This window comes from Primulina tabacum, chromosome 9 (genome assembly GCF_025594145.1).
Source record: "Primulina tabacum isolate GXHZ01 chromosome 9, ASM2559414v2, whole genome shotgun sequence".
Classification (NCBI taxonomy): Eukaryota; Viridiplantae; Streptophyta; class Magnoliopsida; order Lamiales; family Gesneriaceae; genus Primulina; species Primulina tabacum.
In genome coordinates, this window is record NC_134558.1 from 28910034 (window position 1) to 29054212 (window position 144179).

General features: G+C 37.0%; 3 protein-coding genes, 1 long non-coding RNA gene and 1 pseudogene across 6 annotated transcripts; 3 read left to right on the plus strand and 2 right to left on the minus strand.

Annotated features, from left to right (window-relative positions):
- Window positions 1–21435: 21435 nt before the first annotated feature.
- Window positions 21436–33521, plus strand: LOC142555118 (uncharacterized). Of its 2 annotated transcripts, none has more exons than XM_075665792.1 (19): window positions 21436–21729; window positions 26803–26906; window positions 27046–27132; window positions 27338–27413; window positions 27515–27589; window positions 27694–27747; window positions 28489–28548; window positions 28672–28788; window positions 29308–29402; window positions 29490–29695; window positions 30180–30277; window positions 30454–30557; window positions 30704–30869; window positions 31122–31244; window positions 31360–31442; window positions 31594–31729; window positions 31840–31869; window positions 32055–32125; window positions 32291–33521. In XM_075665792.1, the coding sequence occupies exons 1-19, from the start codon at window positions 21691–21693 to the stop codon at window positions 33123–33125; spliced, it is 2559 nt and encodes an 852-aa protein (XP_075521907.1). In that variant the 5' UTR covers window positions 21436–21690; the 3' UTR covers window positions 33126–33521. The 2 variants fall into 2 exon arrangements, with proteins under 2 accessions (XP_075521907.1, XP_075521909.1); XM_075665794.1 differs by having other exon boundaries at window positions 32294–33521.
- Window positions 33522–57605: 24084 nt separating this feature from the next.
- Window positions 57606–58189, minus strand: LOC142555278 (uncharacterized). Its single transcript, XR_012822364.1, has 3 exons — window positions 58046–58189; window positions 57853–57972; window positions 57606–57765 (listed from the first exon to the last, which is right to left on the minus strand). It is a non-coding gene; the product is annotated as an uncharacterized LOC142555278 (long non-coding RNA).
- Window positions 58190–80433: 22244 nt separating this feature from the next.
- On the plus strand, window positions 80434–85196 carry LOC142504363 (uncharacterized). The gene is made up of 4 exons (XM_075617240.1): window positions 80434–82189; window positions 82277–82405; window positions 83221–84888; window positions 85114–85196. The coding sequence occupies exons 1-4, from the start codon at window positions 80434–80436 to the stop codon at window positions 85194–85196; spliced, it is 3636 nt and encodes a 1211-aa protein (XP_075473355.1).
- Window positions 85197–91702: 6506 nt separating this feature from the next.
- Window positions 91703–97925, minus strand: LOC142555119 (cytochrome b5-like). 2 transcript variants are annotated; one of them, XM_075665796.1, is made up of 4 exons: window positions 97661–97925; window positions 92438–92504; window positions 91928–92218; window positions 91703–91865 (listed from the first exon to the last, which is right to left on the minus strand). In XM_075665796.1, exons 1-3 carry the CDS (start codon window positions 97736–97738, stop codon window positions 91962–91964), a joined length of 402 nt encoding a protein of 133 aa, XP_075521911.1. In that variant the 5' UTR covers window positions 97739–97925; the 3' UTR covers window positions 91703–91865; window positions 91928–91961. The 2 variants fall into 2 exon arrangements, with proteins under 2 accessions (XP_075521911.1, XP_075521910.1); XM_075665795.1 differs by having other exon boundaries at window positions 91703–92218.
- Window positions 97926–99103: 1178 nt separating this feature from the next.
- Window positions 99104–99627, plus strand: LOC142504364 (putative glutathione peroxidase 8; annotated as a pseudogene).
- Window positions 99628–144179: the final 44552 nt, after the last annotated feature.

The window sequence follows — 144179 nt, forward strand, 5'->3', positions numbered from 1 at the left end:
ACTTCCTCGCTCCAAACAAATTTCACATTCTTCTTTGTCAGTGCTGCGAGTGGAACTGCAATCGAGGAGAATCCCTTGATGAACTTCCGATAATATCCTGCTAATCCAAGAAAACTGCGGATCTCTGATGCATTCTGCGGTACAACCCAATCTCTGACTGCTGCAACTTTCGCTGGGTCTACCTCAATTCCACTGCTGGAAACAATGTGGCCTAAGAACGCCACCTTCTCTAACCAGAATTCGCATTTATTGAACTTTGCGAATAATTTGTGCTTCTGCAATGTCTGCAACACTATGGTCAGATGCCTGCTGTGATCCTCCCGATTCTTGGAGTAGACGAGAATGTCGTCTATGAACACTATCACAAACTGATCGAGGTACGGCTGAAATACGCGATTCATGAGATCCATGAAGATCGCTGGCGCATTCGTCAAACCGAACGGCATCACAAGGAACTCGAGTGGCTATAACGAGTCCTGAAAGCTGTCTTCGAAACATCAGCATCTCTCACCCTCAACTGGTGATAACCGAAACGCAGATCTATCTTGGAGAAAATCGAAGCTCCCTGCAACTGATCAAACAGATCCTCAATCCTCGGAAGTGGGATATTTATTCTTCACTGTAACCCTGTTCAACTCCCGATAGTCAATACAAAGTCTCATAGAGCCATCTTTCTTCTTAACAAACAAGACTGGCGCGCCCCAAGGTGAGATACTAGGGCGAATGAACTCCTTGTCAAGAAGTTCCTGAATCTGCTTCTTAAGCTCTGCCATTTCTGTCGGTGCAAGTCGGTACGGTGCTTTGGAGATCGGAACTGTACCTGGCATAAGCTCGATAGAAAATTCCACCTCTCTCTCAGGTGGCATACCAGAGACGTCCTCCGGAAAAATGTCTAAGAAGTCTCTAACAATCGGAACATCTGAAGCTGACTGACTGGGTGCCTCGGGGACAGATACAAATGTCGCTAGAAACGCCCGACACCCTCTATGCATGAGCTTCCTAGCCTGAACATATGGAATAATGCGCGGTAAAGGAAAGTACCTGTCTGGCTCAAATAAGAACTGCGTCATTCCAGGCGGTCGGACTAAAACAGATCTCCGTTGGAAGTCAATCAAAACTCTGTTCCGCAATAGCCAGTCCATCCCTAGGATGATGTCAAACTCTGGCATCGGCAACACGATAAGATCCGCATAGACAAGATTGCCGTGGAGCTCAAGATCTATGTCTCGTATCACATTGGTGGCTGCCATCTCCTCGCCTGAAGGCAACACTACTGAATAGGCTATATCTAGCCCGATGGTCTTGACTTTGAGGAAATTGGCAAAGACCTCCGAAATAAATGAGTGAGTAGCCTCTGAATCTATCAAGGCCTTGGTAGCTGAGCCAGCTATGAAAATTCTCCCTGAAAGTTCGGAACACTAAGCGGAACCCAATAATCACAAGAGCTAAGCTTATAGACATGCAAAGGTCACAGTTCTTCTAACTAAATCCCGGAAATAAATACTGAGTAGAGCATGCAATCCTATCGCAAATCTAAGTTCAAAATCTAAATCCCGTTTCCCAAAACATTAAATCTCAAATGTAAACTTAAAGCTGCAAAGTACCTGTCATCAACATAGTATCGGGGTTCGTCTCCGTCGCATGGAGAGCAAACACTCTGCCCTGGGTAGGCAGGTTCTTCTGAGGGCAATACGGCAATGTGTGGCCTGGGCTACCACACTTGTAACACTTCCCTGAGCCAAACATACATACTCCGGCATGGCGGCGTGAGCATTTAGGGCAAGCTGGATGCTCAAAGGTCCTCGGGACGGCACGTCCCTGCTGCTGCTGAGGTCCTCCTCTGTTTCTGGATGGGCCGTGATACGGCCTCTTGTTCTGATGCTGATGCTGCTGAGGAGGATGGCGGTGTGGTACCTGGATTGGGCGCTTGCCCTGACGATCTCTCTCGATGTCCCGCTGATCCTGCTCTGCGGCTAAGGCTTTGGAGACAGCGACCTCATAAGAAGTAGGGTCAGACACCCTAACATCACGGCGCAAGATCGGCCGTAGACCCACCAAGAAATGCATCAACTTAGCTCTGGCATCGTTCGCTATCAGGGGTACAAAATGACAACCCCTCTCGAACTTACGGACAAACTCCGTAACAGTCGAATCTCCTTGTCTCAGGCTCATGAACTCAGTGGTCAACCTGGTGCGCACCTCCTCTGTAAAATATTTTGAGTAGAATACCTCCGTGAAGCGTGTCCAAGACAGCGTAGCCAAGTTAAGGGCTACTGAAGCTCCTTCCCACCATAAGCGGACATCTCCTCCGAACAGATAAGAGGCACAACGAACTAGATCTACATCTCCAAGCTCCATACACTCGAAGATAACCTCGAGGGACTTGATCCAGCCCTCGGCAATCATGGGGTCCCGACGTCCCTGAAAACTCTTTTGGACGCATCTTCATGAATCTCTCATATACCGCCTCGGGCCCTGTCGGCCTTGTCGCCACAGCATTGTTCCCCGCAAACTGTGCGAAGAACTGAGTCATCCCAGCCAGCATCTGGGCATTCATGTCCGGTGGAGGCGGTGGTGGAGGTGGTAGGTCTCTCTCCTGCCTCCGCTCCTCCCTGTCCTCATGGCGAGGCTCCTCATCTCTATTGCGCTCGAAAATGCGTCTAGGGGGCATACTGTTCCATACATAACCCATACGTAACTAACATGCATAATTCCATCATCAATTTAAATTTAAATACTGAGCAATAAAAATCTGGGCGAAAAATATCTCATGAAATCATGATGTTGAAAATAATTCATGCTTTAAATGAAATGCGCAAATGTAAAACTTACAGACCGAAGACGTGACTTTGTGAGCTTCTCGAGATCAGTAGTAGTACAACCCTATACTGAACCATTGCTCTGATACCAGCTGTAGGGGCCTAAAAATCCGTACTTGGAAATTTGCGGAAAATTTAAAATTTTTCTTTTAAATAATTAAAATTGCCTCATTCATAACTGAACTGATAAACAAAGTTTGATGTTCAAAGTGGCAGCGGAAGATATTAACATTTTCGAAATAACAGAAAAAAGTTTTTTTCCAACGATAATTAAAATGTTTGAGCCATCAAATAATAATAAATGCTGAACTGAGGTCCTCGGGTCCTACTACTGCCGACTCGAGCCTGCTCACTGGTCCCCGCCCTCGGTCCCGACATCATCAGCACCTACAACAATCAAGTCTAGTGAGTCTAAAGACTCAACATGCATATATCGTAAATAGCAAGTAAATAAATAAATAATAAGCTTGCATGCAATTGAAAATATCATGTCATGAGGCATAACGTAAAAATGTCGTGTCATGATTAATTATAATACGTGCATAACTGAACTGAAAATCATAGTGAAAATGTTTGCTCCTTGGAGCCCTGTACTGAAATAGCCTGTAATAATTTTCTGGTGAGATTATGGTCTACGCATGTGGTCCCTGAACTGAACTGACCGGTAACTGGCGACCGGGCCTTTAACTGGCGACAGGACTTAGTAATGCTCTCATAACCAGTAACTGACGACCGGACCGGTAACTGGCGATCGGATTTAATCATGATAGTAAAGTGACCACAAACCATATCACATAAATCTCAAAATTTGTTTTTTTGCACGTAATATAATTAAATAACTGAATTAAATATCCTGTAATCATTTTTACTGAATGGATTGGATCGCTCCCATGCTCGCTGCAACCTAAATATGCCATGAAAAATATGCAATAGTTTTTACTTGACCAAACCATGCAATTAAAAACCAAAAACTGAGACAAATGCGCCTAATGACTTCGTATTTAATCATGACTCCGAACCAACCCGAACCAACACTGAAACATCATATAGTCATGATTAAAATATGCTTAAAATGATGAATTAATGCTTCTCAAATGATGCATGTCGAATCTTAGGCGAATGAAGGCCAAAACATGAAACGCTCTTTCGAGAATCAATTTGGCACATCGCACCGTAAATTCTCGTACGACCTCAAAAATGATCCGAATGGTGAACGGCCAAAAACATGACCTTTCTAACTCGATGAGGCACTGTCCAGTACAAGGTCATGGGCTAAAAGCCAACCAAGAACTCAAACGACGCCTGAGAACAGCAGCACACTTGCTGTCAAAATTACAACAGCTGCACACTTGCTTTCCTTGTGTCGTTTTCGAGACTACCGGCCATTTGGGCTTGAACCACCGACCAGAGACTCTTACCAACATCCCAGAGAATTATTTGAACCATGGCTAAGGGCCCCAGGCCAGCCACAATCCAAACCACACCATGAACAACCGAAACTTCCCCACCGAGAGCCAAACCTGCGCGTGGGCTGTTGTGATTCATTTGCTGTCTTGTGTCGTTCCAGTAGCCATTTGATTGACCATGGCACGATCTAGACATCTAGGGGCATGGTATGAACCATGGCTAAGGGCCATAGGCCAACCAAGATCCACACCATTCCACAAAATCGAACACACACATGCTGTAAAATGAAGAGGGGCGAAAGGGTGCAGGGGCTGTTCTTGAGTTTTAATTTAAAAACCGATTAACCATGGACCAGGCCACCAAAAGGATGACTTAGTCACGTCTTAGACATGCTAGGGAAGTGATCTAACTATGGCTATGGGCCTTGTGGCAGTCATGATCAGATCCATTTCCATATTGACAGCAAACAGAAATTTTCGAAACTCAAAAGATCACAAGTTGGGAGTTTCTGTCATTTTCGTGTTTTCCAGCGTGCATGGGGTTAAATGAATGGACCAACATGGTCCTAATGCATCCTATTACATGTCTAGATGTCGCCTTGGGAGCCTGGAATCGAACCATCCACCTGAAACAGCACAACAAATGAAAACCGTGAACTGCATCATAAAGCCGAGAAAATCTGCATGTGGTTTTCTGAAAAATATTCTTGATGTTTCGGTTTATTGTCATAAAAATAATGATCATGCAATGAAAATAATTGATAATAGGACTTGATTGAAGAGTCAAGGAAGAACATATGCATGCCTGGTTTCGTTTGAAAGAAAAACGAAAGAACGAGACGATACGGCGCGGAGGAGTGGAGCGTTCTTGCTAGCTTGTTCTTCACTCGATTATTTCTCTAAGTGTTCTCGGTTTTTCCCTCTACTAAAACTCACGAGAATGGTCTGAAAGCTACTGAATTTCGGTGGTGGGGGAGAGGGGAAATGGTTTTTAAGATAGTGAGGAGGAAAGGTAGCAATATAGGTGGATAGGCATGACCAAGTCTCCTCATTTTGAAATTTGAATTTGGTTGGTATCAAATGGCTTCTTGGATGGATCTAGAATGGGGTGACCGAAATTCCTTGCTAATCTAGACTAGGATGATGCTCATTAATTAATTAATGAAGGTTGGCTAATAATAAAAAGAAAGATTAGCATGTTAACACCACAAAGAATGGGTCAAAGGGTGATGAGTTGGCAAGAAATAGTCTAGATACTAAGGGGGCCGAAAATTCACTAATAAATGGAGGGGAAATGTTGATTATCTAGTAAATTAATAACCCTTAAAAGCCTCACTAATCCTTTAATTAATTTAGTGAATTAATCCCTTAATTATTGGAACTTAAATGAACTTATTTCCTACTTACCTCAAGTAATTAAATTAAATCCTCAAACCTCCTTATTAACTTAAATGAACTTACTTGCTAGCTAAAATAAATTCTGGAAATATTTCCTGAATCTTAAATTTTATCTCTAAACTCCAACTCCAGTCCGGCCTCACTGAAATAACTGAAATGATAAAAATCAAACTGCTGCATGAAATAATTAACTTAAGGAAAATCATTTAAATGCTCATGAAATAAAATCATTTAAAATACTAGAATTATGCATGACTTATACGTAGTCTAAGTTACGGGTTCTACAGTGGACCTTCATGACTTGTTTGATGATCTAAAATCATATGAATTCGAGATGCAGACAAGAGAGGGTGAACAATCCGTTCCACCAGTCACAAATGTCCCAAGTGCTCTGAAACTAGAGCCAACCGTTTCAGCTGAGAAGACCATTGAACAAATAAGCAACGACGCGATGTCATTGTTTGTCGAAAAATTTGGGAGGTTCATGAGGAGGAACCAATGATCATTCCAGAAGCACTATCACAAGAATGAATCCAAGGATGAATCGTATACTTGCTATAATTGTGGCAAAACTGATCACTTTATAGCTGACTTTCCCAAGCCGAAGAAGTACAATACGAGATCAGTTGAAAAGGGGAAGATTCCCTTTGAACACAAAAATAAATCTAAGGATGACAAGAAATCATTTAGAAAGAAGCATGAAACCTTGGTGACTAAAGAAAATAAGTCCAAATGGGCAGAAATTGATTGTGACACATAAGATTCTGAGAGCTCAAGTAGCATCAATGGTGAAGAAGAGGTGAAATACCTCATGGCTAATGATCCTGAACTGAAATCCAACAGTGAACATGTATTTGATTTCAGTTAAACTGATTTACGCGAGAAAAAGTTATTTCAACATTGCATGACATGGTAAACGAGTACCAGAAGTTTGCTATCTCGTTTGAGGAAGCTAAAGCAAAACAATTTGATCCTAAAGACGACAAAATTGAAATTAATTCCTCACATTCAGTTGATCTGTCGAATCTCAAAAAGGAAATTGCTGAGCTGATAGCTGAAAGGATGAGAACCCGTATGTGATTCAGCAGTTAAAGTCTGAAAATTTGTGACTAACTGATATGATCCAGGTCCGGAACAAATCATCAGTTACATTGACTGAGATGCAAGGATTGCAGAAATCAATTGAAGATAAAACTAGTTTAAGCTTTAACAGACAGAGCGAACGTTCATCAAGTGGTACAAAGCCAAAACTGAATATGTACGAAGAGAAATACATTCACTTTGTCAAATCAGTTATGACACATGAACAACCTGAGCTAAGTAAGTCAGTTGAACAACCGATGAAAAAGATGAACAAGACTAAAACGCATGGGATTGGATATAGTCCAAAGAGCTCACCTGATACGCGTAGCTGGTAATCTAAACGGTTCAGTTATAATAAGATGAACTCTGTAAATGGTTCTGCTTTTATACTATCTTCTGATTTTACTAACGCGATCTACTGGTTTTGACTATCATCACCATAATTAAATTAAGTCTATCAATTTCCTCCTTTGCGGTGATGCCAAAACCTAGAAGTTAGTATGATGAAGAGAGACAAATATATCAAAAACAGATAGCAATTATAACCAAATAATTGATAAGTACATAAGCAGTAAAGCAGAGTTCAAAAGAGTATAATCAGAAGGATTAATCATCAGTTCCGATACTCTTGAATAGTGCATCATCATCCTGAGGATCTTGGCTTCTGAAAGATGATTCTGCTTGATGATGATGTCCTCCAGATCTACCTTCCTCTGTCCTTTCTTCTGTCCTACCCACTGCTTCCCCCTTTTTGGCATCAAAACGAGTGAGTAATTCGTCCATTCGTCCAGTAAGACTGATAATGCTATCATTCATCATCTCCAAAAATGGGACTTGATTCGAAACGCGATCATTAAGGACATGAAGAGATTGAGATTGGGACTCAATCTTGGCATCGATGGTTTCAAGTTTCGAATCAGTAGCTTCCACTCTAGTCGAGATTGTGCGAAGACACGAGTCATGATTAGAGACAATTCGAATAACGTCAGATTGACTGAGCATTATGTTAGCATGACTGGTCAAAACATTTTTCCTGAAGAGGCTTGAGTAAACTTCAAGCTTTGCCAATGATTTAGCCGTGTTAATTACTTGTTTCAAAATTCATTCTCAGAAGAATTTGGTGCCACTGACATCACCAGCATGATCGTAGGACAACTGTTTGACGATCTCTGAAATTCTTTCAATATTACGTCTCAGAGTATCAATCTCAGACTGAAGATCGAAGTGCTCTTCTTTTGGTGATGGAGTTCTTGCGAGTATTTGTTCTGAAATATCAGCAAGATGAGCACTATGAGCTATGTGAGCCGGTGAATCAGTAGGAGGAACAATTAAGGTAGTAGAGAAGGTAATTTCCGTTGGAGCAGTAGTAGCAGTAGGGGACCGTTCAGCAGAATTTCCTTCAAAGGCAATAGATTGGTCAGGAGCTGCACTTGCTTCTGGTGGAGTAGCTTCAGTGGTTACCATTTGCGCATCACCTAGAATGGATTCAGATGGAATGTTCAACAGAGCTTCCATTTCTGCTCGATGTTATGCAGAAAATGTCTCCAAATTTGGCAGTAGTGAAGCAGCATCTGATCCTTCCGTCGGTTGTTCTGCTGGATGAGCTTCTGTATGAACCACATCATCAGCTTGAGTAGGTTCTGGAGCAGTAGAGACATTAACAGCAATGGATTGAATTACTTCATCGACTGAAGCCAATTCCCGAACAGAAATAAGAGAAGAAGTTTGAGTAGGCAACTTCGGAGATGCAGGAGTACTAGAGACCTTAGCTTCTGGTGGAGCTGTAGTCCTTTCCTCAACTGGCTTAGTCTGAGAAAAGTCTGGAATGAAGCCTACTGAATACTGTACAGATTCTCCAAATGTCTGTTCTTGAGCAAGAAGTTGCTCATTCATCATTCTCAAACGGTCAGTTAGAATATGGATCACATTCTGATCCTGAGCAGCAGTTGGAATCATAGCATCAAAATTAGACTGAAAGAGTCTTTAAAACTGATTCCAGCTTAGCTGCTCAAGAATGAAACTTCGTCGTCTCATTGCTTCAATAACAATTTCAGTTTTGGCAAGTTCAAACACCTTATCTTCATTCTTTACCATTTTACGAAATGCACCTGGTGTTCTGAATAATGTGAGTGGATGGAATACTCGAACCTTATGCCAATCATCAAAGAAAGTCATTCCTTCATTGGCAGATTTCTCAATCTCTTCCAAATGAAGATCAATGCTAGTTAGAACGGATGATTTGGCGTCGTGAAATTGTGATTATTCAACGAGTTTCACTTTTCCTTTATCTGAAGATGATATAGGCATCACGGGTTTAAAAGCAGAAGATCCTGCAGTAGATTCACGAATAACGACTCCAGACGAGGGTCTGAAATTCGGAGCAGTAGACGAGGTGGTGGCAAAAGAAGTAGCTGCTGGCTTAGTGACAGAAACAGATTATTGCAAAGAAGAAGCAGCTTGTGGAAACACTTGTCTCAAAGGGATAATGTCTAAATCAGCAATGGCTGCTGTTTTCTTGATGCGGAGCACCGTGCGAGATTTCTTCTTGCTTGGGGTGGCAGGGATAGATGCTTGGGTAGGAAGAAGGAGAGAGTTCATCTCCAGAAGCTGAGAAAGTGACGAGGGCAGCCGACATCTCCTCCTTAGAAGTATCAGAAAAGTCCGAGATACCTGAGCATGGCAGAAAAAATGTTGATCCCAATAGGACAACATCAATTGAAATAGATACATCTCCCTGGGAATAGATGATTTTCCCTTCGTCAACTTTAGATTTGGCATAAAATTCCAAGAGAGCAGTCTTGTAAATAACAGCTGGTGCTTTCAAAAACCTTCTGAGACCAGATTTTTCGATGAATTTAAACATGCTGACCAGATTTTTGTCCTTGATTGTTAGAACTGAAGCAAAATTAACTTGATAAGCATTTAGAGTGTACGCTTCAGCCGTTTCTGCAAGAAAAAAGAATTAGGAGTAGATTGTGCGGTAGAGTGTGAATGCGAGAAAAAGCAGTAGCTAGTATTCGAATTATCTGAGAGCGTAAAGATGAAATGACTGAGAAAAGATGGTTAAAGTCTAGAATGTACAGCCGTCAATGAAACATAAGGACACGTGTCAATATGTTTACGGTTGAATTTGAAAAGTTGAGCAGAGAGAGTCACATACGTCAAAATTTTAAAATAACTTAAATAGGCGGGCTGTCCAAAGCGGTTACTAAAAATATCATAAGAGGGTTTGTCGTCTTATGATAGTATCTACTGGAAGTTATGAAGTACTGAAATATTTTCAGCATCTTGATAAAAACCAGTAGACACGTTGTTTTATCGAAAAGACAAACCTTCTTCTGCTTCTAATAAAGCACGGAAAAGGAAAAGACAGAATAAAATAATATTCCCCCTCAATTAATGCAACTAATAAATGCAATCGATACGATATCTGATGGAAAGATAGATGACTCTTGATATTCGTGCATGATGTGACCGGTTGGACGTCTCTTTAGCTTCCCAATACTCTATATAAGTACATGCAAGCCCACAAACTAAGTTATGTACAGAAATAACAAATCACAAATGGATGACGCAAAAATTCTCTCGAAGTCTTCTCCAGAATCTGATTCAGCAGAGTAATTTCAAGGACAATTTCCAGCTTCTCGTAAGATGATGTCTGAAGACAACCTTTTTCAAGATATGAAGACTTGGAAGAAATTTCTTGACCTGTAATATGAAGAATCAGTTAGATTGTTCTTTTTTAAAAGGACTAAGCTGCGGAATCATTCCTTTTACAAACCACGATCACACAAAGTGAGGGGATTCCAACAGAGCTTAGTTAGGTTCCTGCTGAAGTACTCAGTACTTCTGAAGTACTTCAAACTGCTGATAACAAAAAAATATAATAGATAGGACAAAGTAATACACCTGATTTTATGAATGAAATAATCCATTTTCTCATATATCTGTTTATCTACTGCTTTTTACTTAATGCAAATAAATAAATAAATAAATAAAAAGATGAGAAAAACTTAGTCTGAATAATTTAATGCCAGATGACTCTTTGTCTTCCTCCTTCAAGTCTTGTCTATAAGTAAAGATCATTATCTATAAGTAAAGATCACTTCTGCTCGTAATGACATTTTTATTCCAATGGATTGTGAAAGTTGCACACATGTTCCTCATCTTTCATGGACACCTCAACGTTTGCAAGAACTAAAACGAGGTGCAAATGACTTCATCTTTGCGGAGGTTATGTCCATTTGGACTACTGCTCATGAGGCTTGCTCGGGTTGAGCACATATCCGAGCTAGTTAAGGAAGATGTGTTGTTACACATGATGGTGTCAAGGGAGTGGAAGTTGCTTGATCTAGTTGCCAATTCCGAAAACTTTCGGAATATTAGGAGTCATGACTTGAACAACTGGTTTAGGTTGTGGCAAGATGCTGTAGAAATAAGTTTGAATCAAGTTGTAAGGCGTCGATTTTATTCTTAATAAAATATCAGTAGTTGCCACAAATTGTCTTTTTTCTTTATAAACATACTGATGTTAGATGAGTAACAAATAACTGATAATAATTAACAAACTGATAGCAACAATATACTCAAGTTAAATCAATTAAACCAAGAACATTGCGAAAATAAGAAAACTTATTCTCAGAAAGAGGCTTTGTAAAGATGTCTGCTGCTTTTTGATCAGTAGAAACGTAATCAAGACGAATGTCCTTCTTCTGCACATGATCTCTAATGAAATGATGTCTGATATCTATGTGCTTTGTTCTGGAATGAAGTACTGGATTTTGCGTGATTGCTATAGCACTGGTTTTGCCATAGAAGATGGGTAATTCAGAAGCTTGAACTCCATAGTCTTTAAGTTGTTGTTGTATCCACAGTATTTGAGAGCAGCCAACTTCCAGCAGCAAGGTATTCTGCTTCTGCAATAGACGTAGCTATGGAAGTCTGCTTTTTACTAAATTAGGATATTAGCCTATCACCAAGAAATTGACAAAAACCACTTGTGCTTTTTTCTGTCTAATTTGCAACCTGTATAATCAACATCTGAATATCCAATAAGATTGAAAGATAAATCATTAGAATACCACAAGCTGACATTTTGAGTGCCCTTCAAATATTTTAGTCTACGTTTAGCAGCAATGTAATGTGACTGCTTAGGGTTAGATTGAAATCTTGCACAAATACAGACAGCAAACATAATATCAGGTCTACTGACAGTAAGATATAACAGTGAACCAATAAGATCACGATACTGAGTTACCTCTACTGAAATTCCATTTTCATCCTTGTCTAGCTTAGTAGATGAGCTCATAGAAGTAGAAGCAGCATAGCATGTTTCCATGCCAAACTTTTTTAGTAGTTCCTTAGTGTACTTAGCGTGATTTAAGAAGATTTCAGTATCAAGTTGCTTGATATACAATCCTAGGAAGAATGTTAATTCTCCCATCATGCTCATTTCAAATTTTTCCTGCATTAATTTGGAAAACTTTGCACACAATTTGGGGTTAGTTGACCCGAAGATAATGTCATCAACATAAATATGTACCAGCAGAATGTGCTTATTCTTAACTAAAGTGAACAAAGTTTTGTCTACTGTGCCGATAGTGAAATCATGATTAACAAGAAATTGTGAGAGTGTGTCATACCAAGCTCGAGGTGCCTGTTTTAAACCATACAGGCTTTGTGTAATTTAAATACATGATTTGATAAGAGATGATCAATAAAACCTGGAGGTTGTTTAACGTAGACCTCTTCTTGTAGTAGACCATTTAGGAAGGCGTTTTTTACGTCCATCTGATAAACTTTGATATTTTGAAAGCAACAAAGGCTAAAAATATTCTGATCGCTTCAAGCCTTGCTACTAGTGCATAGGTTTCATCATAGTCTATTCCTTCTTCTTGTCTGAAACCTTGAGCCACCAGTCTTGCTTTATTTCTGACAACAGTACCTTCTTCATTTAGCTTGTTTCTAAATACCCACCGTGTTCCAATAACAGCTTGATGAGATGGTCTAGGTACACGAAACCAAACTTCATTTTTTTTAAATTGATTCAGCTCTTCTTGCATAGCTTCTATTCAACTGAGATCCAGAAGAGCTTCTTCAATTTTCTTTGGTTCATCCTGGGAGATAAAAGCATCATGCATATATTCATTAATCATTAGCCTTCTGGTTCTTAATGGAGCTGCATGATTACCAATAACCAAAGATGGAGGATGAGATTTTCTCTAGACAAAAGGGTTTAAAGAAATTTCTTCCTGGTTTGATGGATTCGAATCGGGCTCAGCTAAAGCAGTAGCAGGTTCTGGAATGTTCACTTTTGATTCTGGTAAATCCTGTGTCTGAGCAATTGGTTCCACCAGAGGAATGTCTGGTTCTGGATTTTGAGCAACTTTAACACTAGGTTCTGCATCATCTTCACTATCCAGTTCCAGATGAATCCTGTCTAACCTGTTACTTAGATTTGACACATTAGAAATTCCAGGAGCACTGCTATCTTCATCAAAGACAACATGAAGAGATTCTTCAACATTAAGAGTTCTATTATTGAAAATTCTGAAAAGCTTTTGCTTACTGCTGAATAACCAAGGAAGAGTCCAGCATCTGATTTTGAATAAAATGCAGACAAATAATTTTTACTGTTATTGAGAACAAAACATCTGCAACAAAATACATTGAAAATAAGATACATTAGGCTTACTCCCTTTCCATATTTCATACGGAGTCTGATTAAGCCTTTTGTTGATTATTGTTCTGTTCTGTGTGTAGCATGCTGTGTTGATTGCTTCTGCCCAGAATCGCTGAGACATGTCTGCATCTGCTAACATTTTTCTAGCTAGCTTCTTTAAGAGTTATGTTTCTCCTCTCAGCTACTCCATTTTGTTGAGACGTTCTGGCAGCTGAATATTCATGATGAATGCCCTGTTCATCCAAATATAACTCAAGAATCTTGTTAGTAAACTAAGTTTCCCATTCACTTCTAATTTTAATGACATAAATTGATTTTTCATTTTGAATCCTTTTCAGAAGCTTGATCAGTAGACTACTGATTTGATCTTTTCCAGCAAGAAATATTACCCAAGTAAATCTAGAAAAGTCATCAACAACAACAAGTATATACTTCATTCCCCCTAAGCTCATGATAGGGATTGGACCAAATAAGTCCATATGCAATAATTCCAAACACCTTGAAGTTGATTTACTACCTTTATTCTTGAAGCTAGATCTGACTTGCTTACCAAGTTAACATGTAGAACATACATGATTCTTAACAAAGTTTATATCAGGCAAACCATCAACTATGTTCTGCTTCTTGAGATTATTGATTGACTTGAAATTCAGATGATTCAATCTCTTGTGCCATATCCAATGTTTATTACTAAGAGAGGCAACTAAACATGTAGGAACATTAATATGATCTTTATTTCATGAAACTTTGTATGTGTTGCCTTCCCTTTTTCCAGCTAATACAGTAGACTCATTAGCATTTTTAACTGTGCATGTGTGCTTCTGAAAAGCTACAGAGTAACCATTATCACACAGTTGGTTAATGATAATCTAGTTATAACAAAGATTTTCAACTAATAGTACATCATTGATAGTAATGTTACCATGAATAATCTTACCCATGCCCACAGTTTTACCTTTTGAGTTGTCCCAAAATGTTATCTTTGGTCCAATACAACTCATTACTTTTGATAGTAGATTCTTCTGTCATGTCATGTGTAGAACCCGTAAGTCAGTAGACGTATAAGCCGTGCATAATTCTATATTTTTAAATTTAATTGACTTCATTGCATGATTATTTTAAATGCATTTATTTGAAGTTAATTATTTTATTATTTCAGTTCAGTAGTTTGATTTTTAGCATTTCAGTTATTTCAGTGAGGCCGGACCGGAGTTGGAGTTTTGAGATAGAATTTAAGATTCGAGAAATATTTCCAGAAGTTAATTTAGCTAGCAACCAAGTTCATTTAAGTTAGAAAGGGAGAGAAATCGAGAGCAAGAAAGGTAGACAAGAAGCGCTCCACCTCCTCCGTGCCGCGTCGTCGTCGTTTCGTTCGTTTTCTTTCGAAACGAAACCAGGCATGTCTAGATCTCTTTCAAACCTCAATCAAGTCATATTATTAATTATTTTTCAGTACATGATCAGATTTTATCATTTCAAAAACCGAAATTTTCAGCAAAACAAGAAAGAAAATTCTGCACAGATTTTTATCGACTTCCATGCTTCACGATTGGTATGTTTTGTTTCGATTTCAGGGATGGATCGTTCCAGGGGCTCGATGCTTCATATAGACATGTACTAGGACATGTTAGGGCCATGATAGATCGTGAGTTTCAGTTCCATACATGCTGGAACGAGCACATGACAGCAACCTCCCCATTAGTGCAGAATGTTGTTCGAAAAATTCAGTTTCTTGTCATGGAGGAAGGATCTGATCTTGGCTGCCCCAAGGGCCTATAGCCATGGTTGGATCACTTCCCTAGCATGTCTAAGACGTGACTAAGTTGCCCTTTTGGTGGCTTGGTCCATGGTTCATCGGTTTTTAATAAAAACGTCAAAACAGCCCCTATACCCCTTCGGCTTCTTCATTTGTTCAGCTTTTGGTTCGTTCTTTTGTTGCTTGGTATGGATCTTGGTTGGCCTATGGCCCTTAGCCACGGTTCATATCATGCTCCTAGATGTCTAGATCGTGCCATGGGCAATCAAATGGCCACTGGAATGACGCAAGACATCGATCATAGCATAAACACTACACACGCATTCAAGATGCTCTCGGTTGGACCCTTCGGTTGAGTTATGGTGTGATGCGGATTGTGGCTGGCCTAGGGCCCTTAGACATGGTTCAAATCATTCCTTGGGATGTTGGTAAGAGTCTCTGGTCGGTGGTTCACTCCCCTAATGGCCGATAGTCTCGAAACCAACGCAAGTCTTGTAGTTGCGCAGCTGCTGGAAATTACAGCAAGTTGCTGTGTCGTTTAGAAGGCTCGTTTGAGTTCTTGGTTGGCTTTTAGCCCATGGCCTTGGACTGGACAGTGCTTCATTGAGTTAGGAAGGTCATGTTTTTGACCGTTTGTCATTCGGATCATTTTCGAGGTCGTACGAGAATTTACGGTGCAATGTGCCAAATTGACTCTCGAAAGAGCGTTTCGTGTTTTGGCCTCCATTCCACCTAGATTTCGACCCTATCATTTTAGGAACATTATTTTATGATTTTTCAGCGTATTTTAATCATGACTATACGTCGGTTCAGTGTCGGTTCAGGTTGGCTCGGAGTCATGATTAAATGCGAAGTCATTAGGCGTCATAGTCGCATCTTTTGAACGTAAATTGCATAGTTGGTCAAGTTTAAGCTATTGCATAATTTTCATGGCATAGTTAGGTTGCAGCGAGCCTGGGAACGATCCAATCCAATCCAGTTGGTAAAATTACGGGACATTTTCATTATGCCAGTTAATTATTTTACGTGCATTAAATAGAAAATGATTATTTTTGAGATTTATGCGATATGGCTTGTGGTTCATTCACTATGTGGGAGTGTTATTTTATACGGTCGCCAGTGACCGATCAGTTCAGTATGGTACCACCCGGTCGCCAGTGACCGGCCAGCTCAGTTCAGTTTCAGCCTCCCCGGTAGCCAGTTACCGATCAGTTCAGCTTAGTGCAGTGGCCACAGGCGTAAAACATAATCTCAACAGAAAATTTTACCAGATATTTCAGTACAGGCTCCAAGGAGCAAATATTTTTACAGTGATTTCCAGTTCAATTATGCACGTATTATAATTGCTCAGTACAGATTATTTTCAGTATGCCTCAGGACAGGATATGTTAACTCATGCATATTTTTAATTCAGATTTTTACTCGTTACCTGTGATATATGCATGCTGAGTCTTTAGGCTCACTAGACTTGATTGTTGTAGGTACTGATGAGGCCAGGGCCGAGGGCGGGGACCAGTGAGCCAGCTTAGGTCGGCAGTAGTGGCACCCGAGGACCTCAGAGCAGCAGTTGTTATTTTTTTCCGCAAACAATTTTATCAGTCGTTGGATATTTTTAAATCGTTGTTGTTGGCAAAACTTTAATTTTCTTCCGCTGCAATATTTTGAAATATTGAACTTGATTCACCAGTGATTTTATGAATGAGGCCATTTAAGTTCTTTTAAAAAGAAAATTTTTAATTTTCCGCAAATTTTCAAGAAAGGAGTTTTAGGCCCTTCACATCATGTGTTTGGAATATCAAATGTCCAGATACCATGTGGAGCTGCTGATTTTGGCATTCCTCTTATGTTCCTGCAAACACAAATTTTAGTATCTGGTACCCAATCTATTTGGGTCCAATCCTTATCAGTCCTTTAGGAACCCACATTTGTATAATTCTAGGTGACCTTGTACTTCGGGTATCCAAAGAGGTGTGTGCAACAGAAGGTCTGCTATTTCTAACAGAATGCATCTTAGAATGTTGTTCTTCCCTTCTGTTTTTGTTGTCTGGTCTGTATCTCTTCTGAACAGGTCTAGAATTATAGTACTGGTAGTTTTTAACCTTCATAGAGGGTTGTCCTCCTGAGTTGAATCCTCTGCTGGATCCAGAACTCTGGTGAACTCTTCCCTTAGATTCAACATAACCCAGACCATAATGCTTCCTTCTGTTCATATGATCTACAGTCCTTTCAACTCGAATAGCTGGTACTACATGTTCATATACCACACTGGATTTGACAAAGTGAATGAATTTTCCTTTTCCTTTATCCAGTTCTGGCTTAACACTCGTTTCAGAAGTGCTTTCATTATTGCTGAATCCGAGACCACTCCTGTCACCAGATTGCTTCTGCAATTCTTGCATCTTCTCTAAAGAAACAGAAGACTTGTTCCATGTATTTACCAAAACAGATAGCTTCTGGTTTTCAAACCTCATTGTTTGGTAGTTTGCATTCGCTCTTTCATTCTCAGTTCTTAACTTACTCATCTCAACTTTTAAATCATTGCAGCTGTTCTCTTGCACGCAAGTGAACTTACTGACTTGATCTTTTAAGTCTTGATTTTCAATCTTAACTTCCTTCGAATGATTGAGAAAGTCTTGAGTACTCTTCCATCATGTCATGCAGTGCTTTAATTAAATCAGTTCGTGTAAATTCGTCAGAGTCAAAGTCAAGTACCTCTCCAGATGTCGAGGTTAGTTCAATATCTGCGTGGCGGGGACATCAGCGACACTCACACTCGTCAACTGAGCTTTGCCTTACGTATTAACATATCATCATATCATGTCATTGGAAATACGATCGTCGGGCTCCCTCTGGGGCCTTCTCCTATAGACGGGCTCCCTCTGGGGCCTTCTCCCTTAAACAGACTCCCTCTGAGACCTTTTCCCTCACGATATCTCCAATCATATCATTATATTCGTATCAATAGAAATACGATCGTCGGGCTCCTATTGGGACCTTCACCCTCACGATATCTCCAACATATCATCGTATTAGTCACAATTACTTCACTTCCTTCAACATTTCGTATTCTCATCACTTATTAAAAATTAAACATGCATATAACGTTTTTCTTTTAAACCAAGAATGCAACATATCTTTTAACGTTATCGTTTCATCGTAAAAATCCATAAACATTTAAAACCCAACATTTTAGCATATTAAATCATAAACATTTAAAATAACATTTTAACATATTAAACTATCGATCTGAATTCAACGAAAGGAATATGAATATGAATATGTTGCTATGAATATGGATATGGATACGATACGAATATGAATATGGATATGAATATGGATATGGTTATGATGATATGAAAATGTTTACGAAAATGTTTATGAAAAGTTTATGGAAATGTTTACGTTTAAAGTTGATGCATAATTATGAAAATGTTTTTGTTTAAAGTTTATGCATCTTCATGAAAACGATACTTTTTAAGTACAAGTATTTTCACTACTGTATGTGATCTGTATATATATTATTTGTTATCAAGATTATGTCGTGTTGAGTCTTTAGACTAACTAGTGTGATTGACGCAGGTGATTATGATAATAATGGTAATGGAGGTCTTGATGATTGACTTTGCTGGACTGAAGGTGCACATAACCCGAGGACCGACGTTAGTTTTCCGCACTAGTTATGATTTATGATTTTAAGGGATGTTAAAGATATTTTTACGACGATTTATTTATGAGTGGTTTTTGAGATGTTATAGTATGAGCTATATTTTCAAATAATGTTTTATGTTTGGTAAAACGTTTGATGATTTTTACTATTTGAATTATTTTCCTTTGGATTTTTAAATGTTAGTTGGTTGTTTTATTTTAAAATGCTTCAAAAATGTTTTATATAAGGGTTCGACCGATCAACTAGTATGGTTTTTTTTAAAAAAAATTTCTAGTACAAGTTAAGAAGACGAGTAGTGGAAGTTTCACAATCATTACCAATAATTACTTGTCCAAGGGGTTTACACTTTTAGAACCTTAAGCCAAATTATTTTAGAACAATCTGTCTGTAGTGCCTAATGAAGTTGGACCTTCTCATTTCCAATTATATTTCTGGTATATTCAGGATAAACTAAATAATAGAATGAATGTAATGGAAAATGCCCAAATTACTATGACAGTCATGAGAAATAACCCTTATTCGGAATTGTTCCCGAGGATAAATAAATTTTCTTGCATTGAAAAAATAAATCTACATATTCGTCAGAATGTGGGTGTCGATCAACGATATTACAATTCACCAACAACTGAGCAAGTTTCAGCAATTTGAATAGAAGGAAACAATCCTAATATACGATATGATAGAGATATTGTTTTCATGGACATAATGATGAATATATAGTCAAACATATCATCAAAATATTTCAAAGTACACGACCGGTTAAAGAAAAACAAAATAAATCATTTTTATAGTTAGAAAACAGAAAGAATTATAAAATAATATTGAAAGGAATTTTTTAAAAATAAATTAAAATCTTACTTACCCAAAAATGTTGTTTCGTCTATCACTTCTGAATTCTTCAAACCAGGAAACTCATATATCATATATGACAAAAAAAGTTTCATCAAATATTTGAGAAACTTTAGTTCTTCCAACTAAATTAATTCTGTACTTGTTGGATGTTGTTTTATATTTCATGTAATTATCAGCAACTATTACAGTTTTTGTTGTAGATAAATTCTCTTCTTTGAGTATTGATTTCACCCTCTCAATCAATTCTAGATTCTTTACATTGCCATGAATCCTTCAACCCTAGAGAAATTGAAAACAAAACGTTAAAAGTATTTTACAATAAAATAAGTAGATTTATAAAAACTTACATCTTTATAATAAAAAATTCATTTTTCTTCAAATGCAGGTAACTGGTAGCATCGTACCATGGAGTTTGATTGCACAATCTCTTTTTGTTGGTGCAATTGCTTTGACTAAACTGAAAATTGGTAGCATGGTTGGATGAAAACCTTACACTATAAGAAAAAAACTGATTTTTTGTTGGTTCTTGTGGAGAAACAATTTTGAATCTGTAAGTGCTTGTTGTAGACAAGTTTGTGAGAATATGATTTTGTTGTTGATCAGAAATGTCGCGTCCCGAGCCCGGGTCTGCGGCTGCGTGACTGCACAATGTGGCCCCCTATAGCAACTACTTCGTATTCGTCATCGCTTTACGAAAATGATTAATCCAAGTTGCTATAAAAGTCCATTGTAAGCCATTATAAACTCATTTTAAATCTTTCATTTTTAAGATGTGGGACAAGGGTATCACAATCACCTCTCCTTCAGAACGCGACGTCCTCGTCGTGGCCTGACTCCTCGATCCACCAGCGCCGAGAATCTAGAGGTGGCTCCTACAGGTTCAAGAGGTGGCTCCCGTCATGTAGCACTTTGCCCCGCAGGTTCAAGAGGTGGCTCCCATGCACGTAGCACTTTGCCCCGCATAGAACTTATTTCTCGGTGTTCCATGCCGGTGACCGGCTCTGATACCATTCTGTCACGTCCCGAGCCCGGGCCCGCGGCTGCGTGACTGCACAATGGGCCCCTATAGCAACTACTTCGTATTCGTCCTCGCTTTACGAAAATGATTAATCCAAGTTGCTATAGAAGTCCATTGTAAGCCATTATAAACTCATTTTAAATCTTTCATTTTTAAGATGTGGGACAAGGGTATTACAAGAAAACATTTAATAATTTTTTTCTATATTGGACTCACTGCATAGAATACAAAACGTCGTTTGTGAGAATATGATTTTGTTGTTGATCAGAAAACATTTAATAATTTTTTTCTGTATTGGACTAATTCCATAGAATACAAAATGTCATAAAATAGGCGGCCATTTGTCGGATTTCGAATTCTTTGTTTAATTTTCAAAATTTTCGAATTCTTTGTTTAATTTTCAAATTATTTTTGAATTTTTCTGTTGTATGATCAACTGATCAATTTTTTAAATATTTAAATTAAAGTAAATTAAATAATATGAGAAAAATAAATAAGATACAAATTTCAAAAATTTTGAATTAGTAAGAGGATGGCTCAATAATTGAAGAGAAACATACCGATGAAGATTTTGTTTTAAATATTTAAATTTAAATTAAAATAATGTGAGAAAAATGAATATTTTACAATTTTCAGATAATTTTGAATTTGTTAGTGGATGGCTGAGAGAAACATATCGATGAATATTTTGTTTTTAATATTTAAATTTAAATTAAATAATGTGAGAAATTTTGAGCGATCTTTAATTGCCAAAATAAGTAAAATTTAATTAAATCTTTGGCCGCTTGCTCCCTTCTCTTTAGATCTTCGAAAATTAGGGTTTTTCTCTCCACCTAGCTCCAATTTCTTGGCCTAAATACCCATCTGCTTCCGTGGTGTCCCGCTTGTTAGATTCAAATTCAGGATTTTCGGATCTATTGAGCTCCCTGTTTATCTTTGTCGTGTACTTTTCTTTTCTCTCCGCGGATACGCACACATTTTTGTATCTGAACTCTCGCCGAGTGACAACATGTTTTGGAAGCTCACAGCTCTGTCTGCTTCTTCTCCTGTAAGTTAAATGAGTTGATATTTTTATTTTTGTTGATATCTTTTTTGATGGGATGTCAATTATGGACTTTGAAAATTTAGCGTTAATGAACTTTATATGGTATTGTATCATTTCTCTGTGGTTTCGGGTAGCTGGAAGTGTAACCTGAATTTGCTATTGAGAATGGCTATGGCTTTTTTAACACATGTTAAGTATTCGCAATCAATTAATTTACTTAATTATATGTTTTGGCTTCGGAGACTGCAGATTTTCGCTGGCATTTTTTTCTACCTGGCAATTTCTGTAATCGGATTTTGCTGAATTGCAAAATTTTAGTCCAAAAGGAAGTACTACATATTTTTCCCCTTCTCTATCGCATTATGTAATAGACTGGCTGGACAAGGGATTTTGATAACAATTAGCATCAAGCAACAATGATATTCTGGATCTCTTTTAATCTTTTGAATTGTAGCACTTGGTAGAGCGTCAAAGAATATGTTTACAATTGAACTCAAATTCACGTGGTCTTGAATCATGGGACAAGGCAAACTTTTCCTTCCTTTTCTAATTCTTTTGTAATGTGCGTCTCTATCCTTGATATAGAAGGGGAATTGATTGAGAATTTCCAAATAATATTCTTTAGCTCTTATCGCTGTTATTTATCATTCTAGTTAGCGATGATTAATTCACCTCTTACTTGCCAAGTGTGACCATCATTTTTTGAGCGCAGTCTATCTACCTTTATTGTATAACACATTCCTGGTTTTCTGGAGTTTTAGTTTTTAGTGCTCGGATACCACATGAATGACTTCTATTCTTGATAATTTAATATACATGGTGCTATATAGTTACTGAATTTGTTGCACTTCTATTGACCATGGCTTGTTCAGTTGTGAGCAAGATTCAAGTGTGACTTATAAATCATTCATATAACTGCCAAACACTGTCTGGGGCACAAACTGTTGTTGCCATTGGTGCAACTTGTCAAAAACGGATCACAGTATAAAAACCCAAATAATAAATTTATCTTAACTTAGAGATAATACCAACATATTCAAAATTCATACGGATAGAAAATGTGGAACGATGCTTGGAGTCCCTTTCTGAAGTTTCACAGGCAATACACACAACAATCTTGTAAAATAAAAATATTTCATCAGTTGAAGTGTTTTCATTCATTACAAACCAAACTGATCAAATATAAATCTTGCAATCAAACAAAATATTGTGACATCCTTAAGATAATTCCTCCACTTGATCCAAATCAATAATCCTTGTTCTGAAAATTATAATAGATCAAAGAAAAATGGTCAAGTCTAATATGTCTTAGTAATGATCAATATATTGGGTTAAAGTAAACATCAATAAATATTTAAGAAATGTTATAACTGTTAGTACGGCATGACAGAGTAATATAAAAAATCTCCGTAAATGATCATTGACAAAGGTTGATGGTGAAAGTTTCTGGGGTGAAGTGGTTGATTGTGGCTAAAGCTAAAAAGATGGCTCCCACCTGATTTTTCGGCATACCACTTCCCATTTGTCAATTAGAACATGCACGGTCGATCATTCATTTGAGTCAAGGTGAACTCACTTTTCAGACCGAAGTCTAGTTAGGATAAACCATGTATCTAGACAGTTCGATTGTTTCTCGTTGTCCAGTGGACTTAATTTTTAGATTGAAGTTCGTTTTCCAGTCTCCATGTCAATCAATTACCTTATTTGTTCAGTCATTCACTTTAGTGCCAGTTATTACAGTTTTTATTCTTTGGGATTTATGTGGAGAATGAAAATTCAATGAGAAAATAAATTGAGATGTGATCAATGTGATGGGATGAGCAGCGGAGATGAGATTAGTACCAGGAAAAAATCATCCGGAATTGATACATCAGTGGACACGATACTAGGATAGTGCTCTAATTTGTAAAGATAATATAGTACGGAGATACAATTAATAGAGATCCGATCCAAAATCCAAATATGCACATGTGCAAGTCAATAAAGCGATGTGATTATAATCTTCAGGTTAAATGTCGAAGGGGTTTTTTAAAAAAATCGTCTTATTTCTTGCCTTGGGAACTTACTTTCTCCGTGCTTTCAATACCTTACATAATATTTTGTGGTTTATCATAATGAAAGTACGTTTGATCATTTTAAAGCCATCTCTATTATAAATTGTATCCCCTTGCGTAACACCATATTTAAAAATTCATAGCAAAAAATTGCATATCTAAAAATTATGAAAATTTTCCAGAATGTCTTAAATCCATGGGAAATTTTCCAGAATATGTAAATGGCATTATGGGTGGCGCATATGGCCGAATTTTTTCCCGAGTATGTGTTTTATCATGATCTATGACTTTTGTGTGCAACACTTTTTAAAATTCCCAACCGATCAATACCAAATGGTTGAGTTATCTTTTGGCTACCAGAAATAATCATTTCTAGAGTCCTATGTTGCATAGATACGGGTATCGTATCGAATATGATACGGATACAGTGACACGTCAAATTTTGAAATTATGAGACACAATACGACTAAGATACGACAATTATTAAAATATATATAAATCAATAAGCGGCGGCGGCGGTGGCGAATATGACGGAAAGGGAGGCGAGATGCAAAGTGTGTGAAGAGACGATGAGAATTGAGAGCCGATCTCTCTGTTGCGTCGAATGAAGATGATTAGAATTTATTTAGGGATTTAAAAGCCCAAAGCCAAAGCCCAATTTCTTTTAAATTATTTTCCAATTAGTCCTCAGAAATTTCAAATTTTTTCAATTAACCCCTAAAACTTTTAAATATTTGCAATTTTGCCCAAAACGTATCCGAAAAATGTATCCAAGCCGTATCCATGGCATGTCCTCGCCGTGTCCAAAACGTATCCAACTGGTCAACCATATCCGCGTGTTGTATCTGTATCCTTGTCTGATACTTCAAAAAAACAAAATTCAAGGTGTCCATGTTACCTAGCCAGAGTCTTTGCTAACTGGTGGCGTACTGACACATGTATTACGATATTGTTTAACAATCTTCATATTCAAACTATGACTTTATAGTTTATAAAGTTAAGAAAAAAATCCTCAACTTAGCACCTGCAAACCGCATTTTGGTGTTTATGTTTTTCACGGTTTTGGTTTTAAAGAATTTTGTGCAGCTCCTTGATTAATTTGTTTCTGGGTGAAGTGAAGATTTTCTGGAGTTTCTCTAGAATTTTTTATTATTTGTAGCTATTTTTCCTTAATTGCCCCCTACATTCCCCATATTTTCTGTTTATATTTCCTCACACTATGCCCGCGAGTTTCTTAGCATAAATCTGGTAAAATTCAACCTAAAGACGCCTATTATAGGCAAGAATGCATGTGGGGCATTCCTAGCCTTGGCACTGTTTCTAAGTTAAAATGGACTAGTGCGATGTTAAATAAAATATCATAATTATAGTTTTAAGTATTTAAATATTCTATTTGATATATATACTGAATTATGTGTGTATGCATATACACTTTTTAAACACATTTTTTGAATATTTGTGTATTTTTATGTAATTTTATGAATTTGTAAATATATTTGAAAATTAACATATCAATTATTTTTATTTTAAAAATAAATTTTCTAATCAGTTACAACTAAGCACCTTAACTTCGAGGTTTCCGAGAAAATATATTAATATTAAGTTGATGTGATATGTACTCGACCAAATTTATAAAATACTAAATATTCGATAAAAAGTTTTGAGTAGATGTCATCAGCAAGACATGTGGTTATGGCTAATCTTTTTCTGGCATTTTTCCAATTTGAAATACAATGGTAATAAATAGAGAACACAAAAGCATTGACAGGAACTGAAACAGCGGAAGCATTGGGGAAAAGATTTATACAATGTCAGGGTATTTTAACACCAGATTATACCCTATCTGTAGAAGAAATATTTTATAACTGACTACTCAGTTTACCTAAGTTTTACATGTTCTAGAGCCTACCTAGTTTAATCAAGATATTGACTAGGTTTGTGTCAACTTTTGGTCTGGCGCTCGCTATTGCGCGTAGCGAGGCGAAGCAAAGCCCCGTGGTTACAGGGCGCTACGCGAACTACACTTTGAGGTGGCGAGCGCTATCGTCACTATCAAAGCTATAGCGTTTGAGGCGATTAGGCGTCGCTATAGGAAAGAAAAGTTGCAGGACATTTTTATAAATAATGCAGAGTTTTTTTAGGCCCATTTTGCACAATTTTTTTGGGCCCAATAATATATGAAATCAACGCTTCTTATTCTAATCTAATTCAATATTCTCCATTTCTTCCAATCACAATCAACCCTTACGTAAATCGTAGCATTCTCCAATGCTTCTCCTCTTTTCTTGCTCGTGGCTCGCCGGAAATCGGGCTGTCAGCCGCCGGACTTAACTCACGTCGTCGCCGGTAAATAGGAACATCTACACCTACAAGAAGCTCGAAGGCCACGTCTACGCCTACAGAAGCTCGAAGGTGGCCACATCTAAGTGTACAGGGAAAAGTTCAATAGGAACATCTACTAGTCTACACTTAATCTTATAGATGAGGAGGATGAATTCGACTTTGATGAAGAAAGTGAAGAGCGCTATGCAATTTCAAATGAAGAAGATGAAGAAGAATTTTATATTATGTTTTTTTTAGTTTTAGAATTGAGATTTTTTATGCTTTGAACTTATATATTTTATTATTTAAGCATGAACAATTGAATTGATGTTAGCATATGCTATATATTATATATTTATATACTTGTGGCGCTTTACTTTCAAAAAACCTTTGCTACGCTATTCGCTATGCGCTATAGCCACATGCAACCTTTGCGCTACGCGCGATTGACAACTGTGGTGGTTATGAATTTTAACTGAATGTTGAGTTTATTTCTGATCTTATAATATAATTTGATAGCATGGCTTGGTAATAAGGTTGGAATGAACGCCATAAAGATTACCAAATGATTAAGTCATTTATCTTGGTTCATCAATCCTTCACTGCGTAAATATGGTCCTTTTAGTTATTTGTTCTGTTTGTTTGTAACTTGCTTTTGTGCTTTTCATTGATGATGTTCTAACATATTCTATTACTTCAGGTTGAGTCAGTGCTGGACAAAGAAAATTTTACATTGGAAGACCTTTTGGACGTAGAAGAGATAATTCAAGAATGCAAAGCATTAAACAGCCGCCTAATAAATTTGTATGCCATTTCGTCTACTGCATCTGCATGTTTCTGTTGATCACATGTATTATAAACAACTAATGCACATATTCAATTTTACTTGAATATCATGAAGGCGTTGATTCCATGTATGAAATTAAAAGTTCCTTGGTTTCAGTTTGAGAGATCGGGCTCAGGTTGAACAGATGCTGCGATTTATTGTAGAGGAGCCCGCGGAGGATGCAGACAGCAGGCGGACTTTCAAGTATGCCAATTTAAAGAACTAGGAAGGATAATTATTATTCAAATGTCAATCTGTGTGCTTTAGTGTGCGTATACATGTGTCTAGACCCTTATTCCAATGGCTGTTTGTTAGAAAGTTATAATGATAGGTACAAGAAAGTCTATCGCATCGTGTTGTTGCTTGAGGAAGACTTCTTTTTGGCTCAAAATATGGTTTTGTATTGTAGGTTTCCTTTCATTGCCTGTGAAATTTTTACATGTGAAATTGATGTCATCTTGAAGACACTGGTGGAGGAAGATGAGGTGAGATTATCCTATCTAAGAGGTAGCATAGAAAACTATACGGGAAATCTTGGTTCACCTTGCCCATTTATGGTTCAATAAACTTTTTTATCTTGTTTCAGCTCATGGATTTACTCTTTTCTTTCCTGGAACCAAGCCGTCCTCACAGTGCATTGTTGGCTGGATATTTTAGCAAAGTACAGAGTGATTGCTTTGCAATGAATTCATTATCTTTTACTCAGTGTTAATTAATTGGAATTATGGCATAACTTGTTTGATTTAACTTCTGGTATTTTGGCAGGTTGTAGTGTGCCTCATGTTGCGGAAAACTATTCCCCTCATGAATCACTTCAAGGTGACTTAAGTGGAATCTCTTTGATTATGTACAAGATATTGCAATTCAAGTTTAAATAGGAAATCACTGAATGCATCTCCTGCCATCTTTCTTCTCCTTGTCTTGTTTTAGAGACGATGGAAGGAAATTTTTAATTTGATTTTTTTTGTAATGTGCTGCTTTATGTAATTCTTACGACCTTATAAGTTCTTTATCCTTCTGAATGGGTAATCAATGTGCTTCCCACTAAGTTTTGTTGCAGCTGCTTAAAAGTGCTAAAAATTAAGCCTATCGATTTTTTTCGCCTTCTAACTGGTAATTTATGAAATTATATGATATATTACTTGATCTTTGTGTTTGCCATCACCCTTGTGGGGTAGTTAAATAGCAAGTTGGGTAAAATTTATCTCCACTAGTGCCTGGTTTGCACCACTTTCTTTCTCTTCATTTATGCAAAAAAGGTTTTAAAAGAGTTCATAAATTCGTGATTATTTACCCTTTTGCGATAAATCTTTTTTAAACAAAGGACAAAAGTGCCAAAAGTCTAGATCACGTTTAGAATTGACTGCTCTGACGAGTATTCAGAAGCTTGAGGCAAGTATTTCTTTATTGCTTAAACTTTATCTATTAACATGAGAAACCTGCACGTATTTCTAAAAATTTGTTGGACGATGTGCTGCTTGGATTTGTTTTTTCTTGACCTTTACAAACAAAATATTTTCTGCCCTAGTCTATGTTGTGTCTGATGTTGATGTCTTACAGGTTCACCAAGAAGTGTTTGTGCAGCTGGTCGATTTGATTGGTATCACATCCATCATGGAGGTTGGGTGCATGTATATGTTGCTATCTTTGGATCAAGCAGTTTGTTGGATTTAATCTTTTCGTATCAATTTGTTTTTGAGTTTTGGTTGTAATATTCTCTCCCAATTTGCCTTTTACTATCAGGTTTTGGTACGACTTGTAGGTGCGGACGATCAACTATATCCCAATTCTTTTGATGTGATGCAGTGGCTGACGAGTAGCAATTTATTAGAAATGATTGTGGATAAACTGAATATTCTGGTGAGTTAAAACAGCTATTGTTGTCATGATGGGGAACTTACTGTTGGTTGGGCAAGCTTATCAATTCATTGAGTTGTATGGTTTTTGACTATTAATTGGCTGACAATTGATCCACTCTTCACATAATTCCACTTTATATTTCACTGATATTTCATATTATATTACCTTAAGAGTCCAAGGTATTTTGTTTCATTCTTCAACTCTTTGTGCACATTTATGGTACTGCTGTGTTCTCCTGAATTTGCTCATCATACGCATTAATTCTTTAATTTTTGTTTGAATTGTTTCAATGTAGCTGCCATGTGGTTGTATTCAGATTTGAGTTCATTGTCTGTAATGTGCGTACAAACTCATTGAACATTCATCACTAAATTATTTTTATGACATAGATGAAGGAAGAACTTTGGGTATTTAGAGGTTATTTTATTTGGACAGCCTATTGGATTATATTTTTCTGATTCACTTCATGTAGTGGCTTTGTTATGTATCTGAATCTTGGATTATTTCTTATACCTTCAGAGTTCTCCTGAAGTGCATGCTAATGCAGCAGAAACTTTATGTGCTATAACCAGAAATGCATCATCACCTCTGTTCACCAAACTATCCAGTCCAAGGTAGTCTTCCAACTCTAGGTTCATGTTTTTGTCGTGTGCTTATAACTGATATGATGTGTTTGAGTTACTAGCCTTTTTGCTTTGCAGTTTTGTTGAGAGGATCTTTGCCCATGCGCTTGAAGACTCACAATCAAAATCTTTACTTGTTCACTCGCTATCTGTCTGTATTTCATTGTTGGATCCGAAGAAATCGATTCCTTCACCAGCGATGTATGCTTTCAGAAGTAAACACACGTATGAATCAACAACAAATGTTAACCCGGATACTGTTGCTGCAATGCTTCCAAAACTTGGTTAGTTTACTATATATGCCGACGGGCCTTTTGCGGATACTTATGATCAACTCTCTGGATTTCATCCTCTAACCTCAAGGAAAAAAAACTTTCATAAAAAAAATTGTTCTTGGTTTTAAAATTTATGTTGGAATTGGATATGGGAATACAAATGGATTAGTGTAGAGGTGAGGTGATAGCTGTGTGACTCGTGAAAAGTATTTTGGTAAGAATAAAGTCGAGTCTAAAATTCGCATGGATGGACATGGGTGGATGAAGCTGAAATTTTCCTTTATGGATCTTTTTTTTGTTTTACTGTGCTGCTACTTCGTTCATGATCTTGGAATGTGCATATTTTGGAAGCTAAGAGAATTTTTTGAACTCTACAAATGGCCAGATATCAACTGCTGATATTACTCTTTATCTTGTGAAATTTGGATTTAAGTGTCACATTATTGTAATTGGCTGACCACAGATGTAATAAGCATCTAAATATTTTGTTCAGGGGAGTTGCTTATTCTTTTGAATGTCTCATCGGATGAAAAGATGTTACCAACAACATATGGTGAACTGAGACCTCCTCTTGGAAAACATCGTCTAAAGGTTCATTGACACGTTATTGTGGTGATTTGTTTTTCCCAAAGCCCTCAAAATGGTTTGTTAGTTGGTGCGGGATATAGAGAGAGCCATGGACAGTTCCATTGATTCATAAATATACGCGTGTGAAATTTCTTAACTGGTTATTTTACATTTTCTGTTGTTGTGGTACCTGATTGTAGATTGTTGAATTCATAGCGGTACTTCTTAAAACTGGCAACGTGGTGGCAGAGAAAGAATTGGTCAACTCAGGAACTATTGAGAGAGTCCTCAATCTCTTTTTTGAGTAAATTTCATTACTCTAGTACTTCGCCTTTTGAATTACACGCTCTTGGTTGCTATGAACAAGTGCTCCACATTCTTCTTCAATCGAACTTGCAGGCCGAACCCATGAGTTCAGATGGTGTTTCTAAATTATTTTGTCTGCTGCAGATATCCATACAACAATGCTTTGCATCACCACGTGGAGAGCATAGTATATTCTTGCTTGGACAGTAAAGATGATGTCATCCGTGATCATCTTCTCCTAGAGTGTCATTTGGTTGAAAAAATTCTTCAAACTGAGAAAAGTCCCGTCCTTTCTGGTGATCTTAGTCAGGTATTTTTAGTTGGAAATTATTGAAGTTTTCAGTTCATGTAGCTTGTGTTAGGCTTCTCCCTTTTCTGTAGAAGAGATGTGGTTGCCTTTTGCTTTGATGGTAAGAAAGTTGATACCACAGATTTATGCCTCGGAAACAATTGCATGTCGATAACTGTGAAGTATAAATGCCCTTGTCAGATTCTGGTAGATTACAGATTTTGAGTTTAGACCTATTGGGGTCTCTGATTGGCTTTTTTCTACTCAATGCAGCCAACTGTGCCAGCATCTGGAAGACAGGCTCCTAAGGCAGGATACTTTGGACACCTAACAAGGATATCAAATAAATTAGTTCAGTTGGGAAGCAATGATACTCGAATTCAAATGCATCTTCAGGTGGGTCTCTGGGTGTAATTTTAGATTATAATGATGTTCATGCTAATTTTTCTGCCACAGAATCAATTTATTTTACTCGTGTCTTTTCTCATGCAAACTCGATATCATTCTTCAGGAAAATAGTGAGTGGAACGAGTGGCATTCCACTGGCTTACAGGAGCGCAATATGATTGAGAATGTTTATCGATGGGCTTGTGGGTATGACTTTCTGTGTGTGTTATTTGGATTGTTCAGAAAGCAAAGCTGTTAATTCTCGTGCAAAAATCGCTGTATCTTTGTGTACCAAGGTATTTCCTGCTCTACTCGGCTATAGTTCCTTAAAATGATGGATCTTCCCTCTCCACTGCAGGCGACCCACTGCATTGCACAACAGGAACGGGGATAGTGATGAAGAAGACGTTCATGATAGGGATTATGATGTTGCAGCTCTGGCAAATAATTTGAGCCAAGCATTTAGATACACCATGTATGATGATGATGCTGAGGTAAACATATGAGAGAAGAAAAGCTGTTTTATTGTTGCTGCTAATTTTCTTTGAAGCCGAATATGTAATTAGTTGAGATATAATTTATTGTTTTCATCTCTTGATTGCAGGGTTATGGATCTCTTGATCGTGATGATGAGGTAATGCACATAGCCACGTTTCCTTCACTATTATTACTTGGTACAAATGAAAACAATGGGCTTCTTGCCAATCAGAGTGTTATCAATTACGAAAGAGTACCTACGGGTGATTAGTTTTTTCATTTGCCATTCCCTTCTGAATTGATGGTTCTTATGCGAGATTTTTAAATTTGATGAAATTTTAGGACGTCTACTTTGATGATGAATCTGCTGAAGTCGTGATTTCATCCCTAAGGTTGGGTAATGAGCAAGGCAGGTGAGTTTCGTTGGCTTTTGTCAGCAAATTTAGAAAAAAAAAAAAATCAGATGCACAAGAAATAACGAGCAGGGGTTTTTCCATTTGAGCCTACTTTTGTGTCCTTTGTGGCTGACCATTTTCATGACTCATTTCTGTACGACCTTGCTTATTTCTCGTTTGCAGCAGCTTGTTCACAAATTCCAACTGGTTTTCATTCCAAGATGATGATAGAAATGGAGACGTAAGTATGAGCCCATCACCGTCATCTGACAGGATGGACGATAGTAACCTGAAAGGAACATCAAACAGCAACAGCAGTAGTGATGATGAGGTAGTAGTTGGGGAGGATGATGAGTTGGAGAGCAAAATTTCTGCCAATGGCTCATCTAGTCCCAATGCAAAAGTCTTCTATGGATTCAATGCCATCAGTAACAAGGGAAACGAGTCATTTGCTGAAACCAAGAACAGCATTACCCCTGGTGACTTGGATTTCTTTCCCTTCGGGAATCCAGACAGTGACGACCCATTTGGAGAAGATAGACCTATACCCGAATGGGTGTCATGGGGTGAAACATTAGATTTTCAAGTTAGTGGATCCAGTGTGAATCCATTTGATGAACCGACCGATATTAACAACAATCTTTCAAATTCAGCAAAGGCGAGCTCTACCCCTGTACCTCCATCTTCTAGTGACGGCTCCATATCAAACGGGACAACATCTACTTCCATAGATTCCAGTGATAGCTCATCTAAATCTGATTCAAGCAACAAAGGTGCTGCTGTACCCTCGTTGTTTGAAGAGGATGTTGAATTTGTGGGCGTGGAATTAGAGGGCACAGAGAAGGCAATGGAACGCGCTCTAAAGGAAGGTATCATAGGAGAAGCTGGGCCAATGAAAAGAAACACTGTTTCGAAGAAAACCGAAAAGGAGGATTCAGACAGTGACGGTGCAGTGATGAAGGAATTTAGCGATTCTAACTATTGGAAAGTTGAGCATGACGTTGCAGTGTTGGAGTAAATTAGCTGTCATTTATGTTCTCTTTATCTCTATCAATGGACTCTATCAATGGGGGACCGTTGGAGCTAAGGTATGTACAGAAATTTTTTTTCGCAATTGCATTATAGGCTACATAGTTCGTTCTTCACTGGTTATTTATTGTACCATTTGTTGTATTAAAGTTGTTGCAGTGTGCTTAAAGATTTTTGGGGTGCTTCCCTTTGTTGGGTGTTTCACACTTGTTTATATTTTTATTAAATTTCGTAATTTGGGTATTAATCAGAGATGCTAGGAGAAAATTCGGACTTAAAAAGATTTTTTCTTTCTTTTTGTAATAATATATTGTTGTATTCTAGGTACCAAGATAATATTTAACTAGTTATTTTTCTGAATTATATAGTTGCAAAATTTAAAATATTTTCTCTATTTCATTTAATACTTTATATATTTCATTTTTTATATAAATATTGGAGATATTCGTAAAAAATGATATGCAAATAATATTAAGCATATTCCCCGGAGTACAAGTACAAGATGGGTGTATGAAGTGTCTTTGTAGGGATCGAAATAGAATTTAAAGCAGTGAATAAATTTTTAATTTTTAATTTTTAAAACTAGAGCTAGTTTTAACAGTTATTAGCTGTTAATACTGTTTCTTGAACATTTATATTTAACTAGGCCACTAAATTTTTTTTTTTTTGGAAACGATTTGGTTAGATTAGTGATTTGTAAAAGATATATTCAATACAAGAAATCAATCAACACAACAGTTGGATAAATGAAAACTAAAGTAAATTCACAATTTAAATGGACAAGATGTTGTGGATGTTCGAAAATAACAATTCATATGTTATTTTTTCTTCTAAGAACCCTTAGTTCGAAGAGAACAAATTTTTCAATGCTTAGCTTTGAACGACTAGAATAGGTGGGGGTAACACAGTTGACCCTAGATGGTATGATATGAATAAATAGGCGTGTGCTAAGTGGACATCTTGATATCTTAGAAAGAATTACTGTGCTTGAGATTTGGTATGTTACAAATTATATTGGTCTTGTTATCAATTCTGCATGATTATGAAGTTCTGAACCTGCATATCTATATTTGAAATATCTATATTTGAAGTCTTCAATGGTCGAAAAACTTTATCAACGATCATATGTAATCTCACTTCATCGTACAATACATTAAATACTCATTTAATGTTTTATTGCTTTTTACCGCTTTGGTTATTAGGTTCTAAGATTTGATTGACTATTGAAATTTGAGGAAACATTCTTGTCAATCGGATGTTGATAGAATATTGTGCTTGGTACTTTATTTGGTAGTTATTGAACAACTTGAATTGTTGTATCCATCTTAATTCGTACAATTAATTAAATACTCATTTAATGTTTGTTTGCTTTTTACCGCTTTGGTTATTAGGTTCTAAAATTTGATTGACTATTGACATTTGAGGATACATTCTTGTCAATCAGACGTTGATAGAATATTGTGCTTTTCAGTTTATTTGATAGTTATTGAACAGCTTGAATTGTTGTATTCATCTTAATTTGCTAATGTATGATCGGTTAGAGTTGAACGGTCAGACTCTGATCATTTGTGGATAAAGCGATTCAGTTAGAATCAGATACAAGAAATTATCTTTTGATGATATCTACAGCATGAGCTTCTGATAGAATATGAACTACTTGACTTGTCCAGCAGCTAAAGTCATGTAATTACATGAGAATGACAGCTGGATTTGAAAAATTCGATGTTTTTTCATTGCCAAAACTTATGGTAATTTGAACTTAATTTTTTTTCTCTTTTTGGTGATGACATAAGTTGTAAGACTAAATACAATTGTTACGTAAGAACAATTAAGTATTACTGACAATTTAAAGAAAAAAAATATTTCATTGCATAATTAAATGACATTGATACAGGTGCTTGAAAATTAAAACCTATTACACCTACAAAACAAAATCTATCTTCTAAGAATTGAACCGCCACTTCCACTTCCACCACATCTCCTTATGCCTTCCTCTTCTTGCCTTCTCCTTGGCTTTCTTGGCTTCTCATATTTGGCTCTCTCTTCCCTTCTCTTTTGTTCCTCTAGCTTCTTGTAATATGTTTCCTTTTTTTTGGAACCACCACGCTTTATAAAATCATGAATCTCCGGTAGCAGGCTGCCAAGGGTAGTCAGTCGGAAGGTGATGAAGCCGTACATCCATGTGATTTTTCACTTGTGTAATATGCACTTAACTCTTCATTTTGAGCTGGTGGAAACTAAGATTGTTGAAAAGCTTTCCAATGAATCTGATTTCTTTAAGAATTTTTGACTTGAAGTTGTCGAATGTCATAGTATGAGCAAAGTGCTTGATGTCCAAGTTGCTGTTGAACTTGGAGACATCTTGCAACTAATTCGGCACTTGCTATGGCATAGGATATTCATCACATTCTTCATCAAACTCAGAAAATTGATTTCCTTGTCATGTTGAAGGGCCAATCTTGTATATATCGAGAGGATTTGATTTGGGTTTGGAAACATTATGAATGTCGATTTCCCCACCGGTTAGACTTGTCGAAAGAATATCCTCATGTATTCCTTCTGTTGGTTCGGCGGTTGGGGTTGAGACAAGTGAAGCTTGAGTCTTGGTGGCTTGAGCTTCTGAATCATCAATATTAACCTGCAACTCAACTACAAATTGGACTCCTTCCTTGGTTATCATAACATATGTAGGCATAGGAGAATAATGGCTCATCTTCGTCGGTCAAAGTCAAACAATGATAAAAACTTGACGACGTCATCAACAGAGATAAGTGGCATCTCTGGAAGCTCACCGGTTTGGTTTTCTATGGATGGTGGAGGAGATGAAGGTAATGGTTTCTAATAATGGGTATATATCAAGGTTCTAAAATTCGCTAGGCGCTAGTTGACCGCCAGACCGGCGCCTAGAGCCTAGGTGAGGACTAGGCACTGCTATGCGGATTCTATGGTATCAAGAAACTTTTAATAGTTCTTATAATAAATTTCAGCCCAAACTTTGTTAAATTTCAATTGACATAAAGAAAAAAAATTACATTTAGGGTTTGGTTCGACTTTTTTGTGTGTGCAGAAGAAAACAAACAAAGAAGGTGTCAGTGATCCAGCAAATCGTGGTTTTAATTGGAAAAAAATGAAGATGTGAAGATGTTGCTCTTTCGTTCTTCATTCACTTGTTCTTGTGTCACAAGATTTTTGTAAAAAGAAATATTGTTTTTCCTTTGTTCGTAAATCTTACGATTCTCGAATTCTTTTTTTTTTTGAGTCATTCTTCGTAAAGAGAAGAAATAAAAAGTATAAAATTCTGAAAATTTAAGTGCTATTATTTTAGCATTGAAATTGTTATTTTCTCCATATTGAGTCAACATTAAAGATCTTGAGCAAAAAAAATAATAAAATTGATCGATTTTGTGCAGTCCAAGTGAGACAGTTGCAAGTGTCCATAAATTGAATTTGTTAGTTTGATATATACAAAAACAAAGCTTAAGCACACTTTCAAGATGATTCTCAAATTTGAGTGAAATATTTGAGCGCAAGCGTTTTTTTTTTGGAGTGACTTGTAAATTATTTGTAGTAAAGAAAAAAAAGTTGAGTGATTTTTTTTTTTGGTGTGATCGTGAGATTCGGGTGAAGCATATTTTGTTCCACTAACATTTCTTGTAGGTACAATATCTGAAAGGAAAATTGAGAAGGAAGTAAGGATGGCTCGAAGGACCCTCGAAGGTTCAAATTGAAGCGTTATTTGGTCATTTCACCAGAATGATGAGAACCGAGTTGGAGCCATTACATGAGAGGATGAATAGGCTTGAAGTTAGTACTAGTGAGAGTAAGTCTAAGTCGAAAAATTTGGTTAGAGGCGAAGACGAGGATGAGTATGATTTGAGAGGCTATGATGAGAGCCAAGATGAGAATTTGGGAAGGAACGATCGTGATGGAGGGGTCGGGAGAGGTAAAAGAGAGGTCGTACATGGTAGGTACAATGATGGGGGTAGAGAAGATGATAATATTGGTAGCATTAAGATGAAGATCCTGTCATTTCATGGTAAATCTGACCCATATGCTTATTTAGAATGAGAAAAGATGGTAGAATTCGTATTTGACTGTCGCCACTACTTCCGAACTCAAAAAGCTTAGGTTGCAGTGGTTGAATTTCTAGATTACGCCCTTATTTGGTGGGATCAACTTGTATCACTAGGAGAATGTATCGATACATGGGATGATATGAAGAGCGTTATGAGGAAGAGGTTTATGTCCCATAATTACTATAGAGATATGTTCAAGAGGTTACAAAGCTTGAAACATAGTACAAAGAGTGTCGATGACTACTATAAGGAGCTGGAAGCAACCATAATTAGAACCAACATAGAGGAGGATAATGAGGCTAGAATGGTTCGATTTCTTTGTGGTTTGAACAGGGAAATTCAAGACCAAGTGGAGGTTAGACACTATTTGGATTTGGATGAGATGGTGTAGATGGCGGTAAAGGCGGAACAACAACTCAAGAGGCGAGGAGTTGGCCGCACCAATCAAGTGGAGTGTTCATCATCTTCTTGGCATCCAAAAGTTGTTAGACGTGAAGAAGGCAAGGTGGTGACCAAACCCAAAGCTGAAATTAAGCTAGAGAAACCTAAACAAGAAATGCAAGGTAAATATGAAACTCCTATTAATCGTTCTCGAGATATTAAGTGTTTTAGATGTCAAGGAGTTGACCATATTGTTAGCCAATATCCAAACAAGAGGGTGATGATAATGAATGTTTATGGAGAGTTGAATCTCGAAGTGCAAGGGATTACGAAGGTGATGATAATGAGATGCCCGAGATAGAGGACCCTGATGAGAGATATGAGGCGGTTGTAGGTGAAGTGCTAGTGACTAGGCATATTACGAGTGTCCAAGTGAAAGAGCAGGAGGCTAACCAAATGGAGAAGTTGTTCTATACTAGGTGTTTTGTGATGAAATGGTTTGCAACCTTATCATAAATGGAGGAATTCGTACCAAATGTGTCTAGTAGTGAGATGGTGGAGAAATTGAGTTTATCTAAATCAAAACATCCTCAACCATATAAGCTACAATGGTTGAATGATTGTGCGGAGGTGAAAGTAAATAGGCAAGTTTTGGTGGCGTTTTCAATTGGGAAGTACGTGGATGCGGTATTGTGCGATGTGGTGCAAATGCATGCTTGCCATATTTTGTTATGGAGACCGTGACAATATGATAGGCGAGTGATGCATGATAGTTTCAAGAATAGGTATTCTTTTGTTCCAAAGAAAAACCCCATTGTATTACTCAATTTTTCCCTAAAGCAAATATTGGAGGACCAATTAAATAAAATAAAAATAGATGATGTCGAAAAAAGAGTGATGAAAAAGGTGAGATGACCTTAGAGAAAAGAAGACATGCCTGAAAAAAAAATGATCAAAAGAGTGAGATGATTATACGAAAGAAAAAAGAGAAAAAAAGAAAAAGAGAGGAAAAAAGCCAATAAAAATACATATATGACCCAAAAGAGTAAGTTGAAACAACTTTTGCACACCTATGAACCACTTGTGTTAATTATTTATAAGGAGGTTATCATAAACACAAGTGATATAGCCGGATCACTTCCGAGCATTGTTGTTTCAATTTTACAGGAATTTGATGATGTATTTCCGGAGGAGCTACGACAAGGACTACCACATTTGAGAGAGATAGAGCATCAAATTGATTTGGTGCCTGAAAGTTCATTGTCGAATTGTCCGACATACAGGAGAAACCCAGAGGAGTCTAAAGAACTTCAACGATAGGTAAGTGAACTTTTAGATAGAGGGTTTGTGCATGAGTTCATATCGCCTTATGCTGTACTTGTTTTATTAGTTCCTAAGAAAGATGAATCATGATGTATGTGTGTTGATTGTAGAGCTCTCCATAACATTACCATCAAGTATAGACATCTCATACCTAGGCTGGATGATATGTTAGATGAATTGTATGACTCAAGTATTTTTAGCAAAATTGATCTTAAGAGTGGATATCACCAAATTAGGATTAGGGAAGACGATGATTGGAAAACTGTTTTTAAAATCAAGTACAAGTTGTATGAGTAGATGCTCATACCTTTTGGCTTAACTAACGCTCGATAAACTATGTTTTGCGTTCACATATAGGAAAATTTATTGTGGTGTTCTTTAGTGACATGCTAGTGTATAGCAAAAGCTTAGATGAATATATTGAACACTTGAAACTTGTACTAATAACACTTGCAGCGGAAAAGTTGTAAGTTAATATCAAAAGTGTGATTTTGTATAAGCAAACTTGTTTTTCTTGGTTTTGTGGTAAGCTCACAAGATATGCAAGTTGATGAGAACAATATAATGCTATTCGAGATTGCCCAACGCCTGTTACTATTGGTCAATTTCGAAGCTTTCATGGTCTTACAAACTTCTACAGGAGGTTTGTAAAGGATTTTATCATATTGACGACACCAATGACGGAGGTGATTAAGAAGAACGTCTCATTCCATTGGTGTAAGGAGCAAGATAAGTCCATTAATAATATTAAGCAAAAACTAATTAATACTTCTTTACTTGTTTTGCCTGAATTTATTAATACATTTGAAATTGAAGATGATGTTTCAGATGAAGGTATTAAAGGAGTCTTGATGCATGGAGGACGATTCGTGGCGTACTTTATTGAGAAGCTCAATGGAGTAACGTTGATCTACCCGACGTATGACAAACAATTGTATGCGTTAAGGATTCTTGCGACTTGGAAGCACTACTTGAGGCCTAAAGAATTTGTGATTCATATGGATCATGAATCCCTAAAACACCTTAAGGGATAGCTGTTGCGTATTTTTCGCTCGCAAGCGCACGGTTGTCAAGTTTTAATATATCTGAATAAAATATTGTTCCCACGAGGAATGTGTATGTAAAAATATATCAGTGTTTGTAATTAAAATAGTCACGAATTTATTTAGAAAAATCAATAAAAAGTTTGGTTTACTGTAAATGAATTAATTACAAATAAATATTAATTTAATCACAGAATCGAGAAAATATCAATGACAGAAAATATCTAGATGAGTGATTTCACTAAGTTTACACAATAATTATTCCCGGTTGAATTTATATTCATGAATTTCAATTATTTAATAGCCAAGACAACTTAATTATTTTATTCCCCCTTTCCCAAGTGACGAATAAATTGTATCATTCAAACTTCGATCCAAACATTCCTAATAAGAATCTAAGTTTAAATGATAAATGCAAATGATGTTCTTACCTAGGTCTCGCTAAAGTTATACGCCTTCCAAACGATATAAACATTCAACGATGTGTCTTTAATGATCTATAATCCTAGTCCCTTTCTCGAGTTGTATAATTAATCAGACAACAAACAATTTATGGTCAGTAAACTGAAGTCGAATAAATACAAAGAAACACAATTAAATGAAAAAAGAATTCAATCACATAAACAATCAAGTCAAATTATCGTATAAACAAAGCTACGTCATGCTCTAGAATGGAAAAATTAGTTCATACGGAAATCTAAACAAAAACACTGCATGTTTGAAAGTTTAGACATCGCAGAAACTAGAAATTAAAGGCGAAAGAATTAGATGACAAATCAGAAGTGGCGTCTTTGTCTCCAGATTCGTTGTTCTTCATTTTCGTGATCAGTCTCCTTGCGCTCCAGATCGTATCCCGCGTGTGCTCTGCGTTTCTCACGTCTATTCCCTCAAGAAAACGACTCTCTTGTGTTGTAGGTTTTCTCCTTTTTTATCTTTTTCATCCGGACAGTGAGTTCAATCCATTTGTTTGATTCTCCCCGACATTAGCGTGCCGCGCCATTCGGTCGAGGGTGTGGCGCCGCAGAGCTTGTTCCTTAGCGCCTAGGCGCTAATAGTTCGGCAACCTAGCGTTGCGGCGCTTGTTGCTTGTCACGATAGAGCTGCGGCGCTTGTCCCTCGCACAGTGGCTCTCGTGCATCAACTGTTCGACATCAAAATTGCCCCTAATCGTCATCAATCATCCAATAGTGGTTTATCTCCTGCATGACACAAAAACAACAAATACCACATGTAATTATGTCCGAAACTTGAACTTTTGTTAGTCCCGAGTAAAATAAAAATAAGAAATTAATCAAAACTATAATTCTAACAACTATAAGTCATGGACATGCAAGCATTGAAACTGGCCTCTGACTTATCCATTTTCATGTAATTCACAATTACTCAAGAGTCACGTGCGTGTGTGATATGTCAATGTTCATTTACCCAATTGAATGCTCAAATAAATCCACAATACCCACTCGTCTTATAAACTCAAGAAATCTTCAGCTCAGTTCAACTCACACTTCATTAAAATACAAATTCACTTACACAGATCACAAAAGACTTTACTGGGGATTATTTGGCTCATAAGATATTCAACACAAGTATATTAAAAATGATGTAACATAATGAGATGCTTAAATGCAAATGATTAAAGTCCATACTTGCTAACCATGTTTCTCAGGTATCTATAAGCTTGACTCAAACAACTTTTTTTCACTAGTATATTGGATAAATATGGCAAGGTTAATAGGTCTTGCCGACTTATAACGTTAGGATACGGCTCATGGCTACAATAAAAGGTATGAAAATTAAAATTTGAGAGAAATATTTAAAATTCATCATTTTCATTCTTTTTTCATTCACCACCCACTTTTTGTTTTCTCATCATTAACATCCTCATTTTCTCAATTTTTCTTCTTCACCACTTTTGATTCATTTTTTTCATTGCTTTTCTTTTTCTTTTCTTTTTCTACTCCTTATACACATTAATTTTTATTTTTCTTCTCAAGGAGTGGTCGAATCATTTCAACATCAATGAACTTACTCCTCTCAGAGTTAGGTAGGATAGTAAGTGTATAAGCTTCATTTGGTGGTTTTTGTGGGTTGTAGAACAGATACAAGTGGGGGCTAATTTTATGTCATTGACACACACCACTTGATTTTTAGTAAACTCAAAATGGGACACTAGGGATATTTCATTTTCATTGGGTAGGCTCGAAGGCTTAAACGGTTCCAAAGATTGCCTAAATCATTCTTATGTCTCATATTATCCGTATTTTGTCTCGAAAAATGTTCAAGCAAGTTCTAGATTACCCTAAAGCCATTAGTTATCTCATACAAACCAATCACATGTACTGTTCAACCAAAATAATATATGAGGTAGGCGCAAAAAAAATTCAAGCATCTCAATCAACTCGAGGCTAAATGGGCTAACAATCGATAATAAACAATGAAAACAGACCCAAAGATATTGAGAAAAATTGCCTTGGTCATATCTGTGTTTGCAAAAGTGTCAGTCAATGTCATGTGAGAATTACTAAAAATCAGATCTCCCTTGTCTATTTAGCATCACATGTATGTAAATTATATCTAAGCATCGATAATATCAACAAACATGACAGTGCGAAAAAATTGTGACTCTCAAGTTATCATGAAGACATGTATTCAGAACCACAACTTCATTCTCATCATCAGCCACATAATGATTTATCCATGATTCTTTTCTAACGACTCTATAATGCAATAATCAAAATGACTGTTTTTTTTAAAACCACGACTCGACTAGACTCCCTACGAAATTAAAACACTTTAACTATTGTGCAGGAAATAACTAATCATGCAGTCCTCAAAACAACTTATTAAACTCTAACTCAAACAAGCCAAACAAGCAAAGAAAAATTAACAACCCCCCAAACTTAAGTACGTGCATTGTCCCCAATGTACAGTAATAAACCAAGAAAATCATAGGATCACGTACCTCATACAACGAGCATTAGGACTCGCTGTACTCACCTGATAGCTCAACCTCCTCATCCTCATCATACTCGGCATCATTCTCAATGGGTCTGTGTGAATACGCGGGGGCGGTAATGGCTCGTCAGAGGCACGGGTCGCAGGGAAGCGCTGAGCAAGCACACGAGTAAAATCGTGCATGTAATCCATGTGCTCGCGCGTGATCCGCCACTGTCTTCTCATCATACGCTCTAGATCATAGAGACGCTCGTGGGCGGTCTGTCCTCTCCCGGTCCCTTCCTGTCGTGCGTGTGGTGCCTGTGGGGCGGGCTGTGGCTGTGCTCCACTCCCTGAAGCCTCTCTCGGACCACTAGTAATCTGTCACCGTCTCTTATACCTCGGAAGGTCCTCAACCAGTGAGATATCATCTTTTGTCCGCAACAATCCCTCACTATCATCCCATGTAACCCCTGCTATGTGACAGAGATCCGTGACGGTCGAAGAATGGGGCATGCTAACTATGGAGGTGCCCCAAGCATCCTGCAAAATCGAAGTCATGATTACTCGGCCTGCATCCAATGTCTTGTCGGTGATCATACAGTAAACCAACACTGTCTTCGTCTTCGTCACATCCGACACATGCCCAGATGGCATCAACCGCGAGGCTACAAAATAATGATTGTTGGAACATTTCATGTTCGCAATCTTGATTTTGATGTTAACAAAACTTGTTATTTTGTTTCTAATGAATTTACCTAAGTGCGCAAAAGCTGAAACTGATCAGGATTCGAATTGATCAGTTATCGATCAAAAACTGAAGCTATCGAGACGCAAAACTGAAAACGCTAACTGATTGCCCAAACTGAATCAGTTCAACTGATATATCAAAGACCAATTCAACTGATTGTCCAGCTGATAGGTGGTTCAGCAGAAGACCTTCAGAAGCCAGGCCAACTGATGAAGAGCCCAGCTGACCAGTTCAATTGAAGTAGTGAAATCAGTTCAACTGACGTGCCAACTGATTTCTCCAAACTAGTTCAAGATCAGTTCAACTGACCAGTTTAGAACATCAGTAAGGAATCAATCAATTTGCAGAACACGACAAGCTTATTCAAATGGAATCCAAATGTGCGTACTGAGGAAAAGCTTTTGTCCAGTTAAAGGACAATAATGGACGTTGCAGCAGAGCTTAAAGCCAAAACGTTCCAGAATGGCTGTCGGAAAGTACATATATATTTCGAGGAACAGATTCAAATTGCAACGAACATATTTGATGAGTCTTGGTGTACGGTCTCATTGCCTCTATAAATACTAGACCAAGATCATCAATATACAAGTGTGTGAAAAAATATACAAGTATGAAAATCAAGAGAGAAAGTAACGCTCGAAGCATATCAGGCCAGATTTCATATTTGAAGGAACACTTCAAAGTGTTATAAGCTTATATTAGAAGCATAATTCCCTCAATGTATGAGAACACTTTCTTATTGTATTCGTAGATCAGTTCTCACATACGCACACACAATCACTCACATATACATAAAGTAGAGCTTATTGATAAGTTGAGTGAGTCTTGCACAAAGACGTTAAACTTGTGTATGTAATTTTTGACACATAGACGTTAAACAAGTGTTGGCTGGAAGGTGTTGCCTTCAGTCTAGACTAGAAGTTCAGTTAGGCAGTAGTGTAAGTCCTAAGCTGAGTGGATTCGTACAAGTCGTTTTATAAATCAAAGTCTTCTAGTGGATCCTACCCGAGGTGGTAGAATGGGTGATGTAGGAGCGGTTGAAGTCCCCAAACATTCATAAACATATCTTGTGTATTTAACTGCTTAACTTTCATTTTAACTGATTTGATAAGTTCAACTCATATCAATTCAGTTCTTACCATAACTGAACTGATACAAGCTCAAACTGATCCCCTTTATATCAGTTAATCAGTTTACACAAGTTAAAAGCTTTAAACTGATTAGCTTTCTTAATGAATGATTATTTCGAGTATTTTCCGCTTGGTTTAAAACCAAAATCGATCTAATTCATCGGCATTTACATTCTTAGAACACGAGCTATTGTAGCTCATTGAGAATATTGTGTTTGAAGCACCATCACAGGTGTCTGAACCTGTGACCGGGGCTCGTTGATCATTTAGCTTCCAAACCGTGCCCGGCTCACAAAGTGTGGTGTTGATCGACTCATAGGGGTATGCCTCTCTCATAAACATCGTGTACTCGTCGGTGTCATAATTCAGCATCGAGTACAACGAGTTGATCGTCATACTGTCGAAGGAAAACATTTGCCCATTATATTCACATGATAGTCCTCATGCTTAACCTTTAAATTAGCATAGAATTCCCTAACAAGGGACATCACAACATCTGCAGGGGGCTTTACAAATTCACCCCAATGTATTCCCCGAGCACGAACCAATGTATCACAATTTGGGTAGCTCTGATCCATACCCCTCTCCCGCTGCATATTTTTTCTAGCAATTTAGAATAATTCTCAGCGGCAACTGCATCCCAAAATCATCGTCTATCAAAACTAGCAGCAGATGACTCACCATCCCCAGACTGACCACGTTTACTCTTCTTTTTCGACGGCATGCTTCAACTCAAATAACACTTCACTTGAAAGAATTTTCCCTACAACAACGCCTCGCAACAACGATATTCCAACAATATATATCCACCACAATATCAAAACGATAATTCCCCTATAACATTCAATACTCCAATCCAACAATTTTTAAGAACAAGATCACTTAGGCAATTTATCGAACAACTTATATGCATAAACTCAAGAGCTCAATTCCTTGAAATTCAAAGCATTAAAGTCAAGAATCACAACACCACAGATGATTACCTTGTGATAGGGAACCAAAATTTTCTTGCAATCTGTTTGAGGTCGATTTGTTTTGAAACTCTCGTTGAAATTCTTAAGCTCGAGGCGCCTTGCATGTGAGAGATGGAAATGGAATAGACTTGAGGGTGATTTGTGTGGGGAAATATGGTATATTGTAGATTTTTGACAGTAGAATATGTGGGGAGGAACGATTTCTGCTGTGGTGGCCGATGGAGGGAAGCCGCAGCTCTTGTTGGTGTTAGGGTAATATGTTTTCAAAAGCTCTTTTTTTGTTATACATGATCAAGCACCGCGACGCTAACTCTTCGCCATGCTGAGCGCCGCGGCGCTGAGTAACTAGCCCCGCGGCGCTAGTTCCTCGGCACATGAGCACCGCGACGCGCAATTTTCAGTGCCTAGGTGCTCGGTCCTCGGGTATTTGGGCGCTGCAGCGCTTGGTGGTTAGCTCCTAGGCACTTATTTTACACAAAAATTGGTGCTGCAGCGCTGAATCCATGGAGCCTAGGCGCCTGTTCTTCGGGAGTTACGACATTTGAGCTCTTTTTCACGCCTTTTTCAACCCTTACCTACATATTAAAATACGTATCAATGTCTAATCTTCACATGCAGAGTTTAGTAACATAAAAACGCAAACAATTAAAATACCGAAAATAAAAAATAATTAAAGCATTAAAAGATACTGATTGGGTTGCGTCCTAATAAGCGCTTGGTTTAACGTTGTCAACTCGACTGTCGCTAGTTCTGTTCAAGGTGGGTCGTGTGATCTCTAGGATGTCTTAATCTCCACCTTCTGACTATTGACCTCCATGGTCAACTTTCCTCGTTTCACATCAATTACGGCTCCAGCAGTAGCCAAGAATGGTCTTCCTAGAATGGCATGAACATTCTGACTGTTCTCCATGTCAAGCACAACAAATTCTGTTGAAGGCCTCAGTTTAACGATCTGAATTTCAACATCTTTCACAAAACCCAACGGTACTTTGATCGATTTATCTGCCAGCTGCAAGATTAATTATGTGGGCTTTATCCTACTCAGTCCAAGTATCTCGTAGAGAGAGCTTGGCACTATATTCATACTCGCTCCTGAATAACAAATAGCTTTTCCCACTATTTGGCCATCTATTGCACATGGTAAAAAAAATTTCCCGGGGTCTTGCAGCTTCTGTGAAAGATTTCCTTGTATCTCCTTATCGCTTCCTTCAGTATGTGCCACTACCTCCTGATCCGCAGAGTGAATGTTAGTGTGTAGGTTCTTAAGATCTTCAATACCTTTTTTTCTTTTGAAACTCAGCATTCAATTGTATAAATTTCTGGGGGTAGGGAAATAAAGAAGTATCAATGCATTGATCTAAATCATAACTCTTACCTTTCTTACCTCGGATTCCTTTGCTTGGTGGTGGCTTATTTTCCCTGATGGGTGTGAGATCAAGTTTTTCCTCTTCTCTGTCTACCATACCAATCTCCTCATACTGTATGAACACGACATTCATTTGTCTCAGATTTGGGTTTGTACTCTTTGGTACTGTGCCTGATGGTTGAGATGTGAGTTGCTTCGTTATCTTCCCCACTTGCGACTCAAGGATTTTCAAGGAAGCACCAATATTCGACATATCTGTCTCTAGGTTTCAAGCATAGACTCAGTTATAGCCATCCTCTTACCAGATTCAACAACAAATGTACCAAATAAATCCTCAAATGATGGCTTCTCTTCCCCATTTGATGTATTGAACCCGGTGGAGGATTCAACATATTTTTATTATTTGCATAAGAAAAATTCTCGTAATTTCTCAAACCAGGATGATAGGTGTTAGGGGGTGGGTTACCTCGATATCCTCAATAGCCTCCAAAATTCTTGTTGTTGATGTATTGAACTTCTTCAGGAAAATGTTATTTTGAACAACAATTGGTGGTCCCATAGTGTCTGATGTGATCACTTTATTCATAGCTGCTATCTGCTTAGTCAATGCTGATACTTGCACTGTGAGTGATGTAATATGATCCACAACATAAACTCGACCTGTCCTCTTTACTCATGACCTCTCAGACAACCAATGGTAGTTATTTATAGTCATATGCTCAAGCAAGTCATAAGATTAATCAGGAGATTTGGCAATGATCGTGCCACCAGCCGCTGCGTCCTCTGTTCCTCGTGTTTGCCCATTTAGACCGTTGTAGAATAGTTCAATTTGCACCAGTCTTCAAAACCATGATTTGGGCATTTCCTCAACAACTCTTTATACCTTTTCCAAGCCTCACAAAACTGCTCAAAATCGGTCTGCCTAAAAGTGCTAATCTCGATCTTTAACTGTGCAGACTTCGCATGGGGAAATTATTTAGCAAGGAACTTCATTGCCAACTCCTGCCATGTCGTGATGCTCTCCAATGAAAGCAATTGGAGCCATCATCTTGCTTAGTCCCTGAGAGAAAAGGAAAACAAACGCAGTCTAATAATATCATCGTGAACATTATTAATCTTTACCGTGTCAGTAATCTTCAGGAAAGTTCTCAAGTGCACGTGAGGATCTGAAGTGGCGGTTCCAGCTAATTGGTTCTGCTGAACCATATTTATCAGAGCAGGCTTCAGCTCAAAATTGTTGGCGTTTATAGTCCCCCGAACGATGCTAGAATAATGTGCGTTGATCACTAGTCTGAAGTGATCTCTGATAGGTATAGCTTCTGGCGGGTTACGTCTCGCGTCTTCTCTATTTTTAGCCATTGCTTGGATCTCTTCTCTTCTTGCTTTTCTTAATCTCCGTGCAGTTCTTTCAATCTTCAGATCAAAGATAAGCAAGTCAAGGCTTTGCGATATTTGCATGCACTGTCAAACAGAGAAAATGAACAAATTAGTAATTATTATAATAAAACAAAAATAATTCTAAATTAAAATCTAGACTAATTGGTAACAATACTGATATAAATTTAAATTTGATAACAACAGCGTTGAAAACTTGTTGCGTACTTTCCTCTCGCAAACGCACGGTTGTCAAGTTTTAATACATGTGAGTAAAGTATTGTTCCCACGAGGAGTGTGATGTAAAAATATATCAGTGCTTGTAATTAAAATAGTCACGAATTTATTTAGAAAAATCAATAAAAAGTTTGGTTTACTGCAAATGAATTAATTACAAATAAATATTAATCTAATCACCGAACCGAGAAAATATTAATGAGAGAAAATATCTAGAGGAGTGATTTCACTAAGTTTCCACGATAATTATTCCCGGTTGAATTTATATTCGTGAATTCCAATTTATTTAGTGGTCAGGAACACTTAATTATTATATTCCCCCTTTCTCAAGTGACGAATAAATTGTATCATTCAAACTTCGATCCAAACATTCCTAATAAGAATCTAAGTTTAAATGATAAATGCAAATGATGTTCTTACCTAGGCCTCGCTAAATTTATACGTCTTCGAACGATATAAACATTCAACGATGTGTCTCTAATGATCTATAATCCTAGTCCCTTTCTCGAGTTTTAGAATTAACCAAACAAAAAACAATTTATGGCCAGTAAACTGAAGTCGAATAAATACAAAGAAACACAATTAAATGAAAAAAAAATCAATCACATAAACAATCAAGTCAAATTATCATATAAACAAAGCTATGTCATGCTCTAGAATGGAAAAATTAGTTCATACGCAAATCTAAACAAAAACACTGCATGTTTGAAAGTTTAGACATCGCAGACACTAGAAATTAAAGGCGAAAGAATTAGATGATAAATCAGAAGTGGCGTCTTTGTTCCCAGATTCGTCCTTCTTCGTCTTCGTGATCAATCCTTGCGCCTCAGATTGTCTCCTGCGTGTGCTCTGCGTTTCTCACGTCTATTCCCTCAAGAAGACGGCTGTCTCCCGTGTTGTTGGTTTTATCCCTTTTTATCTTTTTCGTCCGGACCGTGAGTTCAAGCCCATTTATGCTTTTGTGGCGTTGTGGCGCTTGTTACTCGGCACGATAGAGCAGCGGTGCTGCTTTTGTGGCGCTGCGGTGCTTGTCCCTCGCACAGTGGCTCTCGTGCATCAACCTTTCGATATAAAAATTGACCCTAAATTGTCATTAATCATCCAATTATGAGGTGACGAAGCAAGAATTTCACGGAAGCGCTTTAAGGATTCATGGCGAGCTACCAAGAGCATGACAATAAATTTTAGGGCCATTATAATTCATTCAAGTGTTTAATGACCAAGAAAAAAGCTTCTAGGCCGTAACAGACCCGCCCCAGCACTCCATGCCAAGCATATGCACCCCATCGGTCAAAACAGCCCCAACGCGCCAGGCCGTGGACTAGGCGCCCTTACAGTCACTTTTGCACACCCCTACGGGCCCAGCATGCCCCAACAAGGATTTCTGTCTGCCCCAGCGCGTTCCTCTAGGCCAGATCTTCAGAAACTCGAGATTTTGGCACAAATTAATTATGGAAACACTATTTTCGAGTTTTTGAAAGATATATTTACCTTGTTTTTTATTATATATAACTTGTAAAATTGGATTATCATAATATTGAATAATTTTATCAAATTTTTTGAGTTTTCTCTTAAATTCAAAAGCTTTTTGCTTTGTTGATAAAAAAATCAAACTTATCAAATATTCAATCTTTGTGACGTTTGTTGGTTGTTTTCTCGTGGATTGTCAAAGACGAGTTCTTTGAAGGTTCGTTTGAATTTCAATTGTTCTAAATCGTGTTATTTATTACTAAGCTTTTCATAGTTTAGGGGTGAATATCACAACCAATTACTTGTTTAAAAAGATCAGGACAACACAACAATTCTTTATTTCATGGAATCGAGGGTGTGATTTTTTTTTTGTTTTAGATCACATTTTCTTTTCTGGTTTGATGAATCATATCATAAAGTCAAGTTTCCACAAAATCCAACCGGAACGGTCAGAGTTGTGTACCAGCTTGTTACATTGTTTCACAAACTCGAATTTAATTCCCCTTAAATTTATTCCTGTAGTTTAAATCTTCTAAGCCAAAAATATTACGAAATTTTGAAAACTTAGTGTCAGGTAATGGCTTAGTGAAGATGTCAGCGGCTGTTGTTCTGTAGATATGTACTCTAGTCGGATGTCCTTCATCACATAATCTCGGATAAAATGATGTTAAATATCAATATATTTGGTCTGTGAGTTCAATACATGATTGTAGGTAATTGTTATGGTGCCTATGTTATCACAAAAATATTGTGGATTTAAAATCTTGAACATCATAGTCTTTGAGTTGTTGAATCCATAGTAGTTGTGCAAAACAACTTCCCGCGCCTAGATACTCAGTTTCAGCCGTTGGTTTAACAATTGAAGTTTGTTTTTTGCTGAACTATGATATTACCCTGTCTTCAAGAAACTGAAATGTTCCACTGGTGCTCTTCCTATTAATCTTGCAACGTGCATAATCTACATCTTTCAAGCCTCTGTACATTATTTAATCCACTGAAATTTCCCCTCCATCATTGTCTAATTTGATTGATGAGCTCGTAGGGATAACATAAACACAATTATCTACTCCAAACTTATTTAACAATTCTTTGGTGTACTTGGCCTGATTAATGAAGATGTCATTATTTAAATGCTTGACTTGAAGACTGAGAAAGAATGTTAATTCTCTCATAATATTCATCTCAAACTTCTCTTGCATCAACTTGGAAAATTTCTTACAGAGATTGAAGTAGTGGAACAAAAAAAAAAAATATCATTAATATAGATTTGTACCAGTAAACACTATAAGAAAAACACAATATTTTTTAACCGTTGATAAACTGTTGTTGAAAGTGTTGTTATTAAAAGTCTGCTAAAAGACAACATATAAAAATTGTTGAAAGCATTATTCATTGATAAACTGTTGTTGAAAGCACTATTATTAAAAGTCTGCTCAAAGACAATAGAACTTTTAACAACAATGCTTTCAACAACAGTTTTTTTTGTCAATACAACGGATAAAAAAACTGTTTTTTTATATTTAAGTTTTTTACCTATTAATTAAAATATTAATTACAAATCTATTTTAAATATAAAATGTACAAACATGTAAAAAATAATAATAATAACAATAATAATATAAACAATAATAATCAATTATTATTTTAAACTAAAAACTGAAACAATAATTATTTTAAATATCAATCAAAAGTTAAATAATGTTTACATAAGCTAAAATATGACCAAAATAATTCAAAAATACAGATCCTGCAACTAAGAACTTGACATCAATATTTTTATAATTAGAAATATAATCGAACCGATTTATCTTTAAAAAATAGTTCAACTAGTCTAACGACTACCGATTAACCAATAGTCGGATTAGAAGATCATTATATTCTATAAAATAATAATATAATATAATAAATAATATATTTTATGTTCTAAATATGTATATATAAATAATAAAAAAAACATATGTATTTAAGTTTAAAATTTAAACAATATAAATATAATAAAACATAATTATATATATTTTTTAAACAAAAAAAAAATAAATCATAATAAAGTTTAATATTACTAAAATAATATTTTTAATAAAGTTGAAAAATAAAATAATCATACACATATATATATATAGAATAAAAAATATTTTTTAAAAGAAAAATAAGTAGTTTTTAAAATGTGAGAACCGAATCAACTGATCATACTAATTAATCGATCACACATTTTTTTGGCACTTTTCGGACCGTGACCGGTTCATGGTCGAACCGACTGGTCCGATTATGAAAACACTCCACTCCAAAAACAACCAATTTCAATAATAATAAAAAATTGAAAATGTGCAGAATTACATTCACACGTTTTCTGCTTCATGCGTACCAAAAATGGTATGGAAACTTAATCATAAGTTGTTCAAAAGTTGATAGATTAATATCGTTACTGTTGGTCCCACGCGCGGAATTTGAGATAATAAAACCCGAAAATAAAGAATAAACTGGACACCGAGATTTACGTGGAAAACCCCTAAAAATTATTAGGGTAAAAACCACGGGCAAGATGAAAAGAATTCCACTATAATATTTTGTGGTGTACAACTCACTCACTATGTTTCCAAAGAGAACACATACTCTCTTAATACATGAGAACAAAACACCTCACAAATATTATAGAACTAAGCACTCATATGCTTATAAGATGAGAGAAAACTCGAAAAAGGGATAATTTCAAAATGAAAGGGGGATATCTATTTATAGAGCTTCCTGTCAGTGTGAAAACGCGTATAAAACGCGTTCCATCTGAACGCATCCTACCGCGTATAAAACGCGTTCCTTTCGTCTGCAATTCAATTAATGCACCACAGGAAATGCATTAAATGCATTTCCTATTTGTCGACATTTCTCCCACTTGGAGATTTGATTGAGAATCAAACACATCTCCACACATCCTTTCAATCTTGACATTCCCTGCTGCTTACGTTTCCTCTAGACCACTTGAGGATCTACACCACTCAAACTTATCAGAGTTTACTGGCTTGGTCAGAAAATCAGCTATGTTATCCTTTGTATGGATCTTCTGCGTATCCACGCTTCCTTCCTCTACTACTTCCCGCACAAAGTGAAATTGGACTCTAATGTGTTTCGTCCTGGAATGAAAGGCTGGATTCCTTAAAATGTGCAAGGCACTCTGATTGTCACAAAACAAAGGAACATTCTCTTGTTTGTGCCCGATCTTCTCCAATAACCTTTTAATCCATATTGCCTCCTTGCAAGCTTGAGTAGCTGCCATGTATTCTGTCTCTGTTGTAGATAACGCCACAACTGTCTGCAGTTTCGAAACCCAGCTTACTGCTCCCCCTGCAAGTGTAAACACATAACCAGTAGTAGATTTTCACTTATCAAGATCACCTGCATAATCTGAATAGACATAGCCCCTGAATGTAAAATCCGATCCTCCATAACATAATGCAGCATTCGAGGTACCCTTAATGTATCGAAGGATCCTCTTAACAGTGCTCCAATGCTCTCGTCCAGGATTCGCCATATACCGACTAACTGCTCCCACTGCTTGAGTAATGTCCGGTCTTGTACAGATCATGGTGAACATCAAACTTCCCACTGCTATGCATATGGTACTCGAGACATCTCCATCCTCTCTGCTTCACTGCTACGACACATCTCGGAGGATAACTTGATGTTAACAGGAAGAGGGGTCGATATTGGCTTACTATCTTGCATGTTGAAGCGTTGCAAGATTTTCTTCAAATAATTTTTCTGCGAAAGCCAAATCTTTTTGTTACTTCTGTCTCGATGAACTTGCATCCCTAGAATCTTATTTGCTGGTCCCAAGTCCTTCATATCAAATTCCCTAGCCAACTGTGCCTTCAATCCTTAGACCTGATCTTTGTTGAGGTTTGCTACCAACATGTTGTCCACATACAACAGCAAAATGATATAATCATCTCCAGACCTCTTGAAATACGTACAAGGGTCTGCAATCAATCTGTTGTATCCAAGGCTCATGATATAGGAATCAAATCTCTTGTACCAACACCTCGGCGCCTGTTTGAGACCGTACAGAGATTTGTTCAACCTGCAAACCAAGTTCTCTTTGCCTTTTTCCGCAAAACCTTCTGGCTGGAGCATATAGATTTCTTCTTCAAGATCTCCATGAAGAAATGCTGTTTTCACATCTAACTGTTCTAGATGTAGGTCAAACACCGCACATAATGCCAACACTATTCTGACTGTTGTAAGCCGAACCACAGGAGAATATATTTCATTGAAGTCAATGCCTTCTTTCTGAGCATACCCTTTTACCACCAATCTAGCACGATACCGCTCCACTTGGTTATTGCCATCACGCTTGATCTTATAGACCCATCTGTTTTCAATGGCTTTCCTTCCTCGTGGTAGTGTAACAAGATCCCAAGTTTTATTCCTGTCTAATGCCTCCAACTCTTCTTGCATTGCTATCATCCACAAGGATACATCCGAGCTTTGAGTAGCCTCATGGAAACTCGATAGCTCACCATCCTCTGATAATAGACAATATGCAATGTTGCTTTCAATAACATAATCTGAAAGCCAAACTTGTGGTCTTCTGTCTCGAGTTGAGTGCCTCACATTGGAAGCTTCAGACTCAACATGTTCTTGTTCTTCGTGCTCTGGTACTGCTTCACAAGAAACTTTACCTTCGTCTGTCTTATTCTCCACCTGAAATATAGTAGTTTCTGAATTCAGTGTGCCTTTGTATCCCTTTACTTTATCTTCCTCGAAGATAACGTCCCTGCTGATGACAAGCTTGTGAACAGTAGGATCCTACAAGCGAAACCCCTTTGCTCCATCAGCATAACCCAAGAAGATACATTTTCTGGATTTCGAATCCAACTTTGATCTTTCTTGTTCATTGTACAGAACGTACACCGAACTTCCAAATGTATGCAAATGAGAATAATCTGTCGGCTTCCCAGTCCACATCTCCATCGGAGTCTTCAGATCAATCGCCACTGAAGGAGAACGATTGATAATATAACAAGCAGTTTTGACTGCTTCTGCCCAAAATGACTTTTCTAGATCTGCAGTCCTCAACATAGCTCTTGTTCTGTCCAACAAGGTCCTGTTCATCCGCTCCGCCACTCCATTCTGTTGAGGTGTGTAAGCCGTCGTGAACTGTCTCTTGATGCCCTCATGTTGACAATATGCATCAAATTCGTCACTGGTATATTCTCCTCCATTGTCAATCCTCAAACACTTGATTTTTTTTCAGAATCAAGTTCAAATATGCGCTTTGAAATCTTTGAAGACTTGGAAAACATCTGATTTTTTCTTGATTGGATACATCCAACATCTCCTAGAGAAATCATCAATGAACGAGACAAAGTATCTCGCTCCTCCTAGGGATACAACCGGTGCTTGCCAAACATCCGAATGAATCAGCTCCAAAATGCTTTTGCTCCTGGCAGTAGAAGTGCCAAACTTTAATCTGTGTTGTTTACTGGTAATACAGTGCTCACAAAAGGGTAGTGACACTTTTGTAAGTCCCGGCAGCAGCTTCCGTTCTTAGAGAATTTTCAATCCCCGTTCTGACATATGCCCGAGCTTTTTATGCCATAACACTGTTAATTCTTCTCCTGAACCATTTGATGTAACAGCTAATTCTGCCTCTTTGTGTGTTTCTCCCAAAAGTACATACAAATTTGCAGCAACTTTTTCCGCCTTCATAACTACAAGCGCGCCCTTCACAATTTTCATGATCCCGTTCTCGATACGAGTATTGCACCCGATGTCATCCAATTGCCCCAAGGACAAAAGATTTTTTATCAGTCCCTTCACATGTCGTACCTCCTGTATGGTGCTAATGGTGCCATCAAACATTTTAATTTTGATAGTACCGACCCCAGCGATTTCCAAGACATGATCATTTCCCATGAATACAGATCCTCCTGAGACTGGTTCATAATGATCAAACCATTCTCTCCGAGACGTCATATGCCACGTCGCTCCTGAATCCATAATCCATGTGTCACAAAATTTGTGCCTGCCTTCTGCAACAGTTGCTGTTTCGCTGAATAATATTTCACCACTGCCTGAAGTACTGGACACATTTCCTTGAGAGCTTTTATCGATACTCGTACACTCTTTCTTGAAGTGACCTTTACCGCCACATTTAAAGAAGTATATATTTTTCTTCTTACTTCTCGACTTTGATCTACCTCGTCTTTGGCTCCCACTGGAGTCACGGTCCATAAATCTTCCTCTAATCATTGGTAACGCCTCTGCCTGCTTCGAAGTTACCAACCTATCTTCTTTATTCTTGCGCCGGCTTTCTTCTCCGAGAACCGCAGTTAAGACATCGTCGAATCATAGAAAGCCCATAAGAATATTGTTGGTAATGTTGATGATAAGTTGATCATATGAATCTGGTAGACTTTGAAGTAGAAGCTCCGCACGTTCATTTTCCCCTATTTTATGCCCCAAGGAAGTGAGTTGGGCAAATAGGGTATTTAGTGTATTGATATGGTCGGTCATCGATGAGGATTCCGCCATCCGAAGAGTATAAAACCTTCTCTTTAGGAAAATCATGTTGTGTAGCGACTTGACCTCGTACATCTTTGTCAGAGTATCCCAGATAACTTTTGCTGTTTTTATCTCAGAGATACTTGACAAAACTTCGTCAGCTATAGCCAAGTGTAAATTGACAACATCATTATCATTCATCTCATTCCACTTTCCATCATTCGTAATCTCCACCGGTCTATCTCCAATAGCCGCCAAGCAATTCTCCTTTCTTAAAACTGCTTGTATCTTTATTTTCCACATCATAAAATTGCTTCCATTGAACTTTGCTATCTCGTACCTTCCCGCCATTATGTCTACAACAATTTTAGTAGACTGGAAAAAATAATCCTGCCTTAAATAAAAAATCTCAAAAAATCTTTTCTGATGTGGAAGATCAGTCTAGCCTGCAATCACAGAGCATACTCAAAATTTTAAGAAATTTTAAACCAAGGCTACGATATCACTTGTTGGTCCCACGTGCGGAATTTGAGATAATAAAACCCGAAAATAAAAAATAAACTGGACACCGAGATTTACGTGTAAAACCCCTAAAAATTATTAGGGTAAAAACCACGGACAAGATGAAAAGAATTCCACTATAATATTTTGTGGTGTACAACTCACTCACTGTGTTTCCAAAGAGAACACACACTATCTTAATACAGGAGAACAAAACACTTCACAAATATTATAGAACTAAGCATTCAGATGCTTATAAGATGAGAGAAAAACTCGAATAAGGGATAATTTCAAAATAAAAGGGGGATATTTATTTATAAAGCTTCCTGTCAGTGTGAAAACGCGTATAAAACGCGTTCCGTCTGAACGCATCCTACCGCGTATAAAACACATTTCTTTCGTCTACAATTCAATTAATGCACCACAGGAAATGCTTTAAATGCATTTCCTATTTGTCTACAGTTACAGCATCCTCGAATCAAGATCCAACAAGTCCTTTAATTTGGTGCGAGTATAAGCAACAATTAGCACGAAGATTGCCGCACAAAAATGCCCCTGAGACCATAACAACCTGAAAGAATGAACCAAATCGTTGAATCGTCCACTAGGAAATACCAAAAATGATAGTTGCAAAAAAAAAAATGTAAAATTCACGTACCCATTTGAGCATAAAACCGTGATCTTCATTCCATGTATAAGGTTTGTTCAAACCAAATATTCCAGCCAGCAGTAAATAAATGGATAGACATACAGTTCCAGAGCTGAGAAAGAGCGCGAACTGCAGCGACAAAAATAAATTTAAATTGGCAAGAACAAGATAATTACATTATAAAAGTCTGCACGAGAAGGACCTGAATGAGCTGATTCCGGTGATTGTCAAGCTGGAACGAAAAGGCTACGAAAACAAAGTACATATGAAATACCGATTTTTTTTTTATATAGTTTACCGGAATATTGATGTGATCTTCTTTGTTATCAATATATTCACGCGGCTGCAAATATTATCGCAGGAAAGGATCAAAATAATGACAATACAATTGGACAGCATGATGTTTATAACACAAACTATACTAGAGAAGGCGTATGCTACTGGTAATGGTACGCTTTTACCAAAGACTAGATTCTCTCAGTTCCATTCAAAACAAAAACGGAAAAAAAATATCATTTTCAAACTAAGCACAGATATCTCTTTCGCGTAACCTTGATGTCGATGCAATTCTATGCGTGCATTGGAATGAGATTGAATTCTGGACTCTGAAAAATACATATCTAACTTCTTAAATTTGATGTAATTGACATACCGTGGTCAATTTGTTGAATGTTCCATCAATTTGAATGAAGTAAGCCTGCAATATAAGTGACAATTTTTCATTAAACAACTTCATAAAAATGAACTGTAAAATGAGCAGAATTAAGTACTACCTCAAGCAACATTTCAAGCTCCTCAACATCATTTTCGTCTCCTCGAACAGTTGTGAGATTAGCCCTACTAGCTTTGGATATCTTGGAGCCTATGGATGATGCAAGGAACCAACTTGCAGCTCCTGAGCCACTCCCAGGTGATGCACCAGCCAACTTTCTAGAAAGTAAAGATCTGCCATATCATCATCATCATCCAAAAGCTGTTCTGGCTCATCTCTCACATGCATGAAAGCTGTAAAATTTAACTCCCAGTGCATTTTTATACAAGATGTTTATATGGATATTTAAATTCAAAACAAAAATTATTGACGGTTCCACGATATTTGTTTTGAATTCAGATGTTCACACAAAAATTTCTTTGAGGCCATCAAAATAGCCAATTTTGTGATACGGATCTCCTGCCCTACTTCTAACAAAATATGCCAAAAATATTATTGTTCACTTCAATTATGAACATGATCAACCTGTCTCACAGATATAGATACGTGACACCATATCAAAAAAGATATACTCTTCACATGAACACCTTCCAAAGAGATGCCTCTAGTAGAGCCATTCCTCACTTGATCTGGACCTAACTGATGGAACAACGCTGAATCATATCAGCTCTAGCCTAACTGTTATCTCCTCTTCTATAACAATTATTAAAAGAAGCAATCTGAATAATGAAGAAGCTTTAGAATCATTCAAAGACAAAATTCTCAAAGAGGTCTCTGAACTATCCAGAAATATAAACGATATATTTAGTCTACTGGAACAGGAAAGAAAAGGCACAGGCAGCAACAACTACTCATCTTGGTGGGAAAATTCAAGCCAATAAATTTCAACTTTGTACCAAGATAGAGGATGTTTAGGCTAATTTTAATAAAAAGATTGATAGTGTTAGTTCTCAGTTAGCCTTCATTCTCGCCTACCTAGAACCACTATCCGGTATTGACAAAAAAAGAGAAGAGAGGAAGTCGATTAGTTCTAGTCAGCCTAGATCATCTTATGAGCAACAAAAGAAATCTACTAGCCAGTTTAAAAGATAATCAATACTGATCTAGTTAGTCAGTTCAGTTGTACTTGTTAAAAATTAACGAATTCGGTATTTTGGCATAATTTTGTCAAACACCAAAAATGGAGAAATTGTTAAAACATTTTAATTTTGATGTTTGGAACCAAACTGAATTCCAGAGGTAAACTGAACTTAGAACCAAAGTAAACTAAACTCAGAAATTTAACTGGCTAATGTGAAGGATTACATAAGCTAAAATGATTCTGGATCGACACCGAAAGTCTATCATTCAGGATAAAATGTTCATTTTCTGGTAAATCAGCCCAATCAATGATTAAGGATTAGAGTTAACTAATAAAGCTTTCCATTTTCACCGATCAGTGATTAAGGTATAGGTCAGCAATCAGAATTCTGCGTATATCAGAAAAAACGATGACTTTACAATAAGGACCTACACATTCATGAATGAATATATTTGGAACATGATATCGTAGTCAATTGAAGGTATAGATAGATAAGTTAAATTGAATCAAGATAGAGTTCCGACTCTTGATCATTCAAAGAAAACTGATAATCTCTCTATAAAGCCTTCAAAGCCCAATTGAAAATCAGCACACGCCGATAATTCATTACCCGATCAATTCAGGATCTCATTCATGCTTAGAAGTTTTCAGTTCAATTTGTAATTGAAAGTAAGAAGCCTTACTTATCAAATTTCTTTAGGTAAGAGTTTTTAGTAAGAGTTAAGGCAGTGTTTAAGTTTTACTAAAGTGGATAATTTCAAATTTCTTGTAATTATAAAATTTTTTTAGTGCAAAACCTTCCACGTGAAAAAAGATGTGACGTAGGAGTTTTGAAATCTCCGAACATCCAGAAACAATTTTGCATTTTGTTTACTTTTTCAGTTCTACCGAGTCATTTGTTCAACCAGTTTCAGTAAACCTACTTCCGCACTGATCAACTGTTTGGCTCGCTGAAAACTCTACTGACAAAAATCCAATTTAAGTGTTGTTAACAAACCAAAATATTTTTTGCTAAATTTATTCACTCCCCTCTTAATTTTTATATTCGATCTTAGCACTTTCATTACAACACTTATCTTTATCCTTTTTATCTTGTTAAAAAATTAGTCTTTTTATTATGTCTTTATCCAAATCCAGTCGGACCATTCCGCACTTGTAAAATATTTTTAGTTGGCCATCTCCATTTGTTCGCTCGAGAAAAAATATCACAGTTAACAAATGTTGAGTCTGGTTTGAGAAGCATCTCAAACTTAAATATTCTAAAAAGAATTTCCATAGTTTATTCACTCACTCTAAAATCTAAATCATGTCCTAACACAATACTATCATCATTACACAAATAAATTACACATATATTTAATATAATTGCTAAAAATATTCATAAAAAATTACACACATATATTAACATAATTGCTATTTTATAAAAATTGGCTTCAAGTTAGCAAAGCAAATCCCATTTTCCTATCACGCCCCGATTAAGTTACTAAATACAACAAGGTTCCCTATTTAATGATGTCCTTATGTCTCTAATTAAATTAAAAAATGCCCTCAAAATTCTACTTTGTGTCGAAATCACTCGACATTTGGGTTCATTTTTCAAATATTCATCTTCATCTAAATACTAATCACATATAAAAACATATCTTCCATTACATCAGTATCGATTTTACCGTCATACATCAACTGTGATCGGAAACTAATTACCTTAATATGACGACGGACTTAAATATACCGATTTTACCTTCGCACATGGCGACGGGTTTTTACATAGCGACGGACTTAAATATACACGTCGCCAAAGGCGACAGTAAAAAAAACCCGTCGCACAATGTGGCGACGGGTATTCTGAAACCGTCGCAATATTAGCGATGGTTGTATGATAAACCGTCGCTAAAATAGCGATGGTTTGGATAAACTGTCGCTTACTTTACTCGGCGATGGTTTTATTAAAAACCGTCGCTACTAAAGCGACGGTTTAACAAAAACCGTCGCCATTATAGCAACGGTTTTTCCTATTACCGTCGCTAATACAACTGTTTTTTTGTAGTGATTTGTATTAACCCAATCGTTAATTAATAATTTAATAGTTACTAATTACTAAGAAAGGCAGAAGCGAAATAGGAGCAAAGTCATCACAACATGAAGAAGAAAAGTATAAAGAAGCTATATGCAAAGGTGACAAAGATCTAAATTCTATAATATCCCCCTTTATTCTTATTATTCCCTACACTTTGTACGTTGTTAATATTCTTCTCAATCCCGAAATTATTTTCGTCGGTTTTACGTGGCATATTGTGATTGGTCGGTTCGGAATCCAAATTTAAGGGGAAAAAAAAAACCCATATTTTTCTAAAGGCATTGGGTCGATATTCCAAAAAGCAAGTAATATTAATTTATCAGTATAAATTAAATAGAAAAATGAGATGCCATTTAAAATATAATGGTATGTATATGAATATCCCCTTTATATTTGTATAGTAATTTTTAATCAGCCTTCCTTTTTGCTCCTATAAAACACATAACAACATTCTATTTTCACCACACCATTCTCAAAACAAATGGCTAGATATTACAACACTTCTTACTATGATTACCTCCAATACCTCTCCTTACCAATCCACTTCTTTTTCTTTCTTGCCACACTCTTCCTCTTCTTGACCTTAACTTGGTACATAAACTATGAGTCAAGATTTTATGACATGATGGATCATGTCAAGTTTCTCTTGATGGCTTTCCCCGTGCTTCTGCTACTCGTTGTTTACTGGTTATCGAGCGACGTCGGAGAACGGGACTCGTTGGTTTGGTCGCTGCCGGAGAAAGATTCGGTACATAAGGTTGGAGCGTCTCCCTTTGGAGTGGCCATTGTTCTCATGTTCTTGATGTTCATGATATCTCATCATGCTTCGTTGAAGGAAAGGTGGTTTCCCTTGTTTAGTAGGAGATAAGTTGGCACACATATATATGTAATTAAGAATCTTGTCTAGAAATATGTCATTACATTAACTTTGGTTATTAATTTGTTTTTCTTTTTTTTTTGTGTGTGTGTGTGTCTATATATATATATATATATATATATATATATATATCAATTGAGTGTGATGGCGCTATGCTTGATTCCTAATAATTGACTCCAATAATATAATTCTTGGTTGGTTGTCCTTCAAATTTTATTGATGAAATGAACAATATTTTCTTCATAAGGTGACCATGTACCGAGGTCAATCAAAAAAATTTAGAACGTACGTCTATATGTAAATTTTTTACTAATTAAGATTTCACCCCAATTGCATAAAAAAAGGCATTGTTTTCCCATCTACCCTCCCTTGTTAAAATTAAATAGATAATTTTGTGAATAGGTATTTTTATTATTATCATAATTACCATCTGAGGCCTAGAAATATAATTGATCATGATATGTGACATTGTTAGACCTATCGAGCTTGTTCTTAAAGACATATAATCTCAAGACATACAGCTACGCAAGATTTCCAGCCGATATACCATATTCAAATAATCTGAGCTAAGAAAATGAGGTATTTAAATTTTAGAATAATAATGAATATAAAATTTATTTATGAAATTTTTACAAATCATAAAAAGATTCATAAAAGATATACAAAAGAAATTAAATATCAGAGGATTTTACCGGGCTACCTTAGAAACAGAAATTTATAAAAATCACACATAAACGCCTTAAATATCATTTATCGGCTAAGCAGGCTGAAGGGCTACAAGATGAATTTATTATTTCCTGGTTACTCGTACCTTGTGTTTACCATTTCCTGGTTCATCTCTTTACCTTATGTTTTAACCAAGAACCCTTATATTACATTAAATTCCTAAATTCAAATAAATCTTTTATATTTATTATAATAACCACAATAATAAATAAATGTAATAATTATTTATGATAGAGGTTTCCGATTTTGGGATTTGGAACATCTTAACGTAAAATAATTTTTATTTAATTAATCAATGATAATTTGATTTTGACGCCCTTATTTTTAAATCTTTACTTTGGTATAAATCAAGATAATGAGATTACTAAATCCGTAAAATATAGTTGCATGACAGACACAAAAGCCCAGATCAACCAATTAGCACCCTTATTAATCGATGGCTTAAATAAGTATTGATTTAACTCACTGAATCGTCATTGGCACAAAGTAGCCCATGGGGTAAATCCTTGTAATCCCGGCAATCTTCAATTACAGTTAGCATATCGTACGGTTCTTTCGTTAAATTACGTGACAATCCCTATCTTAATATATCATGTCCCGAGATCGAGGCGTCGTTGACATCCGACATTGTTAATAAATTAAATTGAAAACATAATCCTCGTACCAAATAGCCAAAACCAGTCTAATTAATAAAAAATCAGTGTCTTTACATATAAAAATGCGAATAATGCGGAAGCTGTTTCTTATAAAGAAAAGCGCAAAATGCGGAAACTAATATGAATAACTGGTAATCTTGCAATCAAGGACTTGGTCTTCATATCCTCAGATTTCTTCCCCAGCCCCATAATTGATCTTGTTCCCTTTCTTCCACATGTTCCTCATTATTATCTAGGGAGGGACGCAAAGGGGGTGAGCGTTTTGGAAAACAATCTTGTTCCTTTTCTTCCACATGTTCCCCAGAATTGATCTTGTTCCTTTTCTTCCACATGTTCCACATGAGGAAACTTTTTCACCAGTTGCTATGTTTAAGTACATTAGAATACTACTAGTCATAGCAGCATGATATGACTATGAGATATGACAAATGGATGTAAAAACAATATTCCTTAATGGAGATATTAAAGAAGATATATATGTCTCAACCTGAAGGATACACATCAATAGGAAGTGAGCATAAGATATGCAAACTTCAAAGAACAATATAGATATCAAGCAGGCGTCAACAAGTTGGAACCTCATCTTTGATATCAAGAAATTTGATTTTGCCAAGAATCTTGAGGAACCATGTGTGTATAAGAAAGTTAGCGGGATGCAATGACATTCCTAATACTTTATGTTGATGATATCTTATTCATTGGGAATGATATAGGATTATTGCAATCAACTAAAGTATGGTTAGTAGGTAAATTCTCCATGAAAGAAATGAGTGAAGCATCTTATATATTGGGAATACAAATATATAGAGATAGATTAAAGATGATGTTGGGGCTCACCCAAGCCACTTATATTGATACCATTCTAAAAAGATTCTCTATGGAAGAGTCCAAGAGATGATATTACCAATGTGTCCCGATGTTACTCTATCTAAAGCAATACGCCCCAAAACTGATGAAAAGATAGAGATGATGACACGTATTTCATATGTGTCAGCCATTTGTAGTATCAGGTATGGCATGATATCAATGCACCCTAATGTTGCTTACGCTATGAGTGTTACAAGCAGATATCAGGTGAACCCTGAAGGCCGTGAAAAATAATCTTAAGTACATAAGGAGGACTTAGAACTTGTTCATGTGGGGGTGGAGAACTAAAATTGGTGACTACACTGATTCTAACTTCCAAAGTGACGTAGATAATTCATGAAATGTCTGCTATTCGTTTCCTTAAAACATGCTAGAAATTTTTATTTTTTTTAAAAACCTCAATCTCCATAAATCAAAATATAAATATATATACTTTAAAATACCTTGAGATCATTTTAAAAATAAAACAACCAACTGACATTTAAGAATCCAAAGGGAAATAGTTTAAATCGTAAAATCGTTTAACATTTTACAAAACCCAAAAACATTATTTGAAAAGTATAGCACATACTATAACCTCTCAAAAACCACTCATAACATAAATAAATAGTCGTAAAAATATCTTTAACATCACTTAAAATCATAACTGATGCAGAAAACTAGCGTCGATCCTCGGGTTATGTGCACCTTCAGTCCAGCAAAGTCAACCATCAAGAAGTCCATTATCATATACTAATCAATATCACATGCATCAATCATACCTAGTGAGTCTAAAGGCTCAACACACCATAACCATGATAACAAGTACTACATATACAGATCACATGCAACAGTGAAAATACTTGTACTTAAAATATCGTTTTCATGAAGATGCATAAACTTTAAACAAGACGCTTTTCATAATGATGCATCAACTTTAAATATAAACAATTTCATAACCTTTTCATAAACATTTTCGTAAACATTTTCATATCATCCTTAACATATTCATATGCACATGCATAACATAAACCTCAACAATTTTCCTTTTCCTCATTCATATATATATCCTTTCATCATGATCATAAACATTTTCTCTTTTAATTGAATTCAGATCGTTAATTGTGACTTTCCTCATCCTCAAAAGTCGATGGATCCTTCTACATGAAACCACAGTACTGGGCGGCGGGGACATCAGCGACAATCTTTCGTCAACTGAGCCTTGGCTTATCCTCATCGAATGAAAATACGATCGTCAGACTCCCTCTGGGGCCTTCTCCCATAAATGGGCTCCCTCTGGAGCCTTTTCCCTCACGACATCCTCATTCTTATCCTCATATCCTTATATCCTCAATAGTCACAATTACTTCACTTCCTTAAACGTTTTACATTTTCATCACTTTATAAAAATCTTGAATTTAATATCCTTTTCCTTTTAAAAACAAGCATACAACATATCTTTTAACGTTATTATTTTATCATAAAAATCCATAATCGTTTAAAATAAACATTTGAACATATTAAAAATCCATAACATTTAAAATAACATTTTAACATCATAAACCTTTAAAATAACATTTTGACATGTTAAATCATAAACATTTAAAATAAACATTTTGATATAAAAATCCCTAAACATGTAAAATTCTATAAACATTTTATATAATCTTTTTAACATATAAAATTTCATAAACATCCATAACCATTGAAAATAATCATATTAGAACATAAAACATCATTCAGGACACTGCCATGACGTTTACTAATTTTTAGGTGTAAAATGACCGTTTTACCCCTAGACGTAAAATTTTACGTTTTTGACATTTTCTTAATTCCATTGACTCTAACATGTCCCAAATAATTATTTAAGCTTACATTAATTTTCTCATATTTTTATTTACCTTAAATCGAGGACTTTTAAATTAATTTTTAAATATGGCATATTAATGCGTTTTAATCCCGAATTAAACCAAACTTTAATATAAGAGTGTTTTGGTGCACTAGGACTCCTTCTCCCACTAGGACACTACCAGCTATTAACCACTCGACCCCTCATGAACCTAACCCTCCCTGGACCACGCCCAGACCCAGCCCATGCCAGCCCAAGCCCTTGAACTCGCACCCGAAGCACTGCTCATGATAGCAACATCACGCGTAGCACTTGCTGCTATGCTTCCCTCACGTTCCCTCTCGACCAGCAACCAACCAGGCAGCACCAGCCCCTACCCAGACCCTTGTGCACCCTCTTAGGACCCTAATGACCTAGCCTAGCCCAGCCCAAAGCCCTTTCGCTGAGCCTCTCTCCCTGCACAAGCTACTGAACCTGCGTGTCTCTCCTTGAAGCTCTCGGGTGGAGTCCTAGCTTGCTAGGACTCCTACCCAGCCTCTGGTCTCGAGTCCTAGCGTGGCTAGGACTCTTCCCCTGACCCTTCTCGGACCCTAGCCAATCCCTGGTCCCAGCCTGAACCCAAGCCAAGCAACCAATTCCATAAACCGAGCCCTCAAGACACACATACACGAGATTGGATTTTCAGCTTCTGTTATTTGTTTTGTGCAGCATCTTGTGCATCTTAGGACTCTATAAAACATATAGAAACCACCCTTAACCCTCCCCTAGTCATGGCAGCCCCTTAGGATCATGTTAAACATAATTTTGGATCAACACACATGATTTAAAAACCATCCTTGATGCAAAAAACGAAAATATAATGTTGTTTCCTTTGTTTTTCATGCAAAACATGTTCAAACAATTACTATGGTGTGATAGATGAGAAAAAAAGGAAGAATATGGCGTGCCTTTGCGCACGAAAACGAAGCGACGATGCGAAGAACGGCGACGTAGACACCTAGGTTTAATTTTTCCTTGAAGCTTTTGATTCTTTTCTCACAATATTTGGTGTGTACCGTGTAAAAGATAGTGGGGGAGAGTTTGAAGATTTATGGGGTGGTGGGGCGTGTAACAATGAAGGTGGCTGGGTGGGGAAGGGTTTTTTGTACTTTAAATACTCTTAATTAATCACTAGTAAGGCTTAGGCCCATTAAGTAGGTAATTAGACCCATTAGTGCTTTAATTTAAGTATAAAACTAAATTTGTTTAAATAATTTTGTGAATTTATTAGTCGGGTTGCCAAAACGTTCGTATTTTTATTGAAAAACCAACACCGATAAAATTTACATCCCGACATATAAAATCACCTAAAAACCCCTTATTTTCAAAAATAATAAAAAGCATCACCCATATTTTAAATAATTAAAAACAATTATTTATTAAAAACATTTTACATTTTTCAGCCCTCGGTCTCCGTTCCTCGATCGCAACTCGAATAACCCTTAAAAATACATTTTAATGCAACCATGTAGAAAAATATATTTTAAACATGAAAATATGCACAACATAATTAATTCATGTAGTTAAAACATTTAATTAAAATACAAGAGAATTTAATAACTTGCGTGCATGTGGTTCGCGTGGTCCTTTAAATTTTCGGGCGTTACAATTCAAAATCGACCTCTGATTTTGTATTCATGCTCAATGGTACGGCCGTCTCTTGGAAGAGTTTCAAGCAAGACACCGTGAGTTCCACCACTGAAGTTTAATACATTGCTGCATATGCTGTAGTTAAAGATGCAGTTTGGATAAGATATTTCGTCCAAGAGTTGGGCATTATTACTAATGGAGTTGACCTTATAATGACCGTGTATCGTATTATCGTAAATCTTAGGTTGATTATCGATAATTCATGAAATTGTCATGTGATTACGTGTATGATGTATATCATGACAATGAAAATGAGAAAATAGGTTGTGATCATGAAAGATTATATTAGAAATTGATTTGTGTTTGAAACATGTGCAGAACCGCAATAGAAAAGTGACACATGTTACGGTTTTTAGCATATTTAACTGATTATTAGTCCAAATGACATGAGACTAATTCCATTGGAAATCTAATATATAGTACTAAAACTTCCATGTTTTGAGTTTTGTCCAAAGCCATTTGAACATAGGGGCAAAATCATCCCGAAGTGTATTGTGTGCGTTGTAGTTCCTACGCTGACATATTTTGGGAGAATGAGCATAACTCTCGGATCCGATATACAAATTGAGTGAGGTTGATGGAAAATGAAAGCCAAGACATATATCTACAACTTTCATGCCTACCACTTTTGCTAATTCGAAACCTAAAATAGCGTTTCGTACAGAGCAAGGCGTGCACCCGCGCAGAACTGCGCGCGCGGGCAGAACTATCCGGGCATATGCGCGATTTTGGTTGCGCATATACGCAAATACCTCTGTAGCGCACCTTATAAGGTTGAAAAAGATGAGTTTTCAGTACATATCTTCATTTTCCTTTGAAGCTTTGAGAGAGAAAAGAGGGAAATCGATTTCTACCGTACGAAATCACCTCGAAACGTTGTCCAAACTTGGAACAAATTATATAGTCGGAATCCTCGCATCGAGAGCTTTCTTTTGAGGTAATTTTCTTCTAGTTTCAGCACCCTTAATTACTGAAGTGCTGGAATATCATATATTTGAAGTCGAGATTCATATATGTGATAGAATAACCGACAAGAAACTAAGTTTTGAAGTCGAAATTGAATTATGCTATGATTTTGATTTGATACGAATTTTTGAAGTTTCAAAAGATATTTGAAACTTATATTGTTGATTTTGAATGATATTATTGATTGAAATGAATATGTTATTGATGTATATAGATTATTATACTGATATCTTCAAATTACATCGAGTGGAACGAAGAATTGAGGTATGTTGCGACCGAGTAACATACGACAGGTCTGTATCATATGATATATGTTTGATTGATGTGATTGAGAATACATGTCTATATGCCTTATTTGTTGAGTTGATGTGGCATACATGACATACACGTTGAGCTATGATCCTTGGATATCTTGATATGATTGGTTTTGATTCTGAAGTTTGTGAGCACGATGCTATGTTTGGCATTATGTGGCCCTTAAAGCATAGTCATTAGATGTCCCGCTGATTGATTGAGATTTGGGATTTGATAGCGCTTTGTCGACGTTATCATACGATTATCCCTGATTGAGGCCGGTGTGCCACCTCGAGCATTGATTTGATAGCGATTCGATTGATTCTGATATATGCTCAGTGGATGGGAATTTGACCTGATACCTCCACGACATACATGCATTGCATATCATATATCATTGTTTAGATACTTGTGGTATATATTGTGGTTGTTTCAGACTGAGATTTGCTCACCCCAGAGGGGGCTGTTGTTGTCTTTGTATATTGACAATGACAGGTACTCCAGGTTATCAAGATACCGGATATGGTACTTCTGGATGGAGTCACAGTTGATTTGAGGTTTAGTGGTCTATTCTAGTATATATGTATATGTATCTATATACCGGGGGAAGTCCCGAGGATATGATTGTTTGTCTATATTTGGGTTTGATTATGTGTGGACATATTTTATGATGTGAGATGAAATACTATTTTTAGTATTCGAATAAGATATTTTGGGCTCATTGTAAAGAAAATTTAAACTTGTTTTTCGCTGTAATTAATTAACTCTAATCATATTGCATTGTAATAACGATTAGAAGTTAAGGACCCCACACAGAATGGTATCAGAGCATAGCTGAGAATGCTCGATTGAGTGTTGTGTACACTTGAATAGACAAAAATGAATTGTGCGTTTGTGTTTGATTTATTTGTATTACTTGCTCTTGCTTGAATTAGTTTCAGTAAGTTATTGATGAGATTGATGATATGAGATGATGATGATATGTAATTGATACTTATTTTTGATATTCATCGTCTGATTTGTAGATGGATCCCACGAATAAAACTGCGAGTAGCAGTACTGAGAGGATAGTTGGACAATTTGAAGGATTGTCCATGGATTTAGTGATGGCTCGATTCCAGGATTTGAAACCACCGAGGTTCTTTGGCACCGAGAGTGCAGAAAGAGCAGAGACCTGGTTGAAGGATATCGAGCATTTGTTTAATATTGTTGAATACTCTAAGGCTCGGCGAATGAAACTTGCTCTTTATCAGTTGAAGGGCTGAGCAAAATCTTGGTGGGAAGCCGCTGAGATTGGATTGAAAGAAGCCGGGATTGAAGTCACCTGGGATGTCTTCAAGGCCCAATTTTTAGAGCAGTATTCCCCTCTTTCGTATTATACTGCTCAAGAGAATGAATTCAATAATCTGCAGCAGGGAACGATGACTGTTGCAGAATATGCTTCGAAGTTTTTGACTTTGTTGAAATATGCACCTCACGTAGCTACGAATGCAAAAGCAAAATATAACAGGTTTGTGAATGGATTGCATCATGCTATATATACTTTTGTCATTTCGGCTTTGTCTACGAGCTACGCAGATGCAGTTGAACGAACTAAGGCCGCCGAAGCTGGACTAAGACGAGGAGGTCCACATTATACTCCTCCACCTCTAATGTCAGTTCAGCAGCCTACTTTGCGTCCAAGAGGTAAGAAGTTCAAGAAGACTGGTTCTGCTTCTTCATCTTCTTCGAGTTCCAGTGGATCCCAGAGAGGGAGTCTCGTGATTGGCTCCTAATTGTAGCCATTGTGGAGGCAAACATACTATCGAGCAGTGTCAAAGTATGTTTGGTACTTGTTATCAGTGTGGACAGGAAAGCCATTTCTCTCGTGTATATCCAAATAGGGGTACGACTTCTACCCAATCCCAGTCAGGACTTCGAGGTGGCCCCAGTATGATGAGACATGTTGTTCCTATTCATTCTTTACAGCAGTCCAGTGTTCCACGATATCGAGGACCTGGTAGTCAGAGTGCCCAAGTCCCTCCTCAAGTTCGACTGTATGCTATGACCGAGGATCAGGCGAAAGAAGCTCCTGGTGGTGTGATTGCAGGTATTTGCATGCTTTGCGATTATCCTACACGTGTTTTATTTGATACAGGAGCATCTCACTCATTCATATATCATGCATTTGTTGCATCTCAAGATATTATGTGTACTCCATTGTATGATGTGTTATCGATAGCCACGCCAGCAGGAAAGATTATTCTGTTTGAGCAAGTTGTACATAATTGTGTATTGATTTATGAAGATAATGTGATATTCTTGAATTTGATTGTCCTCCCAATGCACGACTTTGATTGTATTGTTGGCATGGATATCTTGACAACAAATCGAGCTACTGTTGATTGTTTTCATGGAGTGGTTAGATTTCGACCTATTGATGGACCCAAGTGGAATTTTTATGGCAATGGTTCCCAAGCTAAAATTCCATTGGTATCCTCTTTGGAAATATCCCGACTTTTGTTTAGCGGGGATGAGGGTTATCTTATCTACGCTATTGATGTCTCTAAGAAGGAGCATTCTTTATCTGATATTCATGTTGCGAAAGAGTTCTCGGATGTATTTCCCGATGAGATTCTTGATTTTCCTCCTCATCGAGAAGTTGAATTTAGTATTGATCTTATGCCGGGGACTGCGCCTATTTCGAAAGCTCCTTATCGCATGGCACCTCTGGAATTGAAAGAACAATTACAGGATTTTCTCGATAAGGGATATATTTGACCGAGTGTATCACCTTGGGGAGCTCCAGTTTTATTTGTTCGAAAAAAAGATGGTACGATGCGAATGTGTATCGATTATAGGCAACTGAATCGGGCTACTGTGAAAAACAAGTATCCACTTCCTCGTATTGATGACTTATTTGATCAGCTTCAGGGTACTTCTGTTTACTCTAAGATTGATCTTCGTTCTAGTTATCATCAAGTACGAGTTCGAGATGAAGATGTGTCTAAGACTGCTTTTCGTACGAGGTATGGCCACTATGAATTCTTGGTTATGCCTTTTGGTCTCACGAATGCTCCTACTGTATTTATGGATCTAATGAATCGTGTCTTTCAAAATTTTCTTGACCGATTCGTTATTATATTTATCGATGATATTCTTGTATATTCGAAATCGAAAAAAGAGCATGCTGAACATTTGAGACTGGTACTTCAGACTCTTCGTACTAGCCATTTATATGCTAAATTGTCCAAATGTGAATTTTGGATGGACAAAGTAGTGTTTTTGGGCCACGTCATTTCGAGACATGGCATATCCGTTGATCATACGAAGGTTGAAGCTGTATTGAATTGGCCGACACCTACGAATGTTCCTGAGATCCGTAGCTTCATGGGTTTGGCTTGTTATTATCGTCGCTTTATTGAAGGATTTTTGAAGATAGCTAAACCTATTACTCAACTGACACAGAGGAATCAGAGATTCATTTGGTCAGATGAATGTGAAGCTAGTTTTTTTGAATTGAAGACGAGATTGACCACAGCACCTGTGCTTACTATGCCCTCAGGTACCCGAGGATTTGTAGTGTGTACAGATGCGTCTGGTAAAGGTTTGGGATGTGTTCTGATGCAACATGGCAAGGTGATTGCTTATGCGTCTCGTCAATTGAAATCTCATGAAACACGTTATCCTGTTCATGATCTTGAATTGGCCGCCATTGTGTTTGCACTGAATATTTGGCGTCATTACTTGTATGGAGAGAAGTTTGTTATCTATTCAGATCATAAGAGTCTGAAATATCTCTTTTCTCAATCTGATTTGAATATGAGGCAATGCAGGTGGATGGATCTCCTGAAGGATTTTGATTGTAAGATTCAGTATCGCCCTGGATCGGTGAATGTTACTGCGGATGCCCTTAGCCGTAAAGTTCATGATTCTGTGTTAGCTTCTATCAATGTCGCCAAAGTACACGAGGATATATGTAATTTTGGTTGGACTTTTCACTCGAATTGGAATTCTGTCACTGTCTCAGCATTGCAAATTGAGCCGAACTTGATATAAAAAATACGAAAGGCCCAACGAAGCGATGCTCATATCCAAAATTTGAAAGAACTTGTATCTGCAGGACATCAGTCTGGATTTTATATTTCTTCTGATGGTTCTTTACGACTTAACGGTCGGCTGGTAGTTCCTGATAATTCTGATTTGAAATCTGCCCTTCTTCGATAAGCACATTGTAGCAAACACAGTATTCACCCCGGAGGCCGAAAGATGTATTTGACATTGAGACCTCAATTCTGGTGGAGACATATGAAGAAGGACATTGCTGAATTTATTTCGAAATGCCTTGTATGCCAGCAAGTGAAAGCCAAGAGAATGAAATCGGGAGGATTAATCCATAGTCTTGAAATCCCAAAGTGGAATTGGGAACATATTGCTATGGATTTTGTGACTCATTTACCATGTCGCCCAAGGGCTGTGATGCTATTTGGGTTATTATTGATTGGATTTCGAAATCTGCACATTTATTCCGTATAAGCGGACTTATCCTTATAAGAGAATGACTCGTTTATATATCAAGAATATTGTGAGACTGCACGGTGTGCCAGTCTCAATTGTATCAGATCGCGATCCCAGGTTTGCTTCTAAATTCTAGGGTAATTTCCAAGAAGCTATGGGTACGCATTTGGCTATGATTACTGCTTATCATCCTCAAACTGATGGCCAGACTGAGCGTACAATTTAAATGTTAGAAGATATGTTACGTGCTTTTGTGATGGACTTCATAATGGGATGGCAAGATGCCATACCATTAGTAGAATTCTCTTATAATAATAGCTTTCAAATGAGTATTGGTATGGCACCGTTTGAAGCTTTATATGGGTGACGATGTAGATCACCGTTATTCTGGGATGAAATTGGTGAGAGACAGATGACTGGACCTGAAATGATACATGAAATGAATGATAAGGTTCAGTTGATTCGACAGTGGATGAAAGCTGCTCAGGATCTTCAAACGAGTTATGCGAATAAACGAAGACGACCCTTGGAATTCCAGAAAGGTGAAAAAATGTTTTTGAAAATATCTTCCTTCAGAGACACTGTTCGATTTGGCATGCGAGGGAAGTTATCACCTCGATATGTTGGTCCATACGAGATCCTTGATCGAGTTGGGGATCTTGCTTATCGGTTAGCATTGCCACCAGCTTTATCTGCCATTCATGATGTATTTCATGTTTCTATGTTGAGAAAGTACGAACCAGATCCATCACATGTACTTCAACCTGATGAGGTTGAACTTGATCCTTCACTTTCCTATGTTGAACAACCTATTTGCATTATGGATCAAAAGGAGAAGATATTACGTAATAAATCGATTCCTTTAGTTCGAGTACAATGGACACGACATAGTGTGGAAGTGTCAACATGGGAATTGGAAAGCAAGATGCGAGAATCATATCCACACTTATTTTATTCTATTCCACATGTTCCATTATATTCAATGTATAATGATCCATTTACTGATTTTAGTTTTGATATGTACTATAACTGGTGACGTACTATATTTTTACCAATGTTATGTATATATGGATACTTGAGATTTCGAGGACGAAATCTTTTAAGTGGGGGAGAAATGTAAGGACCGTGTATCGTATTATCGTAAATCTTAGGTTGATTATCGATAATTCATGAAATTGTCATGTGATTACATGTATGATGTATATCATGACAATGAAAATGAGAAAATAGGTTGTGATAATGAAAGATTATATTAGAAATTGATTTGTGTTTGAAACGTGTGCTGAACCGCAACAGAAAAGTGACACATGTTATGATTTTTAGCATAATTAACTGATTATTAGTCCAAATGACATGAGATTAATTCCATTGGAAATCTAATATATAGTACTAAAACTTTCATGTTTTGAGTTTTGTCCAAAGCCATTTGAACATAGGGGCAAAATCATCCCGAAGTGTATTGTGTGCGTTGCAGTTCCTACACTGACATATTTTGGGGTAATGAGCATAACTCTCGTATCCGATATCCAAATTGAGTGAGGTTGGTGGAAAATTAAAGCCAAGACATATATCTACAACTTTCATATTTACCACTTTTGCTAATTCGAAACCTAAAATAGTTTTTCGGACAGAGCAAGGCGCGCACCCGCGCAGAACTGCGCTCGCGGGCAGAACTATCCGCGCATATGCGCGAGTTTGGTCGCGCATATGCGCAAATACCTCTGTAGAACACGTTATAAGGTTGAGAAAGATGAGTTTTCAGTACATATCTTCATTTTCCTTTGAAGCTTCGAGAGAGAAAAGAGGGAAATCGATTTCTACCGTACGAAATCACCTCGAAACGTTGTCCAAACATGGAACAAATTATATATTCGGAATCCTCGCGTGAGCTTTCTTCTTAGGTAAGTTTCTTCTAGTTTCAGCACTTTTAATTATTGAAGTATTGTAATATCATATATTTGAAGTCGAGATTCATATATGTGATAGAATAACCGACAAGAAACTAAGTTTTGAAGTCGGAATTGAATTATGCTATGATTTTGATTTGATACGAATTTTTGAAGTTTCAAAAGATATTTGAAACTTATATTGTTGATTTTGAATGATGTTATTGATTGAAATGAATATGTTATTGATGTAGATAGATTATTATACTGATATCTTCAAGCTACATTGACTGGAACGAAGAATTGGGGTATGTTGCAACCGAGTAATATACAACAGGTATCTGTATGATATGATATATGTTTGATTGATGTGATTGAGAATACATGTCTATATGCCTTATTTGTTGAGTTGATGTGGCATACATGACATACACGTTGAGCTATGATCCTTGGATACCTTGATATGATTGGATTTGATTCTGGGGTTTGTGAACACGATGCTATGTTTGGCATTATGTGGCCCTTAAAGCATAGTCATTAGTGGCCCCGCTGATTGATTGAGATTTGGGATTTGATAGCGCTTTGTCGACGTTATCATATGAGTATCCCTGATTGAGGCCAGTGTGCCAGCTCGAGCATTGTTTTGATAGCGATTCGATTGATTCTGATATATGCTCAGTGGATGGGCATTTGACCTGATACCTCCATGACATACATGCATTGCATATCATATATCATTGTTTAGATACTTGTGGTATATATTGTGGTTGTTTCAGACTGAGCTTTGCTCACCTTAGAGAGGGCTGTTGTTGTCTTTGAATATTGACAATGACAGGTACTCCAGGTTATCAGGAGACCCGAGATGTTACTTCTGGAGGGAGTCACGGTTGATTTGAGGTTTAGTCGTCTATTCCAGTATATATGTATATGTATCTATATACTGGGACAAGTCCCGAGGATATGATTTTTTGTCTGTATCTGGGTTTGATTATGTGTGGGCATATTTTATGATGCTAGATAAAATACTATTTTTAGTATTCGAATAAGATATTTTGGACTCATTGTAAAGAAAAATTAAACTCGTTTTTCGCTGTAATTAATTAAACCTAATCAGATTGCATTGTAATAACGATTAGGAGTTAAGGGCTCACAGACCTAGTCTCGGTGTACTGTGACTACACTAGTGCAGTTGCACAAGCAAAGGAGCCAATGTCTCATCAGCGATCCAAACATATACTAATAAAATTCCTCATCATCCATGAGATTATGTGAAGAAGAGATATTTCAGTCGAGAGTCGCCTATGCATATAACGTGGCTGATCAACTTACAAAGTCCTTGCGAGGACCATTGTTTGAGAAGTATCGCAAAACAATGAGATTAAATTTTATGAGTAGTTGGCTCTAGGGTAAGTGGGAGATTATTAGAGTTGATATCATGTAATCCAACGGTTGGCTAAAAAATTTATTGACTTAGTTGTAATAAATCGTCTTTCTTTTAATATAATTTTTATTTCATGATTTTCGTTTTACTTTATATGTATACTCATGCAATCGACATAGATAAAGACCTTAATTATACTTTAATACAAAAGAGTCGTACTTCAATCTATATATTATAAATTCGTTCCTAGTCGATTCAGCCGCCTAAAACAAGGATAAAGGTTGTTTGAGCTTGAGACTAGCATCTGTGATGTTGTGTACCATATTTCGTGATAAGGACATAGAGATGTCCAATCATGTAGATGGGCAATCATATGATGACTGTACCGAACAACCCTCCCTCGAACTTTCGAAGTGTTATCATTCATCGAGAAAAAGGTCTGTGGTTGTTATTTTTCATTAGACCCGGGATAACACTGAGGTTCTACATACTAGGATTGTGCTTTGACTTGTTTACTGACTCCGAGAGGATCACAAGGTTGCGGGGTTGGATGCAATTGCGACATGTGTAGGAGCCAGTGCATTGTAGTCGGGAATTCACCACTCACCTACAGGCGTGGATATCCTATGTGATCTAACGAAATAGTAGTGCAAGAAATCTCTGGCCAGAGTGTGAGATGTACATTAGGGACAAGGATTCTCTAGTTGTACATGCGATGACAATATAAATAATTCATGAATGCATCACATAGCTATCGAATCTAATATGCAATCATCGATTAACCAATGGTTGCACATTCGATCGGGATATATGAGAAGAAGGGATTGTACTGTACGTTAATCACAACCGATTGGTTCTTGCAGACGCTATCAGTGATACCTAGGGAATCATTGGCCGATGTTACTAGACGTTCTTACCATGATTTCATGGGTTTAATCAGAAAATGATTTCTGACATTCTCATGATCAAATGTTGGTACATAGAATGAAACAAATAAGGTTAAGCCGGAAAAAAAAGAAGATGTCCTGAATCACAATAGTTGTGAACCCACGGCTAGCTGTATCCCTGAACTATTGAGGGTCACACAAGCACTGGATCTTTTGTTCCTGTTGAGACAATAAATTCAATGTGTTGAATTTATATAAAATTATGAGATAGTAAATGGAGTTGAATTTATGATAATTAAAATTTGGAGAGAATAAATTCAAATAGTTGAATTTATAACAATTGAGAGTTTAAAAATATTAAACTCAAAATTTGAGTTTATAAAAGATTTAATTAAATGTAATAGGGGTATGCATAATGAGCTTGTAGGAGTACAAGTCCAATATGCTAATTAATTAAAGTTCTTAATGGATGCTATATTAATTAATTAAACTAGTTGACTAGTCAAATTAATTAACTAAACACATTAATGTTAATTAAAAAACCTAAACTTATTAAGGAAACTAAGTTAATAGTTCAATATTAAGAAAGGAGGCCAAAAATCCTAGCCTCCATGCTTTACAATTTTTGAAAAATACACTCCCAAAAGCTCTCCAATTTTCCGGCCATCAGCATGAAAAAAATAGGGTTTAAACCGCCTTTATATTTTCTAAGTTTCTAATAAAATATAGAGGATGAACAATTATTTCCAGTCGTAGACTTTATTGGATAATTGAAGAGAATATTTCAAGAAAAACATTCATAGAGAATACTACAATAGCTATATTCGCTAACTTCGAAATAGTTGGTGTCAAATGATTAATTCACTAAAAGTATAATTATTAACACCTTATGAATGTTTAATTCGTTTTGAAAGGAATTTTATTCCTTGATATATTTTCCTTTTTTATCTTTAATATTTTGCCTTTCTAGACATGAGAATAATCTCGAAATTGATGATATGATCTCGTATAAATTCAATATGTGATATAAGACTATATTTGATATGACTTATAATATCTTTAAGATATGATATCACAATATCTTTAAGATATTATCCTTGTTTTAAAAAGAGTTTGTTTCCTAATGAAATTGCGTTTCTATGTTAAATAGGCCTCAAAGAAGAAGAAACGAGAGAGAGGGACGATATAGAGCATAAAACTTTCGGAGAGACAGAGATGCATTTGTACGAAGAAAATATTTTCTGATTGAAGCAATCTCGTGTCGTTGATAAAGTGTTGCTGTGAAGTGCTGACAACATCTGAAGACAACACCTAATCACTGTTTTGATTAGTGCGCTGATTTTTGAAGACTTTTTCACTTCTCAGTTGATGCATCCTATGTATTTTGGTTATACGGTTTGTTAGAGGTTTAGGATTCAATTTGTTACTCGCCTTAATAAGGGAGTTGTTTTATTCTTTCACTAGTATTGGTTTTTGTAAACTTACAAGTTTTTCTAGTGAATTATTTTGCCCTGAGGCACCGCACAAGTATTTTATACTTGTGCATAATTTATCTCTCGTATCTCGTATTGTTATCATTCAAGTTGCGTGTTAGTGTGTCAAACTATAATTTCCGCTGCATGTTGTCGTGGGTGTTACAACACCTACGCACAACACCTACATTCTGATACACACAACACTCACCCTCGTCACATTCACTCTGTGGAAACAGAATTTTCAATTGGTATCAGAGCCTCCACTTGACGCTACTAAGTGAGATCCTGTTTTGTTTTGTTTTCCAGGTGGAAAAGGATCATGGAAGCATCAACAAACACTGTTTTTAGACCTCCCATATTGGATGGATCAAACTATGCATTATGGAAAGTAAAGATGAGGGTTTTTATTAAATCAATTGAAGAAAGAGCTTGGCAGCGTGTACTTGATGGTTGGAGTCCACCAAAGATTGAGGATGCTGATGGAGACACTCGGCTCAAACCTGAAAGTACATGGACAATCGATGAAGTGCAAACGTCAAATTTTAATTCCAGGGCTCTCAATGCTATATTCTCGTCTGTTGACACAAGGATATTTAATTTAATCACCAGTTGTGTCTGTGCCAAAGAAGCTTAGGATATACTTCAGAAACATTGTGAAGGATCCGAGAGTGTGCGTAAAACTAGGCTAAGGATGGTGGCATCAAAATTTGAAAGCCTGAGAATGGAGGACAAGGAGTCTATTCTTGAGTATGATAGCCGGTTGAGACAACTTTCTAATGAAGCTCACAGTCTTGGAGATCCAATGTCCAATGAAAGATTGGTGAACAAAGTTTTAAGATCTCTACCTGAGAAATTTAATGTCAAAGTTTGTGCAATTGAAGAATCTAAAGACACTTCAACAATCAACCTGGATGAATTAATGAGTTCCCTCAAAACTTTTGAGATGAATCTTGTTTTACAAAAGAAAGATAAAGGGAAGACAATAGCCCTTGAAGTTTCAACTGACTCTTATGATGAAATCCTTCAAATATCTAAAGAAGTGAATGAATCTGATTTAGGTGAAGATTCTATCTCTCTAATTACTAAGAAATTCGGTGATTACTTGAAGAAAATGAGAGAGAAGAAGAAAATTGGACAAAAATCTGTGTTGCCCAATATCACCACTTCTGCAAAAGCTCAAAAGTTTACTCCTATGAAAGGACAATTTCGACCAAAAACTGAATTGCAAATCCAATCAAATGTCAGAAATTTGGACTCAGTACAATGCAGAGAGTGTTCTGGATTTGGACACTATGCCAATGAGTGTGCCAATCGACTTCGGAAAAACAAAGGCATGGCTGTCACTTTGAGTGATGAAGAGTCTGATGATGATCAAGGATCAAATGAATCTGAAAATCACACATCGTTGTCTGCTGTGATCAAGGAGAAGCGTTCAATGCAAATCAATCCTTTAGGTGTTGCCACAGGTGTTGCAATACCTGGTCGCAACATCTCTTCAAATTCAGTGTGCCTTAATTCTACAACCCTTGGTGAATCAAGTCAGTCTGAAAACCAAGAAGTAGATGATGATGAAGTCACTCTGGAAAGTGTACAGACAATGTATGAAGAATTGTATGAAGACTGGATCAAAAGAAATAAAGTGAATGCAATTCTCTCCAAAGAGAACACTGAGCTGAAGTCACAAGTATCACGACTTGAAGTAATCTTAAGCAAGAAAGATCTGGAATTATGCAAAGTCAAGGAAGAGCTTGGAGAAGCAACTCAAATTCTTGCGAAGCTTAATTCAAGTTCATCCAAACTTGATTCACTCTTGATGATTGGAAAGAATGACAAAGCTGGACTTGGTTATACGAATCACCAGTTTGAAATAGGAGAGTCTTCCAACACTGAAAGAAAACCAACTGTCTTTGTCAAAGGAAGTGCTGAAATCTCGAATGCTACATACACTGAAAAAGGTGTTTCATCAAAGAGGCAAATATCTACAAAGAAGTCCAAGTCCAGAAACCGCCACTTTATCTGCCACTATTGCTTTAGACATGGTCATATCAAACCCTACTGTTTTAAACTGAGAGATGACTACAAAAGATGGGAATCTGAAAAGGTGTTGCCACAGGTGTTATACAACACCCGGCGTAACACTGCCAATAGGAAACCATCGGTAAAAAGGGTTTGGGTGCCAAAGGCTAATATTCAATGTTCTGTTATTTATACTTCGTTAAAAACTAACATTGCAGGAATATGGTACTTTGACAGTGGCTGTTCACGCCACATGACAGGTTCTAAAAACTATTTGACTGAATATGTTGAACTAAGTAATGGTCATGTGACGTATGGTGGAGGTGCTAAAGGAAGAATAGCTGGCAAAGGGACCTTGAATGTTGATGAACTACCTAGTCTACACAATGTGCTTTATGTCGAAGGACTTAACTCAAACTTAATAAGCATAAGTCAACTTTGTGATGATGGTTTATATGTTAAGTTTGATAAAGACAATTGTGAAGTTTTTGATAATACTGATACATGTATTTTGACAGGTACAAAGTCGGCTGACAATTGTTATCAACTTGGAGAGGACCTTGTGTGCAATCATTCAAAAGTGAGTGAACTAAACTTGTGGCATCAAAAATTGGGTCATGCAAACTTCAAGACATTAAAGAACCTTGGTAAGTACGATGCTGTGAGAGGTATGCCTAATTTATCCTCTGGAATTCCTTATGTTTGTGGTGCATGTCAAAAAGGTAAGCAAACACGTGTTCCCCATCAAGTGTTGCAACACTTTGGGACAACTCCGTGTCTTGAACTCTTGCACATGGATCTTATGGGTCCAATGGAAGTGGAAAGCCTTGGAGGTAAGAAGTATTCATGTGTGTGTGTGGATGATTTCTCTCACTTTACATGGATAAGTTTTCTTAGAGAAAAACCTACACATTTGCTGTTTTTAAGAAATTACATGCTAAGATTACTAATCTACATGATTTAAGGGTTGGTAAGATAAGGACCGACCATGGTAAAGAATTTGAAAACTCACACTTTATATCATTCTGTGAAAAGAGAGGGATAACTCATGAATTTTCGGCCCCTAAGACTCCTCAACACAATGGAATAGCCGAAAGGAAGAATAGGATACTGCAAGAAATGGCTAGGGTCATGTTGAGTTCAAAGAATATTTCAAAACGATTTTGGGCCGAGGCCTTAAACACAGCATGTCATATTTCAAATCGTGTGTACTTAAGGAGTGGTTCTACTATGACATCCTATGAAATCATCATGGGAAAGAGGCCAAACCTGAAGTACTTTCATGTTTTTGGGTGTGTATGTTATGTTTTGAATGACCGAGACCATCTTGCAAAGTTTGACTCTAAAAGTGACAAGTGTTTATTTCTTGGTTATTCATCCAATAGTCGTGCATATCGCGTGTATAATCTCAGAACAAGAACGACTATGGAATCTATTAACGTTGTTTTTGACGATCTTGCAGATCTAACGGGAAAAACAATCGAGGATGATATTGATGGGCTACTGAACATAAGTGAGACACTGCCTAACACAGATGTTGCACCCGGTGTTGTAACACCTGAGACAACACCTGCACTGGCAGAATCAAATGATGAACCAGGAGAGTATACTGAAAATGATGATGTTGTAACCAATGAAGGGATTGATATTCCCAGTAAGATTCAGAAAAATCATCCATCATCTCAGATCATTGGAGAAGCATTTGGAGGAATGCAAACTAGAAGAAATGAGAAGGTAGATTATCGGAAAATGATGGGTCTAGTATGCATGACTTCCGTATACTCTCAAGTAAGTCATTCTTGTTTTGTTTCACTCATTGAACCCAAAAATATAAATGAAGCCTTAAAAGATGAATTTTGGGTTGATGCGATGCATGAGGAACTTGAACAATTTGTTAGGAATGATGTGTGGGATTTGGTTCCCAGACCTGATAATGTGAATGTTATTGGAACCAAATGGATTTTTAAAAACAAAACTGATGAATCTGGGATTGTTGTGAGAAATAAAGCTAGGTTAGTTGCTCAAGGGTATACTCAAATTGAAGGAATTGATTTTGATGAGACATTTGCCCCTGTTGCCCGGATTGAATCAGTCCGACTTTTACTTGCTATCGCTTGTCACATGGACATAAAACTATATCAAATGGATGTGAAAAGTGCCTTTTTGAACGGCATTTTGAATGAAGAAGCTTATGTAAGCCAACCTAAAGGGTTCGAAGATCCAAACCACCCGAACCATGTCTACAAGTTGAAGAAGGCACTTTATGGACTTAAACAAGCTCCACGAGCATGGTATGGTAGGCTTACTAAATATCTGCTTGACTTAGGCTTCAAACGAGGTGAGGTTGATAAAACCCTTTTTATTCAAAAATCGAAGCATGATATTCTTGTGTGTCAAATTTATGTGGATGACATCATTTTTGGTGCTTCTTCTCAAAAGCATGTTGATGAATTTGTTAAATGCATGTGTACCACATTTGAAATGAGCATGGTAGGAGAATTAAGTTTCTTTCTTGGATTGCAAATTAAACAAATGCATGATGGTATCTTTCTGTGTCAATCCAAGTATGCCAAGAATTTGGTGAAGAAATTTTCTACCGAGAACACTAAACACATGAAAACACCATTGGGGTCGACTGAAAAATTGTCCAAAGACGATATTGCTGCAGGTGTTGACAACACCCAGTATCGCAGAATCATAGGCAGTCTTCTTTACTTAAGTGCAAGTCGTCCTGACATCATGTTTAGTGTATGTTTGTGCGCCAGGTACCAGGCTGATCCTAAAGTCACTCATTTAAAAGCTGTCAAAAGAATTTTGAGATATATAGCCGGGACAGTTAACTTAGGTTTGTGGTACACCAAAGAAACAAACACAAATCTAGTGGGGTTTAGTGATGCTGACTGGGCTGGAAATCTAGATTATAGGAAGAGTACCACTGGAGGATGTTTTTATCTGGGTAACAATTTGGTGTCATGGTATAGTAAAAAGCAAAATTGTGTATCTCTATCCACTGCTGAATCTGAATATGTTGCAGCTGCTAGCTGTTGTTCACAACTTTTGTGGATGAATCAAATGATTAAAGACTATGGTTTCAACAGTGACACCTTAATTGTATACTGTGACAAGTCAAGTGCAATTGATATTTCAAAAAATCCAGTACAACACTCTCGAACGAAACACATAGACATTAGACATCATTTTATTCGAGATTTGGTTGATAAGGGTACAATTCGAATGGAATTTGTTAGAACTGAGAACCAACTGGCTGATATTTTTACAAAACCATTGGATTTTGAGAGATTTTTCAATCTTAGGAAGTCTCTCAGCTTGTGTGCACAATGATCACTCACGGAAGATACAGATATAGCTGGAACCAGTGGAGCAAAAATGGCTGATGATGATGGCAGTAACTCTCTTGATGGTTTTGGTCTCTCTTGATGGTTTTAGTATTTTAGTTGTCCTTTTATTCTCTCCGATCTTTGTCCCTCCTGATTAATGAACTATTTCGGTGTTATGATCTGAATGTTGCAACATCTAACATACAACACCTGTGTGAACTGTATTTTTCATCAGGGGAAGGCTTAACGGTAGAATTCAGGGGGAGTCAACTAAAGTTGGCTGAGTCACTGATTTGCTAACTCAGGGGGAGCTGAGCCGTACAACCATTTTTGGGTTGTTTTGTCCAGAAAGGCAAAAAGGGGGAGATTGAAAGGAATTTTATTCCTTGATATATTTTCCTTTTTTATCTTTAATATTTTGCCTTTCTAGACATGAGAATAATCTCGAAATTGATGATATGATCTCGTATAAATTCAATATGTGATATAAGACTATATTTGATATGACTTATAATATCTTTAAGATATGACACCTGTGGACAACACTCAGCATGCATGTGCATTTTATTTTTAGGATGCTAGACATATTGCATACATCCTGTTTTGTGTGAAGCCTATACAAGTGAAGGATACTGAATGGTGTGCTCTTAGTTGTGAATCAAACTTTTTATCAAAATTTTCTAAAGTATGGAGTGTGCTCAATCTAAGTCATTAAGCTGTGAGGATGTTCGTGTACCACATGATCTTGTCCAATGCAGAAAATGACTTAGAAAATTCTTGAGCAATAAGGTGAAAAATAAAAAAAAAAATTTTGTTGTTTAGAAGAAAATGGAAAAAGCTACCTAGAGGAGTCCAATGAAGACCGTTCTTCTAGTGTGGGAGCTACCACTTCTAATTCAAAATACAGATGGAAAAAGCTACCTAGAGGAGTCCTATGAAGACCGTTCTTCTAGAGTGGGAGCTACCATGTCTGAATTAAAAATGTTCAAAAAAGGTTGAGTCCAACTTGTGAGTGTTGCCAAGAGGTGTTGCCAACACCTAAGTACAGACTGATCACAGTTTGATCACATGCGTGTGCATTTCATTTTTGATCATATTTTAGGCATAAATTTAAGTCATTCATACTGCTGTTATGTGAATTCATCATGACCAGTGGGCTATCAATTTTTAATTCATGAAATACGAAGAAAACCCTAACCGACTTAATTTTGAAATTTCTTGATTTCGAACTGTTTGTGGGGTTAATTCGACGTGGTGTTTTATCCTGCCTGATTTCTTGAAATAATGATGGCACTGTTTCAAAAAGTTACCGTTGGGTGAGAGTAAAAATTGAGTTGAAAAGGTGCTGAAGTTGCGGCTCAACAGAATGTTACCGTTGGAGAGTTGTGCTTAAATAATTAGGAACGGACGAAGAATAACTTTATTGTTTAGTATTTTCCCCCACATTCTAAAATTTCTCCTGCCCTCACTATTCATTGTTTTTGCTTAAAATATCTCTGTTCTTCGCGATTTTCTGTGTCCTTCGAACCGATCTACTTCTTTTGTTCTTGATTTCGCAGATGGCTGGCTTCGATCCTCACGACATTAGGAGTGAAATGGCTGCGAGCATGGGTGGAAACTCACCTGACACAACACCCACAGCCGAAACAAATGTTGAGGGGATGGAAATTGTGGGCGTGTCAGAAGAACCAACTCCGCTGGAAATGATCGCTCCTGGTGAACCTGGGAACGAGATCAATGTCGAGAATCCACCGGACTTTGAAGTCTTGAATAAAGCTTTTCCCACTGCTCCTATGCGCCGAAGGTCAAAGAGACAAGCAGGGTTCGATCCTGACTTTGTTCCAACCAAGAAACCACGGGCATCTACCTCCTCAAATCTTCTGGACCCTGATTTCTCATCTGGAGACGACTCCAATGATGATGATTTTGAGTTGGTGGCTCGCCCCAAACCAACTGTTGCTGCAAAGGAACATGGTTCTACTTCTGGTATTCAAAAACAAAACCCCATCACAGATACTCAACATGTTGTAGAAGAAAGAGTTCCTGATGAGCCTGTAGAAGATGAACAATCTCTGGCCGAGTTTCTTGCTCACCTTAAGGAAGAAAAGGCTGCCAAGAAACAAATTTCTAAGGATGATAAACCTGATTCAGAAATGATGAAGGAGTTTGAGCAAAATTGACCTGGAGCTTCTTCCTCTTCATCGTCTGTATCTGACTTTGAATCTGAGGAACAGGGTGATGTTGAATCTGAGGATATTGGCTCTGAAGCTAGTGAGTCTTCTAATGATGTTGCTGCTACTGCTGCCGGTGTTGAGGTGGATGTTGACAACACCGAGCACCACATTGACTCGGCTGACTATGATTTAAGTAAGTCTTTTTTCCCCAAATTTTATTCTGAGGATGCCTTGGCATTATGGCCGCTGTTTGTTCAGAGAGAGCTGATTGAGGAGAAAAATATTGATGATAATGCATATGGAAAATACAATTTGATTGAGTTTCTCAAGAACCGAAGGTTGCTATCCACAGTCACTACTGTTATGCCCTACTGTCGCCGTGTAGTGTTAGAATTCTACTGTAATCTCCTGGGCAGTGTTGGAGATGAGGAATCGGTGAAGTATGGGAGAGTGTTTGTTCGTGATCGTATCTACAAGTTCTCACCTTCTATGATCAATGCATTCTACAACACTCCGGATATTGAGGAAGTTGAAGAGGATCTGGACATAAATGCTGTAACCTATGTGCTCACTGGAGGCCTGATCAAAGTATTCCCTGATTATCCCAAGAAGTTGAGTGCTGCTAATCTCACTTCTTTTTTCTCCGTGCTGCACAAGACATCAATCTGGAATTGGACACCGTCAACCAATTCTACTACTGTGACTAGATCTCAGGCCCTGGTGTTGTTTGCTATTGGTACTGGAAGGGCCTTTAACTTTGGAAATCTGGTGTTTAGGACAGCATTGCAATATGCTGAAGGAGACTTCAAGAAAACAAAGTTGCCCTACCCTTCACTGATTTATGGAATCTTGGAATCTCAAGGTTTCATTAGGGATATTGATGAAGATCATTGCCCTGTCAGAGATCCTCTGAAGATTTCTCCTGCTTATTTCAAAGGCAACAGAAAGATCGATCTGCCCTGGCTGCATTCAAATGTTGCTCCGGATGTTGGCAACACTGATGATACAACATCTAAACATGTGCCTGAGACAGCTGAACAGCCACCTACAGATGTTCCTCCTACTGATTATGTCACACTGTCTATCTCCTACATTCAAGCTCAGATTGCCTATGGTCGACAACAGATTGAAAATGCAAAGAAAACCATTGAACATTATGAAAATCAAGTGGCTGACTATGAGCTTCTGCTGGGTGAAAGTGTCCATTCTGGACAAAAAGGGGGAGTAGATACAGATATAGATGGAACCAGTGGAGCAAAAATGGCTGATGATGATGATGATGATGATGGCAGTAACTCTCTTGATGGTTTTGGTCTCTCTTGATGGTTTTAGTATTTTAGTTGTCCTTTTATTCTCTCCGATCTTTGTCCCTCCTGATTAATGAACTATTTCGGTGTTATGATCTGAATGTTGCAACATCTAACATACAACACCTGTGTGAACTGTATTTTTCATCAGGGGAAGGCTTAACGGTAGAATTCAGGGGGAGTCAACTAAAGTTGGCTGAGTCACTGATTTGCTAACTCAGGGGGAGCTGAGCCGTACAACCATTTTTGGGTTGTTTTGTCCAGAAAGGCAAAAAGGGGGAGATTGAAAGGAATTTTATTCCTTGATATATTTTCCTTTTTTATCTTTAATATTTTGCCTTTCTAGACATGAGAATAATCTCGAAATTGATGATATGATCTCGTTTAAATTCAATATGTGATATAAGACTATATTTGATATGACTTATAATATCTTTAAGATATGATATCACAATATCTTTAAGATATTATCCTTGTTTTAAAAAGAGTTTGTTTCCTAATGAAATTGCGTTTCTATGTTAAATAGGCCTCAAAGAAGAAGAAACGAGAGAGAGGGACGATATAGAGCATAAAACTTTCGGAGAGACAGAGATGCATTTGTACGAAGAAAATATTTTCTGATTGAAGCAATCTCGTGTCGTTGATAAAGTGTTGCTGTGAAGTGCTGACAACATCTGAAGACAACACCTAATCACTGTTTTGATTAGTGCGCTGATTTTTGAAGACTTTTTCACTTCTCAGTTGATGCATCCTATGTATTTTGGTTATACGGTTTGTTAGAGGTTTAAGATGCAATTTGTTACTCGCCTTAATAAGGGAGTTGTTTTATTCTTTCACTAGTATTGGTTTTTGTAAACTTACAAGTTTTTCTAGTGAATTATTTTGCCCTGAGGCACCGCACAAGTATTTTATACTTGTGCATAATTTATCTCTCGTATCTCGTATTGTTATCATTCAAGTTGCGTATTAGTGTGTCAAACTATAATTTCCGCTGCATGTTGTCGTGGGTGTTACAACACCTACGCACAACACCTACATTCTGCTACACACAACACTCACCCTCGTCACATTCACTATGTGGAAACGGAACTTTAACGTTTAAACCATACGAGTGCTCAAAGACGTTATCTGAACGTCAAAATAAAAATTTAAAAACGTTTGCTGCGTTTTGGACATGAGAAAATCGATTCTCATCATAATATCCGATGTTTCCATGTTTTCGGAGCCCTAAACTTGGGACCTCCTATTTCTGATTAGTTCGAAGCACCCTAGTCCTTCGTGTGAATCAACCCCAGAACTGTGCTGATCTAATCTAATGGCATCTTGTGGTTGTTTAAGATTTCTTTTCATCCTATTCAATAATATGGGTCTCATGTGTTGGCGCACAAGATTGAATGTTTTTCCAGGTACTAAAACTGATTCAGGTTGCATAGCACTCGGAAACTCGATAAGGTTGGCAATATAGTGCCTGGGGTACTACAAGATGATTTATTTGGGTGTGATTGGTTCTAGAAAAACATCAATGTGCCCGCCTGGATGCAGCAGGGCAAACATATCAGTTTCTCTTGTTGATACTTCCATGTTTGTGTTTTTTCTTCACTTTTCTTCCTTATTTTTGTATGTTTGTGCAGAAGAATCAAATGGCCTTCTACATACTTCTTGGAGTAGGTCTCTTGTGAGACGGTCTCATGAATATTTATCTGTGAGACGGATCAACCCTACCGATAGCATAAAAATTAATATTTTTCAGGGATAACCCAAATAAGAGATCTGTCTCATAAAATACGATCCGTGAGACCGTGTCACACAAGTTTTTGCTTACTTCTTGTGGAAGTTGCTTAATCAAACTGAGACAAATTCTGGGGTGGATTTTGACGTAAACTGTCTTCGGAAATTTATGAGATCGAATAATGGCTTAAGAGAATGCAGTCTGGAGTCGAAAGTTACGAAATTATGATCCTGATGAGAAAGTAATTTTTGTTTGTTTTGTTGTTCCCTATTGCATTATATGAATGAGATCGCTTTAATCTTTTAATAAAGACCACAAAAAATGGTCAGTGATGTAAAATGCAGAAAATTTTTGCCTGTACAACTCATTACATTTCTTTAAAAAAAAACCTTATTCCAACAAATTATGTCTTAAACAGAATTTGAATTTTGGCATAATTCGTTTCTACATTTTATGAAAAAACTTATTTTCACACAAATAAATTCTTTATACTTTTTAGCGATTGAGCCTTGCGATCTTTTTTACTCGGAATAGGGTCAATACTATCCCAGATAGAAGTAAATAGCAGAGTTCTAAAAAGCCCGCTTAAATTTGAAGCTCGACAAAAACGTCTCGCTTCGGATAAAAGCGAAAAAAAATGGTTAAACTGTAGTTTGATCGAATTAACGTAATTAAGGCGTCTAATTATATGTGCTTAAGCACAATTAATCGCATCTATTTATTTTTAAAATTTTTATTTTGAAAGTATGTCTTTTTATTTTAGAATAATAAATTAACTTTATAATTAGATATTTATTTTTTATTTTAATTATAATTAATCATGTCTGATAATGATTTGACAAATATTTAACATTTTTTAACGTGGTTTAGTGACAAAAATAAATAAATATTGCAATTTTGAGATTTTTAGTGCTTTTATAAATATGAGAATTAATGCATCAGACTTAAATGTATCATATTTATGTATTATTTTATCTATTTATTGGTCTGAGATAATTACAAGTATACTAAAAATAAAAACGTTTTTTCACGCTTAAAACTTGTGCTAATCTCGCTTAAACTTGAAAAGCTTCAAGCTCGACATCCGCGCTTCGGAATGCTTCACGCTTTTTAGAACCTTTGTAAATAGACAATTTTTATTATCCGCCATTTAATCATAAATATCACATGTAAGCCAACATAAAAAAATACATGTTTATGTCACTTAATAAGGACAAGATATTCACAAATATGTTAAGCACGACTGGTCAAATAAAGAAAAAATACTAGTCATGACTACTTCTAAGAGGGGCCATAAAAAATAAATAAATTTTAAGTCTTTTACTCCCGACAAGAGTATAAACGTAGGGGTTTCTCCAGAATCGGGTATAAAAGTATATAACTTTGACCAAAGACAAGTCACAAGTCCAAAATCATGACAAAACAAGATGGAAAAAATTGAAAGAACACAAGCATGAGTAAATGAAAATACAAAACAAATGAATCCTCAAATACCACATGTCATATCTTCTAGGTTATAATAGAAACTGGTCAGGGAACACACACACAATTTCAACCCAAGTAAACTTATTACTGATGGTACATTTCTTATTTTTAAGCCGATGATTTGGTGTAGAAACGGAGTAAACTTATTACTGATGGTACATTTCTTATTTTTAAGCCGATGATTTGGTGTAGAAACGGACACCAAAAGCCAAGCCCAAGATAAGAAGGGGAACTAAGAATTGGAGAAGCTTGATGATGAGGTCTGATGATTTATCCTGAACTGCCTGAGTCTGTTTCGGAGGAGGAGTGTACTGAGCCTTGCTCTGAATGGTCGATGAATCAATTTCACCTACAAAGAATTCATCCATCGTTGCCCTAGCACTGCTACTGTGACCAACATCCTCAAAATCGTCAGTTGCGTCCTTCCCTGCAATAAAGACAACAGTTAAATTCGAGACAACAGAGACATACATATACCTACATTACTAAGTTATTTACATCCACAAAAGCTCCCATTCAAAAGCCATAATTATATATTGATACATTCACAAGGCAGATAAGGGTTGTTACAGTGTTACGGACATACATTATGAAGAGTTGATGCAGTTTTATCCAAATGACACAGCAACATACAAAATAGTTCTACCTGTTGCAGTCAGCAAAACATCGTCACCACCAGGATGGTCGTCCAAGAATTTGGTGACATCATACACCTGTGTAAGAGAAATCAAGAGCGAGTGATGCAGGCAAATCAAAGTCATAGCATATGGTGCAGATAGAAGTATATACACCCTAAAAATCCAGCTAGTATTATGTATCGAACTGTGCCACTCAAACCTGCTCTTAGAAAACTTGTTTACTGCAGTATCCAGCTTAAATGTTAAATAAGGAAATTACAGCTCCAGATTTCTGAAGATCCATGCTCCATTGAGTTTAACCCAGCGAAGACCTTATTAGGAATTTATCGCTGGTTGTAACCAAATCTAAATTAATTAAGAGAATACAGTTCTACTTTCATTCATATATTTGGCTCATATCACATTTGGATGTCATATCATGAATCCAATTGGACATAGATGTTACTGGAGCTGTAATGTGATGTTAAAATCAATGAATTTCCCACAGCAAATGTTAAAGTAGGTGCGCAGCGAGCCAACTTGAGGCTTGGGCTTTATTAACTCTTATTTAAAAAAAATTTATTTCAATAAAATTTTACGGTTTTATCCAATTGTGTCATTTACTTTATTTGTATACTCATGCAAGATCCATAGATAAAACTCTTGAATATACAATCGGGTAATATGAGGTCTGTCTCACAACGTATGAACATTAATTAAACTTATTAGAAAGTGTACCATATATTTTAAACAGGTTCATAGTCGAATCAACCGCCTGAAAAAAGGATAAATGTCGCTTGAGCTTGAGCCTAGCATCAATGATGTAAACGTCATATTTCATTGGTAAGAGCATGGAGATGTGCGTTCGTACAGATGAGTGATCATTTGATTATGTACTGAACAACCCTCCCTCGAACTTTTTAAGTGGTTATCACTTATCGAGTGGAAAAGTCCGCGGTTATGGTTGTAGACCATTAGTCATTTGACCCGTGACAACATGGAGTCTCTGCATACTAGCACTGCACTTTGACTCGTTTACAGCCTCCATCATCAGGTGACGAGGTTGGGTGTAATTTCGAAATACGTAGGAACCAATGTATTGTAGTTGGTGATTAATTGTTTGCCTATGGTTGAAGATATCCTATGTGATCTGTCGAGTTAATAGTGCAAGGAGTTTCTGGTCAAAGCAAGACATGTGCTTTAAGGAAAAGTGTTTTCCTAGTACACATTCCATGTCACTGTTACTATTCAAAAATACATCACATCGTTATCAAATTCATTTATAACTCTCGATATACCATTGGTTGCAGATTCGATCGGGATATATAACTTGAAGGGAACGTACTGTACGCCAACCATAACTTAAGATTCTTGCAGGCACTATCAATGATACCTAGGGGATAATGGTGTGATGCTACTAGACGCTCTTACCATTATCCGATGGAGTAATCAGACTTGAGTTCTGACATTATTGATCAAAGGGTTGATGAAAGAATTGGGCTAATAAGGGTAAACATTTTATTCAGAATTACAATGAAGTTGTGAACCAAGGCTAGCTGTATCCCTGAACCATTGAGAGTCAGAAAAATATCTAATTCTGTGTTCTCGTCGAGATAGTCAAGTTCAAAGAGTTGAATTTGACAACTGTAGTTTGATGGAGATCAAACAGACTGCTAATAAAGGAGTTTATAAGTAGATTTCATGTATTGGAAGTTGTAGAAGTTAGCTAAACTGCTAATAAAGTGAGTAGAGTCGAATTGCCTATTTTCGTGAAGGAGTTCAAAAAACTAGCAGCTACCAAAAATGGATCTTTGAAATTTTCATCTTCGAAATTTTCAATTTTCATTATATGAGCGAGATTTGTACCCTCGACACATTGACGTTAACGTCTGACCGTTGATCGGGGTTATAATGAGTTCACAATTATTTATTTAATGAATTTAAAATCTACGAATTAAATAAAAATGTTAGTAATTGTGACTACTGTATGGGCAAGATTCTCATTGAATATTCTAAAGAAATGTAGAATTAATTAATTAAATATTAGTTAATTAAGAAATTAAATAAGAGTTATTTAATTTTATATAAGTCTATATATATGTGTGTATACATGTGTATATATAGATATATTAATATATATGTATATGGAGATATACATATACATATATATCATGCGTTATTAATAGTTGATTTGACATGGTATTTTCAAAGAAAATACTACATGAGAATTTTAAATAATAAAAAAAAATCCTAATTCAAATGGGATTCTTGATGTGATCAGAAATTAAAGTTTATAAATATTTCATTAAGGGTTATATAAAATAAAACAACTTTTGCACACAAAATTTTTTCTACCTTCTCTCCTACCTCAAAGTAATTTTCGGCCACTTCATGTTTTTCACAAGAAAATATTTGGCAACCTTCCACCATCACGCCGCCCGATTTCTGAAATTCCGATGATCCAGTCTTGAGACAAAATCGTTTAGATCTCTAGTGCGATCTATACGAGTGTCTCAGATCGTGGACTTGATTAGACGATCAAAGGAAGAAGATTCGTTCATAGAGAATTACAAAAATGACTATCTCCGCTTAAAATCGGGAATAGTTTGGTATCCAGTGATTAGAACACAAGATATATATTCTAAATGTCCTATTAATGTTTTGATTTCATACGACGCCCAAAGAAGGCTTTGAACGTCAAAACAAAAATCTTTAAACTTCCCGAGAAAACGGTACTTTAACTGTGGTATCAGAGCCATTTTTTCTTCTATAGTATGATTTGTTTTTAAATCGTGTTGAGTTGATTATTTCTATCCGCTTATGAATTTTTCAGAAGATCGCAGCACCTGAAAAATCGTTTCAAGGAAAAAAAATCTGCGCTCTGCCCAGAACCCTTTTAAATAAATAAAAAATTTGAAGATCTGTGCAAGGCAGAGGGGCAGCTTCCCGCCGGTGGCTGCTAGAAATATTCGGGTAGCAAGCGGGCAGACAAGCAGCGTACCCGAGAGTGTCTCGGGCAGCCGTGCCCCCTTGCCCCCTTTCGGGCTCAGGGCGATTTTTGAATTTTTCAAAACAATTAAGGTCAAATTGGTGTTTTATGAAAATATAATCAAATTCACCCTTGAAAATGATTTATGTTAAAATTATGGGATTTTTCTTATAAAATAAATATTTGGAATTTAATTGTAATTATTTATAGCAAAAGGTATTTTACGAAAAATTTAATTATTACTGAATTAATTGAAGTTAAATAATATTTCTAATTATAGTGGTTAGTAATAAATTTAAGAGATAAATGATTTGTTGATAATATTTGTTATTATGGATTTAATATAATATTTGATATTATATGGAAAATGACGATCGAGAGCCATGACGAATTTGTTAGGTGTATGTTTGGATATTATGTTGTATTTTTAATTATTTGATAATTAAGTACACCTGGTTTATGGTTCGTTCCCAACCCCTAAATTATATCACAATGTGTCATGAAAATTAAATGTAAGTATTGGATTTAGTGAGAGATCCAGATTTGAAAATGGTGGGTCTCGGCCTTGACCCTCAAGAGTTTTGAAGATCGAAGACATGTAATTTTGAAATTTACCGACTCCATTGAGAGTCATCAGGTGGCGAGGTTGAGTCTAGTTTCGAAATACGATTCACCATTTGCCTACGGATGAAAATATCCTATATGATCTGATGAGTTAACAGTGTAATGAATCTCTAGCCAAAGCAAGACATGTGCTTTAGGAAAATGTGTTTTCGTAATTACACATATCATGTCACTGTTATTACAAAAGGTTCTTGCAGGCACTATCAGTGATACGTAGAGGATAATGGGGCGATGTTACTAAAATCTCTTACCATGATCCAATGACAGCAATCAGTCTTGAGTTTTGACATTCTTAATCAAGGGGTTGATGAAAAAAATAAGGCTGATAATGATATGCCCGAATAAGAATAAATTTTATTCAGAATCACAATGAAGTTTTGAACTCACGGCTAACTGTATCCCTGAATTTTTAAGGGTCACACAAATATCTGATTCAATGTTCCGGTCGAGAAAGTCAAGTTCAAGGAGTTTAATTTGGCGACGGTAGTTTGATAGAGATAAAATTTTTTCAAATCCTGTCGCGCCTTAGTGCGAGAAAGCTGTATTCCAAATCAAAAACAATGTGGTAAAAAGAAAAGAAAGATGCGAACTTGTGATGCGGTTACTACCTGCTTAAACTAATCAGAAAGATAATGTCACTGAAGGAAAAAATTAACCAAGAAGAGTGATTGAAGGTTAATATCCAAATGTCAGTATATAAACTCGAAACCTGGCTTGTAATTTTCCGATAAGATTGAAAAACAGGAGAGCAGAAATTAAAGGTAACTTAACTCCACATATTTGAGGAAACAGCTCATAAAAAAGCATAAAAAATACAAGTATAGACATGAGTGAAAAATGAATGAGACGATTATGCATCAGATGTTATCAAAATCATTTGATTTCTGCCACAACAGTAACAATTTCAAGTCAATAAATTTGAACAAAAAAGAAATTCAAGAACGGCAATTATTACGGTATCACTTAAATAATTAAGCATTCAATGAGGTTTGCGTCAATCCACGTGATGCTCGTGCCATATCATGGTGAATCTTCATCACCGTTACATAGCTTCCTCTATGAATATCCAACTTTATACAAAGTACAGACAAACAAAAGAATGCCACAAGCATGGTCGGACAATTTTAACATTTTTTTAAAAAAAAATGTTACAAGACAGTTATGGCATTAAACTGTCTCCCATTTCTTCGCGCAAGGAATAGACAGTAGAAAATCGTCAGAAGTCAAGATACATTGTACTCTTTTAAGGAACTTAAGAATCAAAACGAAATATTAATTCTACAGCTAATTGCAAGATCATACCGAACCTTTCTCGTCAGAATTGTATTCTCAGAAAATCTTAATTTTTATGCATAAGCATCACAGTCATCGAGCTCCAATGATGATAACCAGATTCACACATGATCAATCCCCAATAATCAAAATTATTCAAATTGAAAATCAACTGAAAGCAACAACAGAGACACGGAGCACGATTCATCAAAACAAAGATAAATCAGTTACAAAACATCCGAGAAGAACCAATCAAGATAGGACCTTCCAGAGATCCAGAACGTCACACGCTCAAAACAGAACCACCCACAAAAAAAAACGCCAAAAGGATATAAAATTCGAGATCAAATCAAGAAAATTCCGATACCTTGCCATTAATGAGGAGCCAACAATCCTTCTTGTTGTTGTGCTCAGAAATCTCAGCCAAAGTGAAAAGTTTACCCATTTCAGGTCAGCTGATCAAGCAAAAAAGAATGAAAAAATATAGAATTCTTCAAGACCTGCAAAAGAGCATCAAGATTTGTTTGGATGGAGAGTGAAGTGAGGGTGGGTGAATCCGCTTGGGGATCGTAGAGTGAAGATTTGTTCAACGGAGAGTTAAGGGTGGGTGGGTGGGTGAATCCGCTGGGGGAGCGTAGAGTGGGCTAAAAGGGAATAGGCTTTATTACGGTTAAAGATGGGTTTACTTTTATTTTTTTTAAATGGGAATTTGATATTTATTTGGGTAGGTTTGGTATCTACCATAGTAACGATTCACCGAATTAATCATTAATTTTTCTTAAAAAGGTCTCTTATCAGAGGGTCTCACGAATTTTTATCTGTGAGACGGGTCAACTCTATCGATATTCACAATAAAAAGTAATAGTACTAGCATAAAAAAGTAATATTTTTTCATTGATGATCCAAATAAGATATCTTTCTCACAAAATACGACCCGTGAGACCGTCTGACACAAGTTTTTGTTTTGTTTCACAACGTTACCCATTTCGAGCTCTTCCGTCATCTCTTTTTAAAAAATTTAATAGAGATCCAATCCAACTCCTCTTAAATCGTGTGATACATCACCTCCTTCTCATTTCCCCCAACGAAAAAAACTTATGTTTTCTTTTACATTATAATATAATTTGAAACAACATCAAAAACAATTCACATAAATTTGATCATTAAAATAAAAAATTATCATCGCAGAAATTTGATCATTACGTAATGGAAATATAATTCACAAATAAAGATAAACTAACGGATATATATATAATTCCAAGTCGGTGGAGTAAGTGTATTTGTGACCAATTGATCATATGTTATATTGCTACTAATACTTTCTTGGTCAATCCTGTCACACAAAGCTTCCTCAATGTGGTTTACCTAGTTCACGTGGTTTTCAAGCTATTGCGATGCAGGTTCTCTCGATAAAAAAATATATATTATAGACTAGCCTTTATGCGCATGCGTTCAGTGATATAATAGGATAACACTCATTTTGGTCTCTCTTGTTTGTTGTTTTTTTTCAAAATTAGGTCTCTCTTCTTTTCGGGCCGTCAAATCGGTCTCTAATGTTTTCTAATATTTCCCAAATTCGTCACTTCTGTCATGTTAACGTATCTAACCAAAAAAAAAAAAAAAAAACTCATCCACATTAAATCTGTAGATACCCTTCGTCTTCTTCCCATTTTTCACCCAAATCTTAAACTTTAGGTTGAAGCACATCAAGTGGAAGGAAGCAAGTAGATCACGAATTAAGTCGCAAATTGTTGTTCCCGAGTACAGTGTTTCATTGCATTTACATAACTATTTCCATCACCTTATTAGGATGTTTGTGGTTGTATATTTGGGAGAAGATGGTGTTGGTTTTTTTTCTCCTTTTTATTTTGCAATGGAAAATTTAAGTTTGGTGGTTGTCATGAATAGGTTTGGAAATTCAAGCGTTTCCATGCAATCAATTCGGTGGACAAGCGCCTGGAAGCAATGATCAAATTCTGGAATTCGTCTGCACTCGAATCAAGTTTAACTTTCTCATATTTGTTAAGGTAAATCGAAACTTATTTACGAACATAAAACGAGGATCTAAATTTTGACTGGTCAAAGAAGTTGCGCCATAGTTATACCAGCTGAAGCTTAATAAATATTCCTTAGTTTCTGACAATATTTTGTGTCATTCTTGTTACTAAACTTTGAATACCTATATTTGATTGAAGTGAACGGTCTAATGTCGCTTCATTGTACAACATCTTGAAGTTGGGAAAGTGGAGAATTTTCGGAGATGACATACAATGGAACTTCGCTTAGTTCTTATTGACTAGAATGGGCATCATGTTGATCGATACTACCCCATAAAAAATTTGCAAATATGGAGATGACGAAAATTTACTACCCGTTAAGTTCTTGAGATGACGAAAATTTACACTCAAGTATTACTTATTGTGGAACGCCCCGAAAATTTAAGAGTCCACGCGAACCACATGCATGCAATTATTAAATTCTTTGTGTATTTTAATTAATTGTTTTAATTGCTTGAATTAATTATGTTGTGCATATTAGCATGTTTAAAATATATTTGTTTACATGATTGCATTAAAACGTATTTTTAAAGGTTATTCGAGTTGTGATCGAGGAACGGAGACCGAGGGCTGGAAAAAACAATTTCTAGCACGTTTTAAGAAAACGAATAGCAGACGTTTCAGTTGGTATCAGAGCAAAGGTCCTGTAAAGGGTTGTGCCATCATCAGCACCGGGAAGATCAGTCGTCAAGCCTCAAACTTGTAAGTTTACATGTTTTATATGATTTCATGATGTTACCTGCATAATTATATGAATTACATGTTTACGTCGCATGTTTAATAGCATTATGAGAATATATGTTTTGTATGCTTTGAGAATTTTTATACGTGATACGACATGAAATAAAAAAAAAATTATTTGATTTCAACGCATGTTGGCTTCGTGGTGGAATTGGACGATGTTGATTTTTGGGTTTTAGTATTGACGTTCTACTCTTTGGGCTATAAGTTAATCGTGAATATTTTGAATACTTTGGAACACGTAAATTTTCTAAGAAAATATTTATGATTCGTGGTTACTAGTTGAATTAATTTTTGGGAATTACTCATAAGTAATAATGATTCGAGGATTTACAATGACTTTGGAAATAAGAAAATGTATAAATTGAGATTTTAAGTTTTGATGAAATGTAATATTGGTTATAGGAATTGACTTTTGGGTAAATAAGTTTAAATTTTCGAAATTTATGTTTTGGGAAACCCGTAGAAAAGAATTAAGAATGCCAAGAACTTATGTGTTAATCGTAGGATTTCGAAATTAAGGACCACTTAAGATAATTTTTGAGGAAATTAAGAATTTATTTTTGCAATTGCTAAGGAATTTGGGAACTAGTTTGGCAATAAGCGATAATTGAATGGTTTAAATGATAAGAATTTTGAGGATTTAGACTTTTAAGAATATTTGGAACCTTGGGATATCTTGGGTTATAAGGTTATAAGGAATTTTAATTAAGGATTTTTAAGGGTGAAACAATATTAGGCTTGAAAAATCTAAGCGTTAGCGGATGCGTTTGGGATTTAAGATTGAAATATGATAAGTTAATGAACATTTTGGGTATAAATTAAGGAAAGTAAGATACGACCATCTTTTGATATTGGGAATTGTAAGGAAAATTGAAATTCGAGGTTATAATAGTAATAGCACTAAGTGATTATGGGTCTTTTTAAGTTGCGATTTGAAAATAAGGATTTAGAAGGAAAGATTAATTGGGATCAAGGAGACGTAAGGACATTCTAGAACTTAAGTTTGATCAGAGTAGCGCAGCGAAAGCGTGGATTTTTGGGATACTAGAACTAAGTCTAAACTTTGGGTTATTTAGGATAAGCGAATTTCGAGGACGAAATTCAATTTAAGGAGGGAAGATTGTAACGCCCCGAAAATTTAAGAGTCCACGCAAACCACATGCATGCAATTATTAAATTCTTTGTGTATTTTAATTAATTGTTTTAATTGCTTGAATTAATTATGTTGTGCATATTAGCATGTTTAAAATATATTTGTTTACATGATTGCATTAAAACATATTTTTAAAGGTTATTCGAGTTGTGATCGAGGAACGGAGACCGAGGGCTGGAAAAAAAAATTTCTAGCACGTTTTAAGAAAACGAATAGCAGACGTTTCAGTTGTTGCATAAAAATGTATTTTTAAAGGTTCTTCAAGTGACGATCGAGGAACGGGGACCGATGGCTGAAAAATGTAAAATGTTTTTATTAAATGATTATTTTTAATTATTTAAAATATGGTTGATGCTTTTTAGTATTTTTGATAATAAGAAGCTTTGAGGTGATTTTATACGTCGGGACGTAAATTTTATCGGTGTTGGTTTTTCAACAAAATAAAAACTCGAACGTTTTGGCAATCAGACTAATAAAATCACAAACTTTATTAAACAAAATATTTTAATTGAACACTAATAGGCTAAATGGGCCTAATTAACATGGTTAATGGGCCTAAGCTAGCCATTAGAGTTTGATTAGAATTTTATTAAATAAATAAGTACAAAATCCTTCCCCACACCCATAAATCCCACGCCCCACCTCCCCAATAATTTTACAAACTCTTCCCCCACCACCAACAGCACACATGCACGAAAGTTCAAGGAGAATCACGTGAGTTTTGAGAGAAAATTCAAAGGTTGCAAGGAAAATCAAGCCATCGTCTTCGTGTCGTCGTTCGTCAATTCGTCAACGAAAAATCGTGCGTTAAATACGCAAAGGCACGCCATATTCTTTCTTTCAAACATCTATCACACCATAGTATTTTATTTAATTGAATTTGCATGAAAAACAAGTGCATCATGAAACAATTTTCGTTTTTGTGGCATATGTCAATTTTAAAGCTTGTATTTTCATTCAAAATCATGTTTAATATGATATAAAGGGGCTCCCATGATTAGGATAGGGTTGAGGGTTGATTTTACATGTTTTAGGGAGTCCCAATTTACCCCAATAGGCTGCAAACGTGAATAAGGACAAGCTGGATGCCATCGGGTAGCATGGGGTTTGAGGGTTATGGACTTGGATGCTTGGCTTGGCTTTGGTTGGGACCAGGGCTTGGCTAGGGTCCTTGAAGGGTCGGGGGTCTGGGAGGAGTCCTAGCAAGCTAGGACTCCACCCGAGAGCTTTAGGGAGAGTAGCGCAGGTTGCAGAAGTGGTGCAGGGAGAGATGGCTCGGCCAGGGGGTTTGGGCTGGGCTAGGCTGGGTCCTTAGGGTCCCACGAGGGTGCTATAGGGTCTGGTCAGGGGCTGGGGCGGCTCGGGTTGCTGCTGGCTCGAGAGGAACGTGAGAAGCAAGGGAGCACCATAAACACACGTAAGTTGCTGTCATGTAGTCAAGTGGTTCGCAGCTCGAGTTCTAGGGGCTGGGTTGGTCTGGGTCGAGTCTGGGCGTGGTCCAGGGTTGGTGAGGGTCCTGGGTGATTGTTGGTTAGGTGGATAGAGGAGTCCTAGTTGGCTATGAGTCTTGGTAAGGTGGTAAGTGTCACGCACAAAACATGCAGATTTTGGGTTCAGTTTCAGGAAGGTTTTTGAGCGGACCAAGGCTGGTTTTTCGGGCTGGGCTTACACAGTAGGGTCCCTAGATGGGTTGGCTAAGTTTTGGCTCGAGGTGGCTCGGGCGTGGCTCGAGTAAATTAGGAGATGGCTCGGTGCGTTTGATTAAGTGTAAAAAACGAAATTAAAGAAGGAAAAAATTGATCCAAGGGTCCACGGGGGTGGTTAATGACTTGGGAGGGTAGAATAAATACTAAAAATGCTATGTTTAAAATTTGGGATCAAAATAACGAGTTTTGGATTTAATCGCCGTACGAAACGCTAATTAACGAGTTAATTGAAACGCCTAGTTTTAAGCTTTATAAAATTATGAAAAATTATATTTAAGCTTAAATAATTATTATAAGTCTAAGTTTTTAATTTGGGAATTTTATATTGAGGTTTGGTTTAATTTGGGATTAAAACGCAGTAATATGTTATGTTTAAAGATTAATTTAAAAGTCATCAAATTAAGCCAAATAAAAATATGAGAAAATTCAAGTAAGCTTAAATAATTATTTGGGACATGCTAGAGTCAAGAAATCGAGAAAAAAAGTCGAAAACGTAAAATGTCGAGTCCAGGGGTAAAACGGTCTTTTTACACCGGGAAATTAGTAAAGGTCATGGCAGTGTCCTAAATGCTGTTTTATGATATTATGATTATTTTTAAATGTTTATGATGTATCCATGATTAAATTATGATTTTTAAAATGTCTATTTGATTTTTATGATTTATGGAAGACATTTAAAAGACATGTTGCATGCTTGGTTTCGAAAACAAAATGTTATGTTATGCATGATTTTTATAAAGTGATGTGAATGAAAAATGTTGAAGGAAGTGAAGTGATTGTGACTAATTCGTTGATAATCGCGACGTCGTGAGGGTTATGGTCCCAGTGGGAGCCCAACGATCGTGTTTCCATTATTGCGAATATGAGTTTATGAGGTTTGAGGAAGAATGGGAATATCGTGAGGGGAGAAGGCCCAAGAGGGAGCCCATTTATGGGAGAAGGCCCTAGAGGGAGCCCCGACGATCGTATTTCTATTCGATCATGTTAGGCCAAGGCTCAGTTGACCGGTGAGAGTGTCGCTGATGTCCCCGCCGCCCAGTACTGTGGTTTTATGTAGATGGATCCATCGTCATGTCATGTCATGTCAGGAAAGTCACAATTAACGATCTGAATTCAACAAAGGAAAAAGAAAAAAGAGGAAATATTCATGATTATGTTTAAGGTTTTATGTCATGTCATGTTGAGGAAAAGGAAATTCATGTTTGCATGTTATGAAAATGTTTAAATGTTCATGATTATGTTTAAGGTTTTATGTCATGTCATGTTGAGGAAAAGGAAATTCATGTTTGCATGTTATGAAAATGTTTATGTTTAAGTTTTATGCATCATGAAAATGTTTACGAAAATGTTTATGTTTATGCATCTTCATGAAAACGATATTTTAAGTACAAATATTTTTCACCGTTATATGTTGACTGTATTACGTATTACTCTTTATAAAGATTATGGTGTGTTGAGTCTTTAGACTCACTAGGTTTGATGGATGCAGGTGGTATTGAGGGAGGACTTGATGAGTGATTTTACTGGGCTGAAGGCGCACACAACCCGAGGACCAGCGCTACATTTTCCGCATTATGCTTTATGATTTAAGTTAAAGATTTTAAGTTTATTTATTTATGCATTTGAGAGATTTTTGAGAGGTTTAGTATGGGCTATTCTTTTCAAATTATTGTCTTTTAGGTTTGGTAAAATGTTTGACGATTTTATGCTTTAAAATATTTTCCTTTGGATTTTTAAATAGCAGTTGGATGGTTATTTTTAAAATGATGTCAAAAATATTTTATGGTTCGGTCGATGTTAAGTGAGGTTTTAAAAAAAAAATTTAGTACTTTTAAAGCAATAAAAAGGGCAGGACGTTTCATATTGCGTCCCTACTATTGTTGTAATGGCAGATTTTCATTCTGATTTGTCATTCCTCTAAGGGTTTAGTATCAAATCTGGAATAGTTTGGCTAATATGTTTAGCAACTAGAAAATATCGAAAATGGAGTGTGAAAATGCTTCGGGGTGGTGGTTATTGTAATTCTGAACTCGTTCAGTGGACAATAAATGAAATTTTCAACTTTTTTTGGGTTGATTCTATCCTACATATAGGGACACTATCCACATGATACAATCAAGGGCACATTTAGCCACACATACACGGGGTCCACTAATTTTTTTAAAATCACATATGTGTGTGAATCTTATCCATCCAAATCTTGTGGAGGCAGTGCCCCCTTAGGTAGCATGGACTTAACCCTTTTTTTGTGCCTTTTATATACATATTTGTCAGGATCAGTTTGAAGGGTCAAAATGTTTAAAAGGAGGGTTGAATAATCACTTGGTGATTTTTGACTCTTTTCAAAATATGAATCAGTTTGGTGATAAACTGAACTAAAAGATCTTGTTGTCAATATCAGTCAGTTAACTAATTTGAAGTGTGGAAATAAATCAACTGATAGTTTGAATACTCAAGCAATAAATAAGGTAGTGAACACAAGAATTTTTATGGATGTTCGGAGATCACTTCAAACGCTCTTACGTCACCCTTTCAATCAAAAAGATATGTTTTTCACTAAAAGGCTTTGATCGATTACAGCAACTGTAATAACCCACTTCAGTTTGGACTTAAACACTGTCAAACTGAAATTCTTAGTTTCTATTAAATTATCAGTATTTCAAACTGATTATCTTGCACATAAAAGTAGCACAACTTATCTTACAAGATCGAATACAACAATGTAATGTGCTAGTGTTTTTTCTCATACCCTGACTGCTATGAATATGACTTTGAGATGTGAGCTTTTTGTCTGTGTAAATATCGCAACTGATCTTGGATTAGTAATTGAATTTTTCAATTGTTCTCTCATTCAAAAATTCTCAATCAGTCTTCTTACTGAACTCTTCAGCTATTTATAGGCTTTGCTCCAACGGTAACATTGAATGGATTAATTAATACATATCCGTTGATTCGTCTTTTCTAACTGTATCAACATTCTTCTGATAATAGTACGATGTTCCAGTTTTTGTGCGCTCTTTCTGTCAGTTAGTACAATGTTGCATTCTGCTTAGTATGATTTGTCAGCTTAAAGCTGATTTAACTGATGACGTGCCAAACTGATCAGGGAATAGGCTTTTCGACTGATCAGTTGAACCAACTTAAAGCGTCATGTTCAATTCCGAGTGATAATTCATTCAGCTGACTTACTAATTCAGTTATCTTTGTTCAGTTCCATTATATCCGATGACTTATCACATTAATCTTTAGTTCGGATAATCTTCAGTTTAGTTAACTTCGGTTCGAATTGCTTCACTTGTATGGTTTCAGTTTAGCTAATTAGTTCTGTAAAATTTGATACTTTATTTGTCAAACTCCGAAACCTTTAATCTTAACAATTTCCTCCTTTTTGGTGTTTGAAAAAACTTAGACTTCGTGAACTGATATGGCTGAAGTAGATAAAATAATCTTTGATTGAAATGTACATAGTAGTACATAATAAGAATAAAGATCGAATGAACTGCTAAACTATCGAACTGATCGCACTGTACATCTTTTTAGCTTTCTTATCAATTGGTCCTTTATCAGTTGGATATTATGTTCGTTTCTTTGAAAATTCACTTTGTCCGTGACTTTGTTCATCTTCCCTCTTTTTGTCAACACCCGCCATGTGAGAGAGAAGACGAGGTTCTGAACTGACTTGATATACTGATGAAGCATTTGTTCCTGCATTAAGCCCATTCTCTTGGACAGACTTGTATGCACAAAGTCAATTCTGTTGATGGGCATATTTTGGGTTTGGAATAAAGCTGGAACCGTGACTCTATCCTTTTTTAGTTGGTCAATGGCAAGAAACAAGTCAATTATGTCTTTGGTGATCTTCTTGAGATCCTTCATTGTATGTTCTTTGATGGAATCAAATCTCAGAGTCTGCATTAGTTAAGTGGATTTGACTTCCTAAACTGTAGACTTAAGGTTGTGCAAACTGGATTGAATTTCTTCAATCATAATATCAGTTGCAATTGGTATTTTAGGAGATAAGGCTTCAGTTATTGCTTGAGCTTTGCCTTTGCCCTTCTCACTAAAAGTTAACACTACTAAGGCTTTGGATCCAGGCTCAGTTTGTTCTTCCAATTCAACAATAACTTCTTCAACTGCATCATGTTGTTGATTAGAAACTGAAGGATGATTAAGAGGAGAATTTGAAGTAGATGGTGCTTCAATTGCAATTTCTTCGGTGATTGCTGCTTGTTGTTGAAACTGAGTTGCTTCAAATCGTTGTTCAGTCACAACAACCGACTGAACTTCTTCTTCAATGCTTTTAATCATAGCCTCCAAGGCTATTTGTTCTGAGGAGCTTGGTTCTGCATCCTGCTCAGTTGGTTGGACAAAAGCGAAAGTCAGCTAAATATCAGTGGTAACTGATCCGACCACTTCGCCAACATTGGTCAATGAAAACTCAGCATCGGTTTAAAGAGTTTGTCCAGCTGGTGAAGATCTTGAAGGTGCAGAAGAAGTGGATGGCTGAATGTCCTCAGGAACAGGATCAGTCACTTGCTTGTGAGTGCAAGAAATGTCTTCTTGACTTGTTCGGACTGAGCTTCTGCTTTCTGATCCTGCTCAGCTGATTTTGGACTGCTGCTGGTCTCAACTGGTACAAATAACTGTTGATCCATCTCCCAGAGTTTACTTTCATTTGAAGGGAGATAAGATCTGAATCCAGTTGCTGAAAAACTTCTTTGTCGTCGTAGGTAGGGTTGTGCAAAATTTCAGTTAAACCTAATTAATCGACTGAACCGAATTAATTCGAAAATTCGGTTCGGTTAATTCAGAAGTTCAGTTTTGAAATTTTAAACAATCGGTTAATTCAGTTCGGTTTCGGTTTTAATTTGCAAAAATTCGATTAAACCAAATTAACCGATTTAGTATATATATTAATTTAAATTGTATATGGGCAGTCTCGATTCCTTGATAATCAAAGCCTAAAGATCTATGAATTATCCCATGCTTCACCAGCCAAACAGACAAACGACCCTGCATCTTTTAAAAATACATTAGAAGGAAGCCCAACTTTTCATATATTAAATGACAGACCATTCAATTTTTTCTTCAATATTTCTATTTGTTATTAATATTTTTTGTTCAATATTTCTTGTTATTTATAAGCCATCCATTGTTTTTTTTTAATTTCGCATTTTTTGAAAAAATATCGAAAATTTCGGTTTCTATGAATATTTCGATCGGTTCAGTTATTCGAAAATAAAATCCGTTAAATTGGTAATAGGTTATTCGTTTCGGTCGATAACCGAATAGACCGATTGCACACCCCTAGTCGTAGGCAGTTGGATCATAGTTCAATTTTAGCTTGGCAGTCACTTCAACTAGTTTCTTCATCCACGTGGTATCAAAGAAATAAGCACTTCTTTCTAGAGCTTGAGAGATTGTGATGGCTTTTACTGCTTTCAAAACTGCAGACTCCAAAGCAATATATTTCTTCATAACTGACTTCTTCTTCAGGCGTTTTGCAAAGACTACAGTTTTGAATCGAACCCATTCATCAAAATTTTCTGACTCTAGTTCAGCAAACTCGTTAATGTCACTCCAAATGAGATCAATTTGAGTCTGAATGGAGTTGATTGGCATGGGTTCTTCGATCAACTTGCTCTTGCCTTTGGGATCAGTCAGAGCATGAGAAATATTCAGTCTTGAAGCAGTTGCATCCACTATTTCACGAATTCCGATGCCCTTGGGTCGCGCGATGGAAGGACAATATGATGAATGACTATAGTTTGAGGTGCACGGAGACCTACTAGCCTTAAAACTTCACCGGAGTCGGAGATGATCTTCGGAGGATGATCAGCTGGCTTTTTCGGTTGAGTTTCTTCAATTGATTGTGTAACTGGAACTGACTAGAATGGAATAGCAGCAATGGGTGCCTCAGCTCCAGTAGACATCAGTCTGATCTCTGGAATGGCTTCAGAAGTAACTGTTGGTTTAGTCTTCTGAGACCTTGGTTTCTTCAAAATTTTAGGAGAGGGTGTTTTCTCCGAATCACTGTTATTGACAACCAGTTTCCTTCTGGTTATCAGCTGGCGAGCCACATCTTTGGATTTAGCAGTCTTCACATATTTTGGAGCTGCTATCATCCCGATCTTCTGCTTGATTTTCACAAATTTGGCTGGAGAAATGTCCAGTTTTGATCTTGTTGGCTGAATATTCTTGGCATTGAACACCTTTAATTTGGAAATTTTTTCAGCTAAATCACTGGGAATACCTAAGCTCTCCATCAAATAGCTTAGATGTAGAGCGAATACATTTGACTGATTCGATGACTGAATCATATTCTTCAAGATATTGAAGATGATTGCTGACAAGTTCAAACTTGTGCCCTTCATAATTGTAGCCATTACTTAAAATTTTTCCAGGGTAAGAGCAGCAAACGATCCTGCCTTGGCCAAAATGCCTTTGGCAACGATATCAGCCTTGGGGTCAGAGACTTTGATTTTCTTTCCATCAGCTAAAAACATAATTTGCATTAATTTCTTTGATATCAGCTATGGTAAATTCAGAGAAGTGGGACAAACCTTCAGTTGGTAGATGGAAAATATTGCAGAATAACGCCTCATCTATAACCTCGTTTGGTTGTTGACATTCATAGTGATTTTCTCATCATCAGAGACTGTGCTGCTTGCATAGATTGCTTGAATCTCCGTTGGATAAATAACTTGAGTTGCCATTCTCAAGAACTTCTTCAGACATGCCAGTTTAGAAATGAAAATTCTCAAGTGATTTACCTGGCCAAGAAACCATTGATGCTCTTTTTTGTTTCTTGGTGGTTTAGCCTCAAGTGATGCCTTGGATTTATTCTGGTCCACCTCTACGCCTCTTAGGTGTACCAGGAAAACTAAGAAGTTCCTACCTTTACCTGAAATGCGCATTTCAACGGATCAAATTTGAGTGGATAGTTCCTCATTTAAGGGCCTCGCATCGTATTATCATAAATCATATTTTGATTCTTGATAATTTATGATATTTGTCATATTATTGAGTGTATGAAGTATGTAATTGACAATGAAAGTGAAAAAATATGTTACAATAATGAAGGAATATATTAGTAATTGATTTATAATTGAAAAATACGTTGAACCACAATTGAGATGAGACTAATTGAATTAGAAAGCTAATACATACTTTAAACTTTTATATTTTGAGTTTAATCCAAGTCCATTTGGAAATAGGGGCAAAATCACCCAGATGTGTGTCGTGTGCATTAAAGTTCTTGCACTGACACATTTTAGGAGAAAGAGCATAAACTTTGTGTCTAATGTTCAAATTGAGTTATGTTAATGGAAAATGACAGCCAAGACATGGATATACAACTTTCATGTTGACAACATTTGTTAATTCGAAGTGTAAAATAGAGTTTCGGCCAAACTCCTTTCAGATAGCATCAGGCGGGCAGACGTACAGGATTTTGCGCACCCGCGCCCACCGCCTTAGCTTCACACGATTTAAGGTTGATAAGAATGGCTTTTCACATAATGTTTTTCCATTTCCTCCAAAATTTCAAAGAGAAACAATGAATTCAAATTCTATCATTTGAATCTACCGAGAAAACATTGTCGAAACTCAAAATAAATTATATATTTGAAATCTTCGTATTGAGAGCGTTCTTTTGAAGTAATTTTCTTTTGATATCAGAAATTTTATTTTGAATCGCTGGAATAACAAATATTTGAATTTGAAATCAATATATGTGATAGAATAGCCGACGAGAAACTAATTTTCAAAGTCGAAATTGAATTATATTATGATTTCAATTTTATATGAATTTTCAAAGTTTCAATACAATTCTAGAACTTGAAATTTTGATTATAAATAATTAGGTGTAAAGTAATGATTGTGTAACAATGAGTTATTAGGATTTATGATGCGATATAATATACTAATAATGTAAAAGTTAAACTAAAAATCGTAGAAATAATTGATACACATTCAAATGCGCTATTAGAGTTGCATTTGAATAAATTTATTGATTGAAATGAATATTTTGATTATGTAGATTGATTTTTTGTATTGAAATCCTAATATCGGATAGAGCTACAGTAAACTGGGGACGAATAAATGAAGTATATTGCGACCGAGTAATATACAACATGTATCTATGTCATATTATATATGATTAATCGATTTGACTGAAATTATATTTGTCTATATGCCTTATTGGTTGAGTTGATGTGGTATACATGACATTCATGATTGGTAGATCGGTATATAAAATAAATATTTTGTTAACACGCATCGTTTTATACATATATCAATACATGACATGCACCTTGAGCTATGATCATTGGATACTTTGATATCATTAGATTTTGATTCTGAGATTTTGAGTACGGTACTATGTTTAGTATTATGTGGCCGGTAATAACATATTCATTTGTGGCCTCTGTGATTGATTATTTTAGATTTGGGATTTGATGGCACTTTTCCGACACTATCATACGAATATTCATTTATAATTGACTGAGGTTGGTGTGTCTGCTTGAGCATTGATTTGATAGCGATTCGATTTATTCTGATACATGCTCAGTGGATGGGCATTTGACTTTATATCTCCATGACATGCATGCATTGCATTTCATATATTATTGTATAGATACATGTTGTATTTATTATGATTGTTCCATACGGAGCGTTTGCTCACCACCACCATCCCCCAGCCCCCCCTCCCCCGAGTTGTCTTTGTGTGTGTTCAATGGCAGGTACTACAGGTTATCAGGAGACTAGATAGGGTACTTATGAAGTTGAGGTTGAGTAGTTTATCTCTGTGTGTGTGTGTGTGTGTGTGTGTCTATATATATATATATATATATATACACACCAAGGCATGTCTTGAGGATACGAGTTATTTGTATATAATTGATTTCAACCATTTGTGAGCTTATCTTATGTTGTGATGTGTTTAGATGATTTTTGATTATATACTATTTTTAGTATTATAATCATAGTTTGCACATTTTGGGCTCATTGTAAAATTTTTTTTTACTTGTTTTCCACTTTAATTAATTAACCCTGATCAAATTGTATTGTAATAATGGTTAGGAGTTAAGGCACCATACTCATCCTCTCAAAAATTCTCCTCCAATGTTCTACATGATCTTTTGCCATTTTGGACTTCACCACAATGTCGTCAATGTATAATTCAACGAAGTGATTAATCATATCATGGAAGATGGTATTAATTGTACGTTGATATGTTGTACCAGAATTTTTCAGCCCAAATGGCATCACAAGTCATTCAAAAGTACCAATGGCTCCTAGGCATCACATACACATCCTTTGGAGTGGCTCGATTGAGGTTCCTAAAATCAATAAAAACTTTTACTTCATTTTTCTTCACCATGGGAACCACATTAGAGATCCACTCGGTGTATCTAATTTTTCTGATGAACCCTGCTTTCACCAACTTCTCGATCTCTTCTTTCACTTTTGCCTCTACATCCTTGGACATTCTCCATCCAGGTTGTTTGTATGGCTTAAAATCTTCTTTGATAGTAAGACAATTATCCACCAACTTTCGATCCAACCCTGGCATGTCTTCATAAATCCAAGCAAAACCAATCCTTAAATTCTTTTAGTAGATCCTTAAACTTGGCCTTTAATTCATCCTCCAGCAAGGAACTAATATAATAGGTTGCGGATTATCCATGTCCCCAAGTCTACTTCCTCCCATGGATCCTGCACTTGGGATTGTTGATCATCCATTTGTGATGGTGCTAGTGCTAGATCCTTCATTGCAATTTCTCTGGAGACTCGGGTTTGAAACATTTACTACTTAAAAAAATGCTACTAATTTTTTTTACAAACTCATTATGCATGCATGCAACACTACCGAAAATTTCACCCTTCAAAAATAATAATAATCATCTACCGGATGAAAATACTGCAATTTTAAAAAATTAAAAATTAGGAACAAGTAAAAATCCTAAGAATCAATAACAGAATAAAATGAATGAGTAAAAATATTCACGTCCATTCATATCTCATAAACGTTGTGTGCGGAAGAAATAAGGTCCTCGGGTTCATGTTCGCACATCCAATTTCGCCTACTCAGTCTTCTGCACCTCCGATCTCTTGATCAATTTTTTCACCTACATCATTCATACCTAGTGAGTCTAAAGACTCAACACACCTGTACCATTATAACAAGTACATATACGTATCATGCAACAGTGAAAAGTAGTGTAATTAAAATACATTTCATGATATTAGAAGCATGAACTTAAACATATAGTGTCAAAGCATAACATGTCAAAACATGTCTCAACGTATCATCATATACGTGTTTATTTTCTTTAATTTAATTCAGTTCATTAGTTATGACTTTCGTATCAGCTCTATTCGATGGATCCATCTACGTATAACCATGGTATCCGATGGTGGGGACATCAGCGACATTATTATCCATCCACTGAGCCTTTAGTCACAACCAACTCTCATCCTTAAAAAACATGTCATCGTATTCATCACTTATAAAAATGATGCATATATGTAAATTTCCTTAAAATCAAGCATGCAACGTATTTTTCATATATACATAAAAATTCATGATCGATATAACATATACATTTAAAACATGTCAAATTGTGATCAGGGTACTTACAGGACTACTAACTTGACCCGGGTGCAAAATGATCATTTTGCACTTGGAAAGCCTAATTGATCATTATACCCCTGGACCTCAAAATTTCGACCCGAAGCCAACTAAACTCCATAAAACACCTCAAAACATATTTATATTTTTTTCTTATACATAAACTCGAGCTTGTTTCATAACTTATACGATTCATTTTAAAACTTGGACCGAGGTCCCGGTTTTAAACTGAATCAACCCGAAACTTAACCAAACTTTTCCAAACTTAAACTATGCCTTAACCGTACCATACCAGCCCTTAAACCACCTATACTAGACCACTTATGACCCTTGAACAGCACCTGAAAGTTGCTGGAATTTTTCTATGTGCATACACCGATGCAATAGTTGCACCCACGACCCCGTAATCGATCCTAGACCAAAACCCAGCGTGTCCAGCCCTTAACCAACTATCCTAAGACCATGATCAATCCAAAGAATCACTCCTGGACCAACCAAACCCACTTCTACTCCCATGCAATCAGCCACATGTGAGTTACCCTAAAACAAGCAACACCGGATCCTACACGACCCTTGCGCCTCGACCGACTCCTAGATCATGACCAGAGTGAATGTGCCCTCTTGGACCACGTCTCAACCCCCTTAGGGACTGTACTGTGGCTCGGTTCGACTCCCCAATAGCTAGTCCCCTTCCCAATGACCGATCTAGCAACAACCATCACATAAACACCCTAGGATCGATCGGCCCTCACCAAGACTCGACTCCAACACATTGACACAACATATCTAAGCTTGTACAGCCCTTAAACTCGAATACCTAGCAGCCCCTTGCATGAAATTTGTGGAAAAATGTGAGTACGAGTCAAGCGTATGCATATTCCGTGACAAGACAATGGAAAATCGATACAACATAATAGATCAAAGAATTTCTCATGCATAAACACAAAAATCAGTATATAATGATGTGAATGATGAGAAAAAAGAGATTTTGGGCGTGTTTTTTTACGTTTATAAGCTCGAAACCTTAGATATCTTCATGCAGGACGTGCATCGGAGAGACAGGGAGGGATTTTCTTTGAAAACTTGAAGTGGCTGCTGGTGGAACTTGAAGAAAATCTGCTTGAGAAAGTGATAGGGATGGTCGTGTGATGTGAAGTAGGGTTAGGGTTGGGTGATGGTGATTAGGTGATATAAACTAATGGGATTTTAATAAAAAATAAAGGGGTAAAAAGGATTTTAAGCCCATTAAGCAATAAAATAATCTCATTAATCTCAAAAACACTCTCGAAAAATATTTTGTTTAGGTATGTTTTTGAAAATATTGTCTGAATCCTCAAAAAGTCCTCTGACTTGCAAAATTTTGCGTCTCGACTAAAACATGACCCGGTGAAAAAAATACTCTACCAAGACCCATTTTCAAAAATTCTCCCTTAATTACACCATATATTAAATATTTAAAAATAATTATTTAATAAAAATATTTTTCTTAATTATCCTCGGTCTCCATTCCTCATTCGACCGCGATAACTACTAAAAGCTCTTATGCATGAAACTTTAATAAACCATGAATTAAAACACATATTCATGCAATAAAAATACATTTAATGAATTAAAATAATTTAATAAAATATATAAGAAATTTGATAAGTTGCATGCATGTGGTTCACGTGGACCTTCAAATTTTTCGGGACGTTACATGGGTTTCTTCTCGAAGATGAATTCAGACATCCATTTCCCACAAGAAGTTCCCTCGAACCAACTCTACAATCTGTTTCACTTGTGCTTTCTTGATGGCAGCTGAAGTTGCCTCCATCTCGTTCCTCTGGAATTCAATTATCAACATTTTCAATGAGCGGTTGGATCATAGGCCTAGGAGGTGCGATGATCACTGAATTGAGGATTCTATCGAATATTTAACCAGTTCCCAATGTTTCCATGTACACAGACTGGGTTGCTCATCTTTCTTCTTTCCGTAGAACTTGATCGAACCAAAATATCCATTGCAATACCTAGCTTCAATGAGAATTGAATTAGTTTGAAAAGGTTGAGAGTGTGTTTCTAAAATTTCTACATCATCTCCTTTCCAAAACAACAGGAACTGGTGCATCGATGATGATATGCAGTGGTTCGCATGTATACAATTCCGATCGAGCAAGGATCGGAAATTGGCAGAGGAATTAACGACAAAAAACGCTGACATACAAGACTTAATTTCCACCACCAACTCTACGGAGAACACTTCAATAGTTTTATTAGATTCACCTGTGAAGGCAGTGACAAATATCTCAGTGGGAATGATGTCTTTTACCAAGTTCCTGAAAGCTCTGTGTAATGCCTGAAATAATTATCACAATTTGTTGATTTAGTAATATGAAATTACTAAATAATTAATGATTTTTACATAATGAAATATGACATATTTTGGTCATAAGAAGTCCAAATAATTTGAAATTTGGATATAACGTAGAAAACTCAAATATATAGAAGTTTCATGTTTTGAGTTTTGATAAGTTTGATTTTTTGACTAGTCCAAAGAGATATACCGATATTAAAAATATTAAATATAATATAAAATATTATATTATAGTATTAATAAATATAATATAATTTTTTTTTTTAAAAAAAGAAAGGATAAAATTTCAAAAGCTTACGTAAATGAATTTCTTTCACAGAAAGTTTTTGACAAAAAGGTGAGAGAAGAGAGAAATAAGAGTTCTGATTTTTTTTTTATTTTCGATCTTGCGACTTATCGATTTATCCAATCGACGAACCGACTTTAGTTCTGAGATCGTTGACACAAGGTCTTCGATTTGAGATATAAATTTTATATTTTTGGTGATGTTTGAAATTCATCGTTTTGAAATAAATCCGATAAATTGTTAAATCATACTGAAATTGAAGATGGTTGAATAGTGTATATTTTAACGAGTATAAAAGATTATAGTGATGTTATTTTGAATTATTCATAATTTATTATAATTAGATATTTTAATCGTTGAATTGAGATTGGAGAATTGTTTGTCAGTTGTTATTAATTCTGATTATATATTCGTAGTCTACGAAGTATATGATACATGTTGATATAAAGTTTTCGTAGTTTAACGGATGTTGTAAAATAGCCTATTATTTGAAGTTAATTTATTAGAGTGTATTTGGTGTTAGTATTGATAACTAAATACACCAAAATATTAGTTATTGAACGGTGAAGATGTATAATCGAGTTTTATAGTTTGTTGAATTAATTGTTGTTGGGCTATTTGATGTTATATATTGAGCCTATTATCGTGTTGAAACAGTGACAATGGTATGATAATTGTTGTTAAATTATTTAGATACATCACAAGCCTCAGGATCAAAGAAGTATCCAGATTTTATATATATACTCGATTATTAAGTACGTGTTGATGTACGAGCATATGTTGTTATTGTTTAGTATTGATAAATACTATTATGTTGAACTATGGTAAATCACTGGAATTGGGTGATTTGATATTATATTTGTTGTTGTTTATTATTGTTGATGTTGCTGGCTATTGTTGTTTGGGAGACATCTCGTTGATGTTGTTCGTTCGACGATATTGTTGTCGTCGGAGTATGGGTGCGACGTATCGTTGATGTTGTTCGTTCGATGATATTGTTGTCGCCAGATTTGGGGTGTGACGTATCGTTGAAGTTGTTGTTTCAGTAGTATGGGAGTGATGTCGTTGATGATTTGATTGTCCAGAAACAGCAAAGGAGATAATTCTGTTATGATTTCAGTTATATTTTATGTTGTTATTAATATAACTGTTATGTATTACGATGATGATTGTTGTATATGATCATACTTTAGGGGCTGTTTCTGTTGGACAGGTTACAGGACAATGCCGTGAGACAGGATAGAGGTGAAGGACTAGGTGTGTCTAGTCAGACAGTCCTGTAGTTGATAGTAGATAGAGAGAGTATAGTTTATTGTCTTATTTGAGTTGTGTGTATGTATTTATTATATTGTTTCTGCTACACTGATGTAGTTAGTGTGATGATTGCAGTATTTTGTCGTATATGTATTATATTATTACGTCGTTGAAAATTTTTTTTTATGAATATGACGTCATATGTTGTATGATTACGTGGTGAGTTTTGGGGTGCCACACTCTGAGAAGCATGATGTTCACTGCATAAACATTTTCAATCAGTACCCTTGAATTGACTGACTATTCACATGTATCTTTATGTACAATGACCTGATACATTTGGTCGTCTCGGAAGCAAGCTTCTCTATCACCACTTTCTTTGGTTGTGTGGTTCTTCACCCTCTATGCTAACACCAGCACATGGCTCCTGAGAATTTCCTTTAACACCATCCACTTACATTGGCTCCCTTGAACTAGTAATCTCTTCCTTGGCCTTGAACACATCAAGGAAAATAACACATCCAGTGACACAGTCAACGGAGATAGTGAACTTACCTACTTGGAAGTTAATAACCCACTTGACTTCTCTCATCTTTAGATAACAAGTCATCATCACCAAACTCTTTATCCTCGATTGCCATTCTGCCAAACTTGATTTTGCTTTGGATTTGAGCCTCAGTGTCTGCTATCTTCGATGTTGTTTTATTGTAGTGCCCAAATTCAATACACGTATAACCCATGCATTTGTTTAATTATTAAAGCGTTTATTTAAGTTAAAACTGAGTTTTAGCCATGCATGATTTATTTAAATGCATTATTTTAAATTAATTATGTTTATGAGATGCACGTTAAAATGTTTTCGAGTTTCATGTTTCAGGCGATTACTCGAGGCGGGATCGAGGAAAAGACCGGTGACGATTTTTGGGTACTTTAAAAGTGGGGTAATTTAATTTTTAGTCAAGCATGGGGCATTTTAGATAATTTATTAAGTTTTAGTCTTTTAAAGCCTAAATTATTAATTTAGGGATTTAGAGTTTTAAAACTTTTAAGTTAGCATTGCTTATTTTATCTTGCATATTAGAGAATTTTATAAATGAGTGTGTGTTTAATTTTAATTAAGGAATTGGTTATATTTAGAGGTGTATTAGCGTTTTTAATTAAATTGATAATTTCTAAATGAGCAAATTTTAGTCCCTAATTATTTCAAAACTCACGCTATACATACACACACACAAAAACGTTTTCACACGCCTCAAACACACACACATATTTGCAAATCAGTTTTATTATGTTTGAGAGAACAAAACTAGGGTTCTAAGAGAATGATAGCAGCCGCCCCTTCTTCTGGAAATCCTGCGAGATTTAGTCGAGTTTTCTTCAAAGAATTTAGTGCCACGCTCGTCCCGGATCAACCTCGCTTCTTTCTCCGCTTCGATATCGTCGTTTCGATAAAGTTTAACATCAAAGGGCACTTATATTCTCTTATTTCTGCATCGATCTCGTCATATTATGTGTCGTGTTATTTTATGCATAAAATTTTATGTGTGACGTTCGTCATTTGAGCGGAAATTGGTTTGGATCAGTTTTGAAATAGTTTTTAGATCTAAAAACTCGTTTTTACTGTCTTTTTAAATACTGCGACTTTTCAGTCGTGATTCTGAGAAAACTTTCAAAACAAAAATTGTATAACTTTTCGATACCTTTGATTTGACAGTAAATTCAAAATATTTGGATAAAAATTGAGTGAGTTATGACATTTTTCGTGGGACTGCTCAAACTGCGTTTTTCAGAAAATTATGTATTGATGCGTTTTTGAGATTTTATTGTTGCAGGCTTCGTTGGGAATCGACGGGTGATCGTTGCTGTATCTAGGTATGATCAGTATGATGTTGGGTTGTTATTTGACATGTCGTTCGGTGTTGATAGGCAATCAAATACACTAGAAGTTGTAGGAACCGATTTGGTGTCAATTGCCACGTTTTTGAATTGTATGTGTCGTAAGGTGGACGTCATTGCTTTGGGTGCTTGTATGAAGTTGGTTTGATGTTATGGCATGTTAGGATGTGTCTCGAGGTGTCGGTTCATAGTCCGTACGAACAAGTCTAGAATGTAAGCAGGACATGTACAGGATTTTCGTGAGTTCGCGTCCAACGAGAGTACACGGGCCCGAACACGGACCCTGGCACGGGGTCCGTGTCTTTGTTTCTTCTTGACTATCCTTTTTGCGAGAGTACACGGACCAGGGCACGGGGTCCGTGTCCTTTCCTTTTGTTGGTACCTTCTTTGCGCACATACACGAACCCATACACGGACCCAGTCCCGGGGTCCGTGTACCTCATATATTGGGGAAAACTTAATCGTTTGTTTTGAGATTTCTTGTGATGGTTTAGTACATTGATTTAAATGATGTCAATTCCCGAGTGTCTTAGAACGCCTTAAGTGTTGATAGAGTTTGGTGGTGAGCATGTGTACCTACGTCTAAGCAATGCAAGTTAAGCATGTAAATTCATGATTAGTATGTGCAGCAACGGCCCCAATCGAAGTCCACCGATTCCCTCAAAGCCAAGTTAGTATGTTCGACGTGCAAGAAAATATTTTTAAATTTTTGAGATATGCTAAATGTTTTGTGACCAATATATGAATGGGTTTGAAAGTCGGTGAACGTGGCCGAGGACCTCTCCACCCCGTTAAACCATGAACGGGTTTAGATCGTGATTGGAAAGCGTTAAATCATGAACGTGGACCAATTAGCCCGTTAAATTATGAACGGGGATCTCATGTATGTAGCAGTGGATACGTCCCTGTCATCCCAGTACTGTGGTTTAGTCTAATCAGGCGATTATGATATGAGTCACTTGCTTTGAAACATTCTTTACGCAAAATTATGAAGTTCATGTATGTTCAAGTATGTACCAGTATGCAAACATGTTTATGAAAAGTTTGCACGTTATGGCACGTCTATGTAATGTACGTATGTTCAGTTTAGTGCAAGTTCAAGTTTTAAGTATGTATATCCTATTTTAAAGTTGCATGTGGTTTTATTACGTAATACTCGTTATTTCCAGTTTATACGTGTTGAGTCTTTAGACTCACTAGACTTGATCGATGCAGGTGAGGATGTTTATGAGGAGACAGGAGGTGGGGACCAAGGAGCAGGCTTGGACTGAGCGGGAGGCTAAACCCGAGGACCGTCCACGTTATTTTTACGATTTTTATGCAGTTTAAAATACTCTGATTTGATGTGGGTTACGATGTTTGAAACAAGCATTTTGTCAGCAAATTTTTATTGGTGAACGGACGATGTAGTGACGACCGTATTGCTTTTATTTTCGTATTCCAGAAAATTTTTAATTATTCCGCAAATTTTAGTAGTAAAAAGTACAGTATGTTACAGTTGGTATCAGAGTGGTGTTCTTGTAAAGGGTTACGCCTACTGCCAGTCGCAAGAAGCTCACGAAGTCACACCTCAAGTCTGTAAGTTTTAAAGTTTTGAATAATGTTATGTATTAAGCAATAAGTCATGATTTCAGCATGCCCCTATTTTAAGTTCAATATACGTGCATCTTATGTTGTTTATATCATGTTCATGCATGTGGGGCTTATGTGTTGGGTAATTTATTGGAACATTATGCCTCCTAGACGCTTGATTAACCGAGAAGGAAGGGAAGAGGACAGAGAGGCCCGAAATGAGGAGAAGGCCAATCCTCCACCTCCGGATATGCAAGATCAGATGCTTGCAGGTATGACGCAGTTCTTCGCACAGTTTGCGAGGAACCAGACTGCAGTAGATGCGGGGGAGAGGCCCAGACCGGAAGCAGTTTACGAGAGGTTCAGACGTATGAGCCCAAAGGAGTTTTCGGGTACCACTGACCCGATGGTAGCTGAAGGATGGATTAAGTCCATCGAGGTAATCTTCGACTTCATGGAACTGGCTGATGCAGACCGGGTCAGGTGCGCCACGTTCCTTCTAACAGGGGACGTCAGACTATGGTGGGAGAGTGCGTCAGTGGCAGTCAACTTGCAGGTACTGCCTTGGAATGGGTTCAAAGAGGTTTTCTACTCGAAGTACTTCACTGAGGAAGTACGCTCTCGCCTAACCAGAGAGTTCATGACGTTCCGTCAAGGGGATAGCAGCGTGGCGGAGTTTGTTAGGAAGTTTGAGAGGGGGTGTCACTTCGTACCCCTCATTGCGAATGATGCCCAAGCAAAGTTGAGGCATTTCATGGATGGTTTGCGGCCGATTTTGCGTCGTGATGTTCGAGTTGCGGGTCCTACTACTTATGCAGTCGCCGTATCTAGAGCACTGGCGGCAGAGCAGGATCAGAGGGATATCGAGTTGGACAGGCAGGGAAAGAGTCCCTATCAGGCACCACCGCAACACCAGCAGCAGCAGTAGCATCAGAGGCCCCAGTTTAAGAAATCGTATCAGGGGCCGCCAGGGAAGAAGCCATATCAAGGACCACCAAAGAGTAAGGGTCCAATCCAGCAGCAGGGGGCGCTTCAGAAGCCAGGGAACTTTCCAGTATGTCAAAAATGCAATCGCCAGCATCCCGGACAATGCTTATGGGGATCCGGGAAATGTTTTAAATGTGGAGCAACTGACCACATGCTGAAAGAGTGTCCACAGTGGAAGCAGCCAACTCAGGGCAGGGTGTTCGCCATGCATGCACAGGAGGCGAACCCAGACACGACTTTACTGACAGGTAAACTTTTCTACCTAAGCTCAGTATTATTTTGCCTTGCATGTGGAATTTTACTTGGTATTATTAGTGTGATAGTGATATTTTTGAGTGACTTGGGATATTAATTTTCTACTATGCTTAGGATTAAATGTTAGAATTTTGGGATATAAGTTTGTGTCGTGCTAACGTCTCTCAAGAAATATTTTCATTGAGAGATTAGCTACTCAGGCCTTGATAGATTCAGGAGCCACCCATTCTTTTATTTCGGAAACATTTGCTAGTCACTTGGATATCAAGACTATTGGACTCGACGTGAATTATTCAGTGACAGTCCCATCAGGGGAAGAGCTGGTAGCTACCAGCGTGGTCAGAGACATTGATCTAGAACTTCAGGGCCACCTGGTGTATGCAGACCTGATAATACCGATGCCAGAGTTTGACATTATCTTGGGTATGGACTGGTTGACGAAGAACAGAGTTCTGATTGACTTTCAAAAGAGATCAGTTTTGGTCAGACCGATGGGAATGGAGCAGTTTCTATTTGAGCCAGACAGGTGGAGAAGTTTCCCTCGCATGATCTCCTGCATGCAGGCGCGGAAACTTATTTCTAAAGGGTGTCAGGCCTTCGTGGCCAGCATTATTTCAGCACCTGAAGCACCCGCTCCGTCTATATCAGATGTACCAGTAGTCAGAGACTTCCCAGACGTCTTTCCTGACGACGTCACAGGTCTACCACCAGAGATAGAGGTGGAGTTCGCAATCGATCTTATGCCAGGTACAGTGCCAATCTCTAAGGCACCATACCGATTAGCTCCAGCTGAGATGTTAGAACTCAAACAGCAGATACAAGAGCTTCTGGACAAGGAATTCATCCGCCCCAGTTTCTCGCCGTGGGGCGCACCAGTGCTTTTTGTGAAAAAGAAAGATGGGAGCATGAGACTGTGCATCGATTACCGGGAGTTGAACAAGGTAAAGATAAAGAACAAGTACCACTTCCTAGGATCGAAGAATTGTTTGATCAGTTGCAGGGAGCAACAATGTTCTCTAAGATAGATCTTCGATCATGGTATCACCAGCTGAAGGTGAAAAAAGCAGATGTGCACAAGACAGCCTTCAGGACCAGATATGGGCATTACGAGTTCCTAGTGATGCCGTTCGGACTTACGAATGCTCCAGCAATTTTCATGGACTTGATGAACCGAGTATTTCAGCCCTACTTAGACCAATTCGTCATAGTGTTCATTGACGACATTCTTATCTAATCGAAGAGCCATGAGGATCATAACCAGCATTTGGAGACAGTTTTGCAGACCTTGCATAGTCGCAAGTTATTTGCGAAGTTCAGTAAGTGTGAATTCTGGTTGGAAAAGGTAGCGTTTTTGGGTCACATAGTGTCTAGCAGTGGAATTGAGGTGGATCCAGCAAAGGTAGCAGCCGTTAAGGAATGGGTTGAACCAAAGAATGCCTTTGAGATCCGCAGTTTTCTGGGTTTAGCCGGTTACTACCGTAAGTTCATTCAGGGGTTTTCTTCGATAGCAGTGCCACTCACTTCACTGACCAAGAAGAATGCTAAATTTGCGTGGAGTGACGAGTGTCAGAAGAGCTTCGATACTTTGAAGCAAGCTCTTGTTTCAGCACCAGTGTTAGCCATGCCAACGGGGCAAGGTGATTTTGTGCTATACACCGATGCATCTAAGCTCGGTTTAGGCGCAGTCTTGAAGCAGCAGGGTCGGGTGATAGCTTATGCTTCCAGACAGTTAATGTAATGCCCGGGATTTGCTACGTTATTAATCTGAAATGATTTGTTGATTAATTGATGTGATTATAGATGGAACGGATTAGACCGGGATAGGCGGAAAGGAGATTTAAATTATGTGTGAGGATGGAGCCTCACGCATATGCGCGTTCATGCCGGGCGTATATGCGCGGAGTGGGCAAAAAACCCTCGCGCATATGCGCGACAGGAATCCGCGCATGTGAGCGAGGGTACCCGAGAGTTGTGAAGAAATTCGAAGGACCTCGCGCATATGCGCCAGGCGCTGTGCATGCTACGCGCCGAGATATAGTGTCTTGCGCATATGCGCCGAGTGATGTCGCGCATATGCGCGAGACATGCTGCTTAAAGATTCATGCCACGTTTTATAAATCATGCAATGTATATATATTCATGAGTCTTCATCTGTTTCAGAAAGGGAAAGAATTGAGAAAAGGAACGAGAATAAGTGTAGAAAATCCCTACGCCTTTTATTTTAGAAATTTGAAGTTTGTGAAAGATCCGCCCGTCCGATTTTGAATCCGACTTCAGTACTGTGCTCCTATCAACACAGGCTACAATTGGACATAAGTTTTGTTACGTTTTGTTAAGATTTGGAATTATGATATTACTAGAACTGAATATGATTCATATATGATGTTCTTGATATGTTAGACATCGTAGAATCGAAGTCAGATTGAGAAACAGATTGATTATGAAATTGTTATGATTTTTCAGAATATATCGATTGATATTGGACAGATTTGGATTATGGATTGATTACAGATTGTGTTGGATATCAGTTATGGATTGTAATTATTATCTGTTGATATGGTATTGACAGGAATATTCAGATTATTCCGTTATGCCGTTGATTTTGAATTGAATCCAGATTGATCAGATTGGTATTGATTTGAGCAGTATATTGATATTGTACTCTTTGATATTGTCTTTGTCAGATTGAGTGTTGACAGACTTTGAATTCCAAACTTGAACGTTGTCAGAATTGCGATTAAAGAAAGGTATAAGTCAATGTGGTACCGGGAGAACGACTCGAGTAGGATATACTTGAGTTTTCCTAAATCACATACTTATTGTTATTATTTACAATGATTTGAATTGATATGCTTGTTCTATTGATTTATAGAAGCATGTATTAGATGAGTATTAGACGAGTGATCTTGTGACATAAGTGCCGATAGTGATGGAATCGTCACTGGCACATTGCACATTGTCATAAGATAGTAAATTGACGATAGTGCCACAGTCTGTGACGGATAGGTCAAGACACCGGATGTTTGGTTATATCGATTGAATAGAATTGGAGTTTCTTCTATTACTGAATTCGATATAGGAATGCCAACGTCTGGAAACCGGGATCCCTAGACTAGGATTGAGTCTAGTCTGAGACGTGGAGTCACGAGTCTGAATTGGCAGTTTTATATTGATTATGGTTTCAGATTTTGATACATATTACTGATATCTGCTTCATGCTTTATATTAATTATATGATTGCATGTTTCATTGATTTATACTCGGATTTTATTCTCACCAGAGTTATTTGGCTGTTGTCGTGTTTGTATGTGTGCATGGCAACAGGTGGGGCAGGTTCAGGGTCAAGGACATGAAGAGAAATCGTGATTAGAGTGGAGACTACGGACTTTGATTAGAGATAGGGTTTAAACACTTGATATTTAGTTGTTAAACCTTTGTTTGAATGATTGTATATCGTACAAGACTTGTACTTTAATACTGATATGTATATTAGAATGTATTCCATTACGTTCCGAATTTAATACTGTATTTTGCAAAAAAAAAAAAATTAGACCATGTTTATTATAATTGATTAAATTTTCCCAATGATGATTAAGAATATGATTAACGTTCGGGTCCCCACAGTTAAAGGTGCATGAGAAGAATTACCCGACGCATGATTTAGAATTAGCCGTCGTCGTCTTTGCATTGAAGATTTGGAGACACTACTTGTACGGCGAGAAGTGCCAGATATTCACGGATCACAAGAGTCTCAAGTATTTTTTCACACAGAAAGAACTGAATATGAGGCAGAGACGGTGGTTAGAGTTGGTGAAAGACTACGACTGTGAGATTAGCTACCATCCGGGGAAAGCTAATGTAGTGGCAGATGCCTTGAGCTGGAAAGTTGCAATCACAGCTCAGTTGTCAGTGCAGAGACCTCTTCAGTCTGAGATTCAGAGGTTTGGTTTAGAAGTTTATCGCAAGGGTAGAGCTCCGAGGCTGTCTAATCTGACAGTCCAATCTTCTCTGCTAGACCGTATTCGGGCAGGTCAGCCTTCAGACAAGCAGTTACAGAAATGGAGGCTGAAGGATGAAGCCAAGGGCAGTGTACTCTACACAGTGTCAGAGGGTATTGTGAGATACAGAGACAGAATGTGGGTGCCTAGCGTTGATTCGATCAGAGAGGACATTCTGTCAGAGGCACACGCATCTCCGTATTCCATTCACCCAGGAGGTACCAAAATGTACAAGGATCTGCAGATTCTGTATTGGTGGCCAGGGATGAAACGAGACATCCGTAGATTTGTGTCTGAATGCCTCACTTGTCAGCAGGTGAAGGCAGAGCATCAGAGGCCAGCAGGATTGATTAAGCCACTCCCCATCCCAGAGTGTAAATGAGAGAATATTACAATGGACTTTGTGGTTGGTTTTCCAAGGTCAGTCAGAGGATCGAATTCTATTTGGGTTATAGTGGATCGACTCACTAAGTCAGCGCACTTCTTGCCAGTGAAGACGACTTTCTCCATGACACAGTACGCGGAGCTTTATATCAAGGAGATAGTTCGATTGCATGGGATCCAAGTTTCTATTGTATCCGACAGGGACCCGAGGTTTACATCGTCCTTTTGGAAGAGCTTACATGCAGCCATGGGGATGAAGTTACTTTTCAGTACCGCCTTTCACCCGCAGACTGATGGCCAGTCTGAGCGAGTGATTCAGATTTTAGAGGATCTACTGCGAGCGTGTATGATTGATTTCCAGGGGACTTGGGAATCGAAGCTACCTCTAGTGGAGTTTACATACAACAACAATTTCCAATCATCTATAGGTATGGCTCCCTATGAGGCGTTGTAAGGAAGGAAGTGCAGATCACAAGTTCATTGGGATGAGGTTGGTGAAAGAGCAGAACTTGGTCCGGAGATAGTTCAGCAGACTGCAGATGTGGTGGTCAAGATCCGAGACATGATGAAGACTGCCCAGAGGCGTCAGAAAATTTATGCTGATAAGAGGAGAAGAGATCTAGAGTTTGTCGTGGGTGATCACGTCTTTGTAAAGATAGCGCCCATGAAGAGTGTTATGAGATTTGGGAAAGAGGCAAGCTTAGTCCAAGGTTTATTGGGCCGTTCGAGATCTTTGACAGAGTTGGGACACTAGCTTATCGTGTTGCCCTTCCGTCGAGTCTGGCCGGGGTACACAATGTGTTCCACGTCTCGATGCTGAGGAAATACCTAGCTAATCCTTCGCACGTGTTGAGCTATGAACCATTGCAGTTGGCTCCAGACCTATCTTATGAGTAAAGACCCGTCCAAATCGTAGACAGATAGAAGCGGAGACTTCGAAACAAAGTGACCAAGTTGGTCAAAGTCCAGTGGCTAAATCAATCAGTGGAGGAGGCCACTTGGGAAGCCGAAGCAGACATGAGAATTCGCTACCCGGAGTTGTTCGGTAAGATTTAATTTCGAGAACGAAATTTTTATAAGTGGGGGAGGAACTATAGTGCCCAAATTCAATACACGTATAACACATGCATTTTTTTAATTATTAAAGCATTTATTTAAGTTTAAACTGAGTTTTAGCCATGCATGATTTATTTAAACATTATTTTAAATTAATTATGTTTATTAGATGCACGTTAAAATGTTTTCGAGTTTCATGTTTCAGGCGATTACTTGAGGCGGGATCGAGAAAAAGACCAGTGACGATTTTTGGGTACTTTAAAAGTGGGGTATTTTAATTTTTAGTCAAGAACGGGGCGTTTTAGATAACTTATTAAGTTTTAGTATTTTAAAGCCTAAATTATTAATTTAGGGATTTAGAGTTTTAAAACTTTTAAGTTAGCATTGCTTATTTTATCTTGCATATTAGAGAATTTTATTAATGAGTGTGTGTTTAATTTTAATTGAGGAATTGGTTATAGTTAGAGGTGTATTAGAGTTTTTAATTAAATTGATAATTTCTAAATGAGCAAATTTTAGTCCCTAATTATTTCAAAACTCACGCTATACATACACACACACACAAAAATATTTTCACACGCCTCAAACACACACACACACATATTTGCAAATCAATTTTATTATGTTTGAGAGAACAAAACTAGGGTTCTAAGAGAAGAATAGCAGCCGCCCCTTCTTCTGGAAATCCTGCGAGATTTAGTCGAGTTTTTTTCAAAGAATTTAGTGCCACGCTCGTCCCGGATCAACCTCGCTTCTTTCTCCGCTTCGGTATCGCCGTTTCGGTAAAGTTTATCATCAAAAGGCACATTTATTCTGTTATTTCTGCATCGATCTCGTCATATTATGTGTCGTGTTATTTTTATACGTAAAATTTTATGTGTGACGTTCGTCATTTGAGCGGAAATTGGTTTGGATCAGTTTTGAAATAGTTTCTAGATCTGAAAACTCGTTTTTACTATCTTTTTAAATACTGCGACTTTTCGGTCGTGATTCTGAGAAAACTTTCAACACAAGTACCTTCGATTTGACAGTAAATTCGAAATATTTGGATAAAATTTGAGTGAGTTATGACGTTTTTCGTGGGACTGCTCAAACTGCGTTTTTCAGAAAATTATGTATTGATGCGTTTTAGAGATTTTATTCTTGCAGGCTTCGTTGGGAATCGACGGGTGATCGTTGCTGCATCTATGTATGATCAGTATGATGTTGGGTTGTTATTTGACATGTCGTTCGGTGTTGATAGGCACTCGAATACACTTGTAGTCGTAGGAACCGATTTGGTGTCAATTGCCACGTTTTTGAATTGTATGTGTCGTAAGGTGGACGTCATTGCTTTGGGTGCTTGTATGAAGTTGGTTTGATGTTATGGCATGTTAGGATGTGTCTCGAGGTGTCGGTTCATGGTCCGTACGAACAAGTCTAGAATGTAAGCAGGACATGTACAAGATTTTCGTGAGTTCGCGTCCAACGAGAGTACACGGACCCGAACACGGACCCTGGCACGGACCTTTTTGCGAGAGTACACGGACCAGGGCACGGGGTCCGTGTCCTTTCCTTTTGTTGGTACTTTTTTGTGCACATACACGGACCCATACACGGACCCAGTCCCGGGGTCCGTGTACCTCATATATTGGGTAAAACTTAATCGTTTGTTTTGGGATTTCTTGTGATGGTTTAGTACATTGATTTAAATGAGGTCAATTCCCGAGTGTCTTAGAACGCCTTAAGTGTTGATGGAGTTTGGTGGTGAGCATGTGTACCTACGTCTAAGCAATGCAAGTTAAGCATGTAAATTCATGATTAGTATGTGCAGCAACGGCCCCGATCGAAGTCCACCGAATCCCTCAACGCCAAGTAAGTATGTTCGACGTGCAAGAAAATATTTTTAAATTTTTGAGATATGCTAAATGTCTTGTGACCAATTTATGAATTGGTTTTGAAGTCGGTGAACATGGCCGAGGACCTCTCCACCCCGTTAAATCATGAACGGGTTTAGATCGTGATTGGAAAACGTTAAATCATGAACGTGGACCAATCAGCCCGTTAAATTATGAATGGGGATCTCATGTATATAGCAGTGGATACGTCCCTGTCATTCCAGTACTGTGGTTTAGTCTGATCAGGCGATTATGATATGGGTCACTTGCTTTGAAACATTCTCTACGCAAAATTATGAAGTTCATGTATGTTCAAGTATGTACCAATATGCAAGCATGTTTATGAAAAGTTTCATGTTATGGCACGTCTATGTAATGTACGTATGTTCAGTTTAGTGCAAGTTCAAGTTTCAAGTATATATGTCATATTTTAAAGTTGCATGTGGTTTTATTACGTAATACTCGTTATTTCCAGTTTATACGTGTTGAGTCTTTAGACTCACTAGACTTGATCGATGCAGGTGAGGATGTTTATGAGGAGACAGGAGGTGGGGACCAAGGAGCAGGCTTGGACTGAGCGGGAGGCTAAACCCGAGGACCGCCCACGTTATTTTTACGATTTTTATGCAGTTTAAAATACTCTGATTTGATGTGGGTTACGATGTTTGAAACAAGCATTTTGTCAGCAAATTTTTATTGTTGAACGGATGATGTAGTGACGAATGTATTGCTTTTATTTTCGTATTCCAGAAATTTTTAATTCTTCCTCAAATTTTAGTAGTAAAAAGTACGGTATGTTACATTTCTCCTTCAAATTTCTCCTCTTTTGAGTGTGTGAAGGAGGCAAAGGATGTTTCTTGCGCTGCATCATGTGCCTGTGTCCTACGGGCTGCCCATTAGGGGGAACTAAAAATCTTGGTCTATCAAGCACCCTTCTGTTACATAGTTGACTTTTCTTTCTCACTGTTCTAGTTCCCTGATGTCAGGGATCATTCTCTACTTTTTGCTCATACCATTGTGATTTTATGTCAGTTCTTCGGAGAGATGACCGATTTTTCCATGGATCATTTTTCACTATTGAAGAATTCCTTGGCCCTTGGGCCATGATTCTCTCTGCAGTTCCATGGGTATTGTTTTTTTTTTTCTCCATGTAGATTGGGTAAACCTTCCATGGTATTTGTCATTGTTACCTTGTATATCATGTTTTCCTTTTTCTCAGGGAACTTTAACACACTCTTGTTGATTCTATCCTAGATAATATTCTTAAATTTCCAACATGAATTTGTAGCATGGTTATAAGAATTATGGTACTTACTGTATCATTTCTTTTAAGTTCCTCCTTCTTAGGAACTTAATGGCAGGAAATGTGAAAACTTCTCCTTGACAAGAAAATCAAAATTTCCTCTGTCTTGGAGACATTGAAGGTGAACTAACTGTGGTTTTGGCTTTGAGTCATCGATGAACTCACTTTAACAGCATCAGCAGCCTTGTGCTTCAACGATGGACAAACAAAGGGACTAGCTTTACCAACATTTGCTAACGCCCCATCCCTAACATATTGATAGTAGGAACCAATAGTACTTGAAGGATCGTTTGGTGAGCATCTTTCGGATGCTTCAAACAAAATATTCTCCAATGAGCTGCAATAGCTCGTGTTCTAAGAATACTAACACCGATGAATTAAATCGAGTTTGGTTAAAAACCAAGCGGAAGAAGCTCCAAGTAATCTTTCGTGAAGAAAACTATTATATTAGAAAACGTTTTCTTATGTAAACTGAATAACCAAAAAAAGGTAGATTAGTTTTTGCGTTCATCAGTTCAGTTATGGTGACGACTAAACTGACGGATACTCTAACTGATCCAAACAGTTTGAAAACAATAGTTAATCAGTTAAATACACAAAATATGTTTATGGATGTTAGGAGACTTCAACTGCTCCTACGTCACCCCTTCTACCGTCTCGGATAGGATCCACTAGAAGACTTTGATTTATACAACTCTTTGTACAAACCCACTTAGCTAGGACTTACACTACTACCTAAACTAAACTCCTAGCTACGACTGAAGGCAGCACCTTCCACCCAACACTTCTTTTACGTCTATGTGTCAAAGACTACATACACAAGTTTAAAGTCTTTGTGCAAGACTATATTTGAGTGGTTGAGAGAATTTGTGTGTAAGAACTGAACAAGGATGTTCTCACACACTGAGGAAAAATGGCTTCTAAACTAAGCAGATAACACGTTAAAGTGTCCCTCTGGGGTGAATGCTTCTGAAAGCAGATGTGCAATGTGTGTGCCCTTTCTTTTCTCTCTTGAAGAAGGTTTTTGTATTGAATCTCGTTCTTTTTCTTCAGCTTCTTCTTGTGGTGTATTTTTCTTATTGTTTGAGTCTTCACTGATCTTCTCTTTATATAGGCGGGAAGACTGAACGTACAGTAAGACTCATTTATTGTATTCGTTGCATCTTGAATTCGTTTCTTGGACTTTATGTCTCGACTTTTCGACTCCCTTCTGAAACGTTTTCTTTAATGCTCTGATGCAATGTCCATTATTGTCCTTGGATTGGACAATGGCTTTGTACCTTCACGTATAGATGGATCCACTGAAAGAGTTTGTCTTCATCCATAACTGAAAGATTCTGACTTATGCTTCGAACTGGTCAGTTGAACTGATCTTCAGCTGGGCTAGTGAAATCAGTTGACTCGTCAGTTGAACTGATTTCACTCTTGTTCAATTGGACTGATCAGCTGGGTTTCTTCATCAGTTGAACACTCCTTCGGCTGGCCAGGCTTCTGAGGTTCTCATACTAAACCACCTATCAACTGGACAATCAGCTGGACTGCTCAATTGACGTAACAGTTAGACTGATTCATTTTGTGCGATCAGTTGGGTCTTCAGTTTGCGATGTAAACAGCTCGTGAGTGATCCTAGATGCTGCACACTAAAGTAGATTATTAGTAAAACAATTAACAAGTTTTGTTATCATCAAAATCAAGATTGCGAACTTGAAAAGTTCCAACAATCTCCCTTTTTTTTATGATTACAAAGACTTGAACAGTTAAGCGCAATATATTCAGTTCAAGGGTTAGTATATTCAAACATCATTAAAAGCTCCCCCTTTATAACTGAATTTAAAGAATTTTTGAAAAACAAACAAAAACTCCCTCTCCAAAACTGAATTGAAAACCTTTTAAGAGAGATAATTAGAATTAAGAAAATATTTTTCAGTTGATGAAAAGGAAAGAATTTTTCCCAACAACTGAATTTTAAAACTGATTGAAAATAATTTCAGTTTGAGAGAAAAACGAAAAACTCCCCCTCAGAAAATGAATAAAAACCCGTATCTGAAAGATATTTATATAATCATTCATTCAGAAATTATAATCATTCAAGCAATGTAGACAAGATATTTGAAAATATCCATTCAGTCACAATGAAACAAAGCTGAACAAATATGATGTTTATTTAAATACATTTCCTTGTATTTACATCTGAGTACATACATCAGTTGAACAAGAAAAATCACTACAACAGTAGCATATATTAAACAACATCAGATATCAGTTGGTTTATGCGACAGAACTGGATATACCATCAACTAGCTGCTTGACTGCTTGAAATGCTGCATCAGTTGTGAGTTCAATTTGCTATTGAAACGAGTTAAACTACTTGAACTTGACTTCTTCACAGACTAACTGGTCGAGCAGACTCTGACAACCAACGTCCCAGCATGGATGAGTTTCGTCTGAAGAACAGCTGACCTGGTAGACTTGCAACTGGAAACTTGTTCAACGAGCAATTTAGATATGCATCTTTGCAGATGATTCTCAGTTCCCTGCAGGCTGATTAAAACCCCTAAGCAAAGAGTCTAAAGAAGTGGCTACAATATTAGTTTCAGATAAACTCTTTACTAAAGAGCGACATATAAATATTTTCAAATAGTTTTGAAAATAGTATGAAATACTTTTAAATAGCTTTTAACACTATTTTTAAGTAAAATTCTAAAACACAGTTTTCTTCAAATGTTCTTCTTAGAACAACCCGCTCTGATACCAATTGAAGGATCGTTTTCTGAGCATCTTTCGAATGCTTCAAACAAAATATTCTCCAATGAGCTGCAATAGCTCGTGTTCTAAGAATATTAACTTCGATGAATTAAATCGAGTTTGGTTAAAAACCAAGCGGAAGAAACTCGAAGTAATCCTTCGTGAAGAAAATTATTATATTAGAAAACGTTTGAACTTATGTAAACTGAATAACCAAAAAAAGGTAGATTAGTTTTTGCGTTCATCAGTTCAATTATGGTGACAACTGAACTGACGGATACTCTAACTGATCCAAACAATTTGAAAACAATAGTTAATCAGTTAAATACACAAGATATGTTTATGGATGTTAGGAGACTTCAACTGCTCCTACGTCACCCCTTCTACCGTCTCGGGTAGGATACACTAGAAGACTTTGATTTATACAACTCTTTGTACAAACCCACTCAGCTAGGACTTACACTACTGCCTAAACTGAACTCCGAGCTACGACTGAAGGCAGCACCTTCCAGCCAACAGTTTTTTTACGTCTATGTGTCAAAGACTACATACACAAGTTTAACTTCTTTGTGCAAGACTGTATTTGAGTGGTTGAGAGAATTTGTGTGTAAGAACTGAACAAAGATGTTCTCACACACTGAGGGAAAATGGCTTCTAAACTAAGCAGATAACACGTTAAAGTGTCCCTTTGGGGTGAATGCTTCTGAAGCAGATGTGCAATATGCGTGCCCTTTCTTTTCTCTCTTGAAGAAGTTTTTTGTATTGAATCTCGTTTTTTTTCTTCAGCTTCTTCTTGTGGTGTATTTTTCTTATTGTTTGAGTCTTCACTGATCTTCTCTTTATATAGGCGGGAAAACTGAATGTACAGTGAGACTCATTTATTGTATCTGTTGCATCTTGAATTCGTTTCCCGGACTTTATGTCTCGACTTTTCGACTGCCCTTCTGGAATGTTTTGTCTTTAATGCGCTGATGCAACGTCCATTATTGTTCTTTGATTGGACAATGGCTTTGTACCTTCACGTATAGCTGGATTCCACTAAAAGAGTTTGTACCTTCACGTATAGCAACCACGAATCATCAATATTTTCTTAGAAAAATATACGTGTCTCAAAAGCATTCATAATATTCACGATTAACTTATAACCCAAAAAATAGAACGTCAATACTAAAACCCAAAAATCAACATAGTCCAATTCCACCACGAAGCCAACATGCGTTGAAATCAAATAATTTCTTATTTCATGTCGTATCACGTATAAAAATTCCAAAGCATATTAAACATATATTATCATGAAGCTATTAAACATGCGACGTACACATATAATTCATGTACTTATGCAGGTAACATCATAAAATCACATAAAGCATAAAAATTTACAAATTTGAGGCTTGATGACTGATCTTTCCGGCGCTGATGGTGGCACAACCCTTTGCAGGACCTTTGCTCTGATACCAACTGAAACGTCTGCTACTCGTTTTCTTAAAACGTACTAGAAATTTTTTTTAAGAAAACCTCCCTAGCATCGGCCGAACCACCAAAAATTACGTAAAATATTTTGGATATCATTTTAAAATAAAACAACCAACTATATATTTGAGAAATACAGCTCATACTATAATCTCTCAAAAAATCTCAAAACATAAATAAAAAGTCGTAAAATATTTTTAACGTAAATCGTAAGTGCGGAAAATAGAAGCGCTGGTCCTCAGGTTATGTGCACCTTCAGTCCAGTCAGATCATCCATCAAGACCTCGATTAACATTACTATCATAATCATCTGCATCAATCATACCTAGTGAGTCTAAAGACTCAACACATCATATCCTTGATAACAAGTACTACGTAATACAGATCACATACAAGAGTGAAAAATACTTGTACTTAAAATATCGTTTTTATGAAAATGCATAAACTTTAAACATAAACATTTTCGTAAACATTTTCATGATGCATAAAATTTAAATAAAAAAATTTACATAATGATGCATCAACTTTAAGCATAAACATTTTCATATCATCTTCAACATATTCATATACATATTATCATCAACATATACATATTCTTTTTTCATTTTTGTTGAATTCAGATCGTTAATTTTGACTTTCGTGTTCATCTACGTCTACATGTTGGGCGATGGATCCATCTACATGAAACCACAGTACTTGGCGGTGAGGACACCAGCAACACTCTCACCGGTCAACTGGGCCTTGGCCTTACGTATTAACATATCATCGTATACATATACATATTCATATCCGTATCCAATGAAATACGATCGTCGGGCTCCCACTGGGACCATAACCCTCACGAAATCTCCAACATATCATCGTATTAGTCACAATTACTTCATTTTCTTCAACACTTCATATTCTCATCACTTTATAAAATTTAAACTTGCATGTAAAGTTTTTCTTTTAAACCAAGCATACAACATTTCTTTTAACGTTTTCATTTAATCATAAAACCCATAAATGTTTTAAAAGAAACATTTTAACATATAAAAATCCATAAATCTTTTAAATAAGCATTCCAACATCATAAACATTTAAAATATGCCTTTAAATCATAAATATTTAAAATAAACGTTTTAACATATTAAATCATAACCTTTTAAAATAACATTTTGACATAATAAATCGTAAACATTTAAAATCAATGTCATAAAAATTCATAAACATCCATAATCATTGAAAATAATCATATTAGCATATAAAACAGGATTCAGGACACTGCCATGACGTTTACTAATTTCTAGGTGTAAAATGATCGTTTTACCCGTGGACGTAAAATTTCTCGTTTTTAACTTTTTCTTAATTTCATTAACTCTAACATGTCCCAAATAATTATTTAATCTTACATGAATTTTCTCATATTTTTGTTTGGCATAAATCGATGGTTTTTAATTTAATCTTTAAATAAGACGTATTATTGCGTTTTAATCCCGAATTAAACCAAAACTTAATATAAAATTCCCAAATTAAAAACTTAGACTTATAATAATTATTTAAGCTTAAAACTAATTTTTTATAATTTTATAAAGCATAAATCTAGGCATTTCAATTAATTCGTTAATGAACGTTCCGTGCGGCGATAAAATCCCGGATAAATCCAAATCTCTTTATTTTGATCCAAAATTTTAAACATAACATTTTATTATTTATTCTACCATTCCAAGTCATGAGCCACACCCGTGGACCCATGGATTCAATTTTCCTTCTTTAATTTTCGTTTTTGACATCTTATCGAACACACCGAGCCATCTCCTAATTTACTCGAGCCACGCCCAAGCCACCTCGAGCCAAACCCTAGCCAACTCACCTAGGAACCCTACTGACCAAGCCCAGCCCAAATAACCAGCCTTGGCCCGCTCAGAACACTTCCTGGACAGAAGACCCGTTTGCATGTGTGTGTGCATGTGAGGATTTTGGTACGAGAGGACTCTTCTCCCTCTAGGGACCTTACAACCCCCTAACCATCCACCAGCACCGACCCTTACCGAGCCTAGACCACACTCAGACCCGACCCAGACCATCCCAGCCACTGGAACACGCGCGCGAGCCACCACCAACAAGCAGCAGCCTGCGCATCCCTTGCTGCTACAACTCACGTTTCCACGTTTTCTACTGCTAGGGCCCCAACAACCAAGCCAACCCTTGAACCATCCTCTCTAGCACCCTTCTATGACACTAAGGACCTAACCTAGCCCAGCCCCAAAGCCCCTGGCCGAGCCACAGCCCCTGCACAAGTTGCTGCACACAAGCGCTGCTACCTTGATCACCTCAAGCTAGGACTCCACCCCAAGCAAGCCTCCTCCCCAGCCCTTGGTCTCGAGTCCTAGCGTGGCTAGGACTCTTCCCCTGACCCCTCACATGACTTTATCCCAGCCCTGGTTCAACCGAACACAAGCCAAGCAACCAAGACCCCAAAACCGTGACCTACATACTCCTTGACAGATTAATGGTTCCAGCTTCGTTTTCCCTGATTTGCAACGTTTTGGTTGAGTTCTAAGGATCTATATTTTATGTAAAACCATCCTTGATCATGTCCTAATCATGGCAGCCCCTTATAACACATAAAAACATATTTTTGGAACCAAAAAGCAAGGATTTAGAACACCTATATGCATGGATACGAAAATAAAAGGTTGTATGATTTGTTTTTTACGAAAATTCATAAACAATTACATAATATGGTGTCATGATGAGTAAAAGGAGAATTATGACGTGCCTTTGCGTAATTAACGCACGATAAAAACTTTGACGATTGAAGAACGACGATAAGGAATGACGCTTGAAAACTCTAGTAAACTTTGATGCTTTTCCCTTCACCATATGTGTGTGCCGTGTGTTGATAGAGCAATTTGGAGTGTTTAGGATTTGTTGGGAAAGTGGGACGTGTAGTTGTGTGAATTATGGGGTAGATTAGCATATTTTATAGTTAATTGAACCACTAATAAGGCTTAGGCCGAATAAGAGGTTAATTAGGCCCATTAGTGCTTAATTAAAATATTTAAAAGATTTAAAAATAATTTTGCTTAAATAAGTTTGTGAATTTATTAGCCGGGTTGCCAAAAACATTCACGTTTTTGTTGAAAATCCAACACCGATAAAAATTACGTCCCGGCGTATAAAATCACCTCAAAACCCCATATTTTCAAAAATAGGAAAAAAACATCACTCATATTTTAAATAATTAAAAACAGTTATTTAATAAAAACATTTTCTATTTTTCAGCCCTCGCTCTCCGTTCCTCGATCGCAACTCGAATATCCTTTAAAAATACATTTTAATGGAATCAAGTAGAAAAACATATTTTAAACATGTCAAAATACACAACATAATTAATTTATGCAATTAAAATAATTAATTGAAATACACAAGGAATTTAATAAATCGTATTCATGTGGTTCGCGTGAACTTTTAAATTTCGGGGCGTTACAATCATCAAAATCAAGATTGCGAACTTGAAAAGTTCCAACAGTACTTCTTTCAATAGTTACTCATACTCAAGTCACTTTTGCAGTCATTTCATAGAAATCACGAAACTCACTTCCCTGTAACTTCTTTCTCAACTCAAAATCCAAACCTCTTTGTGCCAACTTAACAAAATCAGTTTCCGGAAGAAACACCATACACTAACTATTCAGTTTCTTGAATCTCTCAATTAACAAACCAAATGTTTTCCCGGACTGTTGGGTTAACCTTGAGAGATCGAGAATGCACACCTCAGGCTCAGTTCGACAAAATTGAGTGTGAAACTACTTTTCTAGTTCCCGCCATTTGCGAATTGATTTCCTCGACAATTTAATGTACCATGTGAAATACATACCAGTCAGAGTATTGGGGAACAACCTCATCTCAAAGAATGGAAATTTATCATAGTTGGCCAGTTCTCCATATCGTATAGTGAACCGTGATCCACATCATATAGTGAACCATGCTATGTTCTAGGGGGTTGATTGGCCATAATCCTCTGAAATAGTGGAAAGTCATGTACCTTGAAGCCTTTTGGATAAGGATTATAGATGTAGATGATCTCTGGATAGGCTTGCGAAACTCAGGCCTAGTCATGGGCCTAATTCCTGGTCCATACAGATCTTGTACCAGTTAGCATATCATTTCCTGATATACCCCATGTGAACCTGTCAACTAGTGATAATAAATGGATGCACCCCGAGTATTCATCATAGGATACAGACATGGATATGGTTCCTCATACAATCAAGTGTGTGCATCCGGGTTTGTAACAACAAAGTTTTGAATGACAGAGGCCTTACCACTTGATCTCTGATTTGGTATAACTTCCCCCATGGTTCATCTTCCATTCTGTTATGAGAGTATAATGTTCACCCTGAGGAGCAAATTCAGAGTTTCTCAAGCGGTGGTTATCACCTGTCGGGGAATTCCCATTAGATCCACCACCTTCATTTGATTTGTGACTCTCTTCCATGTTTCGGTTCACCTCAACAGTCTGTTCATGTGTCTTTTCTATGATATTTGGCCCAAATCCTCCAACTTACTTAACTCTGTTCATCTCACCTCTCATATAACCCACGATAGTGATAATCAGTTGGTGTGCCTCCACCGTGCATCCCATAGTGTTAGCCGCCATCAGATCCATTTCTTCAATTCTCTTTGATATCATAGAGTCATGGTGTTTGGGAGGAACTACAAGAATCTCTATGATACTGCAAAACCCCTTCCCCTCCAGAAGATTGCTTGTTCTTTTTGATGTTATCCACCATTTTCTGGACTACTCCATCAGTACCATCACCCTTTGGAGTGTTGGTCCCACTTGCGGAATTTGAGATAATAAAACCCAAAAATAAAAAATAAACTGGACACCGAGATTTACGTGGAAAACCCCTAAAAATTATTAAGGTAAAAACCACGGGCAAGATGAAAAGAATTCACTATAATATTTTGTGGTGTACAACTCACTCACTGTGTTTCCAAAGAGAACACACACTCTCTCAATACAGGAGAACAAACACCTCACAAATATTATAGAATTAAGCACTCAAATGCTATAGGATGAGAGAAAACTCGAACAAGAGATGATTTCAGAATGAAGAGGAGAGCTCTATTTATAGAGCCCTTTGTCCGTGTGAATACGCGTTAAAATGCGTATTTATATTTCTGTATGAATGTTTAAATGCCAACCCACGTTTTTGCCATCAATTGTGCATTAAATAAAGTCTGCCACCTTTGTTGACTTTTCTTACCGACATTTCTCACACTTGGAGATTTGATTGAGAATCAAACATATCTCCACACATCCTTTCAATCTTGTCATTCCCTGCTGCTTACGTTTCCGCTAGGCCACTTGAGGATCTACACCACTCAAACTTATCAGTGTTTACCAGCTTGGTCAGAAAATCAGCTATGTTATCTTTTGTATGAATCTTTTGCATATCCACACTTCCTTCTTCTACTACTTCCCGCACAAAGTGAAATTGTACTCCAATGTGTTTCGTCCTGGAATGAAAGGCTGGATTCCTTGCGATGTACAAGGCACTCTGACTGTCACAAAACAAAGGAACATTCTCTTGTTTGTGTTCGATCTCCTCCAATAACCTTTTAATCCATATTGCCTCATTGCAAACTTGAGTAGCTGCCATATATTCTGCCTCTGTTGTAGATAATGCCACAACTATCTGTAATTTTGAAACCCAGCTTACAGCTCCCCCTGCAAGTGTAAACACACAACCAGTAGTAGATTTTCTCTTATCAGGATCACCTGCATAATATGAATCGACATAGCCCCTGAGTGTAAAATCCGATCCTCCATAACATAATGCAGCATTCGAGGTACCCTTAATGTATCTAAAGATCCTCTTAACAGTGTTCCAATGCTCTCGTCCAGGATTCGCCATATACCGACTAACTTCTTCCACTGCTTGAGCAATGTCCGGTCTTGTACATATAATGGCGAACATCAAATTTCCCACTGTTGATGCATATGGTACTCGAGACATCTCCATCCTCTCTGCTTCACTGCTAGGACACATCTCGGAGGATAACTTGAAGTTAACAGGAAGAGGGGTTGATATTGGCTTGCTATCTTGCATCTTGAAGCGTTGCAAGAATTTCTTCAAATATGTTTTCTGGGAAAGCCAAATCTTTCTGCTACTTCTGTCTCGGTGAACTTGCATCCCTATAATCTTGTTTGCTGGTCCCAAGTCCTTCATATCAAATTCCCTAGCCAACTATGCCTTCAATCCTTGGATCTGATTTTTGTTGGGGCCTACTACCAACATGTCGTCCACATACAACAGCAAAATGATATAATCATCATCAGATCTATTTAAATACATACAAGGGTCTGCACTCAATCTGTTGTATCCAAGGCTCATGATATAGGAATCAAATCTCTTGTACCAACACCTCGGCACCTGTTTGAGACCGTAAAGAGATTTCTTCAACCTGCAAACCAAGTTCTCTTTGCTTATTTTCGCAAAACCTTCTGGCTGGAGCATATAGATTTCTTCTTCAAGATCTCCATGAAGAAATGCTGTTTTTACATCTAACTGTTCTAGATATAGGTCAAACACCGCACACAATGCCAACATTACTCTACTGTTGTAAGCCGAACCACAGGAGAAAATATCTCATTGAAGTCAATGTCTTCTTTCTGAGCATACCCTTTTACCACCAATCTAGCACGATACCGCTCCACTTGGTTATTGTCATCACGCTTGATCTTATAGATCCATCTGTTTCCAATGGCTTTCCTCCCTCGTTGTAGTGTAACAAGATCCCAGGTTTTATTCTTGTCTAATGCCTCAAATTTTTCCTGCATTGCTATCATCCACAAGTATACATCCGAGCTTTGAGTAGCCTCGTGGAAACTCGATGGCTCACCATCCTCTTATAATAGACAATATGCAATCTTGCTTTCAGTGACATAATCTGAAAGCCAACCTGGTGGTCTTCTGTCTCGAGTTGACTGCCTCACATTCGAAACCTCATACTCAACATGTTCTTGTTCTTCGTGCTCTGGTACTGCTTCACAAGAAACTTGACCTTTGTCCGTCTTATTTTCCACCTGAAATATAGTAGTTTCTGAATTCAATATGCCTTTGTCTCCCTTTACTTTATCTTCCTCGAAGATAACATCCCTGCTGATGACAAGCTTATGAACAGTAGGATCCCACAAGCGAAACCCCTTTACTCCATCAGCATAACCCAAGAAGATACATTTTCTGGATTTTGAATCCAACTTCGATCTTTCTTGCTCATTGTACATAACGTACACAGGACTTCCAAATGTATGCAAATGAGAATAATCTGTCGGCTTCCCGGTCCACATCTCCATCGGAATCTTCATATCAATCGCCACTGAAGGAGAACGAAATATAACAAGTGGTTTTGACTGCTTCTACTCAAAATAACTTTTCTAGACCTGCAGTCCTCAACATAGCTCTTGTTCTGTTCAGCAAGGTTCTGTTCATCCGCTCCGTCACTCCATTCTGTTGAGGTGTGTAAGCCGTCGTAAACTGTCTTTTGATGCCCTCATATTGACAATATGCATCAAATTCGTCACTGGTATATTCTCCTCCATTGTCAGTCCTCAAACACTTAATTTTCTTTTCAGAATCAAGTTCAACCCGCACTTTGAAATCTTTGAAGATCTGGAAAGCATCTGATTTTTTCTTGATTGGATACACCCAACATCTCCTAGAGAAATCATTAATGAACGAGACAAAGTATCTCGCTTCTCCTAGGAATACAACCGGTGCTTGTCAAATATCCGAATGAATCAGCTCCAATATGCTTTTGCTCCTGGCAGTAGAAGTGCAAAACTTTAATCTGTGCTATTTACTGGTAAAACAGTGCTCACAAAATGGTAGTGACACTTTTGTAAGTCCCGGCAGCAGCTTCCATTCTAAGAGAATTTTCAATCCCCGTTCTGACATATGCCCGAGCTTTCGATGTCATAACACTGTTAACTCTTCTCCTGAACCAATTGATGCAACAGCTAGTTCTGCCTCTTTGTGTGTTTCTCCCCAAAGTACAAACAGATTTGCAGCAACCTTTTCCGCCTTCATAAGCACAAGCGCGCCTTTCACAATTTTCATGATTCCTTTCTCGATATGGGATTTGCACCCGATGTCATCCAATTGCCCCAAGGACAAATGATTCTTCGTCAGTCCTTTCACATGTCATACCTCCTGTATGGTGCGAATAGTGCCATCAAACATTTTTATTTTGATAGTACCGACCCCAGCGATTTCTCAGGCATGATCATTTCCCATGAATACAGATCCTCTTGAGACTGGTTTGTAATGATCAAACCATTCTCTCCGAGACGTCATGTGCCACGTCACTCCTGAATCCATAATCCATGCGTCACAAAATTTGTATCTGTCTTCTGCAAATGTCACTACTTCACTGAATAATATTTCACCACCGCCTGAAGTTCTGGCCATATTTCCTTAAGAACTTTTATCGATACTCGTACACTCTTTCTTGAAGTGCCCTTTACCGCCACATTTAAAGCAGTAAATATTTTTCTTCTTACTTCTCAACTTTGATCTACCTCGTCTTTGGCTCCCACTGGAGTCACGGTCCATAAATCTTCATCTTATCATCGGTAAAGCCTTTGCTTGCTTCGATGTTACCAACCTGTCTTCCTTATTCTTGCGCCGGTTTTCTTCTCCGAGAACCGCAATTAAGACATCGTCGAATCTTAGAAAGCCCATAAGATTATTGTTGGTTATGTTGATGATAAGTTGATCATATGAATCTGGTAGACTTTGAAGTAGAAGCTCCGCGCGTTTATTTTCCCATATTTTATGCCCCATGGAAGTGAGTTGGGCAAATAGGGTATTTAGTGTATTGATATGGTCGGTCATCGATGAGGATTCCGTCATCCGAAGAGTATAAAGCCTTCTCTTTAGGAAAATCATGTTGTGTAGCGACTTGACCTTGTACATCTTTGTCAGAGTATCCCAGATAACTTTGATTGTTTTTATCTTAGAGATTCTTGACAAAACTTCGTCTGCTATAGCCAAGTGTAAATTGGCAACATCATTACCATTCATCTCATTCCACTTTCCATCATCCGTAACTTCCACCGGTCTATCTCCAATAGCCGCCAAGCAATTTTCTTTTCTTA

Excerpts from the sequence above, each read along its gene's own strand:
- LOC142555118 (XM_075665792.1), top strand. The coding sequence starts at position 21,691 with ATGTTTTGGAAGCTCACAGCTCTGTCTGCTTCTTCTCCT. Across the intron at positions 28,549-28,671 it reads GTATCACATCCATCATGGAG|GTTTTGGTACGACTTGTAGG; the intron begins GTTGGGTGCATG and ends TTTTACTATCAG. Across the intron at positions 29,403-29,489 it reads ACCAAACTATCCAGTCCAAG|TTTTGTTGAGAGGATCTTTG; the intron begins GTAGTCTTCCAA and ends TTTGCTTTGCAG.
- LOC142555119 (XM_075665796.1), bottom strand. The coding sequence starts at position 97,738 with ATGGGTAAACTTTTCACTTTGGCTGAGATTTCTGAGCACAACAACAAG. Across the intron at positions 92,505-97,660 it reads GGCTCCTCATTAATGGCAAG|GTGTATGATGTCACCAAATT; the intron begins GTATCGGAATTT and ends TCTCTTACACAG. Across the intron at positions 92,219-92,437 it reads TGTTTTGCTGACTGCAACAG|GGAAGGACGCAACTGACGAT; the intron begins GTAGAACTATTT and ends TCTTTATTGCAG.
- LOC142504363 (XM_075617240.1), top strand. The coding sequence starts at position 80,434 with ATGGTGGCATCAAAATTTGAAAGCCTGAGAATGGAGGACAAGGAGTCT. Across the intron at positions 82,190-82,276 it reads CTCAAACTTAATAAGCATAA|GTACAAAGTCGGCTGACAAT; the intron begins GTCAACTTTGTG and ends GTATTTTGACAG. Across the intron at positions 82,406-83,220 it reads CAAGACATTAAAGAACCTTG|ATCTAACGGGAAAAACAATC; the intron begins GTAAGTACGATG and ends ACGATCTTGCAG.